This window comes from Passer domesticus, chromosome 3 (genome assembly GCF_036417665.1).
Source record: "Passer domesticus isolate bPasDom1 chromosome 3, bPasDom1.hap1, whole genome shotgun sequence".
NCBI classification, from domain to species: Eukaryota; Metazoa; Chordata; class Aves; order Passeriformes; family Passeridae; genus Passer; species Passer domesticus.
The window spans coordinates 17,046,161-17,190,339 of NC_087476.1; the positions used below are offsets into that span (position 1 = coordinate 17,046,161).

Consider the following 144,179-nt stretch of genomic DNA (forward strand, 5'->3'; position numbering starts at 1 on the left):
ATCCATGGCCCTAGATTTGGGGAGGTATTTTTAGATACTCTGGGTTTAGTCTACAAATAATCTAAAATGCTTGGAAGACAAGTTGTATGACAGATTCATATTTTGGAGTATGGCACAAAATTAGTCCACTTGAGGGGTGAAAAAGACACAAACCATTCCTTATCACTCAGGTAGACCATCATTGCTTATCTTCAGGTTATGTGCTAGAGACAAGAAGAATTTGTGTTGCTTTCTTGATTTAATAAAGGCTGATGTCTTGTTCTATAGGAGGAATAAATAAACACAGGTGGTCTCCTTTATGATGAATAAAACCCCAAAACAACAACTTGAATTTCCTTTCTCATTATCATGAAACTGTCTTATATCTCTATGGTCTTTAATGCATATCTTAATCCTACAATTTCAACCTTACTTTCAAGTCAAATTTAATTTTTCTTATGCATGTATGGGAAGAATTAGTATTTTGTGGATATGTGCTCAAAGAAAAAGATATCTAAAAAAAGTAACAGAAAAAAAGGCCGAGAAGACATTTTATTTTTATAGACAATCTATAATTTTATAAAATTCTTTCTAACACCTAGCTGGCCTCATCCATTTCTATTTGTTCACTAGCTGAGGAGGAAAACTCAAATAAAAATAAGCCTTCAGCAACACTGTTAAGTAGAGGATTTTTATTTTTCTGATTTTTTTTTTTCTGATAAAATATGGGAGTCATAAGCCTTATAGACCTACCTGGTGAATGCTTATTATCAATTCTACCTAAAGCAAATTTATCATTCAGGAACTAGTGAAAAAGAAAATCTGATCAATTGAAGACAGACGATTTTTTAAACATATATTTCATTATATATTGAAAGTTTAAAGAAACTGAATGTTAGAAAACTTTTCAGGGGACAAAGATTCTTATGTATTTGTCCTATAAAAACACATAAGGTTTAGTCTAGGGTGAGTTGGGAAATGATTGTGTTCATCCAGCTTTTACAATGTCATAAGAAAAATGCTCCACACCATTGTTGGTCATCGCAGATGAGAATGTCTTGCTTTTTGAGAGCGCTGTGTGATGAACACTGGTTCACTTAAATGTTGTTTCTTCCTCTAGAGGGCTGAAAAAACAGACTTCAGCTACTCTTCTCCCTGGTAAAGATTTTGAGTGTGAATAATCAATGCCAGTAAAACCAAGGTAACAGAACAAGCTAAGCTGAAAATTTATTTTGAAGTTTTCCTGCTCACAGGACCAGCATAATGCTAAAGACCACAGATTAGTGTGACTGAGCAAAGTTTGTGCAGTTTACTACACAAAGGGAAGTGAAAGGAAAACAGGAAAACATGAGGATGATAGAATTTTGTAGTATATCTATTGGATACAGTGCTCTGTACCAAAAAAAAAAAAAAAAAAAAAAAAAAAAAAAAAAAGAAAAAAAAAAAAAAAAGAAAAAGACAAGCATTACTTGGGCACTTGAGAGAGTGTGTGGAATAATAGGACAGTAAATCCATTCATTGGTGTCTCTCAGGCATTCAATGACCAATGTCAGTGTTTCTAGAAGTTTGTTGAATGCATTAAGCATAGGTTTCTTCCAGGTTTCTTGTATATCTGACTCAAAACTAAGGTAAAATTCTGAACAAATTAAGAAACTGTGGGCACCTCCACCCACAGAATCACATTCCCACAAAATGACAAAATTGTTGAAATTCAAAGGCACCTCTGGAGCTCACCTAGTACCTCCCGCTCAAAGCAGAGTCAGCTAAGAGCAGGTTTCCCAGGACAGTGTTCTTTCAGACGTTAGGTGGACATGGCACAGCCTCTCAGGGCACTCTATTATGGTGTTAAACCAGCCTCACATTAAAAAAAGGTTTTTCCTGATGTTTAAATACAATAATCAGTATTTCAGCTTGTGACATTGCCTCTTGTAGTCTCACTAGATACCCCTGAGAAGAGTCTTTTGATCAGGTGTTTATACACATTGACAAGATTCCCCCTAAAAATTGTCTTCTCTGGGATGAATCAACCTTTACTCATATGTCAGATGCTCCACTTCCTTCATCATCTTTGTGGTCTTTCCCTGGATCTGCTGCAGTATGAACATGTCTGTCCTGGTCTGGTCCAGAGTGTACTTGTAGTCTAGAACTGAACAAAGCTCTCCACATATTCAGAGCTCAGTAGAGGGGAAGGATGACTTTCCCTGACTTGCTGGTACTGCAGCCCCTGATTCAGGCCAGGACAATGTTGATTTTTGCTGTGAGGGCATATTGCTGGCTTATGGTCAACTTGGTGTACAAGGGTGTCCCCAGGGCTGCCTCTGCAGAGCTGCTTTCCTGCTGGCTGGCCCCTAGCGTGTCCTGAGGCACTGGGCCACTCCCTTGGCATTTCCCTTTGCTGAGCTTTATGAGATTCTTGCTGGACCATTTCTCGAGCTACCTGAGGTCTCTCATTGCAGGGCAAGCACCTGGATGTGTCAGTGTGTTAACCCTAACCCCACTCCTCACAGTTTGGTAATGACATGGATACAAGCTGACACCATGCACAGCACTGATGATTCTTCTTTACACACACAGAGAAACACACAAACATCCATATGATGCACTGGAATATATAAACAAGTGTGTAGGCATTGGACTGGATGAACATAGTAGCTTCCTTACAACTGAAGTACTCTATTACTCTATTTTATAGATAAAAATGTGTTATATATACACACACTGATAGGTATACATGAGGTGTACTAGAAAAATTCATGGGGTATGAGTAGCTTTTAGGCAGATGACTGTCATTTAGAGCACATTTTGGAATGTGTCAGTCTCATCCATAAGTCACAGATTTATGATGGTGGACAGTGAGCCACCCCAAATCTGATCACCAGAATGTGCCAAGCACAGCACAGGAGTGGCACACACCAACACTCTCCTGGATCTGCCAGCTCTTCAGAAGGGTGGAGATTGTTGTACCTACACAATATCAGGGTTCACTGAAGCACACACTGTCTGTTATCCTGCTGAATGAAATATGCCCACCTCGGCAGCAAATCATGGAGAACATGGCATTAAAATGCCTCTTTGCCTCCACCCAGTGCAAAACTCCTTTTAAAAATTCTCTATGCTGCAAGAACTGTTCTAACTGTTATATTCAAAATTCAGAAGTTAGTTGCATTTTGATGAGCATTTTAAACAATTTAATTAAATGGTGCCTAAAGGAGAGCTGACATTTTTAAATGTCCTTTAATAGGACATTCCAACCAATGCCAAATCTAGAAAACAAGCTGTATTTAATGTCTTTAACAAAAGGCTTTGGATGTCATAGCCACAGCAGGAAGTAAAACCTGGATTTAGAGAGAAGCAAGCTGATGCTTAGATTGAAATAGATTTAGATATGAGATTTAGGCAGAGTGGACAGAAAAAGATGTAGATGGATAGACACAGTGCAGAGATGGAGAGATGAAGAGATAGATACAGCAGATAGATTCTCATGAAATAGTCTTTCCGTGTTTGGTGTGCAGCTGCATAGCACCTGCCTGACATTTACAGCAGATAGCTTTTATTCATTTCATGGGATATTCATCAAAATGTGGTTGAGAGATGGAGAAAATTCCAAGTATGTGTCATCACTTTACTGGTTTGTGCAGCTGTTTCCTAAAGCACACAATGATGTTGTGTTGTTAAGGAAATACACTGTCACCCTGCTGAACAAATAAAGCATTTAGTTTATTGAGTAACATTACAATAATGATGGGAGATAATAGACTAAAAATACTGTTTATTCAGTAAGAATGGACAAAAACTTTACTGTCCATGAAAGAATCACTTCATGTACGGAAAATAAAAATTGTGTTATTTATTTAAGCTACCTTTTTAACAGTACTGGTGCAAAATACTTCCTGACATAAGCTTTGATCAAGGATAAGAACCAGCAAACATCCTTAGTGGCAGAACTCATCAGACTAGAGCTCAAACTGTAACCAGACAGGGCACTGTATCTATCACATGTAACAGCAAATATTATGCTGGAAAATACATAAAGCTAAGATAGATGAGAGATAGGGAGTGGGATGGGTGCTGTGTTTTCGTTGGGATATTGAATTAATAAATTTCTGATCATAACAAAGGCTCATATTACTCTTTCCTGGGAATAAGGCTGTATTGATTTTACAACACTTTTTATAGGATGCTAAATATTTCTCAAAACCTGATGCTTTCAGAAATATTTATTTAACATATTTCTGATGAGGATGGTGTGTCAGCCAAATCACCTGAGACAGTTACACAGGACTAGGCTGTTAATTGTATGAGACTCTATTACACAGGCAAATCTAGTCCAAAATCATAGCATTTTCTTCTGTCCTATTTTGTTTATTTCAATTTTGCAACTGTTGCAGGAGAAGAAGGGAAAAAAAAGAAGAAAGAAAGAAAAAGGGGAAAGAAAAGAGGAAGAAAGAGGGAAAGAAAAAGAAAAAATAATAAAGAAAAAAGTAGGAAAAAAAAAGGAAAAAATAAAAACAAAAAAAAAGAAAAAAAAGAAAAAGAAAAAGAAAAAGAAAAAGAAAAAGAAAAAGAAAAAGAAAAAGAAAAAGAAAAAGAAAAAGAAAAAGAAAAAGAAAAAGAAAAAGAAAAAAAAGACAAAAATAAGTCTGTCATAATATTTCTTTGAGAGAGGTTGGTAGGGCCAATTCTATTGTCACTGTTTCAACTGTAATAGATTTTTCATATGTTTCTTATGTTTGAGCTTATGTTTTGGGGCTCTTATTTGATTAAAGCAAACATTCATTAAAAAGTTCAGGGAAAAAGTACAAGTATTTTGTGTTTTGCATGCAAGAGTGTCTGTTGGTCTAGACTGGATGAAAATCAGACTTAATTTCAAGCAAGCTCCCGTTCATATGCTTCACCTGCTTCATCCTGAAGCTGTCACCACCTTCCCACACATTTTCCCCTCTGGGATATTCCCCAGAGAACACCTCACCCCTCACTGCCCCTCAGCAGCTCAGCAGTGCTACTGCAGAGCCAGTGATAAACCACCCCTGGGCTGGGGAAAGAAAGGAGGACAATCCTGGGGTACACACAACCCACCCTGTGGCTGTGGGACAAATGCAAAGGCAACATTTTATGGGCCCAGGATTGCCCAGCAAACCAGCATGAGCTCCCCTCACATGGCCAGAGGAGTGCAAAGACAGGGAGGACACAACACTGTGCCGTGCTAGACCTGTCTGCTGGAGCAAGGGACTGGAATGGTGCTGGGAGCCAAGAGAAATAAAAGAGGAAAGCTTCTACAAACGAGAGAGACTGAGGGAAATAGTGTTCCATAGATTTATGGGTCTTTTTACTAATTCATTGGAAATCTAAAAAGAAAAATTCTCTGTGAACAAGTAGCTGCAGAGGTCTGGATGCTGAACTACTGACGTAAGCCCTCAGGACAGTCCCTGCAATCAGCTATGGTGACACACAGTTACTGAGCCGGCCCAGGCCATCTGTGGTGGCAGCTGAAGCAGGAGCTGGGATGCATGGCTGTAATTCATGGAGAAAGCTTCAGAGCTCCCTGAGATCCCTCCCTGTTCTAGTTGTGGCAGCCACAACCACTGCAAGCACAAGCTTTTCTGACTTGAGCACTCAGTAGCATCCTCTCAAGTAAAAGGAAAGTCGATCCAGTTCATAATGCAAACTGTCTCCTGAAGCCTCCTGGAGTTAAGTAAGGAACTCACAAATGTTGGAACATTTTGGAACATTTTAGGCTTTGTCCTTTAGAACAAAGTTGTTAAACTATGACCTCATGGTGCCTCTATCTTGGCCTAGATCCAAAGGCAATTGAAGTCAACTCCTATTGACTTCAGTGGGCTTTGGAACAAGCCCTCTTCCACTTCAGCATAAGGCTATTTTAAATTAATCAAGACAGCCTCACTGGAATTTGTTTTGGCCTTTAAAAATGGAGTGTACTGTTGCTCTGGAACTGAAGGTCTCATCACGATGCTTGGCTATGATATCAGGATGGAAGCAGAGATAATAGCCCTTTTCTTGCATCAAGCTGCTCCTGCTGGAGCTGCTCTTTTCTTGTTTCTTGTTGCTAAAATAGCAGTGCTATTATTTGCTTTATTGGTCTCATCTTTGGGGATTTGGAAATCCCTTCTAGGGTAGGCAACCCGCATGCACACACACACATGCCCCCAGACCCTCCCACCCACACAGGCACACACCAGTCATGCGTGCTCATTTGTGCTTGTATTTGTGCAGAGATATTTTAACTTCTTTTAACTTCATTGTCTGCAATTCACTGGTTACATATTCAAAGTAATTTATTTTTACTTATGTATAATCCAGGACAGATTTCCCAGAAGAATCCATTATCATATTGCTATACACAAGCACTTTTTCCATTTCTTAAACACGTAACAAAACAACTATGTACTATTTTTTGTGCTCAAGGGATTTTTTTTTACTTTATTTCCATTAGTTTTCATAGTGTGTTGTCCTCCCTTAAATAATAAAAAAATTATCTAGTAACATATACAGAACATATTGATTAAAAAAAGGGGAAAAAGAAGGCAAAATTTGAGAGATTTCATTTTCTGCTATGCTACTAGAGAGCAGTCTCCTCCACAATCTAAAAAAGAAAACCAAATCAAATTGGGTTTTTCAGCCATATTTCTATCACATTATGATGTGTTACAAGCAGTGTTAATTTGTATTTCTGATTGTAATGTTGACTGTCATATGTATAAAAAAAGAAAATCTAATTTCATAAGTAAAACATAAAACTGAAGAATGATCTCTGACTTGATATTTCAAAATGTGAATAACTTCTTAGGTTATTATATTTTATAATATTTGTGTCACAAGAAATCAAGGAATTATAGAATATATTGAGTTGGAAGGGACCCACAAGATCATCAAGTCCAACTCATGTCCCCACAGAGCACTATCCCCAAGAGTCACACCATGTGTCCCAGAGCATTGTCCAAATGCTTCTGGAGCTCTGTCAGGCTTGGTGCTGTGACCACTTCCCTTGGGAGCTTGTTCCAGTGCCCAAACACCCTCTGGGGGAAGAACCTTTCCCTGATATCCAATCTAAACCTCTCCTGGTGCAGCTTTACCACATTGTATTTTTCTAAATCAGAATAAGAACAATCTTCAACATGCTACAATTTCTACCAAAATTAATTACAATTTTGAGCTGCCTCTGAGCTGTGAGAAGGTCAGAAGACCTGTGTTTCAAGCCAAAAGGTTTTTATCTTCCTTGATATTAATAGAACTCATAAAAGGAAATATGACGAGCTTTCACTGAGCTTTGTGGATGTAAGTCACCACAGAAATGGAAAGTATTGTTATTAAAAAGAAAAACAGTGATTTCAGGCCCTGAGCCAAAATGAGCCAGGATATGGAAAGAGCCACATCCAAAGCCCTCTGGAGTTAATCAAAGTCTTTCCATTGCTTGCTGTGGAACTTTATTCAAATTGTGAATTTCTCATGGTGACATCTGTGCATCCTTCAGTGATGGATGTGGTGAAACAGTGCTGGAGACGATCACAGATAGATGCCATTGCTGCAAAATGACAATTTCCTGGCTTTGTGTAGCATTTCTTCAGTTTTTCATGCCATTCTTTGGATGTCATCATTCATCTGTTTCCCATGACTCTTTTCTGTTTCCTACTTTGATTTAATTATCTCCTTTTTTTTTTCTTTTCACAAGGTAAAGTAATGACATATGCAATTGGATGTAAAACATCATTCTGGAATATGATAAGTCACACTCTATACTTTCTGTTTTACTCTGTAGCATTTGAAATACAATACAATACAGGTAAGGGTGGAAATGAAGTACAGTATTGCATTTGTGACTACCTGAGGAATAACACCATCACTTCTTTCTCATGTGAGATGAAATTACAACAAGTTTTCATGCCACTTCTCCATGTGTGAGTTCTGATGTCATCTTACATTAGAAATATGCAGGAAAAGTGAAAGTGCAGTTATTTCCTTGCTTTCCATTTCATAGGAAAACACATTGATATGATTTTGTTCCATTGCTTTGGGACTAGGGGAGAGTTTAGGTCCAGTTTAGGTCTCCTAAACATGTGCAAAGTTATGTGAGTTCAACTTGTTCAACTCATAGCTAGCCCAAAGGAACCGAGAAAGTGTACAATACACACCTAGAAAACAGCACATTATCAATGTGTGGCGATGCTATCTCCACTTTGACCTACACCAACTGGGAGCAGGAGCAACTTGGGTTTGTACATTGAGAATGTGTAGGTCTAGAAAGGGTCTCTAGATTGCAGAAACACCATGGTATGGCAGGCTTTTAAAGATGATTCCACTCCAGCAAAATAATAAGAAAACAAAGAGAGTAGAGATCTAGCCCATTGACTTCCCAAATAAGTCTGATGTGGAGAATATCACTGCCTGCTATTTCTTTCCCCTCATAAAAAGCTTTTTTTAAGCACTGCAGCTGATACCTGCAAAACACAGAAGTCTCATCCCCAACCAAGGTAATATTTCATTCTATTTTAAATCTAGTCAACCTGGTAGAGCTGGTGTGCCAAAGTGTCCCACTGTGTGGTTATCAAAAAGAAAATAAGGTTATTGAATGTGTCTGCATCATATCTTGCCATCTGGACAAGAAAACTTGGTTTGACACAGGCCTTTGAAACAAGGCTTTCCTTTACCATTGTTCTTTCCTGAATACCCTCTTCTCTGTCTTTTGTTTCTTGAGCTCTCTTCATTCCCAAATGTATGTTGAAACTATTTCAAAGTCAGATATTTTTCCATCTTAGTGTCTTTTCTCAAAGCCTCTATAAAACTCAGAAATCTGAAAATCTTTAGCCTGTTCTTGGGTTTCACTGGTTCTGCAATTATTAAACTTTTGTTTCACTTCATTGGCCTTTTTTGCAAGATAAAGCCACTGTTTACCCATCCACTACAGACAGAACATGCCTCAACCATTCAACATGCTCTGAGAAAAGAAAAGCAGTTCAGGTATTGCAGGATAGCCTGACACAGTGGGAAAAGGTGATAGGAAATGACAACAAACCCCTGCCAGGAGAATTTTGATATACTCTTTGATTTAGCCATGTAAGGTACCTATTTTTAAATTACTCCATAATTATTGGTTCATAACTTGGAAAAGTTATAGCTGACTTCCTGTACATGGAGAGGGCCTATGAGAGAGCTGGAGAGGCACTTTTCACAAGGGCATGTAGTGCTAGGACAAGGGGTAGGGGCTTCAAACTGAGAGTAGGTTTAGATTAGGTGTTAGGAAGAAATTATTTACTGTAAGAGTGGTGAGACACTGGAACTGGTTGCCCAGAGAAGCTGTGGATGCCCCATCCCTGAAAGTGTTCCAGGCCAAGGTAGATGGGGCTCTGAGCAACGTGGTCTAGTGGACTGTGTGCCTGCCCATGGCAGGGGGTTGGAACAGGATGATCTTTAATGTCCTTTCCAACACAAACCGCTCTATGACTCTGTGATTCTGTAAGATTACTGTTTGGGTTCTCACGGCCTGCAAAGCTGCAGATGAAAAGAATTGGCTGAGGGGTGACCAGTCTTCAGGTGGAAACTCAACATCTATCTGGATTTTAAAAGAAATGCCCAAACAGAAGAGGGCTGATGATATCCCTTCCACTTTTCATACATATCTTCCCTGTGCAGGCAGGAGCTGGGGTGTACTCTCCAGACATCTCTTTTGCTCAACTCAGATTCTGGTGAGGGATGTTGCAGAACCTTTCTCAAATGCCACATATACTTCAGTAGCCTTGTAGGCCACTAATTATAGAATCCCCAGACCAAGTGACTAAAATATAAACTATTTTCTTTTTCATTTTGATCCCCAGAACCTTTCACTTTGAGTTAGGAAGGGACTTAGAGCACAAAATACAAGATTAAAAAAAAAAAAATCAAACAATGTTTCGTCCTAGGTCTTACTGCTCCAGAAAAAATATCATTGGTCATGGCCTTCAGATTTAGGATATTATGCTTTCAAACATAAGACACAAGCAATACTCAATTTCAGCCAAAATACATTAAGAGGTAAGACATGCTAAAAATGCAATAATAGCAACAGTAAAAGGAATTTAGTTTGACCTGCATTTTTCTGAACATCATTTTCATTATAAAATATTATTTTGGAATATCAGGCTGCCCAGCCTGCTTAACTAGTGTTAAGCAAGTCTTATAGAGTCACACCATACAAAGAATTATTATTTAGGATTATTCAATAAGAAAACATCAAAGCATTCATCCTTCACTGGGATTTTTTTTATTTTTGAACTGATGAATTGCTCTAAAAACAAAGATCAGTCAGAAACAATAAACCAGAGGGGACTATAGACTACATATAAGTATTCAAAGTGAAGACATATGGCTTCTGGCACCAGTGTTCTGCAGTTATGCTGGAAGAGAGAATGGAAAGAAGGAATATTACCCAAAATTGTATTGATTTAAAACATGTATGTCCTGATATGGATCTTCTAATATGTGTCTACACCTGGATTTATGAAGCAGTGAACTGCTATGTGGAAAAGGTACAACTGCAAACTTGGTAGATATGAACAACTATAAACAGAAGAGTCACCAAGATGGCCCCATATGTTTTAGGTGAGTTTAAGCAAGTGTCCCCCACAGATAACTCAGATGACTGTTTCTAATCACAGTTCAGAACAGGCACAAAAGCTTAACTATTTGCATTTTTACTCTTAATCAAATTCACTTTGAGTTTCCTATGTATGTTTGTATCAAGTTCACTGTTTTAATTTCTCCACTGTCAGGTACTTCCCTAAGGAATTCAATTGCTGAAATACAGAGCATGTGCAACATGCTGTTTGCATTTCCCCCTCCCCACCCAAAAATAACGCTTGAAAACAGCAAGTCTATCCTGTCAGCTCAGAAACTAAAAACAACCTCTGTAGCAGGCAGTCAGGAACATAACCCTCTAACCAGTTCCACAAAAACAAACATACAGAACTTCTCAGAAACAAACTTATCTCAGGAAGCTTAAGCAGCTAAAACTTATTCATCTCAGACTGTAATTTTACAGTGACTTCAGTGATACTTCCAAGGGGCTGCCAAATGTACATGTGGAAAAGTATCCCACAAACTCCACTGTTGATTCTTGGGAAGAGAAAAACCTTCTGTCAGGCTTGCCTGGGCTGTGGGAAACCACCCCTATGGTTCTTCAACAGCAGTGGACTGAGAGAGGGAACGTTTAAACTCATCTCACTTTTCTCAGATACCAACCTAGACACAAGTCTAAAACTTCCATAACTTGTGAGATAAGCCTCTTCTGGAGGGAACTGTTTCTTTCTGTTGGATGTAATGGGAGTCTTTGCTGTATAGCTCTAATTCACAGACATCCAGTTTGGGTGAGATAAAAAACGCGAGAATCGGTGAGAAACTCAGTTTTGGGCTCCTCGTTACAGCTCTGTGAAAGGAATGAATGAATAATTTTGCAGAATTTAGTAATTAAGCCCACCAAATGTAAATGCTAGAAATTTGCATGTATGCATGTAAAAAGAAGAGAGATTTTGAAGAAATAAGGCTGTCTTGTAAATCTCTATTTCTTTTGGACACATTTTCACTTTTGCTATTTATATCCTAGCTCCCAGACTAAAGTGGGATGGAAACTTGCTGTGTTACTGCAAGGTTTTGTTGCATGTTTTGCCACCACTACTAGAGCCATCACTGTTGTTTGATGTAGATTCCTTTACTGTTTTTAAAAATCAGAAGTTTCTCCAAGATACTTAATTATTTGGTAGTTTCATAGAAAAAAAAGTAGAAGGAAGATAAGATGCTGAATAATAGAAAACAAATTACTTCTGTATTTACCTTTTGCGTTGATTTCTCGAGTGTTCACAGTATTTGCTTCCAACACTGAATACAACAGAATGTTCTTAGAAAGAAGGGGTGGGAAAATCAGGGTCAGAAACTACAAAGGTGGAATACAAGTGTATTTCTTTGGAAAGATGTCAGGTACTATCAGCAAGGCCAGCAAAGATTGCCACCTAAACTTCTAGTTTACAAAAGACAGCAGTTTCCAGCCCTGTCCCCTGAGGGGTTTGACCCTTTCATCAGTAGCACATTGTTTGGTTGAGAATGGTGTCTCTGGCTCCCACCAACTTCCTACTAGGATTGCTTAACCTCTAACTTGGGCAGGAAAAATACCGACTGGAAAAATACCCTTGAAAGGGTGCCAGTCTCTGATATCAGTCCACCTTCTGCCAAGGTCAAATTCCTCTCAATTTCCAAACTTTTTTCATTTAGTATTATTCCCTGTGTTTGAGAAGAATTTCCCATGGATGACTTTGGAACTGCTTCATCATTCTTTATACTGATCTAACTCTCATTAAATGTTAAGCCATAAGAAGCTAAAATTACAGTATTAGAAGGTTGGGCCCTTGAACTTGCCCAGTATGATGACGAAAAGTGACTCTCTTCAGTGACCCTGGAGTGCTGAAGGAAGGGAAGTCAGTCTGTGCTCAGCCAGGTGGGAGTGCTGCTGCCGTCAAGGGAAGTGTCCTGCCAGCAGTCCTGCCTTGAGCAGATATGCATAGCAGAAGTAAACTAACCTTGATATGCACTTTTCTACACAGACAGTCTATTAAACACAGGAGAATATTTTTTTACACAGGTATTCTATGTGTGTCTTTTCACATAAATGTTTTGCACTCACTTGATTTGCATATGGTGTTTTTTTCTCCTTTCACTTCTATTTGCATGATGGGCTTGTGCGGTGGTTTGGGTTTTTTTAATTACACTACTGCGTGTTTCCTTTCTTTTATTAAGTACAGCATCCTCTTGTACTCTGCTGGACAATTCTCCCCTTATAATTTAAGTTTTTGTCCTTGCCCCCACATGAATCTGCTTTGCCAAGTTTTCAGCTGACATAACATTGTTCATATCCAGGAAGTTACTGAGCTCCTACTGCTTTCCCACTTCTGTTTAATTATGGATTAAACAGACAGCCTCTCTTCAGCTGCCTGCAAGGTCTCACTCTTTTGCTAGCTGGGACCACGTTTTTCAGAAGTGGCAGTTTTGGGAGCATTATGAGAAAGGGTTAACTGGTACAGGATCAGGACTTTTGATTGCTGCTGACTTGTCAGTCAGTATGGAAAAAAGCTAGGTTTTATTATCACCATGTATAAAAGAAACAGAGTAATTTAAAACAATATCCAAAATAAATGGCAATAGTAATTTGTGGAACTCTCTGAAAACATGCTAGAGCAATTCAGATCTTAGAGATCCTCCAGTACAACCTGTAATCAGTGCTGGCTGCAGGCAGTGCAGATTCACAACACTGAAAGAGAGCCACAGTAAGAGAGCCACAAGGAAAGCACTACTCCTCATAATAATGTAGACTAGTAAATCTGGTTGTTTCCTTGTCTCTTACCTACTCTCCTTTAGCCTCACAAACTTCTCCAGAAACCTCAAACAGAAGTGGTATCACATACCAGAATAGTTTCATTCTGCATCTTGGGGAAGCATCTACACCCCCAAAATTTCTGTTGAACTGAGCAATTTTCCGTTTTCAAAAAATATGAGTTCACCTCTTTGATGCTCCATATGTGGACCTGAAGAATCAGGAAATGTGCCTGACTTGTCTCTCCCATCTGGTAAGTGGATCAATTCCTCAACACTGCATGGAGGACATGTCAAGACGTTGTTCAGTGCTTGTTGCTACTTCTCCCCCATGTTCTTTCTCAGTTGTTGCAATGAGTTAGCTGTTGTTCTGACAGAAATTAGTCACAATATTCAGAGGTTATTTATGCAATACCACTGATCCCTGATGCCAGTCTGGGAGGGCATTAGCCTCTGGAATTTCCAGTCATCAGCACATATTGTGCAATAGCTCCAGAAATTGTGTTGAGATCCCAAAGGTAAATAAGTGTGGAGAAACTTAGGATCAAAGTGTCCTCTGAGTAGCTCTCACTGCATGCAAAGGCTTGAACAACACTGATGTTCACAAGCTGCAGGACTGCTGAGAGCCTAACTTCTGTGGGTTATTAGCCCAGTTAAAGATCTAAGATCTCTTTTACTCTTCACTAAGTCAAGAACTAAATGCATTGTGACATTTGAATATAGGTTGTTGGGTTTTTTTTCCCTCCCAGATAGATATATTTTTGCATGCCAATAATAAAAGCATTTCCCTTTCTCATAAAAAAAAAGAAAGAAAGGAAAAAAAAAAGAGAGAATATTCTCTTTAGTCAAAGGTAGGTTGTTTCTGGGTACCTTATCAGACTGATTTGGCACAAAGGAACTAAGCTGCATGCAAAATATTTTGTACAAAACAAAGAATAAAATTCAACACTTTGTTGTCTCTACTATTTACTCCAAAATCCTACTTCTGGAGATTGTGCTGTATCTCAGATTTCATTTGTTTTGGGATTTTTATAAAACATTGGTTCTGATGATCATAGTGAATGAAAACTTGTAGACATGGATGTTTATCACTCAAAAGACAAAAAAGATGGGCATAGATAATCCAGAACCTCCATATTTTTATTAATGCCTTTAAACCTCCCATGATTTTCCAGAAGCTGCCTCATAAATGGGTCGCTCACACATCACATGGGAACTATTTCTGCATTATGCAGAACAGAGGCTGAAGGAATCTCCTGCAGGCTTTCTCAGTCTGCATTTGGTCCTTCACAGGATGTACAGGATGCCTACAGGTGGAAGTGCAAAATAGACTTGCTGGTACAGATGTGCAGATTTGCCAGAGCTGGCAAACCAGAGATGGCTTTCCAGATGTAAGAATTCTATCTAATGGTTAAAAATTGAATTTGTTCCTCTCTATGTAAAAACTATACAATACATGACTCCTTGGCAATGCAGAGCAGAAGAGAAAAATTAATTTAGTACTTTGACTTTGAATGAGGAAGTAAAACATTTGCTAGGCTGGAAAGTCTAACTGAATTTTTATTGAGTTCCCTTTGTGTATCATCAAGGGATCTTTCAGGTTAAGACATCACCATATCAAAGCAGGTACTGAGCATTTCTCAGCTGAAACACATTCTCATATCTGATTAATAAGTCATAAATAAAATCCTTTTAGGGAAATTGTTAACAGTAATAGTTGTAGAGCTTTCCTGTTAAAAAGTGCATGCTTTGTTTTACTCTTAAAATTTATTGAAGTTTAACAAGATCTGTTTCACTTAATCACTTACTACCTCTTCCTGCTTCTCTCTTTCAATATTCTTTGTCTCATCTCTCTATAATAGTTCAATTTTCATTGGCAGCTTGCTACATATTCAAATTAGCGACCACAAGATCTTTACCAGATGAAGAAAAATCCGTAGTAGCAAAGAGCACCTCTGATATTGCTTTGTCAAAAATAAATTAGGAGGCCAGGCTAAATCAAACATAATATAAGTAGAGCCCATCTTGCCTGGATTATAATTAATTTTGAATTCCTCCTGTTGCCATGACACCATGCATGAAAAGAAATAAGCCAGGCATTGTGCAGTACTCAAGCGCTTGTTGAAATTTTGGGGTTTGCTTCTTATGTTTAAAATAGGAAGAAAATAGTGAAACAAAAGCCAGCAGTAACACAAGAGATGTTTTTCTCTCTGTGAGGTGGGAGAGAGGTACATGCCACATATCTTTTGAAATTTTGCATGTTGAAGGGAATAATAATGAATTTGAGATATTTGCTTAAATTTCCTGATTCTACTCCTGACAAATCAAGTGATTATCACATTTTCTAATCTTTGTGGACTACCTTCATTTAATATTCCTCTGTGGCCACCCCCTCCCAGCTGCTTCAGGGGCAGCAATTAGCCTGTGCACCACACACAACCCACACACTCTTCACACAAACCTTATGTTGAGCCTTCAGTAGCTCTTCAGAGAAGCCCAGAGAGAATGAGTTCTTCAGGTGGAAAAACCTATTGTACACAAAGGACATACAGGATACTCTAGAGAGGAATTATTTTTTTCTGTTGCAACCTCATGTTGCACTGCTTTTATAGCTTTTAAAGAGATTATGATACTTTATTGTTAACAGAAAAAGATGTTCTTCTCCCTACTGACATCTTGAGTGCTCCTTGTATCCAGAAGCTTTGTTTGTAGTGCTTCACATGTGGTTGTTGAACACTCAGATACATAAAACTCTACAAAACCCTTCCACTGGAGCATTGTTAGTTGTTTTATTGGCAAATCCCACCTGACATAGCCTCCTGAGCAAAAGGAATGTGACTGTTGCTTGAAGAAACGCCACAATCATTTCCGTGGGACTGCTGCCCATATCTGTTTGGAGATGGCCATCTCTGAGCTGAGACAATCATGACCATTGCTAGGGAGTGCTCCATGGTGCTGTGAGCTGCATGAAAAGGGCAGGCAGGTAGCTCTCAGCTGCTTTGCTGGCACTGCATAGCAGCTGGAGCTCCTCTGCAAGCTCCATATTTGAATTGGAGTAAGGAAAGTCATAGTCTATCCAGCTGAGAGCAGAGTTATAACCTTACTGAGCTGTGTTGACAGGCTACACATCTGAGGTTGCTGTCAAAAACTTTACAGACTTCAAGTACTGCGTGTCCTGAAGGGTCATTAAGGTATCCTGTGATTCAAAACAAACGTTGCTGCAACCTCGAGCATTTCTGTTTCCTTTCCCTCACAGCCACAGCTTTTCCCTGCAGCTTCTGGCCAGACACTGTGGCTCAGACAGCATTTTCTCAGGCTTAATGTCAAAAGCTATGAAAGAGAGATGGCTGTGCCCAACAGAACTCTTTAGGTTTAAGGAGCCCTGGGATGTCTCTAGAAGGACAAAGGATGTTGCTTGCAGGTGCTGTAGCTTTTCGCATTCAGTTTATTTCCACAGCACAATGACAGAGAAAATATCTGGGTTAATTCTCTCAGTCTTAGGGCACAGGAGAAGCTGAGTCAGAGGGTCAGCTCTCACACAAGGCACTCACATTTTAACCCAGTCACAACCTTCCTCTGCCTCCCTTACCAAGTCTTAGTTGTAAGGAAATGCTAGCACTTGACTGCAGAACTTGCAATGCAGCACATCCTGAGATCACAAGTGAAAGGATAAAAATTGCTGGTAAGGATGATTGCACTGAGAACCAATGTACATTTTAGTCACAGAATAGGTAGAGGGGACAGAGAGAATGGTACAATTTCTCACAGCCTCTCCCTTCTGCTGTTCTGGATGTCTCTGCTTTCTGACTCCAGTTGTGGGAAACAGCAAGACAGCACACCCCCTCCCTGATTTGTATCTTTCAAGGGCTATTTTTCAATTCTCTGTACCTAGAAACACTACCCTGCTCCTGGGAAGCCAGGAAAAGCTGCAAGGAACGCTGAAAGGCTGCAGGCATCCTGCACTCTGAAGATTCTCAGTCTGTAGCCCCCTGATTGGTGTTGAAGGCTGGGAAAATTTGCTGAACAAAATGCATGGATTTGTTGGGAGGAAAGTGTTAGTGGTCTGGTAAGAGACACTGTGTTACCCCAATCCCCTAATTGCTCTGCTTCACCTGAGAAAATTTCAATGTTCTGAAAAAGAAAAACTGATTCAGCTCAAAAACATGCTCCAAACACATCCCTAACTGGCTGTAATTGGCATGAACTCCAGGAGTCCTTGGAATTCTGTCAGGAAGATGGTAGCAACCAGGACTGCACATTATATCTTTTCTTAAAAACTTAAAGTTTGTGTTAGTATTGGCAGGACCCTGAAACAAACCTCTAGTCCACAAAAAATATGAGAAACCAACTTTTCACTTTGCTCTACTCAGATGTACTTGGTGGCTGGGCAGGGGTAGGAAGATATATGAACTTTGGAATCCATATAAATAGAGAGGTAAAGGCAGAAGGACTCACAACAGCTTCCCCGTTACATCTAGCCTCCCCTGCCAAACATGTTGACTGCTGAATGGATGGCTGGAGTTATTGTTTAGATAGTTGCATTGTTTCTGCTGAACATCTGTATTAAAGAACACAGATACAACAGCAGGCGTGGGTAGGAAGAGAGAAAATAATTTGGCTGAGCTACAATATCCGTCCATTATAAAATATAGAGAAGATGCAGTGTTTTAGCCAAATCTTACTCTTTTTGTAACCAAACTATTTTAGTGTTCCCCCCTCTTCTCCCAGTGAAATCAGTGTTTTTTGAACTTGGCATTTTGAAAGAGACCTCTGCTTTGCACGTCTCATTTTACATTTGTAGACTGGAACATCTCTATATCTGCTTTTGAAATTTCAACACTTGGGCTTTTTCCCTGTCGGAAAAGGTTTATACACCCTCAGAGAAGAGGAGCAATAATGTATGTTAATATCAGAGACTAGAACAGCCCCAGCAGTGTGAGCAGGCCCATCATAACATCGTTATTTTTAGCCCTATCTTTGCAATTAGCTCTGCAGAGGCTTTGAAACACAGACTTTACAAGCTGGAGGTAGAAACGTAGCTCCCGGGATTCCTCCCGAAGGCGGCCCCAGCAGAGCTGCGCTGGTCGGCGGCTGCTCCCTGCTGGCTGCCGGCGGCGCCGCTCGCTGCCCGAACCCCTCCCGGGGGCTCTGCTCGGGCAGCTGCAAGGGTTTATCCTATTCCAGCTCAGGAATCCCTCAGACGACCTGTGCCCCTCGTAGCAGTTACATGGGACTTCAACAAAATGAGTCCACTAAGGCATGAAAACAAAGAAACGCTGCACTCTGCTCATCAGCCGAGGCAATTTTAAATGCAATTTTGCACAAGCTCATGCATTTCTCCTGTGGCCAACGCCTAAAATGACAGTGGCATTCCCAAAATACAGTAAGACCTCAGGATTTTGTGGCAACCCAAGTATTTCTGTCACCCACCAAAACATCATTTTGAGGGAGAAAAGAGGAAAAATAAAATGTGTGCTTGTTTGTAACTGTTCTCAAGAATAATATACAGCAGTGAGATCTCAGGAATGGCTGAGCCAAAATCTTTAATTTAGACTGGTATGAGGAGGTCTGGCCTACAGAACCTGCTAACTGATTGCATTTCCTACAAAATTGTGCCATAGAATTTCTTCTTCCTGTAGTCATCTATGAGTACACAGACCAGAAGACACATTTGACATTAAAGGAGATGCTGTGTATAAAAATAAACTGCACGTCATCTAGACACAGATATATAGATCCAGATTTTACAATACTGCACTGAATTAGGACACCTACAATTTACTCCCAGGGGCTCTCTTTATTTGGCTTACAGTGTTTACTACATTTTTGGCTTTAAAACCCAAACGAAAAAAAAGCAAGGAACATGGAATTAAATTCACAGATAGCACACACAAGTTGACATTGTTCTCTCTGTGACACACCACAAAAGAACAGGAATTTTTTAAGTGCATTTCCATTGCTTGCATGTGTGAGTTGGTTTGTATGATTTACAGCATCTAAACATTTTGTATGTGGCACATGTGTTAAGTTATGGTCATCACACACAGAGCCATCTGGAAATACAAAGTAACCTGGTTCTGATTTGCTCCACCAAGTTCTGCTCTGGTGTCTGAAATCGGTCCTTGTGATAAGGCACTCTGTGACTGCTGTCCTCAGTTTTAGCCATGTAAAAGTTACATGCCTGGACAAGTTTAGACTTCTGCAATCAAAGCATATGGGAAAAAAATACCCCACACCTGAGAAGCAGCTTGAGGCTAAAAAAGGTGATTTGTCTAGACAACAACCTTAGTAAAAGCAGTATAGGATGGGAAGGGAGATGTCCCAAAAACTCAGGAGATGTGTCTTTGCATCAACTAGCACCAGTTGAGGCTAGACACACATATGTCAAGACGCCTCATACTTAAGTGATATCAGATACTACAGGTTGAATCTTGGTTCCCAGAGCACAGAATCTGGGTAGCAAAAGCTTCCTTGTACCAAATAACCTTATCTGTCATTCCCAAAATCAGTGGAAGTTTCATTGTCAGGTCAAGTACCTATGGCACAAAATCTCTTATGAGGAACTTCCCACCTGATCTTCAACTAAAAAAAAAAAAAAAAAAAAAAAAAAAAAAAAAAAAAAAAAAAAACCCAAAGAAGAAAGGTGCCTTGTGGATGCTGTGGATGCAGTGCTCACAAGCTGATAGTGGCAATTTTTTCTAGCACTGTCCCCCGTGTGTGTGCGTACACAATACCAATTCCATTAGTACCATTGCAACTACCAGAAAGCTAGAAATGGCACAAGGATTTTATGCTATGCAATTCTCTTGTCTCATACTTTCAGTTCTTACAGGACAGTTAATTACATGATTTTGAGCAGAACTCTTCCATCCAATGCCCAGATACACTTCAGGGGTTTTTCTGGGGCTACAGCCCCTCCTAACAGAACTTACTAGTATGGATGTGATTCAGCTCTGGCATCTGAATGATCATGGACACTGTTTACTAGAACATGCTTGTGCTCTAAGTTTGCCACTTGAAAATTCAACTCAAATTTTCTAATTTTAGACAGATGACTGTTACTCCACCTAATTTCTGCAGTGCTTGATTCTCTGATGAAGACTTGCTGTGCAGAAATCCAGTCACACAGCTGAAAGGCACAGGTTAGAAAATCCTTCTATAGCAAGGGAGGCTGAACCTGGTAGAGAAATAGAGGGACTGCCCAGAAGCTAAAGGTCACAAAACCACACAGTTATTGCACATGACTGAGAAGTAATCCTACTCTCCAAGAGAAAACTGTAACACAAAACATCTGTTCATTGGAAGCAACACAATGTGGGAGCAGCAGAAGCAAGCAGAAAGATCATTATTAACAATACCTGCTCCTAGAAGAGGTCAAAACACCTTATGGCTTTTAGACACTGTTTTCTGCCCAATTAATTGAACAAAATATCTAACTTGCTCTTACCTCTATGGAGAAAAAATATGCTCCATGAAAATGAAAGAATTAGTTAGTAGCACCTACTACATGGCCTTTTCTAAAGCTGTCAAGTTGAAAGAACATATATCCATATTCTTTATGCACACCATTTTCTTGAAGAAATTGTGCCTGTGCTCTTTTTACAGGTAAGACAAATTGTCTCCTAACAAATGAGAAATAAACTCTGGGAACTAAAGTGCAAAGTGCTTGTTGATGGAGTCAAGAACATGAGAATTCATTACCAAGTGTCAGAGATTAAATTATGCTCAGCTATTCAGGAGACTGGGCTTTACTTTTAAGTTTCTCTTCCACACCAACAAGGGGGAGTACCAGCTGCTCACAGACACTTGCACCAGACCTAAACCCATGGAGCAAGAACATACACACACCTCAGAGTGATCCCTGGGGCAGCACGTTCACCTGCCAAGAGCAGGCATCCATGGACTACAACTGGAGCCGGATTAAGGATCCAGCTGTGCATCAAACTAGAGATATTCAGATTCCCTCTTCTAGTTAAGCTGAGAGATGATGAGTCAGAAACCACAATTATGTCCAGAATTGTGGCAGGAGGTCTCCAGGCCGCAGGCTGTGCTTTCTCCAAAAGCCTGAGAGGCAGAGAAGCACAGGGAAAAGTCACTATGAAGAATCACAGGAAACACATTCATTTAAAATATCTATTGAAATTACAAATTAAACTCTCCAATATGATTCAAAGTACAAAACACCACATTAAAAGGCATTCAACAGCTCCTTTATACATCACAGTGTTAGTGGCACAAAATGCACTTACATTTCAAATACATCAACAGAACTATTTTTACACTGGTCAAATACATTATTTATACATATGCATGACTCCTTCATGCTTATCCCTATACAAGTTTAAAATACATCATAATAAAATGATCAAGAAAGGTTCAGTTATGTACCATGTACCTGTACCTAATGTTCCTGGAATTCTTGTAAGATATACACAAATCAAAGCAATAATGAAGACCACAGGGCTCTAAACACAAACAGCATGCCTTACTTAGTACAAGTGCATTAGCAATTAAGGGCTGATACAGGCTTTTTTGATGTCCTTAGTATCACTGTCATCAACAACTGTAATTTACTTGTTTTCCTCAGGCTTTTAGATTATGTACATAAAATGTACAAACTTTGGTTTTAAAAAAGCAAACCTGCAAAAAGGTTTATGCATGCTGCACCTCACTGGAATGATAATGGCCTGCATTAAAAATATTTATTCCTATACAGTAAAAGGTCTACAGATGAAATGCACAGAACTTCATTCAAATCTTTCCTGCCCATAACAATTTTTAAAATAAAACACTTCGTATTTTTCTCACCTATGGATATTTTATCCTGTCAGCTCCATAAATGAGAGGTATTCACTAATTTTGATTGTTTTCTGCATGTCAGGAGCTCAGCTGTAAACTGCGAGTTGATTCAGTCTGCTTTTATTTGGGATTTTTGCCTAATTTATGCACCAGAGTATCTGAAGAAAGATCGTGCTTCTTAGTATGTGGGGGAAAGTATCCTAAATTCTTGACATGCTAAAGTCAGTAGTAGGAGGCTTCAGGATGAATGCCAACATGAATAAAACTGAAATATTAACATAAAACTACAGTAATCTTTTATATATAATTGTTTATCATTCACAATCTTTTCAAGAGCCTCAAAACCAATGAATTTGTCCTCACAGCTCTCCTGAGGTAAACACTGGTCCATTCAGTTAAAAGATGGTTAAATTGAGATAAAAGGCGGTAAGTGACTTGGCCAATGTCACAGGGCAAAACCCAACACTACCACCATGGAAGATGAAGTGGGCTGTGCTCCTGATCTCTCTCAGGACTGGCTCCAGCCCAGCTAATGGCAAGGCTAGGGAGATGCACAGCCTCTGGAGTGGGTTCACACTCCCGAGACGTGACACCACATGACACCCCAGAAGAACATGCAGATGATGTACTGGTACAAACTCCATTAAACAGCATTTATGAACAGATCATTCACTCAAGAGCTGGACTTGATCCTTGTGGGTCCTTTCAAATCAGAATATTCTATGATTCTGTGTGAATACAAACCCCCTAAATAATAGCATAACCATAAAAATGCAGCAGAAATCATGCTGTGATACTTATTTTTCTGGTGCAAATCCAAAAAGCCATAGCTGCTGTAACAGATTTTAATTTGAAAATACAAAGAAACAAACATTCTTTTTCCCATGGCAGGGGGTTTAAATGTCAGAGCTTAAAATTATGTATTTACAATTGAGTTTTTGGGGTATTAAATGTCACAGTATCAACATAAGCTGTAACATAAAAGCACCTTGATATATCACCATGAAAAGTTGCTACTTTGGAACCAAATCAGCATTAAAAATAATAACAGTAATAATAATAATATTAGCAACCATAAAAACAAGCAAAAAAAATCCCCGAGAATACAGATGGAATGACATTTAGCAAACCTGAAAAGACTGGGTATTTGGTAAATATATGTAGGCATATAGTCTATTCCAACAGCTGGGATGTGAAACAAGAACTGTGTCATAAAAATCACCAGTAGCAATTCAAGTATGTTGAGATCAAAGATACACTGACACAGTTTTCTGATTGCATATAATGTTAGCTGTGAGTATCAATTATAAATTATAATTTTTAAATTTCTGTATTTGCAAAGAACTTATCTTTCTTTTTGCTTTTAAATCTGGAAATTCAATAATTCCAACATAGATTATTAACTGGCCGCACAGCACTTTGGAAAAGTCAAGCTTTGCTGTATTTCAACATACGTTCTCTAAGAAAGGCACAGAGAAAATAAACCTCCTCACACCAGGACACTCAATACTGTTCACAGGCCAGTGAATCTCTCCTGTTCACTATGATCCCAGTAGGAGAATTCGTCATCAGTCACAGCCACAATACAGCAAAACCCCTCAGTGCTCCAACTAGAAATTTAATAACCCATGAAGTCTTTACATCCTATTGTCTAGGTTTTTCTCCAGTCAAACAGGAGTACAGGGCCAGGGAGGAAGGGCCATAGCTCAAGCTAACCTTCAGGAAGCTGTCCTTTGCAGAAGGGTTTCCACTAATTCTAGACAGTGAAGGTATGACTCAGGATAACTCAGGTGCATGGCTTGGGATCCCTCTGGGAAATGGACTGAGCTGATGCCAGAAGGAGAGAAGCAGCTCCCTGCCTGCTGAACTCAGCAGTGCTTCACACATCCCTGGAAGCTGGCAAACAGGGATCAAATGCACTACCAGGCTTCCCTACAGGTATTTTTGAACAATTAAGCAATTTTTAATAACCAAGATAGCCAAAATACTGAAGATACTCAGATAACAAAAGATCTGAACTGTGCATTGCCATAAACAATCTGAAGATATCATGAGTTCAGATTTGCTGGAAACAAGCTATCCTTTTTATTCACATTACAGAGAATGTGAATAACTCATTAAAATCAAACCAAGTAAGTGAATTGCAGACAATCTATGAGAGTTAAAATCTATGGTTTGATACAGTTTGAATTTGGTTAGCACTAAACTTGGAAGATAAGGGAGAAGAATAGTTTTATAAAAAGAAATTGGCCTTTTCAAAATTGTGCCCTACAATATTTTTATTTAACAAATACACAGTGTAAACCAAAAGCCAATAAAGAGTAATTTTTTGATGGCTGAGCTATGAAAACATTCCCAGCCTGTGACAGCAGCCAGAAGCAGATACATTTAAGGATCTTAAGACATTTTCAGTGTAAAGTTATCCTGGCTTCAAGATATTCATCCATGTCAATACATTGCTAATGGCAGAAATAAATGATGAAGAAAAAATGCAATAAAACTTCAGTCCTCAAGCCAATCAAAAGAATGTTTTCCTTCATATTACAGACATACACAAATGCTTCACATTTAATGGCAAGAAGTTATTAGTCAAATTCTTGTTGGCTTTAAAATAGAGCAAAATGGTTTTCAAAACAAAATTTCTAAAGAGAAACCTCAATGATGTAGTATGTTGAATAGCACACTTTACTACCCTGAAAACAGAGCACTGAATTATGAAAAACTATCAAGTGATTAGTTTTCAAATAAAAACTTATTTTGTCACAGTATTGTTATTAGCACAATACACCACATATTATACAATACTATCTCTGAAAATGGGCTAAGTAGTTTATAAATGCAAAGCACAACTTCCACAAATATCCCAGGCATTTTCATATTAACTACATGGATAACCATGATGTATTTTTGTATTTAAAAGGAAAGACTCATTGATAACCCAAAAGTCTGCTAAACAGTAAAGTTAGTCCTGTATTTTTTATTAATTGTCCTAAAGACAGAAGCAAGCTATTCTGAATTTCCAAAATAATTCAATAGCACAGCTATTTACACATTTGGTTTAAATAGGATTTTATATATATATATATATCTATGTATCTATAAAAAAGATTAAGATACCTGGATTAAAAGTTACATAGCCCTATAAGTGTAGCAGAACCCTAAACAATAGCAAAAAATAATTCAGAAAAACACTAGTGGTCCAGGGGTAAGCAATACCATCACTGTATTTTTAAAAGAAACTTGATTAAATAGCAGGTTTGTGTCACCACTCAACCTTACAGCTTCATCAATTAATTTTAAAATGTAGCTTTTAATCAAACAAATTTCTTATAAGACTTTATAAAATTTGTGGAAGGCAGCAGGACCAACTTTGTCCCTCTGATCCTCCCCAGATTTCAAGAAAGGCATAGGATGGCCTATATGCACCTTACTAATTTTGTTATACTTGGAAAAAATAGGTACTAAAAAGGACTTTGTGATGGCTTTAACAAAATCAGATGTGTAATAAAGTCACACAAAGTAGACTATCAGATTTAAATGACAGTCAACTCAAACATATGCAGGAATAAGACACCAAATTTGGAAGCAAACAGATATGCAGAAGTTTGTAGGCTTTCTCAGCTTGGTTTGCTGATGTCATTCAGTAGAGTCCCCAGTCCACCAGCAGAGCAGCACCAACCTTTTGCATTATTTTTAGCAGTATCATCTCTTAATTTCAGATAGCTACCCTGGTCTGTAGTCTCCCTTTAGCACAAAACTTGCCTTCTATTACTCTCCTTGTCTGTTATCAAGTCATCTGTACAACAGTAGTAACAACAGTTCCTGGAATCAAGACTGTGTCAACAAAAAGCAGAATGGGGCAAGTAAGGCTACAGCAATGTAAGTGCAAGAGGGAAACATAACAGCAACAATGAAATCAAAACATGTTGTGATGAGTCCAATCTTCTCTCAGTCTAGGTAGGTAGAGGGTCATCATCTCCTTTATTACATTTGCACTTGCAGCACAGAACAAATGGTGTAGCAAGTAGAAGGAAAGGGGAGGCCACCAAAAGTAGAAGACCAAATCCTGCAAAAATGCCTACCACCTGTAAGAGAAAGGGATAGCATTGTGTCAGGGACAGCATTGCCTAGATTCTGTGTCTGCGACACCATTGCATCATCTGTGTTCATCAAAAAGACCTCAGCAAATGCCACTGACCTTATCAGAGCCAGAACTCCCCATGTGTATACTACAGTCAGCTCCTGTGACCAGATGTGAGTGAAAGTAGTGTAAATGTTCATGTCTTATGGCTCCTGTCAGAACTGTGCCACAGAACTCTGTTTCACCACACAAGGTGATGCAGATGGCTATTTGCCTTTTTGAGTTTTCTTATATCTCAAACAACTAATGAAGCAAATCACTACTTCTTTTCTTGATCAAACCTATATACTAAACATTGAAATCAAGGCTAAAAAAGACTTCCACTTTCAGGTGCTCCCTTTTTTCTGAAGAAAGCTTCAAGAAGAATTAGTCAAGGTGTTGGAGGTATTCAGAGAGTCTGAGAAGAACCCCACAATGCCCCACCAGCATGCACTCAAGCTTGGGAATTTCAATCACAGATTACTAACACCATGGACTATAGGAGGACGCTGCATAGGCAATGGCTTTTTGCAGTCAGACCTGAGCTCATGCTGCTGCTTCAGGGCACATGATCTAACTCTAAGTGCATCTTTTTCATTGACTTTCTCTTTCCCAGCATGAGACTTACTAACTGGTCAGTGTGACAAAGCAGTTAATTTCTACAGAGCTTAAATTTGGAAAATTATTTAAGAAACATTCAAGTTGAGCTTCATCGCCTGAGAAAGTTTCCCATTTGCCACGGGCAACTGTAAGAGTGATGCTGCAATGATATGCCCACAAATTATTTAAGAGAACAATTTAGATTTATTCATATGAGAGTGTCTGTGAATAATTTTGAATAATGATGGAAAGAGTGGAGTGCTAATGCAATAGCAAAACCTCACAGCAGAAGGCAAAATGAAATTAGAGGGCAGCACTCATTAAGGATTCTTCTAGTCAGGGCTAGATACGCCACTTCAATTAGCTGGCAAATATTAAATTAGCCACGGCACAGCACTTTTGCTGGCCACGGATAACCGGGTGTCACGATCTGGCGCTCGGCTGTGGGGCTGGGCAGCGCGGGAGATGGCGCTGTGGGACAGCGCTCCCGGCGGGACCGGCATCCCGGCTGCTGCTCCCGGCCACGGGGAGCCCCTGCGGCCTCGCCCGAGCCATTCCATCCCAGCAGCAACCCCTTTTCCAGCTTCAGAGGTGGGCACGTTTCATAACCCATTCGCTTTTTTCGGTGGTGCTGGCAATCTGATGCAACTTCTACAAATCTTTGCATTTGTTTCCCAGAAACTAAAGTTAAATTCTTGTCTTTAAAAAACAGGAGCTGCACCACTGCCACGGTGCTCTTTGCAACCCATACTGAGTGCACTGGTCAGACAGAGCCAAGCTAGAAGCCAGCAATTCCATGGACCAGACTGACTCTGGTAATTAATATAAAACATCTATTTACACCCTCCTTTCAACCTCAATATGCCATCAAAGAAATCAAGTTTCAGTTATTTTGTTTTGCTGTTTTTGATTTTTGGTGTGGTTTTGCATGTGTGTGTATGTGTGTTCTTTTTCTTTAAGTAAAACTGTCTGCTGACTATTACTTAACTTACTTTTTCCTTGGTTCTTTTTCTTCTGAAGAAATTTCTGCCCTACTAGGCATCAAGCCATTTTCTCTGGCCAAAGCAAATATTTTTTTAAACCCACAAACAACAAACCAAAGACTCACCTCAATTTGCTTTGGATAAATCTAAGAAGAACCTTAACAACTTACTCAAAGCTAACATAAGGAAACAATTGCAGTGTTGATTTGGCTTCAGTGGGTTTAGCAGAATTACATCCTGACTAGTAGTGAATTATCACCTTCTTTCTCAATAATAGCCAGATCAAACATTCCATATATCAAACATATTTGCACGAACTGCAGTGGCTTAGAACAGATGCTAAATATCAGATTAATCACCTCATACTACAGGTTTAACAAGTAAACTTCTTGTACCCACACACTTCCTGAGATACCATTGGCTAATCCAAGCAAAAGCCAGTCCACAGCTCAAGACACCCAGTGGTGGTGGGTGAGAGGGGCAAGATCCTTCTCCTTTTATTTCAGTTTCGTTGCTTATCCAGACTTGATGATTATTCTATAAACTTGGAGTTTATGCTCACACAGAAAGAAATCTCAGCTTCAAGAAAAGTACCTTGTCTCAAGCTAAGGTAGGTTTTTCTAGGCACACAGTTAATTTAGAAAGAGATGACTCAGATATGCAGATGTCCCCCTATCTCTGAAGTGACTGTAAAGGCGGTAGATTGGACCAAGTCACACATTAGCATTTATACTGCATGCATCAAAGTGCTGCAGAGAGCTCTTTTATTACTAGCATTCTTGCTGAGTCTAGCAACACTGAATCTAGACTACATAAGGTATAACCACACTCTCTGCAATTGTCAGTTTGAATCTGTGTTTGAAACTACTGATAAACCTTCAGGGTTCTTTCTATCCAACCAACAGGAAAGAGTCAGATAGAGACCATAGCAAGATAATGTTTGTATTCAGGTTAATTCATTTCCAGTTCTGGATCCAGAGCTAAAAATGCCTTGCAGGAAGAGCTTCCTTGTAAATAATACTGACAGTGGCAACCTAGTTTATCCTCCAAGTTCAGTGAGAACAATCTGAACTGGCATTGAACTGGCTCTGCAAACATACCTTTTCTGGTTCTCAGTGGCATTTTGCCAAGGAGAACCTTCTCTAGGAGAACTAATTGTTTACTCCAAGCTATTGCCCTCTTTTTATCTGCTACAAAAATCAGTTACCATTTGGCACAGAATTTATCCTAAGGAGTTAAAATGAGGAACTATGACATTAGCAGGCCTGTAGAGAACTTTCAAAGATCTGAGCTTTACCTGTGTCCTGTGCCAGATAACAGATGCCCTGGAGTGCCCCAGCTTGTTTCGACAAGGTCCTTTGTCGTAATGTATAAGGAGAAAATCATCCTACAAATATTAAATGAGAAGGTAGGCAATAAACAGAAGTTCAAGTTACAAAACACTATATCCTGACAACTTAAACCCAGGAATCACACAGGAAGATAAAAGCAAGTGGATATGGCCATGTTCAACCTTTCGAAAGTGCTTTGTTTATAGTTAGGTGTCTTCACAAGCAGGTTTGTTTGGTGTGTGTTATAGATATATAACAAATTTTTCTCCCAAGCTGCATATTTAAATGCTAGCATGAAGTATAGCAAGAGAATCCAAGAAGGTAAGCTGACCACTGCATTTATTTTACACACATATAGCAAGGGCAAAGGAAAATCAGTACTTGTGCTGGAGTCTTCCCAAAGCTGGTTCCTTTATCTAGCTGAAGAACAGAATGACAAACAGAATGACAGATTTTGGTGCTATTACATCCCTATCAATTCTGTCAGCCTCTCACAAACCAGACAAGATAGCAGGCCTAGTTCTAAGGCAACACTGCTTTTGCATCTGTGAGAGCGTGCGAGAAGCCTGTGACTTCAGGATTGTTAGTAAAGTATTCAAATGGAACAACCACAAGATTTGAATAGTTGGAGTAGCTCTCAGGAACCTAATTTCCTTTGCTATTGTTAACAAAGTTATAAAGTAAAACTGATGACATGGAAACAGATGTTGTGTATTGTATATACTCTGATCCGTGGGCATGATAACAGGCTGATTTAAAAAGTATAAACATATGAGAGTAGCAGCTTATAGACCAATAAATTCCTGCTGTTGGGAGAACATTGTATTCTTTCTCCTATGTCAGATCTATTTCTTGTCCCACAGAATACAATGAATGGTAAACAAATTAGACTGCTAGTGACATACCACATCTAGTTTGTTAAACATCCTCAGACTAAGAGCATTGCTAATCTCATACTCTAATGCCTTCAAGAAAGGCAACATTGAAAAGTCAGCAATGGAAAAAAAAAAGCAACACCCTTCCCCATGTTAGGTGCCATGTAAAGATTGTAAACAAATTACTGTCGTAAGATTTTATTTTTCAATAATTATTTACTGACTCAGACCAAATGCTAAATTCACACAGGTCAGACAAGTAAAACAGAGGATACAAATCCTATCAAATTCTCAGCACCAGCTCTGGTGTGTTACGGCCAGAAGATAGTGAGCTATTTATTTAATTGATTAAAGAGACAGCTGGATAGCAAAGCAATGAACTTCTAAGCTTCTGAGAGCCAAGAGTGTGTGGCATGTACTCACATCAAGAGATTCCAGACAGTACCAGCAAAAGGCATGCTTGCAATTCTTACACATCATTTGGGCACAGCCTTCATCTCGTTCAATGTAAACTTTACACTTTGGACAGCGTTTGATTGGAGCATCATCATCTTCCATTTTGAAAACTGAACTGTGGGAGAGAGTGAGAAATTAGTAAAATGCATGATCATGTCAGTTTAGAAAAGAATGTTTAAGAACTGTGCTATGAGGGCAAGCCTGCTTTTTTTTGTTTAAAAAAAAAAAAGAAATTACTAGAGATTCAGGAGTTCAAGTGATTTTATTATTCCGATATTATGCCTGTACACTACTTTTCAAATATATCTCTAGAAATAGCTGTTTAATGACTACAGTGTCTACATAAAAGCTAGGATATTTTCTTTACCATGTAAAAACCAGCTTTTTTGTGATGTAATGATACTAACTGATATTAAACAGCTTTCTTCTGTAATGTACCAGATGAGCAGCAGGTAGCTCACACCTAAATATTTTGTACATCTAGATTATTTTCCTTTTCTCTCCTTTCTTTCTCAGATGAAGAAACAATCCCTTGATTGCACAATAACCCCAGATCACATCCCTTTAGACTGGGGTACCAGGGACAGAGGACTTGTCTGTGCCCTCCTTAAGAATCCTCCTAGGAGTTTCCCTCCAATCAAGAACAATAAGGTTTTGCCACATGTTGTTCTTTCAGTTAAACTTTGTCTTTGTTGACAGACTCCTAATAAGCCACTGCTCATGAGTTAGGGTTGCCACTGACTGTTCTTGCACAAGTATGCAAAACCACAGATATCCCCTGATATAATGGGCACAACACAGAGGAATGTTGAAACAGTGGAACAATTTTTATTTCTCTTGTGTAGATTTCTACTATATGGATGTTTTATGCTCACTAAGAACTAAAATGTAAATCCTACGGCTACTGCCACTGTGAGATACAAGAATGACCGATGGAGAATCAACAATTTGCTGCAAAACAGGACTGATGACTGATTGATTTGCCCAATAGCAGGGTAAAAGGACACACACTAATTATTAACACTAGGGGTGACTGTACTAGAAAAAAATGCTTTGTATACATAAAATGTATATGAAACTCCTAATGCTGCTAACAGGCCCATTATGCTCCAGAATAATGAAAAAACAATTTTTATTTTTACTCGGTGGAGTAAAAAAAAAAAAGCATGGAATAAAAACTAAAAGCAACCAAAATACTATGCAAAAGTAGATAAAGTTTGTTACCTTGCCATGAAATTTGGCAACCTTCAGTTCTTGTCATGCACACACAAATGCATGTGCCAAAACTAGTCTATTTGATCAGGAACTCATCATGACAGCATCCTAGCTAGTGATCTGTTACAGCAAAACTTGAAAGAAGACAAGGTACGAGTAACTAAGTCCAAGGTTGGACAGGGCTTTAATGATGTCTTGGAGTGCAACACAATCTTTGAAAAAGCTCAGACATTAAGTGGAACACATGCACAATGGTCTTTCTTCAGTGGCTGCAGTTTACCACCAGACACCACTTGAAACAGAACTTAAGATCATATGGCAAATGTGCAGCAGAGGGGATGATTGACAGGGTATCCTAAAAATCACTGTCTGGCATTATGTTAGCGACTCTCACATTGTCCAGGAGAGCAGCAGTAACAAGATCATCTCTCAGGGGAAGCTGATGAGCTGCCTGGATGTCATATTTTCCCCAATGGGGCAAAAGGCCAAAAGCTCAAGCAGCTCTTTTGTGCTTTGCTGGGAATTCTGGCAAAAATTCTGCCAAGAGCTGCTCAGTTTGAGAATACAGCATTAAAAGAACAGGAACAACTAAGTGAAGGAAACAGCTTTAGAACAAAACCTCAGGAAAATGCCTCTTTGAGTTTTTAGCTTCTAAATACTTAATCTTTTGTAATATCTTACCTTGTTTCTCCTGGAAGAAAAGAGATTGGCATGCTCTCTTGACAGCCTTGACCCGGATGCCAATTAGATTTGCAAGCAGAGCAGAACTCAATGTCACACACTTTGCACTGGACCAGCTGAGGGTCCTGTGGGCTTGATTCCTGGAGCTGGCAAACTGCCTGGCACGTAGAGGATGGACACCAAGTCCGGCATGGATCCAAAAGCACTTCTGCAAAGGGACATAAAAGAACCAGATTCAAAGGCAGATACAAGATCAGCCTTCCATAACAATGCATTTCAGCTGAGGTTGACTGGCAGGGCATTTGAAGACACAAATTTTCAAAAGGAGCTTTTTCATTTATATGACTCACATTGACACAAATCTGGCCTGCTTTGCAAACAGGCACCAAACCAAAGTGAGTTTCATGAGTCTCAATTAATTGCCAACTTTCATTCACTGAACTAAACTTGTTCTGATAATGAGATGCATTTTTTCAGTTGTATTTGAAATTAAATACCGTGTATACTGTGCAGTTAAACCCACCAGAAAGTGTTTTTACAATATCTTGCCCAGTAGGAACCTATTTCAAGTTGACCTCTATCCTAATGTAACCACATGATTAACAACAGCATAAGCCACAGTTTTATCTCTTTCTTGGATGCTCCTTACAGATAATTAATTTCATGTTTCAAAGCCCAGTGAAGGCAATAAAAACTTACCAATGATTGCAGTGGTTTCTAGGTTGGATCCTGCCCCCAGCAAAACTTTACTGTAAATTCTCTATGGCCACACCATTCCACATCTCCACAGGCACACAGTCAGCTTATGTTCTCTTAATGTGTTTGTATCATTACACACATGCTCATTAATTCTGTACCAAATGCTGACCCAGGAGATAATCTTGGCTCTGTGAAACAGGTCAGTATTTCTCTCCAGCCCCTACAATACTAGTAGTCAACTTAAACAGCAAAGCTCAAAATAGAAGTCACTCCCTCAGTTATTTAGGAATGTAATACATAGCAATTTTCTTTCCTTAGTTTATTCCCAGAGTGCTGCAGTTCTGGGAATCATGTAGGCAAGAACAGAAGCAATTACTTTTTAGGTTTTGGGGTTTTTCTTTCTGATGACCAACCAATTAACGCACAATGCTACTGCAAGAACATATGCATAGATTCCGATTTATAGGATTGCTCTGGAACAAACCCATTCTCACAGCCTTCAATGGGTAATGTTACCTCTTTCAAACTGTAGTTTCTTATACCTTTGCATGATTTCTGATGCAACCATGCACTCAATCTGTTGAAAAAAGGAAAAGAAGAAAAAATTCCAATTAGGAACAGTAATAATCTAGAAATTTTAAACACACAGAGTATTTGACCTTTGAAGAATTAATAAAAACATATGTTGTCAACAATGAAGATGTAACATAAAAAGCAAGACAGATTTAAACATCCTGTACAGAAAAGAAAACACCCTCTTTGCAGGAAGAGTGTACCTCATTTTCTTGCAGATGACCTCGCTTTGGGCAGGCAGCATCAGGGCAGCTGATTGCTGTTTCTAGACCTTCTTTGATCAGAAGTTCCACATACTGTTTTAGGCACTGTAAGAGAGCCAAACACTGAGTTAACTATTCTGCCAAGGTTTAATCACTCAGTATTTTAACAGCTTTAGACTGAAAATCTGAAGAACTTAAACTTTTAAAAAACAGGCACTACTGTGTCTGTTTTACAGCCATGAGCCACGTTCATAGCTTTTGCCACAGTTATACCTTTAAGTAGAAAACAGAAAGTTCATTTCCTCACCAAAATCATAGAATCATTTGGGTTGAAAAAAACTTCTAAGACCACTTAAACCAAAATTAACCAAATAGTTCTTCATCAATTTAAAATATGCAGCAAATTTAAAAAAATAACAGCAGGGAAAGAACAAATCAAAGAGGATGCAGAGGCAGAAAAAACAATAAAACACCTCCATGATACCATTAGATTAACCACACTCTAGAGAAATTTGTGTGACTGGAAGCCACAACATATCTTAGTAAGCAGTAATTCCCCTCAGACAGACATCTGTCAAGCATAGTAGAACACAAAGGGAGTTGACTATTTTGACATCTATTCTTGGAAAATAACTATTTGAACTTCATGGTTAAAGAAGTAACTTTTCCACAAAAAGGAAAAATGTGAGAATTAGGACTCCCTGAAGAACTACAGTTTCCATGGGCACCAAATAATAAATATTGGTAATACTAATAATTTTCTCCCCTAGCAACCACAGCATTTTACCCACTCATAAATGCAAATGCAGCCTCTAGCACAGCAGTGCACAGCATGGCTGTCAACAAAGCAGAGAAGAAATGTGTATATTTTTGACCAAGGGCAAATTAAGATTAAAACTTGTTATTGATGACCAGCAACTCCCTTCCACCTCCATCCTTCCTACATCAAGCTGAGAGCTAATGCATAGGTGTCTATTGGGAAGACAGGGGAGTGATGAAGAGACCCTGCTCTCTGCTGCTACCATGCAGCTTCTACCAGCCCAGTGCTACACAGAAAGAGCAGATGAGGTCTGCTTCCCAGTGGATGGGGCAGCCTGTGATGTTCTCACCCTGCCTCTGTGCTCAGCTGGCACAAGCAAACTGGAAATAATCACACAACGAGGTCCCTAACTCTGTTTGCAGATGTGTGAATAGTGAGGCTAGACCATCAGTAGAGTAAAATGAAGATATGACACCAGCTCAGCATACAGCTGTGTGGGAGGCAAGAAGGATTACACACTCTGCAGCAAACTGGCAAAACAAGGATTTCAGCTACCATTGCTAGACATTGCTAAAGGTATTCAGCTGCTGACTAACCACCAGCCTCGGAAAGCAAAGGGCTGCATTGACTGTGGCAAGGCTGGTGTGCCTAACTTCAGATCAGAGCACAAAACTGCTTCTCCCAAACTGTTCTAGTTAGTTTGGGGGAGGGACAGACACCCCAGGCAGTCCCCGGAGGTCCCCCTCAGCTGTGAGTTCGCTGGTAGCAGCAGGCAGGCAAGGAGGCTCCACATGGCTTTTGAGGGTGCTAATTAAATAAGGGTTTATTGGGGGAGGGAAGGGACAGGAGAGGAGGAGAAGGGCCAAGAGGGAGACTGATCTCCCCCTCATAACTTAAGAGGGAAAAATCAAAGTGTGTGCAGAATCAGACTTGTGCCAATGGGATTACAGATACATGATGGTTCAGGGCAGGACCACAGGCTTAGAATATACCATACATTTTGGAGGGGTGAGACAGAGCATACCATTCAAATAAAATACAACATTACACCAAACTGCTTATTCCTTCACCCTGTGCAATAAAATAGCCCATCAACAAGCACCGTTCAGCCTAACCCTCAGGTATGCGGCTTGTAGCTGTTAAAGTTCAGACTTCAAACCTCTACTCTTTCTCTTCTGCCTCTCCATTTGACTATACAGCTCCTTTCAGACACCTCTATTAACAAAGTATTTTAGATTTTACCTCTCGTGGCTTGATTGCGGCAAAGACTGTACTTCCTGCCCACACTATCTCAGCTGCTCTGGTCCACAGCATTTCTGGTGGCAAGTTGCCACCACCTTGATAGCACGACAAATCATTTCTGCTAGAGCTCCCTTTCTCTGTGTCTCCCACACATTAGGGAACGCAGGTCAATTTTTTTGGAAAAGAAAAACAGAGATCAGATAATTGATATTTATAAAATTTTTAATTGTGCAAAGAAATCCATGTATGACAGACCACACATAGTCTTTGTCTTCCCCAGTAGGGGTTTAATGAGGACAACTGTTTCTTTAGTAGATGCTGACTTGCAGAAGGTTTCCAAGCCTTCACTTGGAGCTCTGCAGGGCAGATGCTGGAACACTTTAGGAGAACCCATATTACTAACCCCAACAGACTGAGCTCTGCAAGACCCAGACCCCAGGCTGTGTGCCTTGGCAAGCTGTGATTTCAGCTGTAGTGAGGTATTAGTGCTGCTATAATGACACTGCTGGCTCTTCCCTTTCCACTCCATTTGCAGATGCCAAGTGTGGATTAAAACGAAAATGCATACATTTTTAATGCCAGCACTTAGCACTTATAGAAAGTACTTTTCAAGCTGAATGAGCTTTGCTATCATTAATCATTAATGTGACTAATTCTCCTCCTCAGCCTGTTTAGGACTATTGCCAAAGCCTACTCGATTTGCTTCCCTTTCCTCTCATTTTCCAAGAAACTACACACTTCATTCCTGTCATGAGCAGTGTTCATGGCCTTTCCCTTCCCCTTAATGGGGCATTGGCTGCTGCCTTCTCAAAATCAGCACAACCAAGTGCACTTCTCATGCTTCACCTTCTGAGAAATGCCTCAAGTCCTCAAAATGTTGCTGGAAAAATTGGTAGAGGATAAAACACACTATCCACTCAAGACACCCCTGAGACTTCTTAGGTGGAGGAAGATGAACCCAAAGCAGTTGCAAGAGAATTTGATGCACAGGGTACCTGGGGCTTCTCTTGAGGGCAGGCACAAGACATGTAATTTGTATAAGATTGGCTACAGTACCAGAAATGCAGTAGCATGCAAGCAACAAAACAAAGCATGATAAGGTATTCAGTCATATACTAAGAAAAATTAATTGTAAAACAATTACAAAAAGATGACAAAATTTTGTAAATTTTCTATGCAACTTGATTCAATGCTGGAAGAAATTATTTTCATAGTCCTTCCATTAAGGCAATAAAGTACTCTATAGCATGAACAAAAAAGTGTGAGTGTAGGTTGCCCCAAACAACATTCAAAATGAAGTCTATTACATAACTTTTCTCAGAGAAAACAGCAGCTAAAATTAGATACCTAAGACATGAGATTGGAGTAAGGTTATAAGAGTATACTGACATGTATTAAACTAATATGCTGAGGAACATATTCATTATTCCTCTAAGGGATGTGTGTCAGAAGAGGCCAGTTAGCTCCCCTGAGCACTACTCCTGTATTGTTCCCTGTGCTCACATGCTCCTTGTGCATCCCTGCTCTGTCCCCTTTCCATCCCTGCTGTCCTTTCTGATGCGTGCATAACTTTTTCTGTCACCTGGTAACCTGTGAATCCTAGAGGCATTTTCTGTCCCCATGACAAAGAGCAGAAGCATATCCATTTTTAGGAGTTTTGGCCCAGATCCATTCTGTCACAAAGAAAACTGAGACCCCAATTCAGCAGCAGTTTTACTATAAGCTGCCTATATAAATTGGGAACACTTTTTTCTGTTGCCTCAGAGACAGATGACTAATAAGGGAATGACTTTCTGAAGCTGCCAAGCCCAGTGTAGTATTTAAAGCTCTGCAAGATGTGTTGTATTTCTAACCTCTACACATCAAGGACTGTGCCACACAGGAAGGTATGCACGACCGCTGATATGCCATGGCTTTAGAGCTTCATATTTTTTTGTTTAATGTTCTAAAGACCAACATATCCTATATAGGACTCAAAATGCTTTTTTTTTTTTTTTGCCTAATTTCAAAACCACAACACAATTTTCCTCTCCTGCATTTAGCTTTAACAAACCTGCACAGGCCACAGCAAAATTTTTGGATTTTCTTTTTCTTTTAGAAGAATTCCAGAAATAATCATGCTTAGTTCTGATGTTGGTGCTTTGATTTATTTCTCCTGACATCAAAGCCCAAATAAACCCCACCATAATTCCAAAAAAGGAATCTTGACTTTCACTGTTTACATGGGGGGGGCGACACTTATCTACCATCTACTTTGACAGAAAAAATGTGTTCACTTGGTGCCTGAGGTCATTTTACAATACAAAATGCAAGTAATTAAAAACACTTGGAGATGATTTGGGAAAGTTATAACTAATTTATTTTTAAGAACATGTTATTGCTACTATTGCAGGAAACAACGACTGCTTTTTCAAGATGTCACCTATTATTTGAGTTAGACAGACAAAAAGATTATCCTGAATGATTTTCTTAACAGCTGATAGGTGGAATTTGTTCAAATGTAGACTTCTGACTACACTAATGCTGTGAAGCAAGTGCCAAATCAAATGGGAAATTTTTTAATCAGTCCATGGATTTGGAAAGGCCAAAAACACATGACAAGAGCAAAGTATATCACTATATCATCTGATTTATTTCTTAAATCTTCAGATGTATTTTAGTGCTGGCACTAGGCCACAGCCATCACCATATGAAGTGAGCACTACATGCAGAATCATCACATGCTGGTATTGGAAAACAATTTTTAAAAAACCAAAACACATGCACCGATAAAATTAAAAGGGGGGAAAATAAAAAGAAGAAATCTAGCATTTACCAAGTACTAAAAAAGAAAGGGAATTAGTTTTTTACAATGTATTTAGTAGCAATAAATATTAAAGGTAGGCAAAGGCAGTTGCTATTGTGCACAAATATTAACCTTGGAGATAACCCTGCACTTTGGGCAGACAATCACTAGGAATTTACACTGCACTTTAGAAACACAAGGAAGGGCTGACATGCTTTTTCAACAAGGGAGATTTTTTAAAGCCCTAGCTGAAAACCTTTTCAAATGGGATAATTATTAACATGTAGACTAAATTGCTGGTCTCAAATTCCATATCATCTGCAAACCAGGATTAGACAAACATCTAAAAATATACATAAATACACACACACATAATTACATAAACTTGCATTCGACCACATGAAGAGTCAGGAAAAGCTGGTTGGTATTTTGTGATCCACATTACAAGTGATATCAGGATAGGTACATGCAAAGATCCCTTGGGGCATTAAATTCTTGGGTAAGATGATTCTTCTGTATGAAGAATATGAAAGGATATTGAGTGAGAAGCACTTATTTTGTGTCTTGTAGCTAAAAATCTACAGTTTGGTCTGTGGGTCACTTTTATGCTAACATAATACTAAGCCAAAGCTCAAAATTCATGTGATGGGGCTACACAGACAACCAAAACTACTACAGCATCAACTCCATTTGGTAGTACTTTTATGCTCTACATACTGGGAATTTTTCTTTACATTGCTTTAAAATGAATTCTAAGAAGGTGATATCTTTTCCTTCCATAAGACAAGGCAATACCAAGGTTATTCTGCTGCTCTGTGCAAATTCCCCATAGCTAATTCTGCAGTCAGTCGGGTGAATAGGTTGAATTTATACACATAGACAAACTGCCTGTAAATCTTTTGGGTAATATGATGCAATGTCCTATTTTAGGTTCAGATTAAAACAGTGCAGTGATGTAGTGTGCAATCACTGGGGCAGGGGGAGACAGCATGTTTGAAAGTGAGTGAATTTCTTTCACTACAAAAAAAAAAATCTGAATGTCTGTATCTCAGGTGAAGACTAATACTCTTGAAAAAATAGCTCACTTCCTTTTGTCCAAATAGCAAATTCACTCTGAATGTCATTCTCTAGAAATATTTTCCATTTAGACAAACCTGAAAAATTTCAAGAAGAAAAACTCCCCTAAAACAAGCAGCCTGCATCTGGGGTGTTCTCTGAAGAAGGAAGAATGATACAAGGCTAGAACCTTCCCTATTCCTGAAAGGGAGATTCTTGTAGCCACATATAACTATCATATACTACCTTTTAAAATATTTTAGTGCATACTTCTTAAAGTAACAGGATTACTTATGTGGTATTAGGAACAAATCACAGAATCCTAGCATGGCTTAGGTTGGGACATACCTTACAGATCATATAGTTCCAACCCTTTTGCCATAGGCAGTGATACTTTCTACTAGACCAGGTTGCTCAGAGCTCTATCCAAACTGGCCTTGAACACTTCCAGAGATGGGGTATGCACAACTTCTCTGGGTAACCTGTCCAGTGCCTCACCACCATCATTGTAAAGAATTCCATCCCAGTATCTAAACCAACTCTTTTTCAGTTTGAAGCCATTCCATTCCCACTTGTCCAATCACTACATGCCTTTATAAATAAAGCCCCTCCAATTTTCTTGTACAGCCTCCTAGTTGGACTCCCTGTAGCAAACCCCACCATAAAGTTACCTGTCCCTGCCCTCCCTTTAATCCTGACCCATAAGCTTTCAGTCGTCTCCTTATCAATCCCCAAGTGTAGCTCCACACCCTCCAGCTGGTTACTGACATACAGAGTGACACCTCCCTTTCTTCTGCTTGTTCTTCCTAAAGAGCCTGTATCCTTCCATTTCAACACTCCAGTCATAAGAGCAATATTATTTAAACTTGGTGTTCTACAGAAAAAGAAAACTACTTTCTGAGAAGTTTCCACGGTACACTTACCGTATACAAGAAAACATATGCAAGAAAAGAAAAAGAATAGTAGGTTCCTCAGAGAGGTTTTAAGCTTCTTTCAAATTTACTACATGGCCTTTTTGTGTAAAGTAGTTATAATCCTGCCTCAAATCTATTGTTGTTTAATAACAGGCTCAACTTGAAACCACTCTTGCACTGCTGCTCCAGTGTGCCTAATTCTCTACAGCAGACCTACAGCCCAGCTTTTTAATATCAATCTAATCCTACTTAGTTGACGAGCAACTTACTGGAAAATATCTATGCACACTTAATCACAGAGATCTGTTTGAGGCATATGCCTGACTGTGGGAGTGATTCTTCTTCTTTACTAGATAAACTGTCAGCTATACTGACCAAATCTGCAAGCACAAGCTACATTCAACTTCACAAACCACCTAGATCTGAGACAGATGTACATTAGAAGTGTTTAATGTTTGTGGCAATACTTTGAACTTAAATAATTTTCACTTCTACAGACATCTTTTCAGAAACAATTATCTACTTGCAAAGACATCTTCACTATTAGAACTCAAAGTTTTATTAACCCTAATTTATCATCTTAAGAATAAATCACAGGAAGAACAAATTCACTTATCTTGACATGCAGTACTTCAAATCTGAAAGCAGTAACAGAGAACTGTCTTACATGTTTATCCTTTATATCCTTTGTTTTGTTACAGAGACAGAAATTCTGCTACACAAGCATACCAACCCTTGACTACAAGAGAAGAACCTGCAAGGCACTCCAGAGCTCCACAACAGGGAAACACCTAGAGCCTTATGCTGTGAACAAGAAGGGACACATTGAGAGAGACTTTGGCCAGGACCAGGGATAGAAGTGGAAAGCAATTTGAAAGACCCCTGTTTGACAGGTTTCCTGCCTCTATCCTCCTGATACCTGGCCCATTTTAAAGATACTTTTTGTTTAAAATTGTCAAGGGTAAATGCCTTTTTCCCACCATGCTGTCAATGTTTAAAGACTCCCTCAGCTGTTCTGTAGCCCTGTTATAGACCATATTGTCAGTCTAAACACAATCACATCATCTTCCCTGTGGATGATGGCCAAACAGGATGAGAGCTGGGAAAGATAAATACAACCCATGTGCTTCCATGTTTGAGGACAAACCATCTGAGCATTCTTTCCTGAGCTATAAAAATGATTGTTTTCCAAGAGTCCTTGTGCTCCCAGCAGCTGGTGTAATCTTAGTATGGGGACTGGCCACATCCTGGCATGAGCAGGCATTCACCCATTGCAAATTCTGCTGTTGGAGCAGTGATGGCTGTTGATTCCTCCTGAGGACAGCAGAGTAGATTTTGCTGCCTTGGTCCTACCTCTGTCCAAATGCCTTCTGACAGTACACCCAAATATCACAGCAGTCCCTGGTACATGCTTCTTAATGAGTGCAAACAACAAGATGTTTATATCAGGGATGAGGTGCATCACCCCTCTGAATCCAGCCTCCAAATTTCTCTGCATGAGATTGTGCCAGCTTGAGTACAGAGAACAGCACCATCAGGCCATCAGTCAACAAATGATGAAGTAAGGCAAGAAGAAATATATTTTCAAGCAAGCAGAAAGAGAAGCCCTGATGACTACTTCAGCTTGAGAAATGTCAGGACATGGCAAATAGCCTTTGAGACACAGCAATCAGTGGCTGCAGAAATCACAACACCAAGAAACCAGAACTAAAAGCACTGGAAAAACAAGGGCCTTTCTCCAGCTGAGTATCTTGAAAGAGAAAGCAACACAGACTAACAGCTGCCCAGCCTTTGAAGTGGTGGGTTTTTTTTTTTATATACACTTTTATGGCTGTGTACTTTAAAATTTATAGAAGTTGAACAATTTTTCTTCAGAGGAATTAATCACAGCAGTAGACAGCAAAAAATGGCCAAATGACACAAGGATAACACCTTGTGATACCTCTTCATCTTTGAATAGGTATTCCAAGCAGATGTACATGTAAACCTTTTTCATTACGAATATTTATCCCTCCATTACTTTGCCAAGCTTTTTGTTCTCACCTATTTATGGCTGTAGTTGGTAAAAACACAAGGTAAACTTTACAAAAATTAATTTATATTCAAATGTCAACATATGTGGGATGAATATCAAGTATTCAGATGGAAAAAAATACCACAAAAAATTCCATCTTATATGCTTGAGAAAAGTTTATATCAGAGCAGAAATAGCAATTCTGAGTGGGAGGAAAATACACCTGCAGCAAACAAAGGCCCTTCCCTTCTCACATGCAAAACCCTATGCAAACCAACATGAGCTAGTTTTCCTAACAGCCTAATGAAGACAGATAACACTAATCTCATTTAGTGACATCACACAGGAGAAGAGAGCTGAAGGCTCTGGATCAAGTTTAGTTTTCACCCAGGGTTCTGCAGTACCTGCTTATTAAAGAAGGGAGTTCTGGGAGTTCTGCCACCCCACCACCTACAAGACAAGTGAGAATGCAGCCAGCCATGTGAACTGCTATGCAAACACACAGTGACCTCTAACCATGAAGTCTCTACTGATATATCACATGTCCAGATTAGTACCAGTTCTCTGCTAAGGTTGGGGTATGAGCACAAGCAGCAAGCTCTAAGCTTTCATGGTGAGAAACAAACATTACAGCTACTAAGAAGGACCTTGAACTCTGTAAAACCTCACAAGTCATTAGGTTTCCCCCTCCCTCCTGTCTCCAAGCAAGTGAGGCATTTCCTTTGGTAGCGGTGAGGAACAACCTGGTGTCAGCACAGTGCTGCCCTGCTAAGGTAGGCTTCTTTTGGCAAGCAGAGACAAACTACACAGGAACAGGAAGGCAGCCAAGGTCTGTTTCCATCCACGTTGCTCTCAGTGTCTGCCTTGCCCTGGGGAAGAAGAGGCTGATGCTGCCTCTGCCTCATTTGGAGTGAGGGATAACACTAAGCAAATCACTTTTTTCTGTCCTTCTACTCAGAGAAGCTCCATGTGCTTCTGGTCAGGCATGACAACAAGAAAAAAAAAAAGTGGTGCCTGATACCATTTATAGACAGGATAATTGCCTTGATGATCATCAGCCTATTAGGAAGCTCAAATAGCAGAATGATTAAAATTAAGAAGGTCTGTATAACCAGTCATGATTAGGCAAATTCATTAATCCTGTTTAAAAAGGACTAGTGAAAACAGAAGTCTGTCACTATCCTACTGTCAACCTACTTGGGATAGAATACAACAAACTTAGAGGGACCCCTAAAGGTCCAGGTAAGATTAACCAGCTGGCTCAAGTGCTTAAGGTAGAGCTTAGGGCAAGAATCAGAGTATGAGTATCTACGAAGCAGGGCTAGTTTCAAACACCAGAATGGATCCACATGCGCTATCTGACCAAAAAGAAAGCACAAACATGAAGCAGAAGGCAGGTCTTAACCTTAGTTTTGTTATTTTGTAACTGTTGGTAGCCCCCTCCTTCATGTATCGGACTACAGTTTCTTCTTCTATCAGAAACAAGGTAGACTACAAAGGAGTAGTCAAATTTTTTCATCAAAGACAAGTTTTCTGTCATGCTTCATATTTCTTCTAGACATTTGCTTGCTTGGACTGCTTACTTGACAGACTATGGTTTTAAATTTGAGTAAAGTAAGCAATGAATCCACTGGTACCAGAATGATCAGTAGTGTGTAACACCTTGAAGGGAACTAAATAATCTAATGAGAGGTCAAAAGGAGCTTAGCCTGTCTTGAGTAATAGTGGCATCACTGCACTTGGAACACATTGACACATCTATGTGTGTGTTTTATATATACATATAAATTATACAGTATTTATGCACACAGATGTACATGTAAATCCTGAACCAGAAAACACTCAAGCAGCTAACTGCTTGACTTCCATGCAATAATATCAACTGCAAAAAACCTTTTGTAACTTCAGCACGTATACAGTTGGTAACACATCCTACCCATTAAGATACACGTTAATTTAATCACTGATAACAAAATAACCTGAATTTCAGACAGGAATTGGAGAAAATTGCTCCCTGCTTACCTCCCATAATCCCCTTGAAAAAGCGAAGGCTAAGTAGTAAGTGAAAAAATTTAGTGCGGCAAATAATACAAAAAAAAAAAAAGAAAAGAAAAAGTGGTGTTTTGTGCTTTACTCTCTTTCTCCTCCTCAGAGTATAAAGATTTCTGAAGAAAACATGGAAAACAATTACGTCTTTGAGGCAAGCAACTGCTAAGTGACTGTCTAAGTATATATCAAGATTATTTGCTATATACTCTGTGCTATTTAAGTGGGGAAAAATTTTATTAAAAGATATTTAGGTGTTTTGGTCCAAAATTACACAAGCACACTTAAGACTGGCCCTGTTGTTAACATGACTCTAAGAGAGATACTGGTTTGCCCCTTGGTAATACTCAGAAAAACAAACAAAAAGCTAACAGCAGGTTAGCTTGTTTTTCTCTCTATTCTTTAGACTTATGTTTCTCTGGTACCTCAAGCATTCCAACAATGGATTTGCTTGATGTACCAGAGAAAATACATTCTCATAACATTCCTAATGGATGAGATATACAAAACTTGAGAGCTCACAGCATTGTCTGGGCATTAATGATCACAATGATAAAAACAATAATGGAGTATTGTACTAACTGGCAAAATAATACTATGGGAAATTGTAGTGCCTGTGCCTTATCAGCAGAGGAGTGTCAGTCTGCTCTATTTAATCCATGCACAGCTCTGCCAGAAAGCAAATGGAAACAGTGTCCCCATTCTATCTTTCTGAATAGAAATGCTGTGCTACTGTACAAGTGTCAGGAAGAGAAAATCCTTCATGGTATCTTTATTACGGCACTTCTATGATTATAAAGATTCAAGACTTGCAGACAGAAATATAGAATTGAAAAACCTGTACATTGATTCAAATGCTGCCAACATACCAGTAGTACTGCACTTGAAAGATCTCTTTGTAATACATAACTCATGTTGTTTCAGCTTGCTGTGATTTAGACAGAAGGGCTAGAGCTAGTGGTAAAGCTGCAGTAAACGTAGGGACATTGTGTGGACATTCCTTTTTCTTTTTTGCTCATATTCCTGGAAAGATCATTGTTAATGCACAAAAAAGAAGCCTGAACAAAACTGCATATTGGTCTAACAAGAACAAAACAGAGATAAACTGGATCTACTGTACACAGACTCCATGCAAAATCTTGAGTCAAAAGGCGACTCTTTATGATTGTTTGGCCATTTACAAAGCACAGTTCATAGACAGTGTCCCTGGTGTTTCTGGAAATCATTGCTGGAGGAACACCAGTGGAGAATTCTGCATGTCTGTCACACTCTTCCTTAATGACTGTCAATAGGCCAAACAATCTTGCTATACTCATTTCTTTAGCAATTTATCAACTTTCAGGCTGACCCAAAGGTAGAGATGAAGGCCTTGGGTTTCAGGTGAAGGCCTGGGCTGTAACAGGTTTATAGCTACTGCCTCTTGCATTTATTTGGTTTGATTCTTAATACTTCCCTCACCATCATCAAGGAAAGCAAGGGTAAAACTATCTGTTAATTCATGGGAAAGCTTAAGGACAAAAAATTTTTTCAGGGCACTCAAATGTCACTGTATAAATCTTATTAGCGGCAAACAAGAGGCAGACAAACTACAAAAATTTATTTAAACAGGACAAAGCTGAACGAACTATTCAAGACAATCAAATACAAGTAGTAAAAACTGGCTTATGATTCCACCTGAACAGAGTTCAAAATGCAAACTCCATGTCATCAGTCAGATTACTATATCAGCTGCTAAGAACAGGTTATCGCTAAAGGTTACATATCTGATGTATGTAAGTGTTTATATCTTTCAAAACAGCTGTAAGAGTCAGCAACCACATTCTAACCAAAAGTCAGAAGATCAGGGATGGCAGTAAACATTGAAAGAAACAAAATGAAGATGAAAAAATGTATTTGGTAACCCAATCCTTCCGCTGCTATGGAAATGTTACTGAAAACTGACATTTAAATATTATCTGCATTCAGGGAGAAAAACAACACTCCACTGTAAGCACTAGAAGAGAAGAATCTCCATGGAGCCTATTATTTCATATGTTTTTGCATGCTTGAGCAACATTTCTTTCACAGTAGTTCTACCTATTCCATTGGCTGCCTTCTACATCTTCAATAACCACCAGGAAAAATGAAATCTACTATTAAAAAATTGGTAATATTTCCATGAAGAAAAATAAAATGAACTAAAATCCTTGCTCTTAAATATTAAAAACATACACCAAAAAAACTTTTCAGGGAAGAATTTTTTAAATTAAAAAAAAAAGTCACCCAATCCCATGTCTGAGTCTATAATACCGTATCATAAACTCTTGGGAAATTAAAGTCTGAGCATCATGTATCTCACAAGTTATATTCTTACTGATAATACTCAAATTTTTCCTTTGCTGAACCATCATTACAAGGTTTTTGGTGTAATTGTACCCATTGCAATATTTAATGAACTAAAATTTTAATTTAAATTCAGTATTAGGGATGGAAACTGACTAGTTTCCTCTGTTCCTAAACTAGCAATATTCATTAACTGTGATGGTGATGTTCTTTGTCAAATACTACACATGTTCCCCAGTGTTTTGTATTTAACTGACAAGATTCTTGTTATTCTGGGTAGGCATTTGTACAATATGGTAATGGAAGCCTGTTTTGTGACTGTAATTATGATACAGAGAAATTAGAATCTGTAATACATTCAGTACTCCTCTAGTTACAAGTGTGTGCATGGCTATGCTGGGTACTATTGAAAGGCATTTAAAGAACAATGCAATCATCAGGCACCGTCAACATAGGATCAAAAAGAGAAAGATTGTTTAACTAATTTGATAACCTTCTAATACAAGGTCACCTGCCTGGAATTAAGGATTAGGCAGCAGATATAGTTTCTCTGGATTTTAGTGAAGTTTTCAATACTGTCCCTTCTCAGCACCCTTCTGCACAAGCTGTCCAGCTGCGAGATGAGCTGAGTGTAAAACTGGGCTCCAAGGGTTGTAGTGAATGGAACTACATTTGCTTGGCAGCCAGTCACCAGCACTGCTCCTCAAAGCTCAGCTCTAGTGTCAGTTGTGTTCAATGTGTTTATCAACTGTTTGGGCCCAAGAGTCAAATGTACCATTAGCACATTTGATGATGATACAAAACTGGAAACCTGCTACTGATTCTGTTGGGGGGTAAGATGCCTTACAGAGGGACCTAGATAAATAGGAGCAGGGAAATTATTAATGGCATGAAATTTAACAAGTTGAATTGCCAGTTTCTGCACCTGGTATGGAGTAATGCCAGGCACAAGTGTGAATTAGGAGAGGAGAGGCTGGAGAGCAGCCCTGCAGGAAGGCATCTGGGGTGCTGGTGACAGGAGGCTCCGTGTGAGCCAGCAGTGGCCAGCAGCCAGGAGGGCAAAGCCCATCCTGGGATCACCAAACCCAGCATCGCCAGCTGCTTAAAAGAGGTGATTGTCCTGCTGTGTTCAGAGCTGGTGCAGCCTCTCCTTCAGCATGGGTGGAGTTCTGGGGCCCCACCACTTCAGGATGGGAAGGTCCTTGGATGCATCTCCAGAGGACAACAAAGCTGGTGAAAGGGCTGGAAAGAGTGTCCTGTGAGGAGCAGCTGATAACTTTAGGTTTGTCTAATTAGGAGAGAATGAGACTGAGGGGTGACCTCATTGCTCTCTAAAGCTTCTTGAGGAAGAAAAGTAGAAAGGGAGGTGCTGAGCTCTTCTCCCTGGTATCCATTCACAAGACACATGGAAATGGTTCAAAGCTGCACAAGGCAAGGTTCAGACTGGACATCAGGAAGCATTTCTTTACAGAGAGGGTGACCAAACATTGGAACAGGCTTCCTAGAGCAGTGTTTATGGGGCATTTGGACAATGCCTTTTAACACCATACTTTAGCTTTTAATGAGCCATGACGTGGCCAGGTCGTTGGACCACAGATCATGGTTGAAGTGATCCCTTTCAACTGAAAGACTCTATTGTCTTCTAAAGTTAAAAAAAAAAAAAAAAAAAAAACAAAAAACAAAAAGACCAACCAAACACCTCAGCACCCAACAAAATCCCAATCAATCATAAACCCACCCCAGTAGTCTTTGATATTCAATTAATTGTGGGCATGACTCCACTAAGGTCTCTAACATTTCTGAAAGAAAGTGAAAATTTCATCAGTTCTCCCATGCAGTCCAACTCATTAGAAGATATCTTTCATAAGATGTCTTTTATATACCAAAACCACCCCCAGATCCAAGCCACTGACTGATAAAAGGGAAAGTGTGAATAACCTTGGTAAGCAGATAACTATACAGAATACTTAAGTGCTGATTTTTTTTTTTATTGCAGGTAAACAAATGTTTACTTCCCAGCTTTTGTGTCAAGTACATAGCAACAGTATTTATTTCCACTGCAAGGTCAATACTTCAGGGCAAGTCCCCCCAAGCAGAAACACTCTATTTCTGCAGTGAAACTTATGTCTTGATTTTTTGCTATCTAAAAAAGAACACAAACTCACCAGGGTACAGAAGATGCATTGGCATTGTGCTATTGTTGTCATCTGCTCCACGGGGTATTCACCAAGGCAGAGCTTACAGGACACTAATGGGTCAAGTACCAAGTCCCAGGTAGGCCTGTATCTTGCTGTAGTCATTGCAGAGCAGTCTGAAGAACAGCACAAAAAGTAAAGATATTCCATTATTTCCTTATGTTGATAGTCAGTACATTTCTGCCATTGAAAATCACATTGCCTGTTGAGTTTGTTTTTTCCAATGACCTAACTAACTAGCAATAGTTAACTCGACAGTGCCAGCAATTGCATTCCCTTGTATATCCCCTGCCTGATAGAACTTGCATATAGAAAGCAGAAGGAAAAATAACCCCACACACAATACACTAAACATATGAAGACAAGCAGGAATACCCTTAGGTCACAGGCTTTTGTCACACATTACAAACACAAAAATCCCATTTCCAATTCCTGTGATTTCCATCACTAGTTACAACCTTGACTCACAAACATCAAAATTTTCTCATGATGTTCCTTAACCTCAGCTACCCAGGCAAGACTCAAAAGGTCTTTCATAAGCCAGGCATTTATTATGCCCTTTTCCAGCATGATGATATTTCAACTCACAGAGCCAGATATTTTTGTTCCCAGGAGCATGACAGATCAATCAGTTTGCTGTTAATTTTAGCAAGAACAATAAATATTTTGAGTACACTGCAAGTTTTAGCCTGCAATTTCCTCCAACCCTTTCAATATGCTGAGACCACAACTTTGTTGTAGCAACAACCATCTGGGGCAAATAAGAGCACAAAGTGAGCTATAAGAAGAGGCTAAAATAACCTATATATCACCCTCAAGACAGTGATAGGATAGGATCATGCAGAGCATCTTTATCCTAGGCTTCAGGGCCCAGATGGTGTGTTGTCAACTGACTAAGCAAAAAGAAAAAAAACCTCACATGTAAGAAATGTATTCCCAAAGAGAAAAGCTAATTTATGAATTTTACATGAAGAAAAACAAAACAAAAACCCACACACTCCCCCAAAACATCAAGGGTAACTTATGGAGTACATCAAATTTTAACAACATATTTACTAGTAATGTTTTATCACTGTGACATTGACCTTCCAAGCATAGAAAATTCACATCCCAAGCTGCTGAAAGGTTCACATTATCATGCCTTTCTCCTTCCCAAAATTAGATGGCTCCTTACCATCTTTACACCAGCAGTTACATTACTCAAATCACGGCTACAGTTCTTTTGGGGTTTGTCTTTTTTTTCATCCTTTTTTCCCCCTCTGCTACTCCTTGCAGGACCTGCTAATTTTTAAGTCATATCCATGAACTTTGCAAGCCTGCAGAACCACAACTAACTAATGCTTACTAGACTACACTTAGGCAAATGCTCAAGAAAAGCGTGCTTTTTGTCCCCCAAGAAATCACATGCAGACTTCACAAACATTTCTTTTATGTCCAAGTCTTTGATATTCAATTAATTGTAGGCATGATTCTACCAAGGTCCCTAACATTTCTGAAACAATGAAGATTTTGTCAGCCCTCCCATTCAGTCCAACTCATTAGAAGATGCTTTTTGTGATGTACGCAAGTACCACCAAAAGATTTTTTTCCTAGTGCAGTCAACAGAGAGAAGTGGTGAGAGAATAATAGTTAAGCAACCCCATTTCCAGGGCTGCTCTATAGCACTTCCTCTGAAAGCCCACACACAAACTCAACACTGTTTCAAATGGAACAACCCCACAGAACAGCACATGAATAATGGCTCCACCTCACAAAACACAACTTGTGCTGTGCAGTCTTTTCTGAGACCTCAATGTGAAAGTCTGACACAGTGATATGAATGAAACCCCATGATTTCTAAGGCTACTAGACCTTCTGTACTTCAACACTACTTTTTCACTTCACACACAAATTACTAACAAAACCAATTTTCTTCTTCCAAACTTTGGTTTATCTGACATATACAGACAGATTCATGAGGTATTTGAGAAGTAGTGACCAAGCACATTTGAACTGTCTGCTGTTAGTTATTTTCTTGTCCTGCCTAGTATATTGCATATCTGATGCTTATGGTTGCAAGTAGATGAAACCAGGAAATGAACAACAAAGGACAGATTACATTAAAAATGCACTTGCATACATCAGGCAGACCAAAATCATAGCAAATTTTATGGCTAAGTGTAGAATCTGACACAATTCAGACTAAAGCTCACCAAATGTATGGCATGGCTCAATTCAGAAAAAAAAAAAAATCTATATATATTCAGCATGGGTCGATAAGTGACAAGAAAAAAATATCAAGCTTTCAGCCCCAAGGCTTAGCCCCATTTTCTAGGATATTCAATAGAGGCTTACTGGTATCACTGTGGTAATTCCACTTTTGCAGAATGACTATACAGCAATAACACCTCACTGACACATTTCTCCTCTTTGTCTTTTGCAAAGCAAGAATGAATCAAATTAAAATGCCTTTCAAGTTGGCTTTCAATAGACCAGCAGAGATCAGCTGCCCCATACAGCTGGCATGTAATCCATGCTGAATTCAGCCATGGTGATAACTGGGCAAAATGTGAATTCAGCTTCAAATAGTAGCAGAGCCATTCCTGCTCTTCCCTCTTTGCAAAACACTCCCTTTTAAGAAAGAAATTTTACATTCATTATGGGGCAAGGAGAGGATACAATGTCACTGAAGCCATTAAAGCAAGGACCAAGAAATTTGCCACCTAGCCTAAAAAGTTTTGTACAAAAATCCTCCACACCCCACTGAATCACTTCTCCTGGGTACCCTGTAAAGGAACAGAGAATGAAGCTTTTCAATGCATGGACTAGGTCTTGTTTCATCATCATCCAGTACACTGCTGCGACTAAATAATAAGCTTTTCTGTTTACATCACAACACTTTTAAAAGGTTAAAAAATAAAGCATAAAACCAAACAATAAACTTTTAAGAGAAAATTAGAAAAACAAACACTTTCTTTCAAAACCAGATCAAAACTCCTACTGTTTCACAACTGTGGCCTCTTACAGCTTCAGAATGTATTCTCATGCTTTCTAGTGATGTGCAATACTTCAGGGAGAATGCTAAGTAATTGCAAGAAAGACAAGGTAACTAAAAGGATTTCTAGAGGAACAAGATATTGAAAAATATCTTGGTGTGTCATTGTGTTGAATGACAGCACTAGTTACACAAACAGCCAGTAGAAAATTTCACCCCATGGTTTGGCTATTTACTAGGAAGTCCCAGAAATAATGCTAGTGAAGGTACAGTTCAACAGACCCCAGCACACTAAACATATGTAGTTCACTGGAGATTGTGTTGCTTGCCAAACTCAGTCCAAACATCAATATTGACAGCAGATACACCAAATCAGACTTAGAGGCACAGAAAATCAGAAGAGAAGCTGGTCATCAGTTCAAACTCCCAGTTCTACTGCAGCCAAGGTCAATCTCATTTATGTATTTTTTGCTGAATGTGGTCAGCATCTGGTAATACTGAATTTGTAAGATAAATGGTAAGATAGCAAGTGATTTTTTGGGACAGCATCCCAAAGCAAACTGGAAGTCAGAAGCATAGGAAATAGCTTTAGTAAGAGTTTGTTCAGAGCAGTCTTGTCATAAATATTTAACAACCTGACTAACGAGTGTTTAATTCTTCAACCATATGCATGTCCACACTAAAAGGGAACCTCTGCACAAAGAGAGAGAAGGGACTGAAGTCTTCTTACTGTAATAACACAATATATATGAATGTGACTCTTAGGCACTCCCAGAGATGTGTGTGGAATGAAAAGGAAACTTTATTTCTGAAGAATTAATGAATTAAGTGAACATGAACTGTATTTCTGAACAGTAATCCCTTAGCTTCTGGTCCACCTACACAGACTACATTTTCTAGTGAGAACAAGTGGCTGGTAACATCTGGTAAGTCAAGAATAGAACAGGCCTCAGAGAGTTGCAGAAAACAGTGAAGTAAAAATACTGTGACTTCTATGAAAGCAGAAAAAAATGCAACTTTCTTACATAAAAGTCATTCTAGAAATCATAAAACAATATGATTCTTCTTATAGCATGCTAGTCAAGTATTTCACAGCATTGTACATTTAAATTGCAATTGCATCATCAACACTTAGGATACATGACTGCCTATGTGAGAAGAGTGACTAGAAAATAGGGATGAATAGAAGTCATGTGCAGCACACTAGCTGGTGGGTCTTTTCCACCAAGGAAGACTCAAAATAGAGATCTCAGCAGAATCTCAATTTCAGCTTTAGGTCAGGGATGAGTTTAATTTCTAAATTAAAGGCTTCAGTCCCCACTCCCACCAGACAGACAGTTAATCAGGTACACTTAAGTCATCTGCCTTAAGGAGTTAACTTAATCTGAATTTATTGACATGATGAAAAGCAGCTCTTTTAGAAATCAAAAGAAGGGACTTAAATGGGACTTAAAATTTGGTCTCAATCTTTCTTTATCAAAATAACTCCAATTAAAGTAATACTAGATGAAATCAGACATCTGCTATAGTACAGTTTTAGTATTGTGTATAAGTATTTATAGATTTAAAAAATATAGAATACAGACTACATTTCCTCCTATATAAAAATCAAACACATCTACTAGTACAATTGTAATTTTAATATATGAAGTATGTTTCTACACTACACATTCATACCACTAATATTTATAAAAATATCAATTTGTATAAAAACCTACATATTTTTACTTATGTGGAAGAAGCCCACAGATGCCTGAAGTGCAGTCATCTGTAGAAAGGCTACTACACTGCACTCTGGAACTGACACTGCCTACCACTTCTTTTAAGTCAATATTTTTGACTTAGAGCCTTCCTCTGCAGCCAAGCTGTGGCTCATTGCACATGATCCCACAGCCATGGGCCGTACCCTCAGGGCAGCAGGGACTACTCCCCATGATCCAGGCTGGTGACTAAGGGCACTCAGCAACAGTCATGGAGCTTGCATTATTTGCTACCCCTCTGTCAGAGCTAGAACATGATGCCATTTTTCATTGCTCCTAGGCTTTTCCAAAGATCTTCAAAAGGATCATATGAAGGAAGCCTACATGACACAATTGACCACTTTGCAAATGTTTTGTGTTGGTGGTACCAGTTTTTATTATGCAACTATATCACAGATAAGGTCATTTCAAAGTCACTTCATATAGCAAATTAATTATTACATCCACCCACCAGGTAGCTTTTACAATAACATAAACTGGCAGGCAGACTTCCTATCTCTCACTTATCAGTCACCATTAGTTACTGGCATCTATCACTGCAGTAGCTGTGTCTCCAAGTCTTCATCTTCACAGAACTGCCTGGTAAAGCAGAATTGCTCTCTGATAAGTGTCAGTCACACTAACACAAGACTGATTTACATGGATGTTTAGGGATCACTAACTTCAGTTCTGATGCCTGCCTTCCTTATGTTCTTAAATCCTGTCAGCCTGTCAAATGCCTACCTAAGTCTCCAGACTCATTCATAAATCTGATCCACAATCAACTGCACAAGTCCAGCCGATAGGTATCATCCTTTGAATTCCAGAGAATCCCACTAAAGCCACATTCTTTATTCCAGCAGTATAACAGGCTGCTGTTTATAGGCATAACTCTTTTCTACATGTACTCAACTTGAACTTAGAGTAGTGCAGAAAGTCATGTCAGCACATTGTCTAGTGTGAACTCTTCAGACCTAGCCTTTAAGCCCCTACACAGACTAACCACCAACTTCAACCTCTCCCAGTTTTTATCCTCAAGCTATTCCAAGGCCCAAGGCCCAAGCCCAGAAGAGATAAAAGACCATGTATAAAAGCTTTAGAACACTGTCAGCAACTTCAGCTTCACAGACAATAAAGCACATGGGAAACAAGCTCGTACTTTTAGTTGAAACAATTGTTCTAGGGACTTTAGTCCACTCATGAGTGGCCACTATGTTTCATTGCTTTACCTCCCTGACTGATAAAATCCTGTATTTTAAATATTTATAGATGTATCATATATACACACGCACATATGTATATGTATATATGTGTACAGATATAGCTGTATAAACATATACATATATAAAGATTACATTGAAACATTCCAAAAAAAGAAGGAATGTGTCTTTTCACTGATAAAAGGTATCTGAACAGTAACATTGAGTGCGAAACAAAATGAACACAGTGGATTGTTTCAGGGGCAAATCACTGTTAGGGCATGTAAAAGAGGAAGAAAAAAAAAACCTCCACACCAATTTATTTGCTAAATACCTGGGTAAATCTTTTTCTTGTTTGTTTTCTAGAGAAATTAGAATATTATATACGGCAACCACCCCTGTCAAAACTTTGGTTTGATTACTGCACAGACTATGAATGATTTTAAAGGTTAGAAAAGCAATGGATAGTTTCTAGATCTATGACTATGAGAACACTGCCTATCAAATATATGGATGGGTAGAAAGGAAAAGATATTATCGCAACAAACACAGAAAACAGATTGTTAAAACTCCTTCAAAAGAATACTAAAAATAGACATGCCACAAGCTGTCCATGCAGAAGTGCCCCAGAGAGCTAGATCCTTGCACATATTCCAAAAAATACAGTCAGTGAATGTGACAGAACCAAAGACTTTCCTGACCTTGCATTTTTCTATGTTTGTCACCAGCACTGGTGCCACTGTGGCTTCTTGTAGCACTGCCAAACAGCAGCAACCTGAAATAAACTGGGTGAGGCTGTTACTCAGATCCTGTAGGCAAGGGTGAAAACATTTCAAAGGAAAAAAGAAAATCACTTAAATTCATGTGAAAGAAACTGTAGATGGGAAAGGCAAACAGGCAGAAGGGAAAGAACTGGAAGAGTCAAAGGTAAGAAAAAAGAAATGTAATAAAAAGAAAAATGGTGTAATAAGTAAGACAATTGAAAACATAGGAAAGACAGGAGAATTCTCGAGAAAACAGATGAAATAAATGAACTTCCCAACTCATCCCAGAAGCAGTGTACTTCTGTGCAGAGTAAATAACAAATGGAATCCCACTGCAATATCACCTAAACATTCAATATTCCCAAAAGATGATATGAACAAAAGGACAGGTGTGTAGCTACTAAAGAACATTGCTCAGAATTCATGTGTCTAATCAGTGTTTTCTATTCAAGAGACTAAAAAAGCATTGGAGCAGCAGATGACCTCAGGCAAAAGCTGGGAAGCCCTTGCATGATGCCATTTCTCAGTACTGGAGTCCTAGATCCTCTGCACACCTCAGAGCCCTTTCAGCAGCCTGAGGCACGAGGCTTAAGATGATTTGAAACAGGGAGATCAAGATGATACACCTTTTAAAAGCCTCCTCATCTCTGCTGGATTGGAAAACTCCATCCTACATAATACGGGAGAAAAGCCTTGACACTGTAGAACTGGTTTTGCAGATGGATCTAAAACTGGCACGAGTGCAACACATTTTGGTCTGGAGACAACAAGCCTGCCTGTCTCATTTTCAGAGTCATGAACCTATTAGAGCCTTAGAGACTTCCACAAACTTTACTACAGTGAACCACTGCCTTTAAATACTGGGGCCAATACCAAGGCACCATCTGTGAATTACTGTGCATCGATATAGGTGTATAAAATATAATATACAAAATATATACAAAAATGAGAGAGGTCACAGGTTAAATCACTAACAGTCAAAATGATTAAGCTCTGAGTATTTTAGAGAAGGGAACATCAGCTGCACACAGGTCTTAAAGTGAGGCAAGATGAAGCCAACCTAAACCAGACTGATCTTAAAAGTCAGTTGTAACCTAAGCACAACTGCAAAAACCCCTCAATGTACTCTGGCATTCAGAAGTGACTTGAGACCAAAACAGTGTCCTAGCTTGTAAAGGCCATAGTAATAAGAAGGGCAGAGGCAATTCCACTGCTTTCTAGCAAGCACCTTATTATTTTCCAGAAATTCCCAGACCACCACAAAAATAACTGCTTTGCTATGTCTTTCCTCCCATCCCTTATATTTCCCCATGTTTTTATTTTCTCTTCCCCAACTCTTTTCCCCTCCACCCCCTTTCTTGTTTCCTCCTATTCTTTCCCTCCTCTCTGCTTACAAGAATTGATGAATTAATGCATTCTAGGCTGTCTCCACACAAGCAATAAATCAGTAAGAAGCAGTTTGAAGTTTTGACACACCACAAGCTTTTTCCTTCTCCACAGTTGACTCTCCCAGAAAAGTAAGAGCTATGTTTACACAAAGCCCAAATAACACCAAGTTTGAGCTCAGTAAGAGATTTCTTCCTGGGGAGAAAGAGAAAAGCCTTAGAAGCTTCAAGCTAGAAACCACATTTAAACTGAAAATATGGGCAAGGAGAATGGAGCCTTAGTTCTGACTAAGACATTTGGACCACCTCTCAAAAGGAAATCAAAACTCTTTCACTTGCAACTATGACAAAATGCATGCTTAAGGCATGCTGTATTTCTATTGTGCTTCACAAGTCTCAGATGAGGAACAGAATACCTGGGATTGAAAAACCCACCACAAACCCTCTCCAGGTGTCACTGGCATACTAACAGTGGAGCTCAGGTTTGAACAACAGCTCCTGCAGTAATTGTAAGACACCACATATCTAAGCATCATCCCTTCCTAGGCTAGATTTGAAATGCAAAGCAGATATGCTGCTGGCTGAAAGCAGCATTCAGAGTGGGGTGAAGTATGGTTAACTTCCCTGTAGCTCTCTGTTCTTTTGACTCAGCAACAATTACAAAATTCCAGGTAGGTATTGGTAAGAGACAGCATCTTTCACAGCTCTCAGTATGGACAAGTTCCTGGTCTCATGTCCCACATCTACCCCTCAGAGATTAAAGTTTTCCCTTGCTCTGAAGGGTTATCTTCCATAAACAGTATTAAGAGGAAGAACCAAGAGAGCACATTTAATCAATAGGAGTAGAAAGAATGTATTGCCAAAACACAGGAAAAGTGAAACATTCTTCATGGAGTTGATTATTCTCCAGCATCCCCCTAGAAATGTTGTCTTTTTATCTGCTGTTGTTCTAATTTCCTCCTGCTCAAAGGAACCTGCCCTCATCCCATCATATAAACTGCAGCACAATCCAGTTCTTCACTCCTACTGCCCTACTAGGCAACTGGCTGCTCCTTTCCTCTCTGGTAAAGGGGCATTTTGCCTCTAAGCACAGTGCTACAAAATTTAATTATATTTTGGTCTATGTTAATATCTCAGCCATGCTAGCTTGATGAATAAAGTGGTGTTTGTTTCCAAGTTTCATCTTACACATCCAGAATTCCATGTTCCAACTGTGTGTCTCCATGTCTTTGTATGACAGCCAGCACATGCCTGTGCACAGACATGTCACTCACATGGGCCAAGGAACTTAAAGACAGATGTTTAATATACAACAGCACTTGGATTAGGGACAGATGCTTAGTTTCTCTCTAAGTGATGGTCTGGTCAAGCACAGACCTTGCAAGACCTTCAACAAACACATTCAAGGGAAGGTCCTTATGTCAGTGTGAACCACTAAGTTTGCATGCACAAAAAAAAAAAAAATCTGATGATTAGAACATCACCTGAGTTATAAGGAGCAACTGATAACCTCTCTTCTGTCCCACACCTACTGCATAACTGAACAGCTCATGCAGCTTAGTCACACAGACAGTTCAGATGGTACCTACCACACCACATGGGCTGAGCAGAGGATGGGGGATGAGTATTGCATTAGCTGCCTGAGTACACGTTTTCCTGCACTTCTCCCTCTGCAGAGAATTAACATGTAACAGTACTCCCAGGGGTATAATATATTAGTCTCAACATCAGCCCCAGCTCCAGTTCTTCACAGTAATATTACTGTTGCACAGTAATGCTTCCAGCTTTGTTGCTGTTTTTTCCTCCCTCTCTATCTTAAACAACATTTGCAGTACAACACACATATATAACCCTTGTTGACTGCAGAAAGCAGCAGCACATGGCAGAGACCGTGCCTAACGCCTCTGCAACCACACAGGCAGAGATACCGAAACCAAAGGCTGAAGTACTGAGGCATGTAGAGATAACTGAAAACAACAGGGAAGAGAAAAAGAGCACCACAGTGATGGACACTCCTTCAAGGTTCCTCTTTTCTAGGTAACAAATGCAGTAAATTACAGACCTCTTGATTTTGAGAACACGTGCAGAGAAATTCTTTTGGGAAATATCCTTTGTACCACTTGGTACACTTAAGGACAGCTCAAAAGTCTATAGGTGTTGGTCTCTGGTTTATTACTTCTAGTTTGCATTTAGTTTTCTCCTGTGACCCATTAATAATTGTAGCAAATTAAGATTAAAAATTAAATTCTGGCACTTGAACTATAGTTTCCTTCCTCATTTACAATAAAATGTTAAGAACAAGCTTTCAGAAGTTCTATAGTGGCAAATCACTTTCCTTAATTCATTTAGTAAAGATAAGAGGCAGTAGACAGAAACTGATGCACAGAAGGTTCCACCTGAATATGAGGAAGAATTTCTTTACTGTGGAGGTAACTGCACAGGAACAGGTTTCCCAGAAAAACCCAGAGAAATTCAATAACTGTCTGAACACAAACCTGTGCTGTGTGCTGCAGGATGACCCTGCTTGACCAAAGAGGTAGGACTGGATGATCTACTGTGGTCCCTTCCAGCCTGACCCACTCTTATTTCAACCTTTGGGATTTTAAACCTTTACTATAATGGAAGGACAAACTTTTGAGTATGCACAAACAGAAGAGATGTCAAAAGTTATTCAAGGAATACACCAATAGAATAAGCTATCAAAAACATCATTTAAATAAAGCTTTTCTAACATGGAGTTAGCAAAATCAATTTGAATTGCAATAAAAATATAAATAAGAAAGGATGCTACCTTACTGTAGCATAACACTACATAGCACTGTATTGCTGTGAAGAGAAAGCTGAAGGTACTTAAGTCAATCCTTACATCTTCTACATACTCCCATACTTCATCCTGTTAAAGAGGGAACACCTCAGGTACCGATGGTGCAGGCATTAATACCTAGTGCACCAGAGTACTTAACTCTGTTGTAGATTTGGTATGCAGTGAATGTGGCAGCCTACTCAAGAGAGGAATTGCCTGCTACCATTTTGCATCATCTCCTAGCGCACCTAGACCATACTAACCCCTTCCCCAAATTAACAGAGATGTTGCAACTGACAGTCCTGGTGCTCAGGACACACTCCATGCTGAACATCCACTAGAGCACTTTTGGGTTTTGTATCTGTACAAACCACCCGTATCCTGCTCCATCTGTAACTTTTATGTGCTCATGCACATGGGCATGAAGGATGCTGAAACACAGCCCCCACTGCACATCTTGTGGGTCATAGTGCTGACCTGCTTAGTAGCAGAAAGCACTCTGGGCACACAGATGGAAAACACCTACTTACTCTTCAGTTTCCCAGCAGAGAGATCTAGTTTGTTGTATAAAGCAACTGAAATTTGCATAGACTTATTCTGGCAAGGAGAAAAGCATTTTTAGGGCAGCTTAAGCTGCAATGGCTATTATTCTAGCGGTTTATAAAGAAAAACTTTAAAAACAAAAAGTCAAAGAGCTTTTTCAGAGAGTCCTGATGATTTTCAGAAGAAGTGAAAATTATCAGAATTAAGTAATTTTATTTCCTAAAGAAGGAAATAAAATAAAGCAGTGATACTTATATTTAAAGCATTTACATACACAATATTTTCCCTAAGCCACTTCATAAAATGAGCTCCTTCCACAGGTAAAAATGATCAGCCTATGTCCATTACCAAAAAGGTAACTAAAAAGGTAAGCAAAGCTTGTCCCACAAAAACAATATCCAGGAAAAGGCTAAGAGTTCTCTGAAAACATGCTTCTCCTTATGTAAAATAACTATGTCAAGCCTTTTACCTTGGACATTGGTTATGTCTGCAAAAAACCTTTTCAGGACCTCAGAACAGTCCCAAACAGTTTATTAACAGAAATCAACTGCAAATTCCTCTGTGGGGAAATGATTCTCTTATGCTTGCACAGTGCACACTGCAGTGGGCCAGAGGTTTACATCAACACAAACAAGCTGTAAGACAATTCAACTAATATTAGTAGCCTTGGTACTAAATCCTCTGCCTCAGAAAACATGACTAGCTCAGTTTAGTGAGCAACCATCTTCTGCAGAGCCATCTGGGCCTCAGGATGTATTCTGATACAGTATTTGTCTGAGCAGTTCTGATTCCTGTAGCTTCCATACCTTTGTATGCAGCCCAAAAAAAGCAGACCAATCAAATCAACATTGAAATAAGGAATAAAGAAAAAAAAAAAAAAAAAAAAAAAAACCCAAAAACAAAGCACCTTTTTATCTTAAAAAGTTATGACTGAAAGACTGAATTTAAAAATGGTAGGCAAAGGTACTCTACACTTTCCAGAGGTCAAGTGTACATTTCAGATAGTAGGAAACTTTCCAAGTTCAACTCATGCTCACCCAAACCAAACAAGACACAAACCACAGAAGCCTGCCCTCTTTCCAGCTGCTGGGAAGATCACAGATGAGGTTGGGACCATAATGAACAACCAAGTAACATGGCACACACACCACCATCCACCTCTTCAAACATACTTCTCTATTTAAAGGGAATCCACTCTACTGAAAACAATATATATTTAAGTTCTTTAGTTGTTACTTTTTCCTATTTACTTTAATGGTCAAAGTGTTTTATGTTCAGGACATTGTGAAAAAACAGCCAGAGGTCTGACATACTGGTTTAAAATAGACATTTAGAAAGGAATTGCTGAAGGAGCTCTAAACCAAACAGCATGGATTACAACCCACTGTTTAAAATTAGGTTTTGTGGTTGGTTTTTAGATATTCCTAGTAACAAACTCAATCTGACTGCTCTTTCTTGGCTGAAGTTATTGCACCTAGCAATCTAGGAGGCCAATAACAAATTTCCTTTTAAATATGGCTATTAATGTTCCTAAATATAGTCTACCACATGACTGACCTGTGTAACAGGCCTTACTTAAGTCATTCTCTAGGTTTTGATGGGTTTGGTTTTTTTTACCAAAGACAGTAAATGCTTGACTAGGACTTAAAAATTTGACACGTTATTGGGATCAAATAGTATGTCAATATTAAAACTATGCATTAAAAAAAAAAAGCTTTCAGGAAGGAACTAAACCTGGAACATGTTGCATGTTTAATGACAAGAGCCTACCACCAAAGAACAACTGTTCTTTGAACAGAACAACTGTTAAACCACCAAAGGTATCCCACATTTCTTTTCTGAAATCCTTGGGTAAATCCTACATTGTCTACTAACAGACTATTTTGTCCTAGTTAATTGGCAAAGGCAGCCCTTGAGTTTCTTTCCAGCAGGAAACCAATTAAATAGATGCAAGAGCAAAGCAGTGCTACTTTGAAAAACAAACAAGAGGAAGAGCACAGGAGCTGGCTGCTGCTTCTCCAAAAGAGCTGGAGCAAGCCATTCCTTTAAAAAGGGGAGACACAAAGCAGTTCATCTCCTTTATAATGGTGAGCACAGAGGAGAGCAAGAGCATCGCAACTTGAACCAAGGTGCTTGGTGGCCTTCAGAACTCACTATGCTGGGAAAGGCTAGAGCAGAGCAGTGCAGGAAGACCCTATAATGAAACAGAATAAATTCAGGGTTTTTTTCAGCCGCATCAAACTCTATTCTAGATGGAGAATAGGAAGGACTTAGCATCAGACAGAGGGGATCAGCTGTAAGCCAAGGCAGTGCTACATAAACTCTAAACCCATGAAGTCTAATAGCTGAAGTCATGCAGTTGAATTAATGGGGAGTTTGGGAATATGACTGAAAAAACAACTAGGTCAGTAACCAACAGCACTTCATAACCTATCTGTACTTGAAAAGAACAAAAAACCCCAAACCCCACTAAAGAAAGCTCAAGGGAGACAGTGAAAATGAGAAGGATATGTAGACCAGGAATCATCCAAATATTAGATTTAAAACATATAAAGTAAAAGTTGAACACATGGGGCTTCTAAACATGTGGTTGTTGGAAATTAATAAAAGTAACCAACTGTTTGTAAAAATAGCTAAAAAACATTTAAGAAATATAAAAAAATTGAAGCACTCTAAAAGGAACAAATTATGGACACAGAAATGGCACTAGAGTAAGAATTCGGATTGCTGGGCAGAGACCCCTTCATCCAGGTATTGAACAGCAATACAGCCTCTCATACTTGGGCACAACATTTTAATACTGAACAACAAACTGAACTTAACTTCTAACCACAGACCTGAATCACCTGAGCTGGCTTGAAGAATATGCTACAATACCTGCTATGACCTGAAATAACCAGAGGTCTGGGTTCTTGCAAAGACAGCAGTGGTCAGAGAGCTACCAGATGGAAAAAGCAGGCAAAGTGGTATGTAGTGCATAAGACAATATAATTATCCTGTGACACAGACCGTTTGTGCTCTCTCCTGCCTTCCCTACTAACACTCAAAATGAAATGTTTTCTTCTGTGGAGACTGGTTTTGCTGTTTGGTTAAAGAAAGCAATGTTGAAAAGTAGCTGTTGAGCTTGGAACAGAAAGCACTGAGGTTTGAGAGGGCTCCCAAATGCTTGGAGAAGTTCTTTCCATACCCCCTGAGAAAACCAGCTTGCTTGTGCAGCTCAGCTTATGCCTGACAGAACAGCCACCAATCTGCTTCCTCCCCACCCCTGAACTCAAGGTTTGACAGAAATGGCAACCAGCACCTCAGTTTATAAGAGAAACACTAAAAGGACTGCTAAATAATATGGCAAGTGGTAAAACCAGCCTTTTACCATGACAGAAAAGGAAAGGGATGAAGTGGGCGATTTCCCTCTCTGAGATCCAGATCTCTCCAGCAGTTTCATTCCCATTGGCAGTTCTTATTCTGCAGTGTTACTTCAAGCCAACCAGCAAATTTCATAGAAAAGTGAAACTGGATTGAGAAATGCAAAATGCAAGCCAGAAGAAAGCAGAAAGAGCTGAATTTGTAAATGCTAGGGATAGGAGGAAGATTTAGTAATACTGACATGACACAGAACACAAAAAGAGCTATCAATTCTTGTTAGGATCAATACCTTACCAGGAGAATGGAAAACTGATCAGAGAAAATTAGAGGCTCCACTGTAATGTCTGACTCTAGGGACAAGAAAATTTTCAAGTACTGCTTTAATGGAGTTGTGTACATTGCATTCAAAAAAAATAGAAAAAGTAGAAGAAAGCTTGTGAAAGCTTAGGAACTGACTGTTACACAGCAATAAGATTCTTTTGCACAAGACAAAAAATTGCTGCAAGGTGTGCAGTGGTCACTTAAATTTATAAAGGTCAAAATACACAACAGTAGACAAGTGTCTTGACTTGTGCCTCTTTCCCCGCTTCATACACTGCCAGTACATTCCAGCACATTTAATACTTTGTACATCTGCAGTAATCTGTGTCCCTTATTTCCTTTCTCACACAGTAAGCTGGAGAAAATTAACCATCCACAACATCACTAACTCTTGCAATCCCCTCTTAATAGAAAGGTGATCAATGTTACAGAACCTGGAATAAACTGCAAAAAGCCAATGTCACATATACATAGTATCCATGTAAAAAGTAAACATTCACAGCCAGACTTAGTCTACAAACTTCAAAAGAGGTGGGAAATAACTCCTAATCAGGTTTTGGCATATGGCACAACCCCAAAATGTTCCTATGTTAGAAGCTAATGCTGGTTTTAAAAGCCTGCCTACAACAACAAAATTACAAAAATATAGGGGAAAAAAACCTGCAACATTTGAAACAAAGCCTCAGAAATGCAATCTACAGCTATTTATTTCAATAGGATGCTAAGTTCTTCTGCAGCACTAGAGGAGCATTCAAAACTAAGAATTAAAAGCAATGAAGGCTGAAAAGGCCATGCCTGGTCAGAACCACTTCCATGTCGATCAGAGCTAGCCACAGACCAAACACATAAACAACCAGGTAAACAAAGGAACACAGATGGATTAAGAATGAGCAGAGAATTTACTTTTAAAAATTTTGCGTACTGATAAATATTTCCCACCTTCAAACCCTTCTTTATTAGTGGAGAAGTTTTTTTATGACTAAGGCAAATAGATACATTTAGTTTTTCATCTTGTTTCATTAACCATAATTAAAAATAAATTTTATTTTGTGGCTGACATCACAGAAAGAATTACATTGTGAAGCTGACAAGCTCATTCTTTATGTCACAGGCTGAAAAAACACTTTGACTTTTGTAGACACATATTTACATCTTTATCAAATTTTATTTTAGTTACCAGTTTCCTGTGTTGGACTGAGCCAAGTAGTCTCTTTGGCTACTGCTATAAGACATAAAATAATAATTATGGTTATGATAAGAATTCAAATTATTACTATATCACTAGATCTTGATCACACACTTGTCACTAAATTATGGTACAATGATTCAGTTTATATAGGTCTCAACTGCCATTAAGGTTACAGACAGCTACTTACAAAACATCTTTATCTGAAGCAAAGCCAAAATATTTTGATTGTTTCCCTCCACAGTGAAATGAAACATATAACTATTTTAAGGTTATAAGCAATGAAACAGAAATTATCAACTCTAATAGAAAATCTGACAATTTCAAGCCAACACTAGATCATTAGAGAAGAATTTTGCATTTTACTGGCAAACTCTGACTTTCTCCATCTGCTCCCTTCTCTCCCTATTAATGAGCAGGAGCAAGCTTTGAAAGCACGTCTAAAGAAGATGAGAAGAGCACAAGCCTCTTTAGATGCTTAGGAAAGATCAATGAGCTGTCCCCCTGTGTTCACTATCACACAGACAGGAGTGGCAGGATCTTGCCTGTCAGACGAGGAAAATCATAGGGCAACACTTCTCTGCTTTGTATTAATCATCTGAGCTATGTATGGTATGTTCTTGTTCTTTACACAAATACCTCATGATCATCTGTATGCCACAAATATTTTCCAATACAGATCTCTGCCAGGACATGCTCCATTTCAGTAATCCCTTAGAGCCATTTCAGTGAAATAGGGTTGGCAGGCAGCAGAAAGATTCAAGAACTCAAGGCACACTTTAACCATGTACGTTCACAAGATGTCAGAGCTGGTCTCACACTGATTGAAGGCCAGGAAAGATCATACAAGTTCACAGTTGTTTGACTTTGCCAGAACATCTCACACTCAACTTATGTTTCCACATGTTTGAGAAAATGAAAAAAAAGACTGACCAGTTATGCATGCTTTTCCAAGACAATGGACACAGCTCCTGAGAGTACGTTACTCATGTTTTTTCTCTCATGTTTCACAAAATGGGATATGGTGCCTGGAGAAGTTTGAGGATCTTTAGAGACACCTCAGCAGAAAACTAAATAAAAGCAAGGTGAGAACAGAACAAGCTGCACTGATGAAAGAGCACAGTGATGAACGGGTTCATTCACCACTGAATGGTGAAGGAAGGGAGAGAGAGAGGCTGAGGGACCTTGGCTCATGTAGCTTCCCACAAGATCAAGAGCTGTGGTCACTCCCTGAATACCCATGATGCAGGGTAAAGCACATCACTAAGTGGGAGAGGAACTATTTCAAGAAATCATTGACCCCAAGGACAGACATGCATAAACTTGCCATTTCTCACTTCTTATAAGGATTTTCTTCCTATTTCTAAGTATCAGGAATCAATGATATGTTTCTAGCATAGTTTTCTAAAAGTAAGAAAAATGCTGATTACTTGTAAACTGAAAGTTTATAGAAGTAATTAACTATAGCACTGTGAGGGACCAAAAAAATCAACTTTTTTTTTAAGCAAGGGATATGAAAGACAGTAGCAGACATCCTGGTTTGAAAATAAATGTTATCTCTCTTCTTCCCCCCTCCCATTTAGATTTTCTGCTTATAAAAAAGACATGCAAATACAGACCTTTCCACTTAGTACTAAAAAATGGAGCAGAAAAAAAAACAGATGAAAAATATTTAAACTAGTTATAGAACTAAGAAATACTTCTTTATATTAAGATATGTTACTCAAGCAGAGCATACAGACTGTTACATTAAACCTTCAATACTTAAATATAAGCCAATGAGGGTATGATTATATTTTCACAATAGGTTCTTCCTGTAGTCAAAAGCAGTCAAGTAAGAACAACATTACACTTTGAGAACTAAGCTAAGAACATGAGTTTCAAAGAAAAGGAGGGAAAAATATTGTACAATTTGCTAGTCCACAAGTACAACTTTTTAGTACTATTTCCAGAAAATGAATGTGTGCAAAAGCAGCATTACTTGAAAAATGGAAAGCTACCAACAGCAAGTCACGAGCTCAAGCAAATACAAAATCTAAAAATACCATTAGTTCTGCATATAGCCATATATTAGAGCAAGCATAATGCAGATCTTGCAGCTGTAGTGATATTCTCAGGATGACCTTTTCCAAACCACAGAGAAACAGGTTTTCATTATTTAAACACAAGTTCTGCTACCTTCTAAAAGATCTGAAGCTAAATATGTGCTATGTTTTTTGTTTGACTGGAGATACATTTACCAATTATACCAATAATTTGCTATCGAGTACATAGCTACAATTCTGTATCTCAAAAAGGAAATCACTTTATTATCTCTCTCCCTTATTTGTGGTATGAAGTGTGTGGGACATAGGGAATACACAGGAAATTGAACTATTAAGTAAAAAAAAACATATATGAAAGCACAACAGGCTCTGTTATAGAGATGAAGATAGATATATTTTTATACATGTTTTATACATGTGTATATACATACACACATATATGCTATGTAGAGATTTAAAAATGAAAGCCTAGTGAGTCCATTTTCGGTGATACCATTAAACTGTGCTTTGAGGATTACTGTCAAACAAGTCTCTGTGACTTGGATTTTTCTAGGAAGCTAATTAGAATGCAGATTTGGTTGTTTGACTACATTTCTTTGGTAAATGAACCAACCCTTTTCATGGTAGAGCCCCATAATTAAAAGCAAACTTTGACAAATTCCCTCCTCTTATACTACCCCAGGCTATGTGGCTTCCACTTTTATGGGGAACCACAAGAGCAATTCCAAAGACTGTAAAACTCATTTCTGAGGCGTATTTTTCACCTCCCATGGCTTCTGTTGGCATAATAGTCCTATGAAAGCTGCACTGAAAATTGCATCTGCCTGTGCCCCAGCCAAGTGTTATCAAGATGGTCAAGGCAAACACCTACCACAACAATCTCTCCGTTGTCAGTCACAGGGATCCCATGAGAAAGCACCAACCAGTCTACAATTCTGATAGTGTTAGACAAGCCTGAAAGACAAAAGATAAGGGTTACACTTTATTTTGACTGACCATATAAAACCAGAACTGAGAGTTCCATTTTGCCAAGCAGCTTTTAAAATTGTGACAGCACAGTCTTAGACAAAATTTTGTGGTGGACTTGGCAGTGCTGGGTTAACAGCTGGACTTGATGATCTTAGGTCTTTTTCAACTAAACAATTGTATGATTCTATGAATTCAGAAAACAGCAACTGGCAGGAGTCCTGCTTTCACTGCAAGCTATTTCCCATTTTTCAGATTTATCCACTAGTGTTTTTTCTCAGAAATAAACTATCAGCTGAGTTCCTTTCCAACAAATACTCAAAACTTATTTACTCAAACTGAGTATGTAGATTTTAAACATCAAACCTGTCTTTTGCTATCAAATATAAAAAAGCTTGGAATAAGTTTATAGCCAAACACAGAAAATTCTCATCTTCCTTATTCATCTTAAGTTTTTAACAACATGCTACTTAAAAATATTTGTAATTATTGAAGTATGCCTTAATATTTGAAATTCCTAAAAATAAGTATTTTTACATTCTCATCCTGCAACATTCTCATCCTCCACTGATTTCCATTTAGAGAGAGATGTGATATGGGAAAAATATCTACCATACTTCTAGAAAAAACAAACAGTAATTACTGTTACTCAGGCAACCAATGCTCAAAAAAAGCTCAGATACATGTACTCCAAAATTCTAGGCTACTGATCAGTTATTCAGCCAACAGCTCTGCCACCAAAACAAGGTTCCCCCCGCACTTCTTCCACATCCTCTGCACTTCAGCCTTCCCCTCCTACTTCTTTAAAACAAATCTTGCTTGAAAACTAAGAAAACTGACAAAAAATGTTATTGCCCTCTTCCTAAATTATCTTGACATTTCAGGAGGAAAATAAAAATTTATTTTCATTATGGTCTATCTACTTGTAAAATAAGAAAATTATTTCCTGTACCTTGGGGTCAGAAGGTCCATGGGATGTATTAGATTGTTAACCTGAACACCACAAATTATTTCACATTTTCTGAGTACCCTGACAGCAAGATAAGTAGCTTTTACATGGATAACAAATACTGCCTAGGCACACAACCTGCCTTGGGCTGGAAACATCCAGAGATTCACCACTTTCTCTGGTGGAAGGAAGGGCAATTTACTGGTTTGAAGAGCTACAGCTGTTCACCTTTCCATGTAGCTCTTCAGACAGTGTTTCTAGTTATGTTTATCAAACTCTAAATGGGAGGAGAAAAACAAATTTTAAAAGGAAAGAATTGAGTACAACACACTTTCTTGTCAAGGCAGCTAAGGTGTTCAGTCTCTTGTACAGTCAGGGTATGGTTAGTGCTTAAGCTGCTTTCAAACTCATTTCCTAGAGCTCTACCACAGATGCTTTTCATCTCTTCTGCCAGCTCTCTTTAGCACACAACTTGTCCTGGGCCAACACTCAGTCACTGCAACAGCTTCATCTGACTTCAGCATCTCCTAATCTCTTTCTTCCTCTTAAAACCTTGCCCTTGCCCAGACCTCGCTCAGCACTTCACTAACCGCTCTACCAGCGCTGCCTTCCTGGGGCCCTCTCTCCCACTTCTATCTTGCAAAGGAGGGAGGCATCCCAAGGAAACAAATAGTTCTTTATCAGCAGTGTTTGTCACTCCTCCTGTTTGCTCCTGGGCAATCTCTTCCAACCACAAAAACCCTCTCTACAGAAGGACCTCACAGATTTACCTCCTACTCCAAGTCTCCCTCTCCCCCCTTATCCAAACTAAAAATTTCAACCCTTCTCTCTGACATTTCCTTGGAGTTATCCAGCTATTAGGTTAAGCTCTATACAGATGGACAAACCAATTATCTCCCTTCCCAAGACTTTCCCAAGAGGCTCTTCTTAAATAGCCAGCATCCTGCCAGTCCCCCAGCCTGCAGCCTGATCATTATATTCAACAAGAAGCTGTATGTCTAAATCCTGAAGAAAGAACATGCATACAATGTACATAAAATGCAGTCTTTTTTCTGATCCCTTAGACAAATAAAATGGTTATTCTTGTTTATAGAATGGTATCCTTTCATCCTGAAAGATCTTCCTCCTTTTCTCAGGCTTCAACCAAATGAATCCAACTTCAAGAATTTCTGAAAGGACACAAGCAATGGTCATCTCCTGCACATGCCTCTGGGCTATTTGAACTCATTATTTAATTCACATGAACTGCCCCTCAAATGCTTTTCCCATAATTTTAATAACTTTTTCAGTCTTCTTAGCCTTTTTCTTGATCGTTTTTTACTAATGTTTTATCCTGCATCAGCAACTAAGCAATTTATCTCACAAAAAATGACCTGACTAATCAATCCGTTCAACATTTTTTAGCATTTATCTTTGGATGACATGAAGTCTGTTTTAAAATTATCTGGACAGGAATCCAGTAACTACAAATAAAAATGCAGGTGGAAAAAAAGCAGTTGCTCACACTCCACCCTTTCCATATTATATCACTTCCAGGAATTTTTTCACCACTAATAATTATTGTGGTTCTTTCTATCCACCTGAAGGTTTTCAAAAGACCTTTTAAAGATGCAAAAACTAGGATCAGATACAGAATTTGAGCATTATTGTCATTAGTAACACCTCTATCATGCCAGGAAAAAAATGCTTATTTTATAAATCACATCAACCAAGGATTAAATTAGTCCTATCTTCCCTTCCTATAGCAGCACATTGATACCTTAAGAGTCCTGTATCCAGCTGGATCCCTACACTTTTGCAGAGCTGCTGTTCTCCACGATGCAGTCCCTCATGCTCCATGTCTGGAAAACTTTTCACCAAGAAATCTGAACAGCTACATCCTGTATACATACCTTTGGTTTTACTCATCAAAAAGAAATAAATCATTCTTTGCAGCTACTTACTTATTATTACATTCTGGTAAACAGCGTAATTGAATGCTTTTTTTTTTTAAAGTGTCTGTCTTAGAAATGAAAATGTTAAATGGCATCTTGCCTAGGCCAAGTACTGGAACATTGCGATTCTCAGTTTATTTCCCACAGACACCTATCTACTTGTTTATATTTTTACAGCTGGCTGCTGCTCCATTCACCTGACAGGCTTTTGCTGATGTGCTGTAATGGTTTCTCAACAAGCAAACTGTATTGTACAGAGCCACAAGCTGACAGGCAGAAGAATTAAAAAACCTGTGTCAGCCCCAGCACAGGACCAGTGGCAGATGCAGAAAGAAAGGCTGTGGGATCTACTCTATATTTGTGTGACAGCCCATGGGTCATCTGTTGGGGTTTTTTTTTGTGTCAGCCAAGAGTAGCCAGGAGGCACAAACAGCCATGAACTCATCTCTCTGCACTTCATCCTGTCAGAGCTTATGATGCAGCTCACAGCCTGGCAGCCACAGGGTCCAAGGACAAACGCTAAAGGGCACACAGGAAAGAGGATGAGGTTTGACAGGTTATATGCACAAGAAGGAATTGCAGCTTTGAATTCTCACTTTACTTACAGCGGTGACAACTTGTGATTATGCAAAACATATCCTCAGCACCCTCCTTAGCTCTGTCAGGAGACAGCATTTCATACAGTCCTACACTGTCAGCCCTAGTCACAGGGGGAAGGGAGTGAAAGATGAGATCCCTCAGCAGCACCAGCTCCCACAGCAGCCAGGGACACAACATATTTTTCAAAGAGAAATTCTGCTGTGCAAGAACAGGCCACAAAAAAAATTGAAGCCCTGTGCCAAGGAAACACAGAGCTACATCCTGGAAACTTAAGCAAAATTTAAGTGTATAGCATAGAGTAGAGAGAAGCCCTTATGAACTCTGGGTAAAGCTCCTTGCTGCACAGTGCCAGCTTAAGTATGCTGTTGCTCAAGCCAGGAGATGAAATTCCCATGGATTCCCTGAAGCAGAGTAGGAAGCTACCCACCTGCCACAGTCCCTCCCCTCCCTCCCTCTGGTTTACATATCCCACACCATTTTCTCTTGGCAAGCAATATTCAGGTTACCACAGCTGAACAGCTATTTGACTGGCTGGTTCCCAACAGTGAGGTGCTTTTCATCAGATCAGATGTGGGAAGCTCTTTAAAGGCTTTTTAGAGAAAGCAGCTACATGATTTCATGAAGACAGAAAAGCTCAAAGCACAGTGATAAAAGGCATTTTAATAGATCCATTCATACTAATACAGCAGATACTGTATGCTGAAAACAGGGAAATTTAAGACATTTCCAGCATGATAGGCCAGAAGATTTAATTGCTAGCTTTGCTTTGAACTTGACTGCTATTACTACTCTACTAACTCTTGGATGCACTTCTAAAGAAGCTCTGTCATTTTAGATGTTTTTTTTAAGAGATGGTTGTATTTAACTATGAGGTTTATTATAATATATATAATAGAAAAGCACACAGAACTGAGTCTTTGTGAGAAGACAATTCGCCACCACATATACACCGGCTTATTAAAAACCTGGAATGGAAAATGTCTTCCCTGTATTTCTTTTTCTTTCCAGTGAAGAAAAAACAATCAAAACCTATGGTTAAAATAATGAAATCACAATTACATATTTCTTTTACCACACAAGCTTTTCTAAGCCTTCCAGAAGATCCCCAAATGCAGTAATGTTGACTAAATATTGTATGTTTTCCTATAAAAAAGTAGAGGTAGGCATATCACACCATTTCTAAAAATTTAAAAAAAAAAAAAAAATGCTTTTTCCACATGGCTAGTCTAATTTCCTAGGGAAAAATATTAAAATAATTTGACTATAATGGGGATCTGAGTGAGGCGTAAAAGCAGTTTAAATTCTGCAACTTCTCATAATTGTATGAGAAAATAAACCCATTTTTAATTCCCTCATTAGCAAATATTTTTAAAGTTATTGTTCATTTACAAGTACTACAGAGAAATTAAACTGAAAAAGGTTCTAAGGTTCAGTCTGACCTAGAAATCAACACAGACTTAACCTGACCTCATTTTTTCAGTCAATCACAAATGGACCAAAGAAGTTGCCTGTAATCACAAATACATTGAAACACAAGGTATTTGACTGAAAAAGAAATAAAGGGAAATACTCTTTCCTTTTGAAGACAGTAGATTCACATTCCTTCCCTCTTGAAACTTGACCACACAGGAGATGTACTGGGTGTAGAGAAACACACCAGGCAGCTCCTTCCAGGCTACAAAGTGGCCCCACGGCACAGGAAGAGGCACAGATGTAAACTGAGGTACAGCTGCATTTTGCATAGGCTAAGCCAGATGGACTGACTTGGCAATGGCTCCATCACTGCGACTGGCAGTGAGCTGCACAGCCAAAATAAAGGCAAAACAGGAGACAAGAAGAAATTGATATAATAGCATTATCCCAAAGCATATACTGCCTGTGACCCTGGAACTTTTGGGGATAATTTCCATATGCCTGTTGGATGAGAGTTGTTTCAAGGTGACTGTCAGTACTCTTCTAGATCTTGTGCCATATCAGACATTTCCCAAAGGCACTCTTGTCAGCTAAGAAAGGACTATGGTTCTTGGATGGAAAAGGGAATTACATATGCAAATTATCTTCAGTTTTCTGCCCCAAGTTTCCCATGGAGTCTCAAAACTAAGTCAACTAACCAACATCCCCCTCCTAACACACACAGGAGAAAACTGGTACAGTGTGTGAAAAGAGGGAAAAGATCCAAATAGGAATTATCATGAAGGAAAATACAGTTCCACATACAGAGCACACAGCCACTTCCCTGCGTGCTCATTTATGATAAGACATGCAATGCTGCAATTCATAACACCAGAGCAGACAAAGGCCCACTCAACCTGGCTGTCTTCATGGCTAAAACCAGACAACCCTCTGAGAGGATTCTGGAATAACTCACATCTTTCCCATCATACAGCACTGCTCGTTCACTGGCAGGCACATCAAGCCTTCACACATTAAAAGTTCATACAGTTTAAGCTGTACCATCAGATGGCAAACATCTGGTCATTTTGGGACAGACTGCCCCAAAGCCACTCTTTGCATCTGCATACTTTGCATTTGTGGTACTTTCCTGGAATAGATGATATCTACAAAAGCACACTGCATTGAGAGGAAAATCGCTGTGTTTACATAATTGTTTTCTGAGGAATTCATATCTTTTTTTCTTTGAAAGTTTCATTATACTCCCTAACTGTTAACATCCAAAGAAAATGTCAACATTCAAATCCACCAAATATTTTTGGAAATAATTTATGCAAAGTATCTGTATTTCAAAATATCCTCATTTCCTTATTTCCACGTACTGAATGGCTGCTGAATACGACAAAGAATATGGAGAAGAAACTGGAGAAGGCTTTTTGTATTATTAGGAAAAGTAACTTGTTTTAAAGCAATATGAAAGTATTTCCAGTATATTCAGGAAAAAAATATCTCTGCTAAATGAGGGAATCTTTTCTGATCCCTGCAGACTTTCCAACACTGTAGATATGTAATAGTTTTAAATGTTGGGAGCCACCTCAATTAAAGTCAATTTGGCACTTAGACTCCTGAAGAACATAATGATGCAAATCACAGAAGGTTCTGTCACAAAGCCCTTTTGAGCATTCAATAAATGCATTAAAGCATGATGTGCTTTACCTGATGCACATATTCAAAAATTAAGTGTCTGTATAAAAAAGGAACACACATCTTGAAAATTATTCTTTACTTTCTTTTTACAGCATTTACTGTTTTCAGGTATTGGAGTTCTACAGATTTTCACTGAATGAAAAAGAATCAAAGCCTGATGAATACCTGGGAACATTCTCATTGAGGAACCTCCAGTCTTCTCCTAGTCAAGCACTGAAACAGCTGGACAGCAAACACAAAGACTTTAGCTAATATGAATTACCTAAACTTAAAATGCTCCCAGAAAGAGCATTTCCTACACATTTCTAGGAAGACCTAACTGCTGGTGGACAGATACTAACCTTCTGCAGCCTTTCAGCCATTTCCAACAGCTTGGACACATACTGACTTTCATTTAAGCATGCTTGTATTAAGTTCCTTTGACTGTAAAGATTATTTTTTTTAAGAGAATTATTTCCTCTCTTTCCTGTAAAGCTCGAATTCTTCATAACCAGTAGGGCTGAGTAAGTCCCACATTAAGGCAATCACACAGAAACCCTCTTGGTATTGAGAAAACAAATGGATTTTCACATTAGTGGAGATGATTTTGATAGGACATCCTTATGTGCACATATTGTTTTACCCTGCAACTCTCCAGGTTATAGTTTTAGTAACATCCTGTCCAGCACAGCACAAAAAATGGTTTTGTTTTGCAGGGGTTTTAGTAGTTGGTTTTTTTCCCTCCAAAAATAGCACCATCTTTGCCCTTCCACAGTTCAAGATCAGAATCGGTTGACAGCAGAGTGAAAATACACTGTCATTTCAATGAAAAGGATGGGCTCAGGGTCATGGAGTGAGAAATGAAACTGCACAAGAAAAAATCCTAAGGCGAAAGGGAAAAAGCAGAGATCCTCACTGCCCTTGCAGCAATCCCTTCAGAAGCTGCCACTAACAGCAGTGTTGCCAGCCAGCAAAAAGGTACATCACTATTATTAGCACAATGAAGAGGCACAATGTTTTGACTCTTCCGTATACTGGCAGCTGTGGTGAATCATCCCATCCAAAAGCAACTATTCCTATCAATAAAAGTTACAAGGACTTGCCTGTGTTGGTCTGAAGTCCAATACAGTAGAATCAAAGAGGACAGGAAGCAAAATCAAACCAAAGAAATACCCAAAAAACCCCATGCAGACCTTTCAGAAAAGACAGTGCAAAACAGTAAACTTGCCAAAAAAGAGCAGCCCCTGAAAACACATTCATCTGTGACTATAAGAAAGTTTCACAGCAGTAGTCTAAATTGAAAAACAGGGAACACAGTCAAACATTATATTTCATTCAAATCTGTGAAGTTCACCTTTCTAAGGAGCTAGTGGAAATGTGAAGTGACTGATGCAAATATTTAGCACTGACAGTTTGCCAAAAAGATATGACATTCTTTGGATTTGAGTTGTCTGTGAATTCATCATGCCTTGATTTTTGCCTAAATATGTAACATGAACTGAAATTAGAACTACCCTGTTGCTCCCTCTGAAGTGAGATTTTATTTTTAAGACAATGACAAGCTAGAACAAAAGAGAACAAAAGACCGATAAATGGCCTATCACACTCCTACTGACTCTACAGATGCAAAGGGGTTAAGACAGTAAAACCTCTAAGAACTATCATGTTCCAGCCTCAATAAAAGTCAGTGGTAAAACCTTTAAGAATGGATTTTCAGACATAAATCCATGCAAAGTAAATGGCCAGTGCTGCTGCTCCAGTGGGACATCCCATCATGCAAGAAAGGAGATAGGTGACTTGACACTGCATCTTCTGAACACCACCACAGCTGATGCCCAGTGACAGCAGCAGTTTGATGGAGCCAAGCTGTTTGCTTCAACAAGCAGCAGGGGTGAAAAACTACAGTGGAGAGAAGGATGAACTCACACTGCAGAGAATGGCTCCCTCAGAGTCACAAGGATCCAAAGTACGGGGCTCAACCAAACACACAGAGCAAAGCCACCAACAGCATGGAGAGGTGCCAGGGTCAGCAGCACTGCTTTGAGCAAGCTTCACAGAGCACCAATTCTTCCAGCACAATCTTCTCCAAGGCTGTCACATCACATGGTAAAGAAAAACAAACAAGCTTGTAACCTTGAGATAAACTTACATCCTGCAGGTGAGTATGAATGGATGAGCATCCACAAACTTCGAAGGTTTTTAAATGCTTACTACTGCACCCTTAGGAAGCAGCTGGCTTCAGCTCCTGTAGCAGCTACAACGTTCACCATCATGTTGTGCTTAACCTGTATCAGTTTCACTTCTCAGTGATTAACAGGAAGAGAGAACTGCTCTGTTTTACCTGAGGCACAAAGCTTATGAGGTCAGCTCAGTGTTTGGAGCAAGCCAGAGTCCAGCAGGCTCCAAGTGTCATCCTGAGGATCAATGAGACCAAACAATAAGATGGAATAATCATCAAGAGCCCATTTGAGCTGGCACATGCATCCTACAGCTGTGGCTGAAGTTATCCTACCTCTCACAGCTTTCCAGCAACAGTGAGACCTAATGAATACTGTCACATCTTTGCTAGAAAGCTAGACACACACAACCAGGAAACAGTAACTGACACCAGCAAAACCTGGTACTTTAAAGTAAAGAGACATCACCAGCAAACCTTTCAAAATACAAGTTGTCAATAAATATCAGAAGTACAAAGAAAAAAAAAACAGGAAGCTCTAATAAAAGTTGGGGACTTGGTTTGGTTGGTTTTAAATATGGTCTGCCTTTCCACAAATCTAACATACCTTATACACCCTCAATATGTTTCTTTTGGTCAGCATTTTTTCCACTAAAGAATAGACAGTACACATCAAAGGTAAAAGTAATGCATAATTAATCTAAGAAAGTAGGTGTAGGTGTCCTCTCCTCTAGGCTCCAACTGCATGACAGGAAATACATTATTCATGAAGGAAGATGATGGTACAACATTAATCAAGTCAGCATGACAAGGCAAACAAAGACCACAAGATGTATTCAACAGATAGCAGCATGCAAAAGTGATCAGCTAACTGAAAGGTTCACACAGAGTCTGTTTACAGAAAACAAACACTGAGGAGAAATACAGAAATAAGACTGAACTGTTTCAGTTTGCATCCTATTAAGTCTTGTTCCATTTGGGGAACAATCTTTATATGATACAACGACAAAGAAAGTTTCTGGGTGTCTAAAGAGCTGCTAATACAAAGTAAAATTTATAAAAGAAAATAGTTAAAATAATTATTTTAAAAAAAGGAATTCACATAAGCAGGGTATGTATGAAGAATAATAATAAAATAAAATGTTTTTAAAAACCAGTTAATCTTTCCTTTTTCATCATACACTTTTTGCCATATTATAAAGCTACTTGAGGCTAAAGACTAAACACTTGCTCTTCTTCATATTCAAAACTGTTGCAAAAATACTCAGAAATTAATGAAAAGTATAATTTGAAACAGTGTCAAAAATAGGAACACAGTGTAAGTTGATTTGTAAGCAACTGGGGCAGTAAAACCCAGTTTCCTAGGAATGTGTGTCAAAGTTGCAGGAAGAGTTCAGATTTCAATCTGTCCTTCAGCAGGCATCTTTCCATCTGCTGAGGCTACCTACTGCCAGAAAAGGTGTAGGTTTATTGGACATAAGCTACCAACCTCTCACAAATGCAATTGGAATTGTTCAAAAGGTTTAGACATTAAGAGCAAAAATGAAAGTCAGACATTCACAGAGTTGCACACAATCTATTTTCTAAAAAAAACAAGCTATATATATATATATATATATGTACTGACTGCACATAGTTTGGTCTTGAACTTGAAGTTTCTGCTACAAGGCTGCACTGGAGACATGGGCCTGACCACACAAGTCGCAGAGCATTGCTCTCATTCTGTCGGGATGGATGTATTTCTTAATACAGAATAGAGAGATGAAGGGAAGACTGCAGTAATAGAACGAAACCCAGACTTAAAAAACATTCATTTTCCTCCTAAGAGGACAAATGCTGTCTGAAGCATCAGGCCCAGAAAAATACAGCTGCTTTACAGAATGCAGCAAGACCCCTCCTATCACCCCAGGGAGGGGGCATTTCAGTAAGGAACAGACTCTGCTCACCCATACCACCACAGGCATCCTGTGTGGTCACTGCAGGAAGACAGCCCTGACTGAAAACATTGTGCAGGAAGACAGCAGGCAACCACTTCTGATGCTTCTGTCAGACCTGCCCCCATCAGAGAAATGAAAAGTAAAACAGGTATATTTATATACATACATTGCATAGAACGTTCTATATACAGACACATAAAAATGTATATATAGAAGGAAATTAATACCTCTGAGATTATAAAACCCACACACAGATCCTCATCAGTGATCAAACATGAAGCAAATCAACTGGTGAACAACGACAGAAATAACAAGCATAGGAAGAAGCTGATCGTCTACCTGATTATCAAGGGCTAATAATGGATTTTTGCCTCAATATATTTTACTAATTCCTTTTCATATTCCTCGTATTTCATATTTCTGGCTAAATATGAGAGTCCTCTGCAAGGACTGGATGTGTAGAACAGTATACAATTCTTATGCTGCATATGATCTATTTAATAGAGAGTAGAGTTGAGACAAAGGCAGGTCAGCTGAAACTGTCTCCAAGAACCATAGTGATAGCTTTCATAACTTGTAACTCATACTGTTATAGGAAATAACCCAAATACTCCAGAAACAGAACTGTCAGTAAAATTTCCAAGTGAAAATCAAGAATATAGACTCCAAAACTATGGAATCTGGTTGTTCACAAGCAAAGCAGTGATCAGTGTAAATAAAGCTGAACATTTGTAAGTAATGAAAAAATTACACCTGAACCTGGTAAGTTAGAACTTTATTTTCCAGACAACCTGCAAGACCCATCCACGTTCTCAAGTATTTTAGACGATCCATTGGACATCATGAAGAAGAAAATGTTTGTATTTAATAAGCTTTAGTGTATTTTTTCAATCACAAGTCATTTCCAATCAATATAAAGAGGATGAAGTGGAATTCAACTGTCATAGTGATACCTGGAGGATAACAGCAAGGTGTTTCAATGCAACAAGCTACCACCACTCACTTGATATTCTATGAATGAAAAGGTGAAAATATGGCTATAATAAGGAAATAACAGTCGTGCCAAGACTAGAACAATCTGGCAAGATATTCTGTCTTCACAGTAAATAAAAAGTTACCACTTTTACCAGTGATTCACTTTCTCTGTTCCTCTTTGTCTTCAGCCTTTTAGAAAAGACACTTAATGGTATTAACATTACCATAAGCGGCATCATCAGCAAACAACCAAGCTATTTGAAAATCCATTTTAGACTATCTTTGCTGGCTCCAGCATTTGCTGACTGCATATGCAGAAAAACTGTAAGCATTTCTGATTCCACTTGATTAGGAAATACAAAAAACATATCACTTTGCAGCAAGCAGACAGAAGTGCAAGTCTATTTTCAACTGCTCCTTCCTCCCAGCCATCAGAAGTGAAAAACAGACATTATCATTATGATCTTTTTGTCTGATCTCCTTCAAAATGAATTTTATGAGCTTGTTTCCGCAAAGCGATACAGAAAAGGATCATGCCTTATAAAAAGAACAGCTGACCACAGCCTAAGTTGGACACAGCAGAATCACTATGCCACTCAAAAGAAGTGGTGGGTTAGTTTGTAATTGTCTTCCATTTCCTTTTTGCAACTCAAGATGTAAAAAGGAACACAATGAAAAGCAAGTCTTCTAATTAATCCGCAGACTACTAACTCAATTGCATAACTATGGATACTAATTCACAGGAAACATGGTGATAAGCATAACAGGTTCCAGTTCCCCTGCTGCATCAGGTCTCTAAGAGAGAGAAAAGGTCTGTGCACACAGACCAGGCTGCAGGATGATCAGAGCCATTATTTCTCCTGAATCAGCACTGGGAGGGCAAATGCAAGTTTTCTGCCAGGCTGTGAGAGCATTCTTGTAAATACAGCAGATACACTGAAGCCATTCATACCCACTGTATGACACTGCAGCCAAAACTCATGTTTAAGACAGCAGCTTTGTCCTTTGGCTTAACTGAAAGAAAAGTTGTCAGAAGTTATAAAAAAACCCCACATGAAATCTGACAAGTACTTGGAATACGGTATTGGGGAAAAAAAAAAAAAACAACCGACACTTAAAATTAAAGAACTTCTGCAACTATGTAGTCTTTTTCCCCTACAAATTATTGCCTTGAAACACTGAATCAGGCAAAAAAACTCGCCAGTCTGTAAGTGTTACTTCTAATAGTGTAAAAGTGTTAACTCTCAAAACTGTGCTTCAAGGGCAAAAATCTACAATAACTGCAGACAACACATTATTTGATCTAGCAGTTCCTAGTATATGAATCATGGTGAATTAGATATGAGGGGAAATCAACCCTGTTTTACATAAAGGATGGCTTATTCAAAGTAGTTATATCAAACTGAAACACCTATCATTGTACTATTATTTCAATCACAAATGGTTTTCCCCCTTGTAATACACAGAGAGCACAAGAGGACAATGATAGTGAGACATAATGGTCAGGGAAAGGGGGGAGTAAAAAAATAAAACTTCATCCCAGGGGGCAAAGATGGTCATGGGGAAAATCCTGTCTTTTTCAAGACACTCCTAAACAAAAGGAACTATTTTCCCTCCTATCACTACTCTTCTCATTTGATCTTGCTTCTCTTGGGTATTTAACAAGCATCATGTCAGGACACCTTGATACCTCACTGCCAGGAAAACATAATCTAAGTTTTCCCACATTATAAAGTCCCATTAAAGAATAAACTAACCATTTTCACTAAAAGGCACAGATCTCCCCTGCACTGTAGTACAACCCCACACACTCTTTTAACCCCTCAATCACTAGCCTCTGATGCCTGTGAGAGAAGCACATACAAGCAGACAAGCCAGCCACCAGAAGTTTAACCTACTGATGTAATCTCTCCAGTAGCACTCTGCCCAAGAACATGTAACTTCAGCTTAGCCACTCCTGGGCCAGCACTGATAAGCTAATGTGAAATGAAGCAATCCATTTCCCAATGTAAACAGTTGTTTGGCTACACGGGGAACAATATAAACAAACGGATCTATTTATAAATCATCATTTATGCTTGTTATAGAACAGGAATATTATGTTCCAGGGCAGAAGTGACAGTATTTCCAAGAACACAGCAAAAAATTCGAAGAGCTGGTATCTTCTTCTATCAGCCTGCCCTGCCGACACTCCCTGTTCCAGTACTATAGAAGCAATAAACACATGATGTAGAGCCTGGCCTGTTTAGGAACAAGATACCCTTGATCCAGCGGGTGGGAAGACAACCTCATTATCGCACCTATGGGTTCTTCCAACAGCTCAAAGAAAGTCAACGGCAACATCACTTCAGCTCCGGGAAGGAAAACCCGAGCCTTGCTCCTACTCCTTCCAGCCCTGCAACCCAAACGATCCGGTTTCTCCCAGGCTGCCCACTCCTCTCGCACTGCGAGCCTGGCTGGGGGTGGCACTCCACAGACCCCTGCACTCATTATTTCCCCCTCCCCGAAGAATGGCTACCGCACTCCAGAGCGTGGACTCTTTCGAGACGAATTCGCTCGTTTATAGAAACCCCAAGACAGAGCACACTCGGGGCGAGCTGCCGCTGTCATTACGCCCCCGACGCGGCGCTCCGCCGGCGGCCGCGCTTCCCGCCGCGCAGCCCGGCGCCGCTCCCGGCACAGCGCCCTGCCGCCCGGGGCTCCCGGCGGGCGGCAGCGGCAGGGACCCGGCCGCCGCGGGGAACGCCCGCCACGGCCCTTCACCGCGAGGGGTCGAGGGTGCCCCGCGCGCTCCGGCGCCGCCTCCCGCAGCCCCACCGCCCCGGGCGGCGCCCCGCTCCCGCCGCGCCCGCCGCCGCGGTTCCCTTACCGTGCCGCTGCAGCCCCTGCCGGCGCGGGGCGGCCCGCGGGCGGTGCGCGGCGCTGTCCCGCGCTATCCCGCGGAGCCGCGGCAGGACGCCGCCGCCCCAACCATGGTCTCCACCCCCCGCGGAGCCGGAGTGTGCGCGGCGGGCGCCGCTCCCGGTCTTTTCTCCGGCGGGGGAGGAGGAGGGTGGGGTGAGGGCGGGCGGGGGCGGGCGGGCGCCATTAACGGCCGCGCTCGCGCCGCCGCCCACTTTGAAGCGGCCGCGCCGCGCCAGGCTCAGCGGCGCCCCCTGGCGGCGGCGGGAGGGCGCGGGGATCCCGGGATTTCCCGCTTGGCAGCGCCGCCGGCCCGGGCGTGCCGAGCCGAGCCGAGCCGCCGGTTGTACCGTGAGGCTTTTCGTCTGCTTGAAGCAAGAGCACTTCGGGTTGCCTGGGCGTGATGGGCCCAGCAGGTCCGTCAGCGGCAGAGAGAACAACGGGGCTGGTTGTGCCGAGGAGGCGGGGGGCTTGTCCTGCCTGCCAGGGAAGGAAGGAGGGGAAGGCACGGGAACCATGACTGTTCTGCGGGAGCTGTCCCTGTTGTTGGTGGCTGTGCGGAGTGTCACCGTTCAGGGGCCGGTGCTCCTGCGGCAGGCAGGAGCGGGGAGGCGAACGGGAGAACGGGAGAACGGGAGAACGGGAGCGGTCTGGCGGACTCCCCGGGCACAGCCCAGCAGCCGCCCCGCCGTGACACGCACAGCGCAGCAGCCCCGGCACGGGGCCCGCAGCATCTCGCTGCGGCACGGTGCTGGGCCCCGCACCACCGCAGTGTGCGGGGGAATGGCGGGGGGGGGGGGGAGTGGATAAAACGCTAAGCATCCTCTCACTCACGGCCAAATACTGTGAAAAGCTCGATTTGAGGTTGTCTAGTACAAGAGTTTACACCGAGCCTGAAGATGGAAGATGAGTTTGAGAAGCTGCTTGTCTTCAGTCTTCTAAATAGACTGTCTTTTCTCTCTTATTTACCATAACAGAAGATAATCTTATTTTTGTTCTCGGATATTTATGGATAGCTGTGCTTTTCGTGTCGGCTGTCATCTGAACAGCACAAGGTATTTGAACTGTCTTCTCCCGGCACAGAGCAGTCCACTCAGGCTTGTAACAAGTGCCTTTCATCACGAGGAGAATCACCACCATTGTTCTCCATGTCGGCCTCGATGCTGCCCTTGGCACCGTGCAACAGCCCCCCTGCTAAATGCAGACTCAATGCACCCAGAATTACAGATCTCTTGTGAATGCAGACACACATTCTGCTGGTATGGCTTGTATTACAGAAAAAAAAAATAAATTACAGACAAACTTAGGAAAATAGAAACATTTATTGAAAGGTGCAACACATTAATGAAATACGTAGCACTAATTATGTAACACTATTAGTCCATTTGTAACATTCAAATATATCAGGATCCTTCACACTGAAAAAGAGGACATCCTAAAGTGCATCTTAAGTGAAAATTTTACCCAAGGTGCAATCACAATTTCATCAGAAGTCATCCTCCCAAACACTCGTTCTCTATGTTTTTTTTACAAATAGAAACAATTGTATAATTATAGTAGAATGCAGTGTTAGTTCCTTCCCAATTCAGTGTCTGTAGCAATTGCTTAGCTGCAATACTATGATATTATACACAAAGATACAATTAAGCATATCTGTGCTTATAAGACTTGAATTTAATCCTGACTTTTCAGGATCACAACGTACCTGTAATCACTGAGCCTGGGAGTAACCCCATTGAATTCTCTTTCATTTTTCTAGTCCTATACTGAAAGGTAGCACCTACTATATAATGAAAGCCCAAAGTCCACTTTTGGTCCAATATCGACTGTGTTTATAATTTTTTTTAATAAACTAGATTCATCAACTGTAGCCAAATTTTTGTTGTTTTACATGACAATAAATTTTGCATATAGAAATACCAATAGTTGTTCGTTAACTTAAATTACTCTCAAACTGTAATGTGAGATTTCTCATTTCCAATGTACAAACTCATATTTCCTTTGAAAAGGAGTATCCCACAGAGCAGAAACTTTTACTAATTATGTATGGTCATAGGAGGTGATGTGAAATCCCTAACATTTTAAGAAGGTAGCACATAGAACCTTCTAACAAAAGCCATCTAAAATGTCTGTGCATTATTTACTGGATTTTGACATTTTCAGCTCCTTCTTGTTTCTCCTGCAGTTTCCTCTGTAGGCACAGAGGAAGCTAAAGAATAGCCATTTGTAGGGCAAAATGCAAAGAAAAGAATGGCAGGATTTCTGGGTCTGAACAGGAGTTTGTGTACCTCACATCTGTGTGCTGTGCTACAGCTGGCATTTTCTGCAGAAGCTGCAGGGTGGTAGATATTTTGGTGCATTGATGCACTAAATCTTTCCCCATCCTGGGACTGAGACAACAACAAAGTAAAATGCTTTTTTTCTATCAGTGTGGTGTAGGTACTGAGAAAGATACTACATTTAGTATTTGAGCAGGAAAAGTCAAACCCCAGTTGCACAAATTTGCACTGCCCATAGAGCCAGGGAGAACTCCAGCCAAGGTCAGTGAAATAGCTGCCAAAAGACTGTGGGGTTACTGTGTGTGGGCCACATTTTAAATGTCACTTAGTGTTAATACAAGAAAAAAAATACTGAAATATCAGTGTCTAGGAAGTGTTGTGATTGCAAAATGCAAAATACAAAGGGACAAAAGAGCACCACTGACTATATTTACAGTTAGGATAGTTAAAATAGAAACTGAAGGAATTACAAATGGAACCATTTTCACAGAGTGTTCATAGGAGCACTTTTCTTTACACAGAAGTAATAGCTCCTACTTAAGCATTTTCCCCCTTCAACTTTGAAGATGCATTAGGTGAATGCAAAACATTTCTTTCAAAAACTTCTTTAAAAAATCAACTAGCATTTCCAAAAAAAATTGAGTAAGGTGTCATTTTCTCTATGTGGTATATTTAATGCATGCTGGCTCCCAACTGCTGCAAATATTTAAATGTGTGAGACAGTCCAGACATTGAGTTCAGTGGACAGGATGAATGAGTAGTGCCATCTCACTTTTGCTCTGTGCAGTGCCTATCCCTGTGCCCTTCAGACAGAGGGAGGATGGGACTAGTAAAATTTGAAAACATGCAATTATAAAGCCATAACACTTGCCAGAAAACCAAGAATGAGGGCAGTATATTAGATTATTTTTCAGGTTTTGGGGATTTTTTTTTTGTATTTTATATTGATGCTATGTGCTCTTAAAATCAAAGGTAGCTCTCACAAAACCAAATTCGTTTCATTTAAAGTCTGCAGTTTTATAACCAGCAAGCTAATTAGTTACTGAGACAAACAACTTTTAAAATAAGGTTGCTTGATATATGAACATTGTTGTTTGTAGTTCCATGGCTTAGCAAAATAAAAAGCTAGTATGCAACAGAAGATATATGTTGGGTTGTTCTGCATGGTATTAATTAGTTTAAGAAGGAATATTCATCAGAACTATATGCCCACAGTTCAAAAATAGTTTAAAATAATAAATCAATATTTGCAGATAAAAGGAAAATTGAGATACTAATAAAATGAAAACAATGTTTCCCTGCAAATATTTGTTAGAACAAATATTTGAAGGGCATTTCCAATGTGAAATATCATGTTGATTATCATTAGGTAAAATGTACCTCTAGGTTTTAGGATGGATGAATATAATATTTTTTCATTACTAAAAATATGTTTTCACAGAAAATTACATGGCTCAACATTCTTGCAAATATGTGTGTATACAGAGGAGAGGGAAAAGATGCTGTTACAATTAAGTTTTAAAGAATAAAAACTGCCCGTTTTTTCACCTTGATTTCATTTTAGATACATTATTACTTCAAGATTCCTGGATTCTGACCCTCTATTACCCCCTGAAAAAAGCAGAAGGTGCTTCCAGAGGTCTGCCAGCTGGCCCTCCAGTGATCTACCCGGGAACTGCAATCTATTTTGCCCTGAGAAACAGGCAGAATGTGTTCCCTGATAAGAATTTTGACTTCTCCATCATTACAGCTGTTTAGAATGAATTCGAGTTTGGAGTGGTTTTTTGCTTGTTATCTGGCATGCACACTCATGTAGTATTTCATAAAAATAGTTTGCCTTTTAGTCCTTCGTGCAATGGACTAGAAAGTTTATTTCAGAGAACTGTTCATGTGAAAGCTCTGAAAGTATTTGGTCACGCTCAAGAAAGTAATAGACAATGTAATCTGCATTTAAAAAGCATGTAACATATTCACATGTAGAGTTATACTGAACATCAGTCTGTGTAAAATACCAAGTGTAATTAAAAGCATTAGATACAAGTATACACTCACCTATAAAGATATTCCTATTTTTACAGAATGCACTGCCCTAACACGGTATATTGAGTCACCAGTCCAGTTTCATATCGGCTTTACTCCACACATACTTTCCTCCTCTTTTTAGGAACATCTTCTCATCAAATCCACTGAATTTTATAGCTGCTTCTACACCAACATCCAGGATAGACTTGGAAGGTTCTTTCCGTCCATTTCTACAGTTTAGAAAACGCATCTGGAACGTAAGATGGATAAGATCATAAGATGTTAGAAAGTTAATTTGCAAAAGCTTAATTTTTCTACAGATTTAAGCAAGTTGCACTGCAATTCCACCAAAGCCTATGTAAGTGCATAAAGAGGTTAACTCGAGTCCTTAGAAGGCTCAGAAACTCATGGTTAGACATGTGACAGATCTTAGCAGCAACAAAGCAATATCATAATTCTTGAAGATTAAATGTTGTCACTTCAGTTACATGTAAACTAAGTGGGCACTCTGAAACTTAACTTTTGAGTTCTGCATTTTTGTATTAAAGAAAAAGAGCAAAGATGTCCTGCAAAAGTAGACATCTACACCTTAAGATTTGTGATGCAAGGATTATGTGTGCAGGCTGATAGCAACACCTCCTTAGATCATACTGTATTGTACTTCACAACATGTCTGATGGGCATAAATCACATCTGTTCCTTGTACTACATGGTAAAATTGTTTTATAGAATGCAGAGTAAATTAACTGGCTATCACTGTTGTATGCATACATATATTAGCATACAAATACCATGTATCAAAAAAAGACTTACATATTCATCCAGAATGAGATATGAATCCCTCATCTGTAATAGATCAAAAGAAAAAACTAAATTAAGGTACAAGTCAAAATTCCATTCCACTGAAAATGAAGGACAAAACAAACAATTATTCATTGAAGGTCTGATACAAATCTTTGAAACAGTTGCTGTATCACCACTATTTCAGTGAGCTTGGATGAAATTTATAGACATAAATGACAGAATTACTAGAAAAACTTTATGTATGATAAACTCATTATTCCTGGAATATTGCCTCTCCAGTGTCTAAGTGAAATGTGAGTGCCCAACTGGACAAAGGTGTTCTCAATAATATCCAAGTTTTCTATTAACTTCTACACCAGAAGAACTTAGAGTTTTGCATGCTGGAATGATTATGCCATTTTCCAAACAAATGACATGACCATTTTAACTGGAATGTCTAATTATAACCCCACCAAACAAAGGTGTTCTGCTGACTCAAAGGTGAAAAAGCTCTCAGGTCTCCACAAAGTCATATGCCAACAGCTGAAATAAGACAAGCTTGCTTAGCTAAATGGACATCTCCTAAATCCTCCTTAAAATTCTCTGGGTAGCTGGAGCTTGCTGCTATGTAGAACAGGAAATCTGATCAATTTGGTGTTCATCTTTCACACAGGTTTACCAGAAATCAAAAACTGTCTTCTGGAACCAAATCTACCATGGGCAGCCTTTTTGTAGGGTTTCTACTATGAAAAAAGAAAAGAAAAAGAAAAAGAAAAAGAAAAAGAAAAAGAAAAAGAAAAAGAAAAAGAAAAAGAAAAAGAAAAAGAAAAAGAAAAAGAAAAAGAAAAAAGAAAAAGTAGAAACAGTTCTGTGTTCTCATCTTAACCCTTTCTCTGATGAGTGCTCCCTCTCACCAAATGCTTTAAATGCTAACTGCATTGCTTCACTTTTAGATCTTACATAGCAAAGGCAACCCAGTCTGCTCACTTCACCTCTATATATGTTAAGAAGTAAACTGTAAATGGAGTCCTTATCTTTGGAGAGGAAAAGGAACACAAGATGGGAGATTTAACACATTCCTGAAATTGGATCAAATTGCTATTTCTTCACTTAATTCATAAACTTTCCTAACAGTGAGTCTTCTAACTCCCCTCGTCCCATCTTTAGGGTCTGTAGGCATTTACAAAACAGCTTGAGCTCCATCTTAGGCACCAAACTCCTTCAGTGTGGTTAATGTAAGCTGGATGGCAGCTGATCAAGTTAACTGGTAGGCTCTGCAGGAGCACAAGGAGTCTTCTCCTGAATAAAGAGCCTGAGTGTGCAATCCAAGAGAGTTCAGACAGAAAATGTTAAAAATGCAACTTTGTTGTGAGAAGGATTACCCAAAAGTACAATTAGTTGGGTACAGAGGAACAGTACCCAATATAATGCTGGTTGGGATGCTGTCTTATTCTTGTAGGTTGATGACACTGGCATAATGTGACATCACAGTCAATCTTTATTAGGAAACTACACTTAGACTAGAGAGTGTGTTTACATTAACTCTGAAATTTTCAGGATCTTGTGCCCAAGTCAGGAAGAGTACTCCTATTTGTGTCCACAGGACTGGGAGCAATGAGTTTTTCCTCTTCTGCTAATAACTTTGCTGTCAATGAAAAGCCTTAAAGAAAATTAAAAATCTTGGCTCCCACCATAACTAAAGCAGTCGCTGATAAAGTTGTACTGAACCTCTTCTAAGCCACTACTAATAGGGAAAGCATTAATTGCCATGAAAGTTTCTTGTTCCTTTCAAATATTCTAGCATTATTTAAAAATAAAGTTACAAAGGGACAGTTTCATTTTTACCTTCTGATTAGATTCAGGTACCAAGCAGGAAACATCTTTGTGGCGATCCAAGAACCGATCGAAGTCTTCATCACTGATAACAAATTTTTCTGCTTCTCTTAGAGCATCCTCACCACTGTTCTCCCCTTCAATAAGCAGGCACTGAAACACCTGGACAAAGAAATCACCTGGTTAAGACTTTATGTTTTCACTTGCCTTGAGGATAAGAGACTTCGGTCTCAGTAAAAATATCTCTAATTTTTCTGTCAGTGGAGCCAACATGACACAACTTGTGAATACTCCACAAAGGGCATAGTGCAGTCTATTTTTTTCTAAATTAACATTACAGAGTTGTAAATGTTATAAATTATGATTTTCCTTACTATATGAGATTTCACTTAGTGTTTTTTGTTTTTGTTTTTGTTTTTTTTTTCTGAGTCATTCTGTGTCTATAGCAATATCCATGAGACAAATAATGAGAAAATATTCCACAAATTCTCCCATATTTATGTCACATTATATCTATCCATTTTCAAACTTATTTCTAGTAAGAAAATAATAATACATGTACACTAACCTCTAATACTCTGTAAAAGAAAATTAATATACACTTATATCTTGCTAACAATATATTGATTTTAATGTACCATTGTTTAGTAATCTTTCCTAATTTTCTCTACACCATAACATATATTCACATGTTAAAGGCTTTCTGTGTTAATTTTAATATACTAAAACATCCTGGATCTACATACACTGAAATAGTAATTTTCTGTACATAACACAACCAAAAAAATATTCTTGACCTACTGGGCTCCATTTAAGCGCAGAATGAGACAAAACCTATGTCAGCACCATGCAAAATTGACAAGAATGCTCCTAACACCAGCCCAAGCTGGAGCTGAAGGTAAGACTCAGGTCAATAGAGGATCAGACAACTCCAGGACTTCATTATTGCTTTTCTTTGAAAAGGAAACATGTGGTATATATTACTTTCTTACCTTCCAGCGCACAGGGTTGAGTGCCTTGATCTGCTCATTCATATCTTCCTCAACATTAAATCTGTTGATGACTGAATTTATTTTAAAAGCAACAGCATACTCTCGGCACCACTGCCTCAGTTTATGCAGATTTTCCACATGGTTCTTCTTTCCTTGACGACGGCCAATTAAAACGTTGACATCCTCATCAAAACTATCACATGAAATTGCCAGAATATCTAAATATTCACCTGAAAACAAGTTTTAAAAAATTGATTAATATCCAGTCGATCAGTTAAAAGCTGTCAGGACTCTGCTTACTTTCACTTCCCTGTCATCTGTCACCAAATGCCGTGTAAATGCAGTTCTGTAAATTCATCCCATCAACCACAAAAGCCACATCAACAGCAGCATAAAAAACATACAGTTTGTCCGTGTGTGTCCCTAGCATTTATGGAAACCGGTGGAACATATGGAAACACTTGGTATAATGGTGTAAAAATTGTTTTATTACACCATTACACCAAAAAGGTTTTGTGATGTAATGCCTATCTTTACAAGAGATAATCAACACTGTTTCACTGGTATTTACATCTGGGTTGCATTTACTATAAATGAAGCACTAAGAAACCATCTCCCACCTGCCCCAAGCCCATGCATGGGTGAGGCTGCCCCTTGGAGGCTCCCCAGCCCTGCCAGTTTAGTTGTGCCCAGTGCTCCCTCCTTACCGTACTTCTCGAACCACTGCTTTCTGATCAGGCTGCCATTGCTAACAATGCTGACACTTGGGAGCTCCAACTCCTGCTTGCAAAACTGGACCAGTTTGCCTACAAATTCGCCTCTGTCCTGAAGAAACGGTTCTCCTCCCGAGAAATTGATTTTCTCCATTCCTAGAGAAGGACCAAAGAAAGATGCTATGAACCTCTGCAGCCCGTCGCCTGCTCCTGTTCAATGTTATCAGTGTCCCACGGCAGCGGGACAAGGGACATCCCCGGGATAATTTTTTCCACGGCACTTGGTCCAGTGGGGTCTCCCTTCCCCGGTTCCTTCCGGATCCACCTCCCCGGGACTCACCTCCTTCCCTGAGCATCGCCAGCCCCCGCTTGGCCTCCTCCAGGGGCAGCACGAAGGAGGTTTTGGCCGTGTGGAAGCAGAAGCCGCACTTGTAGTTGCACTGCCGGGTGAAGTGGTAATTGACGCTGGTGGGCGTCGGGGGAGCCTCGTCCCCTTCCTGCTCCCGCTGCGGCCGGGGGGGCGAGTCCCGCCAGCCGGGCAGGGACAGGGACAGGGACAAGGGAGCCAGGCTCCAGCACAGCGCGCCCAGGCGCCCTCGCAGCGCCGCCAGCACCGCCCGCCCGACGGACAGCAGCCGGGCCAGCAGGGCCAGTTGCATGGCTCGGCTCGGCTCGGCTCGGCTCGGCTCGGCTCGGCTCGGCTCGGCTCGGCTCGGACCCGGCGGGATGCGATGCGCTTTTGGACCCGCCTGGGAACAGTTCCACCGGACTTGATTCGGCTGGAGTCAGTTCGGCTGGTCTCCGTTCAGCTCAATCCGACCCGGCTCGGCTCGGCTCGGCTCGCAGGCTGCAGAGGTGTCCGGCGCTCCGCACTTAAATGCTCCCCTCCCCGCCCGTCCCGCCCCGCCGTGCAGGACCGCGGGGAACAACCCGGTTTCGTTTTCCCTTCTTCCAGAAGCGAAACTTGGCACCGAGACGCGGTGTTTTCCTTCTGCCGCCTGCCCCACCCGTGACTCCAGAGTCCCCACGCTCCAGAGCCGCCTCTTGGGCACGGCCAGCGCGGAACCCGCCGGCTGTCCGGCGCTGGGAGCAGGTTCGAGCACCTCGGGGTTTGAGCGGGTCTAGCACCTAGGACTCCTTTTGGTGTGTGAAGTCTCAGTGACTTTGGCTCTTGTCATTAAACTCGTGTAGCAGGGGGAAAATTGAGCTGGTATAACTGCACTGTACCTTTGTCAGGCATTCAAGAGCTCCTTTAAGTTTAAACAGTTTTGCATAGAAGAGCAACCCAAGTGAGGGAGCTTGATGACTTCAGATACATGAAAAGAAAGTAATTGCAGGTTCTTTAATTCTTGGTCTCCAATAATGCTCCTCAAGCAAAGCTACCAAGTTGAACACATGGTTAGCCTTAACAGCAGGAACAGTTGGCAGCCTGAGGTGAGACATTGGTGGCTGCCAACCTCTGGAGTGACCAGGAGAGAGGTAACACCAGGAGAGACCAGGACAAAGCTGCCAGTTTCCATATTCCTCAATTCATTGGTAGTACAACAGGTACTACCAATGATGGAGGAATATGGAAACTGCTGATGGAGAAGGAGCCCCTCCATGATAACACCAGTTGCTATCTTTAGTCCTCCGGCGTGTCCAGACACACCAACAGGATTGTCACAATTTTTCAGCCTGACTTTGTCTTCAGTCAGTCTGTCCTCACTCTTACGTGGGCTGTTTAATGTTGCCACTACTGCCAAGGTACAGCCATACTCAAATCTTAACACCTTCCACCTGCATGTTGTCAATGGCCTAAAATGGAGCTTCCCTTCCACTGACCAGACAGAACTGTTGATGTAGCCAAGCAGTCTTGTCCTCATGTTCCCTTCTTTTTATTTTCCTTTTTCCCCCTGCAAAAAAAGGGGTAGAACTATCTTCATCCTGTGCAATTTTTATGGGAAGCAGAACCTGTTGCAAATAAGTGTTAATTAGGCCTGTCATTGGCTATTGTCAAATTCCCATTATCTTTCCTTCACTTTCCTGGAGGTGATCTACTGGCTGAATAATGTCTGGATCAACAAAAACCATTTGAACAGTTTTTATTGTTTGAACAGTTTTTATTGTTGTCTCTATCAGCTGTTTCTTGCTGGAGCAGGTTCATACTAGTAGGGCAGGATGAGAAACTTCTTGCTGTGTCTGGCTCCAGTAATGCCCACTCACAAAGGTATTGCTGCAGTATGATGTGAAACATCTCACTTCTGAGGCTTTCCAAAATGGTCTCAGAGGCTGTCGGCAGAGATTATTCCAGCAGGAGTTAATTATGTGCCCTTCCACTTCCTTGAGGTTTATGTAAGACACGATTAAGGATAAAAGCAGACTATTCTAATAAATAAAGAGTTGTTGATCACAAACTTGAAAATATTATTGGAAAGGGAGTTGGACAAGACAATGCAAATTTAAACTGAAATCTGATATTGGAGTTGCTCATTGGTAGCTTCAATGTTTCAATTAATTTGGAGAATTCTGATATGCCCTGTTTCCTCCTCACTCCATACATCCCTTCTGTTGCATGGTAGGAACCCTATTTCATTTGTTACCTTCTCTGGCCCCAATTCAAATTCCTTTCTGTCCTCATTCATATCCCTTGTTCATGTCAATGCAGATGCAGGAACTACAGCCTTTCTCTCTTTTTTGAGGTGGAACACTCATGACTAGCCCTGAGCTTGTTGCCTAGTACCTCAGCTGGCCAGAAAAATTAAGTTCAAAATACTTACTTTCAAAAGTTGGTAAAGAATCCTTAATGATTATCAATTTCTCTCAACACAAAAATTACATCTGATACCCAAAGACTCCAAAGACATGTCAGAAAAATATTGCTCAATAAATCAGAAAATTAAAACATTAGCATTTTTGGGCTGCTTTTCTTTGAAAACACAGATCTCTGTTTCAAGGAACAAAACATGCAGAGAACTTTGCACCCAAGCATACTCAAGGTTTCCTGTTCTTTGAAATTCTATCAGCTCTTTCTTAGAAAAATGGAAATTATAGCTCTTTTTACTTTTTGCCTCAACTAAGTATGTTTTCTCTGCTTTACTGTAAAGCCTCTCAAAGTAAACCCAAACCAGGATGTGCTCCCTACATATACATAAGTCCCAGCAGCATCAAGAAGGACATTCACGTTTTACATCCCAAACTGTCTTAGCTCACAGGCTCTATGGTGAGGCCTCAAGAAAACACAAACGTGCATTTTTATGCACAAGCTTTGAATCTACAAGAAATATTGCAAGCAAGAACTAAAATGAAATTTTCTGTCCTGGTGCCTTCTGGAAGAACTTCAGATAAGCAAGCATAAATATTCTTTGAAAATTGTAGGAAGTATGATTTCTTCCTCTAGCTTCCTCCAGAAGCCATCTTACAGTGGCACAATGGAGTCCCAGTAATAAAAATGTTTGTTTTCCAAATCTGTATCTAAAAACCCTTTAAAGATTAATTTAATTTTTCAAAAATTACTGAATAATGTTATTAATGGTGTACTAGATAATAAATAAGTATACAACTAGTATGGAATCCAATTGGATAAACATAGATAATGCTCTTGTGCTTATTTGCTAGGAAAGCAAAACCTTTAAAACAACTATATAATATTTATTGAACTAATGCAATTTTATATTTGAAATAAATGTATTGCTTTCTCCAGAGTGGTCATTTGGCAGTTTCAGTCAAACAGTATTTTGTTAGGCAAACCAAACTACTGATACGAACCAGTAACATAAAAAAGGTTAAAGGAGGAGTCATATCACATCACCTGGGAGGACCAGAAATGGTCCAAGGACAACCAGGCAACTCATGCAAATCATGCAATGGCAGACGCAATTTTAGCATTTGGTAAATGTATTACTTCTTGCTCGAGTCTCATCTGGAAACTGTCTCTTTCTCATTGCATCTGCAGCACTATAAATGCAAATCTGTCAAGGACCTTGTACTTTGAGTGACTCAGCTCTCCTTGGGATGAAAAAATCCAAGGGTAAATTACCAAACAGAAAGCTCAAACCCACATGCAATTAAGTTAGGAAAGACGTATGAAACACACAATATGAATATAGATACAGATTAGACACATTTGAAAGAAGTCCACTATGGGCTCTTAATAATGTATATGTGATTTCCCATTCAGGATGTATTAAAAAGATTGCTTATATGATGTAGGAAAAGATCATAGACTTTCAGAATGATAGAATACCAGGTTGGAAGGGACCTCAAGGACAGTTTCTTGACAAAAGTATGTTGAGAGAAGGATCCTTCTGCATCCTTTCCATGGCCTTCCTCAAACATCTGGCGGTGGCCACAGCCATGGGCAGAAGAGGAATCTCTCTTGGCCTGACACTATACTGACTTGTATATTCTTATGGTATTATCTCCAAATCTTTTTCTTTCCTGGAGGGAAAGAATTCCAATTGGTATTCTTTAAACTTTATTCTGCATTAAAAGAGCAGTTTTATTTGCATATATTCTATGTACCTACACATTTTATGGGCCTACAGGACTGTACACTTAGCTATATTTTTAGATTAAAGACTAATCAATTTTCATGGTTTGGTTTTGGTTGTTTTTCTCTTTTTTTCACTTTGTGTGGATCAAAAATTTTTGAATATACACATGGCCTCTTGTTACCTCTGTATTTTTACCCCTATAGCTTTATGTAAGCAGTGGACACTCTAGGATGTAAAAATGCTCCTGAACAATGTTTTGTACATAATTAGCATATTTGTTCTTCAACATTTCTTCATAATATACAGAGGAAAAAGTTGTAAAGGTCCTTGAAAAGAGGCTGAAAAAGTCATACTCTCTCCACTGATTTTAAATACAACAAAACATCTTGGGCATAAAAATACAACTCTCTTTTCCTGTATTTTTACTTGAATCCTGAAAGAGGATACTTTAAAGTAATTAGGCAGGAGAACAGGCATGCCTATTATGAATGATCTTATAAGCATATTATAAATTAGGAAATCACCACCAGCTTGGTTCAGGAATGGTTGCAAGAAGGTTATATCAAGGCAGTGAGATGGGAAAAGGGAAAACAGAAAATGAAAGTGCTTGCCTTTTGTTCACCAGAGAGAGGAAAGACAACAGTAGCATTGGAGAAAAAAAAAAAAACAAACAAAAAAAAAAAAAACCAACAAAACAAACAAAAAACAACAACAACAACAACAAAAAAAACACTTAAAAAACCAAAACACCAAAACAGAAGAGAAAGAAGATGAGAGGTCAGTGAGAGAAATAGCCAGCTTTACAAGTGCTTTTAAAATGAAACTTGGCTGCAAGTCAATTGGACCTCAAGCAAACAAATGAACAGGAAAGTGGCAGGTAGGTTTCAGTATAGATAAAGGTGAGGCAGTGCAAATCCAAAACAGTCATCGAAACCTTGTGTACCTGATGCTGAGCTCCGCAGTGGCACTTGTGCTCAGGAAGGACATTTTAGTCGCTGTTGCTTCTCCTCTGAAATCAAAGGCTCTGTGGGAGGCAGCACAGAAAAAAGTCAACTTAAAGCTTAGTATCACCCAGAAACAAAGTATATTGCATTACTCTGCTGGTCTGTGAAACTTTGGTAAGTGTAACCAACCCCTGATTAATGGTCCAGTTCAGGTCTCCACATCCTGGCAGGACCTTACAGTTAAAGAAGTTATCCTTGTTTCTAAGTGATCAAGGGGATGAAGCAGCTGTCTTACATGGGGATGGAGGCTGTCATTTCTGACATGAAAAAAAACTGAAGGGGAAATTTGAGTGATCTTTAAAAAATCCTGTAGGTAATAAATAAACTGAATGTTAAACTGTTATTCACCAAAATCAGTAATATTATTAGAAGGGGCATTTGTTGAAATAAGGATGCAAGTTTAAAACGTATGAAATTTTTATGCAACAGTAACGTTGCTGTAATTGGGACAACAGGGGTTTGTGGAGGTAGTCTGTATCACATTTAGCCAACTCCAAGGGTCCATAACGGGTCCTGAAAGATGAGGATGTACTGTTTAACATTCCCAATTCAGTGTGGAGGCTGGAGGAGCAGAAGGACTAGGAGAAGGGACCATGGACAAGACAGGCACATACAACATGTCATTCTGCCAGACAAAATATTGGCTGAGAAGAGCCCCTACTCTTAATCAGTGCATATTATTATGGTCTTAAAAATATCTATTGACTTCCTGTATAATGAACCGTGTTTTACCCTGTCTTCTGATATCCACACCCAGATGGCACAGCCATGTGTTTGAGTGATGTGGAATGGTGCTGGAGTTCTCAGGTACGAAACAGTCTTAAAAGAACCAAATTAATTTTGGCACATGATGCTGGGACTGTATTGAAGAGCTTCCAAGGCTATGTTACCAGTTGTGGCTCTGGCCCTCACTTCCATCAGCTTCTTTGGGATGGGCAGTTGCCAACTAGTACAGATGATTTGCAACTGGTACTGCCTACCAGCTGCTCCCCTCTCCCTGTAGTTACACTAAGTAAAAGGTATTTGTGCAGATGAAGGAGATGACCAGAGAAAGACAGGTTTCCAAGGAATTTCTTGTAGAGTCTATTAGTTAAAAAAAAAAAGTCAGAAGTTTAACTTTAGATATCTCTAAGTGGCCATTCTCCGACTATTGAAAAAGCATAGAAGTTTTCTACAGAGGTGCAGGCTCTCCAACATCTTCTTTAAGTTACATCTTCTGAAAACTCAAAAATTACATTTTAGGCAATGTTACTCATAGCAGCTGTCACGCGGCTAAGTCTGTGCTATTTGCAGTGTTCCTGGTTCCTACATCTGAGCTGATGAAAGCTGAAATTGGCCGTTGCAAAATTGCTTGGAAAATGAAAATAGGCTTCTAAAAGTTCAGTTTACTCTCAAGATTATTTGTGTCTGTTGGTCTTGTTATCAAGGTACTGAATTACGAAATAATGGGGTCAAGTTACTGACATACCTGACAGCGCAGTGCTGCTTGGGCACTGCAATTCAAAAAAGTAGTTCAGCTTGGGTTAAGACTTTGTCACTTTGGGCCAGTCCTAATCGGCGGAGCATATTTGCACATCTAATTTTTTTATTTTTTTTAATTTTTTTTAGAAGATCGCCAGGATTCAACCACGAGAGCCCGTGGGAATGTCACCCTTCGTTGCTGGCGGGTGGGCAGGCTGGATCCCGAGGCTGGGACCTTCCATCCCGTGACTGCTGGCGCCCGTCCGCGCACAGACCCCGCGGGACCGAACCCGTGCAACCCGGTGCCCGTGACGCGGGGCGGGGGAGGCAGAAGGGCGTTCCGAGGAGCTGCCCCTTGCTCCGCGCTGGTCTCCGCAGACCGGAGCTTTCCCGGCCGGCCGGGCCAGTTTCGTTTCCCGCTGGCTCCTCCTCCGCCTCCGCCCGCTCCCTCCGTTCTGCCGCTGGCCCGGCTCGCTGCTCCCGGCTCCCGGCTCGCTGCTCCCGGCTCTCGGCTCCCGGCGATGCTGGGGCGCTGCGCCCCGGGCTCACCGGGCCCCCGGCCCGTGGCCCGCGCCCTGCCGCCCTCCGCCAGCGCCCTCCGCCAGCGCCTGCGCCAGGTCAGCACCGCGGGCGCGGAGCCCACGTTTGGCTCTGCAGCGCCCTGGGGCGGGCGGGTGCCGGGGGAACGAGGGGTAATCGCTTCAAACGAAGGGAGGGCAGGGTCTGACCAGATGTAAGGAAGAAGTTTTTTACGTCTGGAGGGTGGTGAAACACCGACATAGGTTGCCCAGATGGATGTCCCATCTCTTGAAACACTCCAGGTCAGGTGGGACAGGGCTCTAAGAGACCTGATCTAGTTTAGGGTGGTCCAGTGCACTGCCTGGGGGCTGGACTAGATGGTCACTTCCGACCCAGCACATTCTGTGATCTCTCCTTGCAGTGTGCAGAACGGATCCCAGAGGCTGAAGCAGTGCTCGACCTGCTGGAGAAATGCCCAGAGCACCAAAAGAAGGGAGGTTTTCCCGTCATAGTTTTTGAGGGGCTGGATGCCACCGGTAAGAGCAACGTGTGGTTGAAGAACCACAGATGAGAAACTGTTGAAAGGACCCACTGCTATGTGGTTTTTTTATTAGGCATAAAGCTTTAAAATAAAATTTAAAAAATTTTGGAAACCTGTGACAGATATGGAATTAATAATTACAAATGCCAATCTGTCTTCTCTTACTTGTAAAAGATCAGTGTATGCTAATTTACATTCAGTAGTTTAACTCCTTACCTATGCAAATGAAAGAATACACAGTGGAGTACTGAAAATTAAATTTCTTGTGCAGATGATTAAACATACTTTAAATGGAAAGTTTTCAAATAAATGAACTAAACTAGTGGTAGTTTCCCCTAGTCTGGGGAACTGCCAGCAGTTCGTCTAAGAGAAATATTACTTGCTTCTGACTAACTTTGTTTTCTGACTTGTCAGTTAAAAAGACCTGAAAATCCTCATAAAAAGAAGCAACTGGATGACAAGCATGGCTACATTCACATAAATTGCAACTGTGAACAATATTATAAATTAATAGATATAGAAGAATTGCCATGCACCTGATGCATTTAAGGGAGTGAAAACTGAAAGCTGGCTAAAGGAAGGGCTGGAATGCTTAGAGAGCAGGAAGAAGAGTAATAATTCCTGCAACCAGACTCAGAATCATTTTCTGCTGGAAAGCTTATGACAAGATGCTCGGGTTACATATTCAGATATCAGAATCTGTACTCCACATGAACAGAAAGGAGCATTTTTCAGTTTTTAAAACTCAGGTGTATCTGGTAAATAATATAATGAATATTTCCTTCTGTAAATTAAATGCAGGCAAAACCACAGTGACCCAGGCTGTTAAGGACACCCTGAATGGCATTCTGCTGCGGTCCCCACCAACCTGCATCAGCCAGTGGAGGACTGTGTTTGATGATGAGCCAACACCCGTTAAAAGAGCATTTTATGCTGCAGGCAACTACATTCTGGCTTCAGAGATAGCGAAAGCATCCACTCAGGCACCTGTGATCATAGACAGGTTTGTGTATTTAAGAAGCCCTCTTATTGCAAGTAGTCAGTGATCATCTCTGTGTTTCTTCGGGGGTTTTGTTTTGGGGGTTTTGTAGTTTGTTTAGGGTTTTTTGGAAGAGTCTGCAGAGAGTCAGATAAATATTATATATTTTAAATAGTAACACTTATAATAAAATAAGGAACTTAAATCAGTCTAATACTCATAACTAGCTTTAGGACACACAAAAATTGTTACATCTTCAGTTAGGAATAGTGAAGGCACAGATTGTGCATCCTGAGCTAAACCAGTGTTTTGTGACAAACCAGAGGAGACTGTGGGCTGCTGGTCATGGCTGTCTCTAAGATGTGTTTCAGATGTGGGTGGATTGGAATGACTGAGTTTTAGGTAGACTTACTCTTTGTAAATTTAAACACAGAGATATACTTCCCACTTTTTTGGGTTTGTTTGTTATTTCTGGTTTTCACTAACTGTTTAGGCGGATTATGATATTACTGCTGATAAAAATATCAAGATGTACTTTGAACCCTCTGCTTATTTCAGTAGGTGTACTGTAACCTCCTGCTGCAACACACACAGACACACATGCACACATACATTGTTTGCATGTGAGTGCTATTTTCAGCCAGCCCCGAGTCCACTGAAATCTATCAAACACAGTGCCTTATAGTGGGGAGAATGTTAAATGCAAGTGAAACTAGTAACATTAGTAATGCCTGTGTTCATCCACAAGTTTGTGGAGACTGCATGTTCTCTACTAAATCTATTGCATTAAGTAGGATGGGAACCACAAAAAAGGGGACTCAAAGTAAATGATTTTGAGAAATATTGTAACTCTTCTTTGATCCATCTCAATATATGAGGAGACTTTCTTTCGATAGGAGTGTCTGAAACAGTCTCTACATAGTGTTTTAATTAATAGTTCACATTTACTCTGAATAGCGCACTGACTGTTGTCATGTTAAGAAATAATGGTTAGCACAGAACTGTTATTTGGATTTCCCTTAAAAGCCATGGTGTCACCTATCTCATCATTATTGACTTGTCGTTATAATTCCAGCTGTCTCCTATATTACTGAAGAACTAATGTTCTCTTTTAAATTTCTTTCCCTCCACTTTGTTTTTTCCTGACAGATACTGGCACAGCACAGCTGCCTACGCAATTGCCACCGAAACAAGTGGGAAAGTCCAGGATCTTCCACCAGCTCAAGATGAGGTATATCAGTGGCCTGACGATCTGCTTAAACCTGATCTTGTTCTTCTCCTGACTGTTGACCCTGAAGAACGAGTCCGGAGGCTTCAGAATCGGGGGCTGGAGAAAACAAAGGAGGAAGCTGAGCTGGAAGCTAACAGCTTGTTTCGCCAAAGGTAATTCCTTGAATGGGGAATAAGAGGCTGGAGGCAGTCTTGGATCCTGTGGGATCAATAACAAATGTGCCTCTCACATTATTGGGACAAGAATTTCCACAAGAATTTCCTTTGTATAAGCTTTTGTTTGGTTTTGGTGTTTTTTTGGAAAGAATGCATGGCTGTCAGGGAAGGTAAATTCGCTCACTTCTAACTGAAAGTGTTTGAAAGATGCAGATGTATAATTTAATTGTAAAGGAGCTTTGAGTTAAAATACTTATATTTTGCTTTGCTGCTTTTATTTTCACATTTTTCTCAGTGAAGTCATGAAGGGGATGGACTTATGAGTTCCAAAACTGGGAGGAAAGAAGTTGAAACACAGCGATTCCCCAGGAAATTCTGGAATTGAGCTCCAGATTAAGAGAGAGAATAAAATTTAAACATCCTGTTGTAGATGTCTTTAGCTGTAGAAAGTGTTTCAGGTACCAGCATAGTCAATACATTCAATGGAGCCTTCAAAATGATTCATCTCACCACTTGTTTGGAGCTCAGTGATCTAAACTTAAGTATCTAAAGCCTTTTGATATGAGATGTGATGCAGAACCTGTGCACACTTTCCAGGCTAGGAACTGGAAGCTAAATGAGATAGTCCAGAGAATTTCAAGCAGTACTAGGTACATTAATTTAAGCAACTGAATGGCACCCTAGGTATCCTGCTTCAGGGTGTGCTGAATTGCTATCTAGGCTCTGCCAAATGTATTGATTAGATCATTTGTCTAAGGTGGAAGCTCAAAAGTGGCTATAATTTGTAAAGCCAAAGTGGCTTTACAAAGGGGAGATTTTGCCTGACAAATTCAACATTCCTGAATGGGGCAGAGCAACTGATGACATCTGCCTGGACTTCTGGAAATTGTTTGACAGTGTGCCACATGACATCTTCATCTTCATATGGGAGAGACATGGATTTGATCGATCGACCGTTCAGTGAACAAAGAATTGGCTGGATGGCAGCACACAAAGAGTTGTGGTCAATGGCTTACTGTCCACGTGGGAGCCAATGACAAGTGGTGTCCCCTGGGGTCGCTACTGGGGCTGATACTATTCAGCATCTTTTTGGTGACAAGGACAGTGGAAGTGAGTGCACCCTCAGCAGATTTGCTGACAAGACCAAGCTGTGTGGTGCAGTGGACTTGCTGGAGGGAAGGGATGCCATTCACAGGAACCTGGACAGGCCTGAGAAACCTCATGAAATTCAACAAGGGGAAGTACAGTGTCCTACACCTGGGTCGTGGCAATCCTGAGTACAGATTAGATGGAGAAGTGATTGAGAGTGCCCTGCAGAGAAAGACTTGAGGGCGATGGTTGATGAAAAACTCATCATGAGCTGGCAATGTGCACTCACAGCCCAGAATGCCAACTGTGCCCTGGGCTGCATCTGTGCACCATGGCCAGCAGGTTGAAGGAGGGGATTCTCCTCCTATACATTGCTCTTGTGAGACCCCACCTGGAGTGCTGAGTCCAGTTTTGGTGTCCCTAACAGAAGAAGGACATGGAACTATTGGAGCAAGCACAGAGGAGGATCACAAAGTTGATAAGAGAACTGGAGCACCTCCTCTACAAAGACAGACTGAGAAAGGGGGTGCTGTCCAGCCTGCGAAAGAGAAGGTTGAGTGGACACCTCATAGCAACTTTCCAGTATCTGAAGGTGCCTACAGGGAAGCCAGAGAGGAACTCTTCATCAGGAGCTGTAGAGGTAGAACAAGGAGTAATGGATACAGATGGAAAGAGGGAAAATTTAGGTTAGCTATTAGGAAGAAATTTTTAACTGCGAGAGTGGTGAGATACTGAAACAGGCTGCCCAGAGATGATGTTGATGCCCCAACTCTAGCAGTGTTCAAAGTCAGGTTGGGTAAGGCCTTAAGCAGCCTGGTCTGGTGGGAGGTATCCCTGCCCATGGTACAGGGATTGGGACTAGATGATCTTTAAGGTTCATTCCATCCCCTTAACATTCTATGATTCTGTGGTTCCTTAATTTTGACAGAAACTCTGTGTGAACACACAGCTTATATAGTGGGACCTGCAGAGGGATGAGTTAGCTAGGGAACATACTGCCATTTAAGCATCTTTTACATTTTAATCCTGTTTCTGCATATTTGTGTTGGAAAGTTTTTAGTTATTTCTCCCTGTTTGTTATGTCAATCTGAATATGAGAACATCCAGAATCTTTCTTGATTTGTTCTGTGATTCTGTCCTGAATGGCTTTATGGGAACATAGACAATAATATTCACATCCTTATTCACACCCTAAGCACTTAGGCTATAAGCATTATGCTTATAGCCTAAGTGAGGAGGTTTTCATCCTGTATTTTATCCTGTTATTCATCTGGTTAGCTGATCAGAGGAAGGGGTTGAATGATATGTCAACTCTGTAATCTAGTGAGTCAAAGCTGAGATCAGTCAATGAGCACAACTACACAATGCGATGCCCTATAGTTCAGAGATGCCTTAGCAGAAACTGAAAAAATTAATTCAAGTGCTAGAAGCAGACTGTCCACTCTATTGCTATACAAAACTGTATCCAGTGATAATCTGTGAAGAAAGAAATGCTTTATGCCATGCCTTGTTAATATGGCTGGAATATTATTCTGGGAATCAATGTCAAGGAAACGACATGGTTTGAGATTTACATTCTAATAGTTACTAATGGTTTATTTTTCTTTGCAGGAGATTTCATTCTGAGCCTCATATTAGATTTTCTATTCTCTGTCTCTGCAGTGTGAGCGCTGTCTTCTGAGACTGGTGACTAATTTCATGTCATATCCCTGCATTTTGAAGTTTAATTTCTCTTGTTTTGTTTTTAGAGTTGAAGAGTCATACAGAAGGATGGTGAATCCTGCATGCCAAGAGGTTGATGCCAGCCCCTCCAAGGAAGAGGTTCTCAAGACTGTTCTGCAACTAATTAAGAAACACTGTGCTTTTTGAAAGCAACTTTTGTGTAGTAGCACTTAAAAGATTATTTTTATTGCCCCACTGTTTTGGTACCTGAAAATGTAAGGTGATGTGTTTTGTCTCACTGAAATACTGAATACGGTTTTATTCTGTCAACAGTAATCTGTGCAGGTTATCTGTTTTGTGGTTGCTACTCTACTTTTCTGAATAAGGCAAAATGCTACTCATGTCATTCAGCATTCTTCGTAAAGAAACAAACATACTACAGTCATGCATGAAGTGCCTCAGAGTGCCTTCTGACACCTGGACGTTTTGAGATGCTATCATGTTGCATCTTCATCACCAGGAGAACCTATTCCCCAGTCCATTGTGTACCAAAATTTTCTGCACTGCACCAGGAGCATTAGGTGCCCAAGGAGAGACTGAAATGTCATCAGCACTAAAACCATAAAGTGATTATTACATTTAGGAACAGAAAATCCAGTACCCAGTGTTGGGGTTTTTTTTTGAATAGAGGATGAGCAACTGTTACTGTGATGGGCATCCTGGAAAAAAAACATGTTGTAAATGAGTGCCAGTAAACACCAAGGGCTCTAAGTAAAAAAGTCCAAGCCTGTTTACATACTCAAATGAAATATCAATTATTTTCAGAGGGAAACCAGGCAATGCCAGCAAATGAGTAACAGAGATCTGAGGACAACCGAAATTAAAAACTTATAAATGATCACTAAAATATTTTTTACAAAACTCTTTCTTTATCCTATTAATATTTGTTAATGAGAATTAGTATTCTTTTGAGAGAATGTGAAATGAAAAACCGCAGAGATTCTGAGCAATGGGAATGATTGCACCTTTTCAGTTCATCTTTTCTTTCTTGTGTGGGTATTTTAAGCAAGTGCAATTGTCAATTAATATGTCTTTTAAATTAAAATATACTCAGTACTGTAGTTCCTATGTCCAGTCTGTATATGCAAGGTGATAGAAAGAAAAACTTCTAAAAATACATTTTATTCATGCACTGTTTAATGGTTTTGAGTATGTTATTAATATGTTGTATAAATTATACATTCTATAAATGTATAAATTCTAGTAATAGATGCTGTTTTGTTCCATGTATTATTTGTATTTCAGCAGCCTTTGGATTTGCTATGCATGCAGACTGAAAAACATACTTGTAGATGCTCCAATTATTTTAGAAATTATAAAGCATTCAGGTACTTAGTCCTGGATAGAGGAAATTCTTATACAGAAGACACTACTGCATATGAATAATCAGGGTGCAGATATGTGCCTGTCCTAAATACTGTGTAGCCTTAGCTTGTCCAGGTAAAAGATCACATGGCCTGAGAAACTCCACTTGTCCTTTCTCCTTATGCAGACTTGCACATGAAGCCAGACTTTCTGGGTTTTGATGCTGGGTTCTTAGAAGTGTAGGTTCATGTTTGAAATGGTGCTGATAATATATATCTGCAAAAATTGACATAGAACATTATCAATTACACACATGCAGATTATATTTGTAGTCTTAATTATTCTATAGCCCAAAGCTACCTACTGATGCAGACTAGGAGAGCAGCAAAGCAAGACAGACAAAACAAACATTCCCTTTCTCAAATCTTTGTTAGAATTAAAGGTCTGCAAATAGCTTTGTGCCACATACAGGATGTTAATGTGCAGACCCATACTTCCCATTTCTGTGCCATTTCTGCCAGATTTTTTTCCACAGTGTCTAAAAAGACTGCACTTCATTTACATTTAGGATAAATCACAGAATCAAAAAATGGCTTAGGTTAGACGACACCTTAAGGATCATCTATTTCCAAACCCCCTCTGTGGGCTGGGATACCACCCACTAGATCAGGTTTCTCAGGGGCCCATTAAATCTGGACTTGAATGCATCCAGGGATGAGGCATTCTCAACTTCTCTGGGCATCCTCTTTCAGTGCCTCAACATTCTTGCAGTAAAGAATTTATTCCAATTATCTAATCTAAATCTCCCCTCTTTTAGGTTAAAACTGTTTACCTTGTCTTGTCACTATCTGCCTATGTGAAAAGTCACTCTCCCTCTTGTTTATAAGACCCTTTTAGGTACTGGAGGCTGTTTTAAGGTCTCCCCAAATCATTCACTTCTCCAGGCTGAACAGCCCCAGCTCTCTCAGCCTGCCTTTGTAGGAGAGGTGCTCCAGCCCTCTGATCTCATTTGTGGCCTCCTCTGGACCCACAGAGATGTTCAAATGTGAGGTTTGTCAATGACTCCTGGCACACAGGCAGGTCTGGGAGCAGAAATACACAAATGGCCATCCCACACCCAGGAAGAACATCACCTGGGTTAGAAACTGACAGAAGCTTTTGCCGGACAGTCTGATGGCCACAAGAGGTCAGGATTTTAATGTTTAAGTGTTTGAAATTCCTGTAATCTCCAAGTATTTCCATGCAGATTCAGAAGTCGGTTCCTTGGCTTGTAAATGTTTTTCTGCAGCTTTGGAGGATGCTTGCTGTGCAAGGGAGGTTAAACCATGGCACAGTGCTGGCCCATGGCCACCAGCCTACCAGCCTCTGCCAGGGAGTCCTCAGCGTGGTCAGCCCAGAGAGCATCCCTGCTCACCTGCAGCCATGCTGGACACCAGGAGTTTGCTAGTAACAGAGAAGGACTGCTCTCTGTCAGTCACCCTCAGGGCAGAAAACATGCCAAAGCCTATTTCATTTATTACTATCCCAGCAAAATTAGTAATTCAATAATGTATTGATTTACTAGCAATGACTCTGATGCTACCGTCCTCAAAGCATCTGGGGAATTAGGCCAGTAAATTACACAAACAGAAACTGAAACTCAAGCTTTGCAATTATTCTGTTAAAGCCAGTGAATTCAGCCCTTACTAAATAATAAATGTAATTTGTAAAATTCAGCTGTTTCTTGAAGGACAAAACAAGATTTCTGTTGTTGTCAGATTAAGCTTTGTATACTTTTTAGATTATTTTAAAAAGAGTTTTAATATTTTTTTTCAGGAAATTAAATTTTTACTATTTTATTTATTCTATATTGTGTATTTTATTTCATAAAACACACCATAGTATTTCAAGAATTTCCATTCTCATTTTTAATCTCATTTGTTTCAATTTTTTGGTCTAGAGGGGAATAGATGCTAAAATAAAATGGTATTCAGTTGTCTAAACATAGACATCCACAGCAGTTAGTCTCCCTAAGGTATCTGAGATGTCTGCGTGGGGCTGCCAGATATGACACGAGACATTTGGTTGAGCTGTTGATCTGCAGAGTGGCAGCTGGAGGCCTGCAGGGATACCATATGGTGCCTAAAATGGCACTATTCACCCATTTAAATAGTGACAGGGTCAGAAAGCAGCAGTGCAGCCTCTTTGGGTTGAGTCTACATTAGCAGGTGGCCTGGAACAAGTAGGGATGATCCGTAGCACAGAGGAGCTGGCACAGGGGACCCAGTGTGTGCCCTCTGTGTATTTCAGAGATTTATTTTAGACCAGCTCTAATCTGGTCACATTGACTGGCCTCATGTTTGCAGCTGTAGTACAGTAAGTGCACTCCTACACCAGATTTTTTGTGTAGCTTTGGATGGAGTCCAGTTGATAGATGCCAGGACTGTTTCAGCACATAAAGCAAAGCACGGTAAGGAGGGGTGGTCAGGAGGAAAGCTGCCACAGCACTCTCCTGATCCAAGCTGAAGTGCTAACGTAGATGTACTGTGCAGAAGAGATGTAGAAGCAACACAGATCTCTGGGAAAGGTTTCCTTGCAGTCAAAACAGACTTTGAGGTTAGTTTCATCAGTGTCCTAATTGAGGGCTAAGTTGGAACTTAGCTGCAGTTCCTTTTGGTCCATGCTCCTGGGCTGCCTGCCAGATATAACCTATGGACAGGCACAAAGAGTGAATTTTGGCACGTGTTTGACTCCATCCTGCTATAGCATGAGGTGTAGCCATGGGCTCACCCAGTGTATCAGTAGGGAGTGCTCCTGTCAGTCTTGGAGATGAGGGAGCTACTTGCAAGCAAATACCAAACTTCAGGAGTGAAATGTAAGGCAGGTGTTTAGCCATTCCCCTCCCAAAAACAAATTTGCAAGACAATTTCCCCAAAATCAGATGCTGGGAGGTGACAGGCGGGCTCTCTCAGAAGGTATGAAATATCAATCTCCACTGCAACTACATTTTCAAACTCATGATTTTACCGTTATTTTCTGTGGAGTTACCAAGCAATTTTATATATTAACTGACATTTTATCAAGTAGGACTTCACTAGCACCTGGAACTAGCACATGGAAGCTAGAAAGGCCAGTTCTTTGCTAGATTTTCTTCACTGTACTGTGCCTTTTCCCCACATCATTACCAGCTTCTAAAAATTTGTCTAAAACTGTGCATGCTGCTTCTGCTATCAATTCCTGTTTTCTCAGAGGCAGGAGAGTCAGGACACTCAATGGGACCTTGATGAAAGGAAAAATGTCTCTCTCCAAGTTCATGATAAACAAAGCCCCCAAGGAGTTTTTATTTTTATTTTCCTTTTTTCTTTTTCCTGCTTGTTCAGTTCCAGTTACCATATTTCATTAATTCGAATAGTTGAAGAAACTTTTAAGTTGTTGCTGCAGGGGGCTGCAATGACTTTGATCTTTTAAATAGAAAGCTTTGTTCAATAAAATTAAATCAGCTCTTTTGTAAAGACAAAGATCATCACCCTCTGGCTTAACTTAACTAAACAGATGCAGGGTTTATGTAAATACACAGTCAGTGCAATTTTATGAAACAAAGCTAGAATACCTTGCCATTACCATAAAAATGTATTTTGTGTTACCAGCTGGCCAGTCATGACCTTTTATTCATCCATAAAGACAGTGCATGTCATGTACTCCAAAGCAGGGGAAATATGATGAAAAATGCTATGTCTGCAACCTCATTGCTTATGAAAATACCCAGACAGAAAAGCTGCACTTTAAGCATCTGGCAAGGACAGAATGAATTCCAGGAGGGTAATTTACTTTTCCTGATGCTCTCCCCCTCACTGGAGCCAGCTGCACTAGTGAAAGCTTAGTGCAGAATTGCTTGGGCTTTCAGTTTTATTTCATGAAAGGTGCTGTAACCAAGCAGGCACAGCTTTCCCTGAGAAGACAGAAGAAACAACTTTTGCAGATGTTTCAGACCACATCCCACATCTGTAAGTCTCCTGAGCCAGCCATGAGGCTTTTGTTGGTGACACAAGTGCCACACCTCAAGTACTGTGCTCAAGAGACCCTCACTACAAGAAAGGAATTGGGGTGCTAGGGGGTCTCCAAAGAGGAGCAACAAAGCTGGTGAAAGGTTCAGACCACAAATCCTGTGGGGAGTGCTTGAGGGAGCTGGGGCATTTAGCCTGAAGAAAAGGAGGATTGGTGATATCTTATCGCTATCTACAACTACCAGAGAGGAGGTTGTAGTGAGGTAGGGGTTGGTCTTTTCTCCCAGATAATAAAGCGGACAAGAGAAAATGGCTTAAAGCTGTGCAAGGAAAGGTTTAGATTTTATACCAGAAAAAAATTCTTAATGGAAAGATTTGTCCAGCATTATAACAGGCTGCTCAGGGAAGTGGTGGCCATCTCTGGAGGTATTTAAAAATTGTGTAGATGGGGTATTTGGTGGTGGGCTTGCCAGTGCTGGGTTAACAGTTGGACTCAAGAATCTTAGAGGGCTTTTCCCACCTAAACAATCCTATTATTCTTTGACCATTTCCAAGTAGGTCTTCCTTGACCCTAGTGTTGGTCAGACTTGGAGGAGGTTGGAGTGATGCGCCAGGCTAAGGAGGGAGCCTAATCTGCTGATGGAAGCAGATTTCATAGTATTGACACACAGACAATATTGTGCTGCTGCTGTCTCTGAAGTTTGATCTGTATCCAGCTGCATGTATTCCTTGCTCATGGCCAGCAAATTTTGGGGTGAATAATCCAGTTGAGGATTGCAGCTCCCAGAAACTTGCTTTTCCCTCCTGTATTCTGAAGTGGTGGCAGCACAAGCTTCAGACATGCCTGATACCAACTTTGTGCCTCCAAAAAAGAAATCCTCAAACATCTTAAGACTATTTATGATTTTCTTCCAAAATGGGATGCAATGTTTCTGTGTTAGGTTGGCAAAAATATCTCTGCACTAATATTTTAATTTGAAAAATTCATTCACTCTAAAACAATATTTTACTAAAGTTGATACCTAAGTGTCAAATAAGCTATGTAGACATTCCTTTGTAATGTAGTTTGTGTATCATGTTTATGTACTATGTATTGCCCAAACAATATGAGTTTTCCTCTGCTTTTTCCATTTCCACATCAGATGTATTTGGCAAATGGAACATAGGTGATTTTAGTAAAGGAAGAGTACTTGCAGTTAGCTTTTATTTAGCAGTTCACAGCTTCTGAACTGTTGTCAGGCTTAACTGTGATATTTAAGATCAGAAGCCTTGAAGTGAGTGTGACTCTGCTTCCCCATGGCAGTGCTGCTCAGCTCTAAGCAGCATTCCCATATGACTCTGGTAACACAGCAAAGAGTTCAGCTCTAGAGTTCATCTACTTTACAATTACAGCTGCCTCCTCAGAGGATGCATCATCTGTGCAACAACGGCTCTCAAAATACCACGAAAAGCCTCTCCTTTTTCTGAGTGGGAGTTTCACTGAGGAGACAGCTCCAAAATGATCTAAGTGTGGGCTCTTCATAGGAAATTAGGACTTAGTTATCTGCAGCTGCAATTCAAAGGAAGCACCTATATGTAGCTTTGCCAGCAATCCCCCAAAATAGATTCACTTTCTCAAAGTCTTTGACCTTAGGAAGAAATTTCTTGGTTTTTTAGAAACATTTTCCTATAAATCTAATTCTGTTGGGCAAAAACATATTGTTCTTTTAAGCGTCCAGGAGCACTGCACTGGATCTAGATCGTGGATTTTCAGGACAATTTCACAATTATGAGGAGAGACAGGGGTTGTTACCCTCATTTTTTCAGGGCAAAACAAAATAGCAGCTGTAGAACTGTCCCAGAGAATGAGGCAGAATAATCTGCAGCCAGTTGTACACACAAATTCACCAGCCTGCTCACAGGCACTGGGGCACTGCCTTAGAAACCAAATCAAACAAGATTGCAGGAGGCTGCAGAAAGCCCCTTGAGGAGGACAAAGGCAAACAGGAAAAGTATCCCAACAGAAACAAAACAACCTGGGACCTGCTCCAAGTTTGCAGCCCACCAGGCAGAGGGGAGATCTGAGTTACAGGGGAACCAGTAAGTGCTGTGCTCACCCCATGCCATTACAAAGAAGGAGAGAGGAAAAAGAAGGAGACAGGAAAAATTAGTAGTATTCTAACAAAAGGAAGGCTCAAAGGAATATAAATTCAAAGGAACAAAAGTAGAGGCATTTTGGCTTCAAAACCTCATCATTTAGGATAGATTCACATTGATACAAAATTGAAAGGATGCAAAGATACAAGGCTGAACTGAATGCACACCATCCTGAACCGTGCACATGTGTACCTGTGTGTGAGTATGTGTGCACACACATGTGCTGTGGGAAGGCATAGGGGATTACATCTGTCTCTAACACGTGGCTTTATTATATGATAGGTATTCTGTTTCAAATGTCTCCTATCTGGAAGTTTAATTTACATCCCTAAGAAAGGCAGCTGTAGGTCAGTGGATCCCAGACATTTCCCTGGGCTGCTCTCTCTCTGTATAGCTCACCAGTGGGGAGAGATGATCCAAGCATAACCTGATCCAGTGGGTGCAATGATCTGCATAGATAGTTTTGGCTCTCTAGCCCTCAATGCCATGCAGCACTCTTCTCAAACCACTGCATATCTTCTTTAGAAAGCACTGTGATCCCCTAGAAAAGCATGACTTCTTTCACATAGGAAAGACGAGGCTTGTGATTTCCTAATCTTTTCCCCACAGGCTACAAGAGGAAAATCTCTCTTATTCCCAAAGCAATTTCAGCCTGACTCTTACCAGGGAAAAGAGACTATGTATTGAAATTTTGAAGGCAGAGTAAGGACCTGACCTGTGGTTTATGTCTTCTTGGAGTGTATTGTGTCAATCTGTTGTAAACAGGAAAAGCATTTCTGTCCCTGTTCCTTCAAGACAGGTGGGTAAGCCCTGGACAGGCTTTTCACTGGAAGAGTAACAACAAAGTAAGGTCATGTTCCTGGGCAGATATAAGTGGTGCATCTGATGACGAGGTGGATCTAATAAAGGCCTTCTTCTCAGTCTTTCCACTTTGATAGTTTTGGAGACCTTTAAGCTGTGCATAATTTCTGTAATGAGTTCCTTGATCAAAATCTACATTTTGCATGTAAAATGTAGATACCTATTCAGATTTCTGACATCATCTTTGGAAGACAACGACAAAAAAAAAAAAAGATGTGTTGATTAGTTTTTAGAGAAAATCAGCAATAAGCATGGGAGATGTATTCTGGAAAAAATCAAAACCAAAATTGTAGCTCAAGAAACTGATCAGGAAGCTTCTGAAGCTAAACTTCTCTCATATCTCTCCTTGCCTTCACCCAAGACTATAAATGCTGGAGCAGTAAGATATCCTGCACACAGAGGGATGTGTATCAATAAAAACACAGCAGGCTCGAAAGCTTTGCAGGAGGTTTGTTCTCACCATTGTTTCACCTCTCTCTTTGAGGGTTTGTTTTCATTTTGTTCTTTTCCTCACAGCTGTACTTACTGAAAAAGACATGAATATATTGTAGATAGTGTTGATTCATATCCTGCAGGAAAAATTGAAGAGGTGAGTGATTTTAGCATTTCCCATTGCCAGGTTAAGGAGCAGAAAATAGCTGCAGAATTGGAGGTATTGACATAAGAAGGGGTGAGGAGATCACCAGTGGGAAGGAGGAGTTGAAAGATTTCTGTAATCAACATCTTTGTTCTCATTCCCACTCTGCAGAGAAACAGCTTTTGCGTACACATCAAACTTTGCTTCGCTTTTGTTTACAGTATCGAAAATAAGCAGGAACATACTAGCACTCTGCAGGAGAAAACAATCATGTCCTTTGCTTCCAGCCATGCCAGTGGTACGGCCGGTTGTGATAGGGAAAGCCTGTAATCCAGTTTCAGTAAATCAAGCACAGCTGGGGCATCAGCAAGTCTGTGGTTTGCTTTTGTCCCCTGGGACTGGAATTGTGCTAATGTTGCATGCACAGCCTGTGGAGCTGGGGTAAGTCACAGAAGTCTGGGTCTGGGTCTGAGCTCCTTCAGAGGTCACAGCTGCTTTGGCTGGGGATTTTGGGTTAGGCTCATTACAGATTATCACTCTGAGCTCTGGTGTTCTTTCTCAGCGTGGAGTTAACAGGATCCACATGGTGGATTTGGAATCTAATATTCAGATGCGGACAGCCCTGGGCACTAAGCCCCGATCTTTAACAGGAGCTGTGCACATGCTGAGACTTGGGCTAGCAGGTCCTGAGTCTTGGTTAGTGATGAGAAAGGATCTCACTCTGTTTCAGACAGTGGAAAGTGTTTAGAGCCTCAAGATATTTTCAAACAGTTCAATAAGGAGAATCAAATACATGAAGCAACAGATCCATATGGGAAATACTTAAATGAATTTCAAAGGACTTCCCCTCATCATAATCTGTTCTGTAGCATAAAAGGGCATGGAAGGAACAGCATTTTCTTCAGACAAATAACTCATTTATTTTGTCAAACCTTGTCCTTTGTAAGGGCTGTCTGTCCATCACTGACAGAAGCAGAGATCTCTGATTGCATGCTTTGTCCATTGCTGGCTCTCTGCCTGCATGCCTGACCTATTGATGTCCATGGTGATCTGTGCAGAGACTTGCACAGAAAGGAGCACTGTCTCTTGGCATTAGGATCCTCTGTTTGGACCGCTGGGAAAAGGTATTTTAGAGTGAATTTTGCCTGAGGAAGGCTCGGGACAATGAAATCCTCTCCTTGCAGGACCCTGGGGGCCCAAGGAGAGATGCAGAGAAATGGATTCTGCTCAGCAAAGTCTGTGAGGAGGTGAGGAGGGAGGGCAGAGCCCAGTGACACACAGCAGGTGACCGGCTTTTGGCAGGCCCCCTCAGAGATCTACAGAGCCTGAGGCTGTATCTGCAGGGTGGCCAACATCTGACAAAACAATCTGCTGGAAGGCTCATGGAGGGAACTTTCCTGATGCTTGCCCAGATTTCCCCACACAGGGAGCAGATCTGGCACGAGCTATGTGAGCAGCCTGATTTCCAAACGCACCGTGCCATAAATTCCATCAAGCAGGGAAACACTGCAGAGGAGCTGGTGGGCCGCAACCCACCCATCTCACTCCATTTGTGGGCCTAAACCAGCTGGGGTGCCAGCTCCTTCTCTTTAAGTCCCTTTTCCTTATCTCCTTCTTTAATCCAGTGTACCAAGCACGCTTGTGCACGCAGGGGAATCTGCATCACATCAGATTAGTGTTGTCTCCTCTGCAGTGTTTGTGAAGCAGCCATTTTCTGGTGTGTGGAGAGCACAGAGCCACCAGAGGGAGCGACAGCTCCAAACGTGGCAGCTCGGGATCCGGGCTGCACCGGGATGCAAACACAGAAACCACCAAGAGCCGGGAGGAGAGCAGGGCTGGCTCAACGTGCATGGGGTTGTGTTTAGATGGAGAAACCCCAAGAAATTTTAAAGCCCATTTTGATGCTTTTGGTAGGTGTTGGTTTTTTGGTTGTTTTGGTTTTGTTTTTTGTATTTTTTCCCTAATTCTTTATTTCTTTTTATAATCAACACAGGTTTTTTTTTTTGTTGGTTTTTTTTTTTTTTTTTTTTTTTTCTCCTTCTTTTTGTGGGATGGCTTTTTTTTGTTTTTGTTGTTTGTTTGTTTTGGGTTTTTTTCCCTACTTCTTGATTGCTTTATATAATCAGCACTGGCTAAACTGTATAAACTGCCAAATGGCATAAAGACGTGGCTATTACAAGTATTTTATACCATTCCTCTAAGACAAAGGCAAATGTAGAATATTAAATAAAGTGATTAAAAAGACCCACAGTTGCACAGAATTTAAACACAATACTGTATCTTTACAACGGTGCTGCTGAAGCAAGGTTTGTTCTTCTGTCACTTCTTCCTTGTGTGGCTGTGTGCAAATGACCCAAACCCAGATCCTCATTGATAATAAGGAAACTTAACACTCCAAAAAACAGCAGAACTCAAGTACCTAAATAATGTTGTTGTCCTATTTCCCCTATGCCCCATTTGCTCTGTGTCTGAACTGCAGCTTCTTCCCCTCACAGAAAAACAGACCATGCTGTAAAGAGTGCACCAAAGAGTGCAAGATTTTATGTTTCAGGGACCTGGGGTTCAGGGGCTTTGATTGTTACAACTAGCATAAGATAACTGGGATATTTAACAATGTTATTTTTTTGTTCAAGGACATCCTGGACTGGTTTTCCATGCAGCCATGCAGAAGGCATGCTGCTGAGGCTACAAGCCAGGCATTCTGATTAAAAAAATCAAAATCTCCAGAACTCTGCTGCATATCACACACAGCATTGGTCTGTCTTGCTGTTACAGACGTGACTTTTGTGTCTCCCGAGTTTTATCAATTTCCTTTATTGTACTGGGTTCATTCAGGATGCAATAATTAAGGGTGTGTCAGTTTTTTCCATTGTAGATCTTACTTTTCAACTAGTTATAAAATTTCATTATTGGCTGCCACCTGACATATGTAGTTGAGAAGCTGCTGCTTTTAAAGCATGCCTTGAAGAATTCTTTGAGCCAAATTGGGCTATTAAGAAAAAGGGGACTGCACCCCATAGAAAATTTGTTCTAAAATTGTAATTCATCCCCATCTTTCTCCTGATATCTCTCAGGCCACAGATAATGGTAGGAGTAATATGAATTACTGGTGTTAAATATCATAGCATCAGTTAGGTTGGAAAAAATTCTAAGTCCAACCTTTATTCTAAAACATACAAGTCCACCACTAGACCATGTCCCCAAGTGTCACATCTAATTAAACATTTAAATACCTCCAGGGGTGGTGACACAACCACTTTCATGGCATGCTCCAATGCTGGAAAAACCCCTTTCTGTGAAGAACTTTTTCCTAATATCTGATCTAAAGCTTTCCTGGCACAACTTGAAGCCATTTCCTCTTGTCTATCACTTGTTAACTGTTAGAAAAGGCCAACCCTTGCCTGGCTACAACCTCCTTTCAGGTAGTTGTAGAGAGCAATAAGGTTATCCCTGAACCTCCTTTTAGTCCAGGCTAAACACCGCCTGCTTCCTCAGCTGTGCCTCATATGACTTACTCTCCAGGCCCTTCACCAGCTCTGTTGTCCTTCTCTGGACTCACTCACAGGACTCGAGGTGCAGTCGCATCAGTGCTGAGTACATTGCCCTGGTCCTGCTGGCCACACTGTTTCTGATACAATCTAGGATGCCATTGGCCTTCTTGGTCATCTGAGCACATGCTGGCCTGTGTTCAGCTTGTTCTCAGCCTCCCCAGATCCTTTTCCACCAGCCAGCTTTCCTGCCCCAAGCCTGCAGTTGTTGTGATCCAAGGGCAGGACCCAGCACTTGGCCCTGTTGAATTTCTTATCATTGGCCTTGGCCCATCACCACTGTGCAGCTTTCCAGCTCTCCAGCAGATCAACTTTCCAGCACTCCTGCACAACTTGGTGTCATCTGCTAACTGACTGTGTCCTTGATCCCCTTGTCAGGTCATTGACAAAGATTTTAAACAGGACTATCCCCAAAACTGAGCTCTGAGGAACATCACTAGTGACTGGCTACCAACTGGAAGTAACTTGATGCACCACCACTCTGAGCCTGGATGTCCAGCCAGTTCTTTTTCATTGTAGACACAACATGAAAGGTCCATAGGTAAGGTTTTATTAAGTTTTGATTTCAAAGCAAGGGAAAGATTTACTGCTGAAAAATTAGTTGTAGTGCCTCAAAAATTACAGGTACTGTGTAAATCCATGCCTTTTCTAAACCACATAAATAGTGGTATTCATGGTGAATGTTGTTGGAAATGTGTTCTTTCAAGACACCCTTTTTAGTTTCTCATAATTTTGCCAGTTTTTCTGAGTTGAAATATTGCATCGTATTTGTCCCAGAGTTAATGCTTTTTGGAAAAGCGTTATCCAAACATTCAGGAGAAACTTTGCAAAACCAGTGCACTGACTTCCCAGTATGGCACGTAGGAAAAGACAAGCAGCTTCACCCATTTTGGAAAGTTTCAGCCACCATTTTGTTGAAGGATGCTCATCTCCATGGTTTGCACTGCAGCAGAAATGCGGGTTATGAGCCACTCCTGACTATGTATCAGAAACATGGGGGCAGCACTCACAAAAATCCCAACCCAAAGCCTACCAGCATCTGAGCAAGTCATAAGCCTCTGCACTGCAGTGACAGCAGGGTTGTTAAAGAAACCTGACTCTCCTGTTGGTGACCATGGTCTGGCAGAGCTGAGCAGAGCCCTCCCTGCTGCCTCATCACCCACATCCAGCCCTGGGAACCAGGCACTGTGGCACAGGGCTACTTCCATCACCTCTCCCAGCTAACTGAGAAGAAGAGCTCTGTGATATTAGCCTAAGGATCAAAAAGTTTTGGGATGACCCAAAAGCAAGGAGCTATGCACTTGAATGTGCACAACAGGGACCCCTCTCTATATGCAACTAAACTGCAGACCACCCTGTCTGAGGCTCATGGGCTGGTGAATGAGAGAGGATTCACCAGATTCAGTCTGACAAAATGTTTTCTTCTCAATCTCCTCTTCATACTACAGGAGGTGGATGGGATTCAGGAAATGGCTGAAGATGGGGGTTTTAGCAATGCCTAGTTAAAAAGGCTCTTCATGTCACCATAGAAATGGAAAGTAGTGAAGGTCTTGCAGCCGCAGGAAGGTCGGATGGGTCACTGATTAGTGTGTCCTCTGACTGTGAAACCCTTTGCCATCCTCGGTGGAGACATAACAATCTCCTCACCAGCCCCTCTAAGGAAACAGGCTAATAGCAGATTCAGTGTGGGACTGATTTTTTCAAGTATATATCAAATTCAGAGCAATCTGCCTAGATAACACACAGTCCCCAGAGCTGTCCCCTGAGGAGCCACCTCCTTCCTGCAACACATGCTCCTTGTCCCCTGCCAGTCCCCTCCATCCTTCCCTTTGCACAGACAGATGGGCCAAGGCTGGGGCAGATCCAGTCGAGCACCAGTGCCCTTGCAAGGTCAGGTCACTCCCTGTCCCTGAGCAAGTGGCACAGGTCACTTTTTTTACACAGGTGATAACTCGTGTGTGTGTGTGTGTGTGTGCGCGCTCCTCCCAGCAGCAGTGCTGAGCTTTCAGGGAGAGTCCAAGCCAGTGGAAATTGTACTGGGGGTAAAGGAAACGCTCTGCCATAAATACAGAACATTTTAACTACACCATTTGAAAAATGTAGGGCTTGGCATTTAAAATCAGGATTTAACAAATGAGGAGGAGGTTTTGATGTGCATTTTTTATCATCCATAGCAAAGAAGGGGAATGACTATTAATGTCATAAGGATGCTATGAAGAGAACTCCCTTTGGAAAGCATTTATATACTGCTGTGATGGACCCATAGACAAATTTGTCATGAAATGACTAATTGTCTCCCATGACTGAAGCTTTCTTCAGAATTATTCCACTGAATTTTTATTTTCTGGATGATTTTTGAAAAAAGAAATATTTGAAAAGGAAACTTTGCTCTATACAGGGGTTTTTTTTCCCCCTCAGAATTAATAAAAAATATTTTTTCCTTCAATTTGGGTAGAAACAATTTGAAATGTCAAAAAAAATTATTTAATTGGAAAAAAACCCCACCAAAATAGCAAGCCAAATAATTATCTAAGAGATCGATTATTTTGAGAAAAAAAATCTGGGAGCTCTTTTTGTCAATGGCTACCTTCAGATGACTACAGTGGGACTAGAATTTTGGTCTTTGATCTTGTAAATGCATCCCTGTCATCAAAGTATGTGAAGTCCTTAGTAGCAGCATTTCTGCTTTCAGATTTGCATAAATCCAGGAAAGAGCATAGCATTACAGTTCAATGTCAGAGATTAACAAGGTACCATGTTTAAGCAAAGTGTGATTATTGCTGACCAAAATGGATAAAGGAATACATGCGAATAAATCAAAGGGTTATATATAATAGTGATAAAAGTAAAAATACAGCATAATTCTGAGTTTCTGAGGAATGAGGATCTATGATTCTGCTTTAGATGAAAATAAGGATTAAGTCAAGTAAATTAAAATGGTACAGATGACAAGAGAATCAGACCAGGTTTTTTTCAGACCAGCTAGAAACAGCTTGTAGTAGGTTTAATTTCAGTCAGTACTTCAAAATGGTGCAACAAATTTCAATTAATTCTTATATGAAAAAAATGCAAATCTAAGCAGCAAGAATGAAAACAGTTTACAATGGACAGTAATTTGGACAGGGTGATTTTCTTCAGTTATTTTGCTCTGGCATATATTGTTGTTTTGTTGAAAAGAATACGCATGGTTTGAAATCATTGTGTTTCCCATTGAAGACAGATCTGACAGAATTCCTTATAAAAATATTTCATATATTTTCTGAGTGCTTTACTGCTGCCAGAATCGGCTAGGGTACATTATCTAGAGTGCAATCAAATGTCACGCTAGAAAAGCACTAAAGCCTTTTTAATTAAAAACGTCATAAAGGATTAAGTAAAATTATAACTGCTGGTTACTGTAACCTTCTCAGAGGGGCACTCGTGTGTGTGTGTGTGAATCTGTGTCTGTGTGAGTGCGTGTCTGTGTGTGTGTCTATGAATGAGAGTGTGTGTGTGTGTCTGTGCATGCATGTGTGTCTGTGTATGTATCTGTGTGTGTGTGTGTGTGTCTGTGTGTGTGTCTGTGTGTGTCTGTGTGTTTGTCTGTATGTGAGTGTGTGTCTGTGTGTGTGTCTATGTCTGTGTGTCTGTGTGTCTGTGTGTGTCTGTGTGTGTGTGTTTGTCTGTGTGTGTGTGTTTGCGAGTGTGTGTCTATGTCTCTGTGTGTGTGTATGTCTGTGTCTGTGTCTGTCTGTATGTGACTGTGTGTCTATGTGTGTGTGTGTCTGTCTGTGTGTGTGTCTATGTCTGTGTGTGTGTCTGTGTGTGTGTGTCTATGTCTGTGTGTGTGTGTCTGTTTTGCCCCTGTGTGTGTGTGTGTCTGTGTGTCTGTTTTGCCCCTGTGTGTGTGTGTGCCTGTGCAGGCAGGCTGCGCGGCTGTGCTGGCCGCAGTGGTGCAGTGGGAAATGGGCTCTGCCGGGCACCGGGGTTTAAGGCTCCGTCGGGGCCGCAGCCTGTGCCCTGCCACGCTGCCCAGCCTGGCAGGCCGGCGTGCAGAGCAGGCGTGGGGAGCGCAGGATGTGAGCTTTGTGGCTGAAAAGCTCCCAAGGGCCGCTGGCGCCGTGCTCCATCGCCGGGCGCCGCTGCCAGCGCTGCCCCAGGAGCGGCGAGGGCGCTGCCGGGCCCGCGGAGCTCCGGCTGTCCGAGAGAGCCGGAACGCGAGGCAGGGCACCTGCAAACTGCTCAAGGCGGGGTCAGAGCAGCTGCCCTGAGCCAGAATATCCCACCTCGTCCACTCCCCAGCTCCAGCCTCCGCAGAGGGCACGGGACAGCCACTGCTTGGCATGCACTGCTCCCACCCACGTGGAGTTGCTGCCTCTGTTCCCACCTCTGAAGCATCAGGAAAGGAAAGCATCTTCACCTGCAGCCTTCTGCTGCTTTTACTTTCTGCCACAGTTTTTTCTGCCAATACCCTCTTTCTTAAGCTCCCTTCATTGAAAATTTTTCCCCCTTAAACCTTCCTTTCCCGTTTTTCATTTCATTCCCACAGCCCCAAGACAGACTGTGCCACCACTCTGAAACCAATAGTAATGCTGAATTTTGCCTTGAAAAACTTAAATTATAAATATTCTGCTGCAATATTCAGAATTTCCACTTTACATATGCTTGGCCATTGTATTGGTCAGCAACACCATGAAACTTCCAAGAGTAACCATTGGTATGTTAATGCTGACAATTCAGGCATCATATAAGAATGAAGATTTATTCTTTCAAGGCCAAGCTGTGGGTTTTCTGTGAAACCCATGCAAAAGGCTGGATAATGTTCCAATGCCCCAGCAGCAGGCTACAAGGCAAGCTGAGTCACTCACAGTATAATTTTTTTATGGAGTGTCTGAATCCTATTGTTCCCTTGCATGGCTCTGGAAATTGTACCACACTTTAGCCCCAAGGAAGTTTACATATTTTGAGAAACAAATTGCTGGAGTAACATGTTGTTTTGTTACAGATTCATCAAAACACACATTAGATCTGTCAGTACACAACTAATCACACAGACACTGGTACTCTCTGCTGAATGTGAATTCTGGATAGAAAAAGTGCACCTTGTCACCTTTCTGCTATTGCACTCATTTGTATAACCTTTTACTTTTCTCAGTTTAATAAATTCTTGGCCAGGCTGACTTCATCCAGTGCCTCACAAGCATGCTCTCTCAATGCATTCTCATCTGCATTATATCAGATGTTCAGTGTAGATTCAAATTTTTTAAAAAAAGGGTATTTTCCCAACTGTACATTTTCCATTGCTCCATTACAAAAAAAAAAAAAAAACCCTGATGGCCAAAGTGAGTGAAATGGATAAATTTCACCTATTACTGTGAGACAAATACTGTTCTTTAAGCAGTAGTATTTTCCCCTCTACAGTAAACAAGTTCTTTTTTTGCCACTGAAGTAATTTTAAATAATTTTGATTTGTTAGGGTGAATATATAATGGATATAAAAACTGCTTGGATCTTATGTTCAGGTTCATCACCTATTACAGGCCTGTTTATTTGCAATTCATGAATTTAAAATTATGAATTCCTTGTACTAAATGCTTGCAACGAAGGTTTTGCTTCCTTTCTTCTTGTCTATTGAAGGTAAGCATGAGATGCCACAATGTTTTGGTTCAATGCATAAAAAATTAGCAACATTTTAATTGCCCTTAGAGGGTAATACAAGACTAAGATTTTTATTCAAACTAGGAAAATTTTTTGTGTTTTGATAAGCAGGACAAACTTTTCTTTGGGACAAACTCTGCACAAGAAGATTTGTGATTTCTGAGCTGATCCAGCCTAGCTTGGACACAATGGACAGAATTGCTGGAGAAAGTGAGGCAGAGACTTCATCTGGGCATTGCAGTGGTTGAAAGATCTATCTATAGCTTGTACAGTTCAAACAGTTACAGTTTAGGAACCTTTGCAAAGCCTCAAAGCTAAAGTTTGAAAATATCGAATACTGTTTCTTGGAGTGGCAAACGGTGTCTGGTAACAGCCAGAGGAGGGGTCTCTACAGCTTCTTGAGTCATCTGCTCTCCTCCTGGAAAGAAAATAATTTTCTATTACTCCATTTAACGTTCTCAGGACTGTGCTAAGAATTTAACAGCAGCTCAGCACACAGATGTAGCTCAGACCTATTCGGGGGTAGCAGTTTCTGCTTTCCCAAGAGGTACATGAAAAATATCTGAATTCAGCATTTTGGGATACAAAGCATCTGTTGGTCAAACTAAGAATGTGCTTTGGATTATCCCAAGTAATATAAATTACCTAATTTAAAATCCAGGTTTATAAATCTTACATTACCATCAGGTCTTTCAATTAATGAAAGGACCTTTGAATTTTATAGAAAATGGAAGGAAACTAGAACTAAAAGCTGCAAAGTTTCTCTGTACATGATTAGTTGAAAAATCTACACAGTTTCTGTCACCAGAGATATCTGAGCACTTAGTCACTGCAGCATTGAGAGCCAGCCCCATTCCAAAGAGTGGAAGCAAATGTCTTGTGTAGATTCATTTTTCTCATTTAAGAATTATTTAAAGAAATTAACAATATTTGAAGTCTTAACTATCTTAACAAATGAAGATATGTTTCCTGCTCCAGTGAGATTACTGCTGATTTTGCACTTTCATTGCTGTAAATTGTCACTAAATCATAAATAAAACAACATATCTTTGGTGTATGGAAAACGCTTTTCAGTTTGACAGGACTGAAACAAGTTCAGTGTTACAGGTAGTTGCCCTTCCAAAGATGAAGCCCATCCCCAGGCTCCTGTGGCTGAAGCATGAAAAAAGGCAGCATTACATCTGAGCCTCCACAGGCTGATAGACTCCCTCACTTGCCAGCTGTCTCTTTGGAAATCTCCTGACAGCAGGTGAAATTCATGTGCTGGTTGTAGTCTAGATTTCACCTGAGCATCTGAACCACTTCCAAAACAGTTTACCTATTTCTGCCAACAGCAGCCAATCCAATGTAGACACCTACCTTGGCACAGTCTGTGAGATTTTTTCATGTCTTCTCTGGTGAACAATGGGCTTTTGTAGTACAAATGCTTTTGAGGAGCTGCATCAGCAGAACCCAGAAGTAGTAAATACAAGCATGACATTTTGTACCTGCTGTTGAAATGGAGGCGCAAACATATGATGAAGGGACCGTCTGATATATGGGAACATGTTGGGTGCACTATAGTGATAAATTGCTTCCCTGCTATGCCTAGGAGACAGAAGTGATGCACATGCAGCATCCTGGCATATTGTCACTTCTGTTCTCAATGCAGTAGGAATCTATGAAGCTAACAACTCTTCTTATTTGGTTATGCCAGTGCCGGTCATATTAAAATGACAAAAAGAAATGATGCTTTTGCTCTTCATTATCCATGTTTTATTTAGACAGGGCCTTATTTCATTTTATGATTGTTTCTCTTTGAACCAGCTATAAACTTTCTAACCATAGGTAACTCAGAATGAATTTCTAGACATTATACATAGTGAAAATACATACTCTGATTAGAAACTGATACTGCAAGGAGTCTGCAGGCAAATGCAATGACCATTTTGTAAGTATCTGTAAATTTGAGGTTTGCTTATGCTGAAAGAGTAAAATGTCCCTTCCACCAAGAGTGTATGACCACTGAAGGTTATCAGGTGGGTAAGACTGTGTTTGACTGCTCTAACTTCATACCCTCAATCATAGTGTAGGATTGGATTAGTCTTTAATGTGGCACTTGGAATATCTGTACTGTCATTATCTTCCCCAGTGTGTTAGTGCAGAATATTAATAATATTCTTTTTTGTATGATAATTCAGTGCAGAGCATGGGCTAATTTTTTTTATAAGTAATTATATGTTTAGAAGCTGCCTTCCAGTTACATGATTAGACTATAACCAGTGTTGCTATCTATACTTAATCAATACCCTAGATACTGTCTAAATGTGGAATAAATACCAGCAATGCTCAGAGAGTAAAAAACAATGTCACTGCCTCCTGGCTCAGTGCTGACTCATCAACCAAGATGTGTTATCACTCCTGTACCATAACCTTTGAGCTTCACAACACTGATCAAAAAAAGCTTTGATTCTTCATGTACTCTCTGAACGAAATAATAATGCTTTTTTTTCTGTCTTCCCTCTCCCACTTTCTAGTGCAGTGTCAACCAGGCAGAAATATTTAGCATATTTCCAGCACTAGGCTGTAATTTTAATTTTTGTGCTGCATGCACATCTCTAGACAGGTGTTTTGAAATGTAAATAAAAAGCAGTGTACCAAGTGGGACTTGGTACACGAACTGCTGCAGAACACTCTAGCAGGATGAGAAGCACAACATCTATCTGTTTAATAGGGCAGCAAGCTTGTGTAATGAGCAGAAACCACTCATTTAGAATCTTTACTACAGCTCCCCAGCTAAAATATAAAACACATTCCGAGGAAGCAGGAGGTGGAATAGCAGAGCTCCAGCTTAATGTGGAGGGTAGTGCAGAGCAGCTCAGTAAAACCCCCTAGGTGATGAGAAGAGGAAGGGTGTGCCAGGCTCTTCAGCAGGGCAGGAGCCAGCGAAGAGCAGCGGGCAGTGTCTGCTCTGAGCCACGATGCTGAGCAGCCAAAGGCTGTGGACATGTCTCAAACGTGCACACTCTCAGCAGGTTTCTAAGCAAGTTATCCATTTCCTGCATTGTGTGCCTGTGGTTAAAGGGATTAGCCAGTGGTAATCCAGTTCTGGGGGAGATAAACTTTCAAAAATAAGAGAAAGCTTCTGCGGTGGACACATTTTTGGCTCTGCTAACTTGGGTGGAGAGTTAGGATGGGTGGGGGAGGGACCAGGATGAATGACCTCCACTCTCTGTTTATCTCCCCACTAGAGGCCTCTACACAGCTGTCAAAAAAAGCTTTTATTGTCAGCATATTTTTAGGCCACTTAGATGACAAAGTGCAGAAACCAGTTAGGCAGCCTTCTATAGAAGGTGAAGCCCTGTGCAAACAGAGCTCCAGGCACAAAAGTGCCCCTTAGGTAATGAGGATTTGCATCATTGTGTGGTTGCAGTCCTAGAATTAGTAATATATTTGTACTTAAAGCTTGATCATGACTTCACATCAGGTGGGTTTATGCAATGTGATCCCACTACCCTCAATTATGCTATTTTAGTTTATATTGGTGCAAGCAAGGTGAAAAACAAGGAGGTACCATGCTAAAACATATAATGCAAACAGCAAATTGAGTTTCTCTGTATATTGTTATATCTTTTAGCTATTGTTATCTTGAAAGCTACATTGAACTATATGAGCTCTTTGTCTTCCCATTAAAGCAATATTTCAAATGGCTCTTACTTTCAGAAGCTGCTTTTCAGTGCTTCAGCTTCTCAGGCAGAACCAGTGCTGATGCTAATGACATGATGTCTATCCCACAGACCATAGAAGGCCTCTAATTCCATCAAGAGAAAGACTTGAGGAGTTGGCTAATGTCACCAGAAAACCTCAATGGAATTACAGCTGCAATTGTGGGGGTCTGGAGTATTTCACTTGCTGCAGGATGGGAATGAAGTGCTATCACTCAGCCGCCTCTGCTGTTCTCCAAAGCATGGTCTTATTAAACTGGAGCAGTGTGGAGAGGTGAGGAAGGGATACATCTGTTACCCCTCAGAGTCAGTGAAGGTGTCTCCTCAGGTTTTGTAAGCCCAGCAGAATTAGGGGATCTCCACCCAACAGTCTGCAGCCTGGGCAAGCCGTGGTTTGGTTGTGAAGGACTGGTTTCCAGTCAACGTCGTGGTTACAGGAGCTTTGCATTGGGAGCAGGAGGTTAAACTCATTTCAATGCCTCAGATGTTTGGTTTAGCCCTCTATGTGCCTCTGTTATGTATATATACTGCCAATATTTTTTCAGTATTTTGCAGCTGAAGTTGGTCTTTGTCTGTTTCAGCCTCTCACTTGCTGTGAATGAACTTATTTTTTATCTCCCCATCCCACAGTAGGAATTTTCTGTGCACTACTGTTCAGATGTTCAGATAGCTAAAGACTTTACTGTCCTTCTTCTACTTCTTTCTCCTTGGAAGATAAAAAGCTTATTTTAGATGAAACCTGGACATATGTGTATATATGTAGTCTGCCATGTGACAGCTGCAGCTATACACACCTATGCAAGCCCTGCCAAAAACATAAAGAAACAAAAAATCAAGACCAGTAACAACAAGAAAAACAAAAAAAACCCACAAAAAACACCAGTCTGTTAAATGAAAAAAAGGCATCAGTGTTACATAGTTTCATTAAAATCAGAAAAAAAATACATATGGGCTGCATCTGCATCTGCATCTGTAGATGTGACCCCATTCTCCCCCCAGGAACATACAGCTTTCTCTTCCTGCTGTGGGCAGAGGTCAGTGATCATATTCTGCTTATGATTTCTGAAGGTCACTTTCATATAAAACCTGCCTTCTTCCTCCAGATTCTCAACACATGTTGCCCAAAACTCTCAGCAATACTACCTTTTGAGGAACATTATAATACCTCCCCAGCACCCTGTTCCATTCACACTGGCAGGGGTGCTATCATGCTTACTTTCCTCTTCTTTAATTGGGGCTCTTTCAGAAACTACTCTTGAAGCTGAGTTATGCTCCCAGGCTCCTTAAAATATCACAGATTTTCAGCACAAACTGAAGCCTAATAACCCCTAATGAACAGAGAGCTTTTATCTTGCTTTTTTGCCAAGTTCAAGTATTATTGCTTAAACCTTCATAATTACACCGTCATTTTATCTGTGATTGCTTAGTGTGATGATTTCATGAGCTTTGCTGGGGAATAGGTGTTCTAGCCAAGGAACATTTTCAGGCTATCTGGCAGCCTTTCTTTTCAAAAGATGTATTGTTCCTATTGGAGTTTACTATTTCATCCAATTCATCTTGACATTTTGCTGATTGCATGGTGAACTCTTCAGGAAGAAGATGGCTTAGTCTTTGTCCTCTTTATCTCTATGCTCATCTTGTTTGTTGTTAGCCTTGAAAGCAGAGCAATGGCTATCTATATGCCAAAAGAAAAGACAACTGACTTCCTTCTGGGTTTATCTGGCCTGCTTCAAACTAATTTAAAGAAGTAGCCCTGGCAGGCCATATAAATGAGGATATAAATGGTCATAACCTGTCTAGGGAGACTTTTAAATGCACCTAGCAGGTTTAAGAGCACATATCTAATTGTGCCTAAATCACTTATGTTCTTTTATAAAATTCCTTATCTCCAGTGCGCTCCTGCAGTAAAATAATGTGTCTGTATGGACAAAAGGAGGCAGAGGGGTCTTGGACTCCGAGACTGTTCAATTGCTTTTAAATATATTGTTCAAGAGAAGGAAAATTAAACTTTGAAAAAAACTAGAATCTGACAAAAAAGAAAAAAAGACTCCTTAGTCGTAAAGATAGCCTCTTCTAAGATATACTATAGGTTTTATTTTTCCCTAGCATCATCTTTTTCTTGCAAACAAAGCATAAATCTTAAGTTTAATATATCTTTTCCAAAGTGATCATGTGCACTTCTTTAACAAAATATACGGAAAGCATTATATCCCCATGAGAAGCTGCATCATTTCCCATCTGGAGAACTCTTGCAGCTAAACTTGAGAAGATAGAACTGTTTTCCCATGATATTTTCTTTTAAACATCTCATGCCAACCTAAAATAGAAATTTTAAATTTTATGACAGACTGAATCTTTTATTTTTAATTATTTCCCTCAGTTTGGAAACATCAGAGCACTTATTGCATTTTATTTTGAGAATGTCAGAAAGTTTCAGTTCAGTAATATTATAGGATTTCATTTAGACCATGGGAAATCACAGTATAAAATATTAAATACTCTAGATATGTTATATAGAGGATGATATTAATATTTAATCCTTAGGTCAGAGGAAAATGCATGAAAACAATAAAGCCAAATCAATTTATTTTAATACCAGTGAAGATCTTTATGTTATTTAAATGAAAGAAAAATATATTGGTGATTTTGACTTTCTTTTATTGAGAATGAAAGTTTCAGCTTTGCCAAAAATGCCATCTTTACTCTTGAATATTCAGACATGTCTCTCTGTCTCAAAAATGAAATTTTAGAGCTTGTAGAAGCACAGAGAAGGTCAAAGAAGCTCAAAGATGTGGAGTGGCTGTTGTGATCAAATACAAGTCTGGCAGCTGGAAAGGGGGATGAAGGAAGATCTCTATGGTGGCCTGGAAAAAATATATCAGAATAGATTATTCATTTGCTCTGCCAGTGAAAGAATAAAAAAGACTGTTGGTGGAATCAAAGTAGTCAACAGATATTGTTTTCCCTGCAAAGTACACATAACCTTACACATGGAAGGATCAAACATTTACTGAGCAACTGGACAAATTACATGTCAGGCTCAGGGCACAGAGGTGCTGCCTCTGGTTTGGGGAGCTCCTGGCCGGTGAATGCCAGAAGCCAAGGGACAGTATCCAAATGTCTCCTTATCTGGCCCTCCTTTGGCTGTCTGGTCTTCTTAAAGGGATCTCAGAGTTAGATTCTAAAAACATACACGGTCACAGCAGCTGCTTGTTCTGTACTGTCCCCAAAAGGCAGGCTCCTCATGAAACCCAATCCTTACCCAGCACTGAGGGTGCAGAGAGCAGTTCTGTCACAAGAAATATTCCCCAAAGGTGTAGGCAGAGGGCTGCCCGTGCCGGCTCATTTCCAGGCTGTTATCCCAAGCAATGCAGCAAGCTTGGGATGCCGACTTTGGACAGCCTGGAGGGAAGAGCAGCGTGTGGTTAGCCAAATTACCACTGGATGACACTGTTGTTCCACACAGCTACAGCCAAAAAACTTCATCTGGCAGTGGAAATGTGCCTTGTAAAAGAGAAGTGCAGATGTGGGGTTTTAAGTGTTCAGTGTATTCTCTCTCTTAGTGCAAGGGGCAAATTCATTGCATTTGCCTTTGTGTATGTCCTCACAATTAAATGCTGGCTTTCATTCCTTGGTGTTTAGGTTAAACAGCCTGATTTAATCTGCATTTAGCCACTACTGCCTGCGTTCTCCAGATTCATAGCAATGAAAAAAATAGTAACTTCATATGTCACACAGGGAAGCTTTACTTACAACATCACTAAGAAGATTAAAAATAAATTGAAGCATATGTCACTTCAAAGGGGGCAAGAAAAGGACATCTGCATTATTTGATGCATTAATGAGAAAGTTCTGCCGAGTCTTGATTTGAACTGTATGGGAAATGATGTGATTGGTAAGCTTGCAAGTTAAATGTATTTCAAATGAAATTGTTTCTGAAATTTGTATTTAAGCTAGGTTAAGGGATGCTTGCATTTTAAACTTTGCCTTCTGATATCTTGTTCATAAATTGAGCTTTACCCTTTTAACTTGAGGAGTTTACAATAAAAAATCAGAGCAATTTAGCTACAAATATCTAAGGCTGCATTTCAGTGGAATAAGCAAGAACAGCTCTCCTGCCTGAGGCAAATTTTATCATCCATGACCATCTGTACAGCTACAAACTAACTACCCCTGGCACTGCATGATTCTGTAGACATTGGGCTATGGACTAGCAAGCAAACATCCATCCAACCTGATTCCTATTTCCAGCTCCAAATACTCCCTATTATTCTCAATTCTGTATCAAATATTTCCAAAAATGTGGAGCCCAGGTAATTTTTACCTTTCCCATCTTTACTATGAGGATGAGGATAAGTAAAACTCAGTGATGGATGTTAGAGATGCATGGGCAGAAACCCTCATGAAAAATTCACGAGGAACAATATGAGTTTCTCCACGCCATCTTGGTGCTTCTGGTTTGTACAGCTCAGCTGAGGAAGGCTTCTTTGCCTCTGAAGGAAATATGACTTCCAGGAGGCTAATGTTCTGTTTAATGCATTAGCTTTACCCCTTGGGACTCAGTTACAAATGCAGCTCAGGCCAAATTGATGAAATATCAGTTAATATGCGAATCTGACAGCTTGGAAAGGACACAGCTGCAGTGAGATAGGATAGTTTTAAGGTGATAGAGAAAAATCTACATATAAGAACACCATTATTTGTGTGTGTGGGTCTTTTAGAGGAAGATGCTGACAGCTTGTTAATGAAACCAGGAATAATCAGTCTGTTTTTCCAGAGACAATTTCTCTGCAGTTCATCCTATGGGGGAATTTGGCACAGAACAAAAAAAAAAAAAAAAAAAAAAAAAAAAAAAAAAAAAAAAAAAAAAAAAAAAAAAAAAAAAAATAGGCTAAACCATAGTCCAATTGCTTTATTGCTAGTATGACATTTTGCTGCACAGAGGTTTCATATATGTCAACCTTCTCGTCATAAGCATATCATGATTTTGTGAAAAATTGGTGTGGACACTTGCCAGATCCTAAATAAAATGTTTTCCATTTGGTTTACCCTGAAGTCATAGGGATTGCTCCAGCAGAATGGAAGAAGGCCCACTTTCAAATAGTTTCCCACATTGCTGTGTTCACAAACATATTTTAAACTCATGTCAAGAAGCCAACAGAAATTTGTCTTTATGTATGGAACAGCCAATGCAGGTGGCTAAATAACACATGCAATCAGATGTAAAAATGTTTCCAAACATTTAAACTCTTAAAAATAAACTTGAGTAAAACAGCGTGCCTATACTTGACTGACACTGTGGATCTCCATGAGGCTCTAGATCAAGTCCTCCCATCAGTCTTTGCAATGGTGGCAGGAGCACAGACCTGTCCTGTGGGTTATAGTGGTCCCCTCCTGCTGTGGTTTATTAGTGTGGTCGTGTTCTGTGGTGTCCACACGGCTCCCCAATGTGACTTGGAATGAGAATTTCATTAGGTGTGCTTGGGCTCAGAGTCCCTGGGGAGGCAGGGATATTCCACATTGACTGTGGGGACATTCCACCCATGGGAGGAACCTGGTGCTGGTGAGGAAAGGAGCCCTGCTGAGGCCACCAGGGACTTCTGTGCCTGTGCTTGCCATGGGAGGCAAAGTATAGATGTGGATTCTTCACTGACAACCTGGTGTGTTGTACATGTCTCTATCGAGTTATGTGTTGGCCCAGAAAACAACTGAGGGCTCTGTATTTTGAGGTTACACCCTGCAGATGGGAACATTTAGCCTGAATACTAGAGGGATTAAGAGAAGCCAGAAAAAGAAAATCCCTCAGACATGGAAACTGCCTGTGTGTCTTTGGAGAGGTGGGAAAATCAGAAATGTGATCTCTTCTGCCAGTATTTCACAGATATTATATAATGGTATATTAATTAATTAGTAAAGTATTGGAGAGAATTTAATTGCATTCAGGTTTCAGAGTAGATATTCCAAAAGTTAGCTTTTTTAGAGAAGATATGATGAAAAGAAACAAGAATTGTTGGGAAAAGAGAGGATAGTATGAGTCTTAAGCAGAGATTTAAAGAAATTCCTTCTTTCAGGTAAAAGGAGAAAAGCAAGAAAAAGTCCACTTAAAAAATAAACATTGTGCTTATGAAAACCAGGGCCATTTATTTACTGAATTATGTATGAAATAACAGTTTTAACATTTTTTTTATTCAAACCACTTGTTTATAATTTTTCCTTGATCCACCCAATTTTACAGACACTTAAAAATGACTGCAAAAATTACCAGATTACTAAGGAAATTTTATAAACCATCCCAAACACCTTATCAGAAATTGCAAGCATGATTGCATAGGTGAGATGACAGAAAAGAAAGTAGTTATATAACAAGTCATTTGATGAGAAGAAAATGAAAACATGAACTCAGACCACAGGATTTATAAAGTCAGGCTAATTGTATTATGGCCTGAAGTTGTGTCAGGGGAGTTTTAGGTTGGATATTAGAAAAAAGTTCTTCACCCAGAGGGTGTTTGGGCACTAGAACAGGGAAGTGGTCACAGCACCAAGCCTGAGAGAGCTCAAGAAGCGTTTGGACAGTGATCTCAGGCACATGGTGTGACTCTTGGGGATGGTGCTGTGCTGGGCTTGATCCTTGTGGATCCCTTCCAGCTCAGTTTATTCTGTGATTCTGTGTTTCTAAATGCTACTTAGAAAAGTTAGCAATTATTTGTCATTTAATGAAAAAAACTTTAAGTGCCTCGGTTTTTCAAAAAATAAATGTTTTGAAGGCAAGGTTTCCATAACACTTCTTCAAGCAAAGGGATTTACAAGTTCAGAGCTGCTAGAGAACACAGGTCAGTATTTCAGTCAGTGTGAAAGGGCACCATTTGAAGGAAGCTGGAAGTAATGTAATTTATACAATCTGAGGAGCTCACCTTCTTACCCAAGGTAAAATAAAAAAGAGCAGAGCTGCTCTCATTAATACAATAGCATGTTTTCTTTTCTTTTCTTGTCTCCAGGCATTGGTTCTTCATTTCTCTTTGAAAGTTTAAGCTTCTGTCTGAAAACTGCCTTATTATAGTATTGATAGGAAGGAAAATAGTTGCTTCAGCTTTGGTCATGCTTTAAGAACAGCCAGTAAGTGTGCAATAATTTATTTTCTCTGCAATCCTGTAATTTATTTTTTTTTATTGCACATATGGAGACACTGAAAACCAGGATGTTTCTCTACGGCCAGTAAATAAGTCACAGTTAAAAACATCCTTGTTCTCAGGATACACGAGGTTTTTTGCCTCAGTTGGTGATTTCAAGTAAGGTTAAAGCAGAAGCCTACACTTAAGAAATTACTTTGCTTTTTAATCCACTTCTGCAGAGGCATCAATCATCACTATAGATTATATATTCTATTCCATTTTCCTTGAAATATAAGAAATAAGATTCTGCTATGACAGCACAAATAACTGTTTGACAAAGGGGTGTATATTTACAAATCATCCTTAAAGCACTTTTTCACCTGTGTCAAGAAAGAGACGTAGTGCTAATATTTTGAATTCTCTTGTAGTTTAGTTATTTCATGAACTAGTGGTTTAGTTATTTCATGAAGAAGACTGAGTTGCATTGTGTTTTTGCTAGATGGTGCCAGAGTACATTCCTGGTCTGCCCAGTTCATATAACTGGCTGGAGCAAAAATCTAGCTGTTTATTGGAAAAATCCTACAGTAAATCATGAGCTGTATGGTCCTGCTGATCTGCACTGGTGCCTGGGCATAGCAAAATACAAAGCTTAGCTCTGCATAGAAGAGACACTGCTCTCTGTTAGTAAATTGAGCAAGAAAGCAGAACTATTTCTCTATGTTTGAAATATGAATGAAAAAGATTTTGAAACATTAGCTCATGTTTTGAAACTAGGAAGTAAGCAAATATCGGTAAAAACAATGCAAACAACATTTATGTATCTATAAATTGACAACAATTGACAATATAGTGTACAACTAATGTTGACAAGTCAAGTCATTTCCATCAGGGACTCATAACTTCTCGGGCTTGTTTTGCCTTCTCCCCTCTCTTTTTCTTTTTTCTTTCTTCTTTTTTTCCCATTCCATTGCCTTGTCCTTTTTTTTTTTTTTTTTTTTTTTTTTGTTCCATTGCTTTGCAGGTCTGCAAGCAATTAGCATGGGTGAAGAAAGGGCAGAATACAGTTTTTTCTTGATGTGCCTATGTCACTGCCATAATATTACTGGAAGTGTAATAATTTAAATGGTGAAACTAATTGCCTAGAAAGTGACAGCGCTGAATGTGCTCTTTCATGGATTGTTCATTGTTGACAGTGGCCCATTAGATATGATATTATGTCAGTCTTAGCTCTACAAGAGAAACTGTCTTGTTATTACTGCACTGTATTGTGAAAAATCATCCTTTTCAGGTCTAAATGCTGAACCTGTTTTTGAAAAGTAAATGCAGGACACAAAATACAGTTGTGGGGGGCGAAGTACATTGCTGTACTGAGACTCAGTTGCATTAATGGAGCAGAATGAAACATTAACTGTTCAAATTAAAATCACCAAGAAGAAAGCTTATTCTGAAAATATGGTTCTTCTGGATCAGCACCTTTTTTTGAAGACCAATTGGCACAATTTGGGAACAGAGTATAAAACCTGCTTTAAGGGGATTGCTTTTTTTATACTTAGTTTTTTATGCTCAGTTTCAAAGCAATTGGAGAAAGTGCCCTCTTTCTCCTGGCCTTGTCAGCCTCAGAAGGAAAGAGTAGATTTGCAAAGATTAAGCTCTCCTGAACACCATAACAAAATCTATAAGCCAGAAGATGACCCCTACATTCTCAGATAGTCTGTGCATGCACAGATGGAAGAAGAGTGAGCAGAGCACACCTCAGAACTGACGCTGGTACTGAACAGCTCATGTACTAGTATTAAACAGCTAATGTATTAGTATTAAAATAGCTCACAAACTGCACAAAGGGAAGCAAATCAGGCAGTTACTGTGTACACTGCTAATACATTCTTACTGCATTATAAATATTTGTATTTTTGATGATTAATGGACTGAAATATTTTGCAGCGAGGTCCATTGTTTATCCATGAGCTGCAAACACAAGAGATAGCTGCAGTGTGAGTTTCCCCACACCATCCTGTTAATGACCTCAACTCTGACCCTGGAAGTCCTCTTGAGGGAAAAGGGGAAATTTGGTCCAGATCATTTATGGCCATTTCCTGTGTAAAGCTGTGCAAGACACTCACTGCTGACATTACAATGTGAGCTACAAGCAACTGCATGATTGCAAATTTCTCAGTGATTGAAACAAACCTTGGATATTCTAGAAACTGTAAAGCTAGAAGCCCAGAAGTTTTCAAACTAAATGCTAATCCTTGCACCAGTACAAACACTCAATAGCCTGAGAAATACACTAGCTTAAACTGAACTGAATTAACACTTGTCTGTACCTGTGTTCATGCAATTATTCAGTTCCTTGTCTTAAACATTCTGCCAAGAATTCCTACTAAGGTGCAGTCCAAAGCAAGGTGTATAGTTTGAGGATGGGAAGAGCAATGGGAGAAAATTAGGTCTTGTCTGCTGCAATTTGTTATCAATTGTAGTTTGTGACTTGTTGTTTGACCAGAGCAGAAGTCTCAATACAAGGAAAAAGAATCAATATTTTTCATTGCTATCTGAATATGTGATTCACTCAGATATGGAATACAACTACTTTATGCCCTTTATGGCCTATTTTTTTCAATTGTGGTAACAGTCAGGTACCCTGAGTGGCCAACAAGCAATAGTTCATTAAGTGGTGGTAATTTAATTGATTTTCTTCACTAATGCATATCTTAAGATAGACTGCCATTACAGGAAGGGTTCAGGAGGTGGCTGATCCACATTATAACTGTGTGGTTTATGCTCTAAGTTTCATAGCTTTACAGCGTGACTCTAGCCACTGCTGAATAACATGGTGGGGGACCAGCATATACTATAAAAACAGAGGGGCAAGACAAGATGAAGGAATATTTGTAGGAATTCCCAGAGGGTGGGGACTAAGGAACATTTAAAAAGTTGGAAGAAAATATAGTTAAAATGTTTCTTGCTATGGTCCTCAGCACTGTAGTATCCAAGCTTACACAAACATTCATAGGTTTGTACTTCCTCTACCCCTTTGGGAGAGAAAATAATTTTTCACATTTTTGAGATGAGGAACTATGGAACAGGGTGGATGAACTCATCTTTCCAATGTCTCCTTTGACTGGCCCAGGAATTCAGTCTGCAAGTATGCAACCTGAATAACATATTCTAATAATGATGACATAGATCCATCTTTTGTCCTGAAGAAAATCTTGTACCTGGAATATTTTTAACAGACACTAGTACTCTGCTGTGAATTGAATTTTATGATTAAGAAGGTGCAAAGCACTAATGGACCATTTGTATGGATAATTTTAATTTAAATAATGTCTGAAATACAAAAATAATTCCATAGCAGCAACTATGCATAAAAATATTATTTAATAACTTTTGAGAAAATTGGATATTTCAACAGGGGCAATTTTTCAAGCAGAGGTTCATATATAATTAGGTTTTGCTCTCCAAGTTAGTGTAACTACAGAGAGAATACACACAGATGTGTCTGGTGATGGTGATTGATGTGGTCTTAGACAGAGGGGACTGGGGGATGGTGATAGAGATATTGCAGCATTTCTGTGTACTTTTTATTTTTCCTGTTACTGCTACAAAGACTGCTTCTGATACATCTTGATTTACCTAATCTGATTTGACAGGACAGGGTTAAACCACCTGAAGACATATATCATCTGCATTTGACTCTTGAAATGTCAAGGCAGGAAACACATTCTGTAAAGAAGCAGTGCTTTGGTTTCCTCCTTCTCACTTTTGAAGATGTCTAGTGGTCACAAAGCTCATTGCATCAATAAGAGATGGGATTTGTGTCAGGACCAATAAATAAACACAAAGAAATAATTAATCTTACACTGATTTTAGGGCATGGTCAAGGAGCAAAACAAATATTTCTTCATCAATATTTTAGCCATTAGCTTGACTGAATGAAGTGTTGAATGCTTGGGTTGTGCGGCAATGAGAGTTGATCAAGTCAGGTCAAAAATATTGACATTTTCTCATTCTTTTGAATTTCAATATTTAGAGGTTATTTTAAAACTATTTCTGTCTGAATATATGAATGAAACAAACGAGCGATTTTTTTTTCTTTAAAAGGTGGCTTTCCTCCTCTTGCCACAATACATTCTTCCTGACCCTGAGAAAATAACTATTTATATAGCTAAAAAAAGGGAAGAGGAGGCAGAAAGGAAATTAGGGTAGAAAAGGAATAAGGAATGAATACAATCGGTGAATATTTCTTTGGGCAGGTTTTGTATGGGAGTTTAATACTTGCTTCTATCTCCTTGTTTTACAGAATAAGGTAGTGAATTTATTAGATATATGCCCAGATCTCTGAAAAATGTATTTTAATATTAAGTTAGAACAGGTTTTCAATTTTTTTAATATTTACATAAGTAGTAAATAACATAGCCTCCTATTTCAGTGATACAAAATTGATCTCCACTGTGGATTTTGCAATACCAGATTTCCTAACCTCTTCAATAAAGCATGGCCTTTTGTATAAAAAGAGGAAGAATCCCATGGTATTTAAAATTTCTTGCTTTTGACCTTTCTTAAGGGTACATGTGATTTGCAGCACTGTATAATGTGTTAGCAGCAGGCAAGACTACATCTTGAAAATCGTTCAGAATTGATAACATGTCCCTGTGCACATGATCCTCATACACAATTTCCCTTTTCAAAGGAACCTGCTAGGAATCTGAGTTTGCCATTTTAAAACTGACAATAGTGATGCTGTTTGGTCTTCTTTATTTTTTATTTTGTTCTGGGGCTTTTTAAAGGTTTCAGCACTCAAAATATTTATAAAATAACAAATTTAGAAGGTAATACTGCTGTGGGCTACACAGAAAAAAGCAGGGGCCAATGCTGCCAAAGCATAAAAGATTCCCTAATCTGTATATCTGAGTCAACTGCCTCTGTGACTATATCTGATAGGCAATAGGAATTGCTTTTCCTTTTACTTTTTTTTTTTAAGAATTTCAACACTCTCTTAAGCTTTCATATGAAAAATGCAGAAGCAGGGCATATATCAAGGATAAAAGGATACGGTAGAAGAAAGACAACTTTCCATTTTTATTGCTAGCATTTCTTTTTTTCTTTTGTAAACTTTTTGTGTCACAGGCAGTTACATGAATATATTCCCAGTCCAGTTCTTTTCAACAGCTTTCATTTGAACTGATGCACGATATATTTATATGGTCATAGATTCTTCATCCTGAATTTATTCTTTATATTTCTATAAATTAATGCCATTGCTATAAGAGACACCTCCTGACAATAGACTTCCCTGTTCAGGACCAGCATTTAATGTTTTGTGTGTACTTGTGAGCTCCCCATAAAACAGTATAAGAGAAAACCAGGACTGAGTGTTCATCTTCCTGAAAAAAATCACTAGAAGAAACAATTCATGATAGAAAAATGACTAGCTCGACAGCACATAAGATTGTTTTATGAAAACATTTTAGCACTGATAACCACATCTTCGATGCAATCCACAGCTGATGGCAAGCCATCCTTGTATCTGTTCCCACTGCATGTAATTAGCTTCTAACACATATCCACATCATGCGTTTTAAATCTTCCTTTCATCTTTCCACTGCAGTACTGATGTCTCCAGCAACAGATTCTTAAGCAAGCATTTTATGACAGATGCTCTACATAGTCATTTTATATCTGTGGCATCAATAAAGCAATAAAACTTAATTGGTTACTTCAGCAGGAAGAAGCATATTTCTGACACCTTGAAGCTGGAGATTGACAGGCAGGTTCACTGATGGGGAGAGAAGGCAAGAGAGGGTGGGTCAAAGCTGATATTACTCTATGAGTTACTTCTTAGGGTGCTGGCAATCACTCTGCTCATAGACGAACCTTACCTCACTTGTTTTGGTAATGTTGGCACAGCTGTGATGCGCCCAGCTGGATCACCACAGCTGAGTGCAGCTGGGTCAGAGATTCAGTTTCTCCCTGGTCACAGCCCCCCCAGAAAAGCTTTCAAGCTCTTGAGCTTATTAAGAAATTTGTTAATATAGATGACCCAATGGGATCTCTGTCCTGAAGTGCAGTAGGCTCTAGCTGATGGTAAGCAGCAGATAATTGTTATGGTTGAACACAAAGCCCCCAAGAACATTGATTTTGGTTTTTTGATGCAGATATGTCCACAGTTGTCTGTAAAGGGTCTGTGCTTCTCCATGGGATGATCATGCGGACACAGAAGCCCTGGCTGTTCAACAAATATGATAAAGATGGTTACATGCAAAAATAGCATTCAAGGCATGATCTGACCTACTCCAGATAATGAAGCATCATTGTGCTTATACTTCTGTAATATTTGAAAAATGTTTTGTTTTATAGTTTTTTACAGGGCAGTACAGGTGTCTTCTATTTGATATTAAAGTAAAAGTCCTGCTATAATTTTGCAAATATTCCTAGCGAGTTCTCTGATTGAAACCAAACCAAAGCAAATCAAACCCAGGAAATTTATTTTCTGAATGATGGAAGGAAATGAGACTTTCAATGAATGTATGTCATCCCATCCTCAGATTTTTTTCTTATGTTAATAAATTACCAGGATTTTATTATTTCCTGTTCATTTCTAGAGAAAGAAGATGAAAAAGAAAATGTGGGTAGAACCAAGGTGATTTAGAGATAGTGATTGGAAAGTTTTATGCACACTGAATTATGACTACAGTTTATGGCTATTTCTTGTCTCCAGTAATCTGCTAATTTAAGCCATGTATTATTCAGCAATGCCACTTGGGTTTTCTGCAAAGGGAATTCTGCAAAGGTTGAGAATGAAGGTAGGATTTTCACACTAAGCTAGCACATATCACATTACTGATGAATATAGAATCTTTTTTTGGCAAACTGCATCTGGGAAAATTTCTCACATAGTCCTGAACTTCTATGGCACTTAACTCCATCTCTGACCTCAAGCATCATCTATTTTCACAACCCTTTTGCTACTGTTGTTAACTGAAGGGTGCACTCAGTGCACTTGAGCAATGTCAGAGTGATTGAGCTCAGGGCAAGAAGACCTGAAAAGAAAAAACTGACCCCTCCTGCGTGGCAGAGAGGACAGCATGAGCTGGAAGTGCAAAGACTCATTTCCCTGCTGCTTGCATGGGCCACAGGGACCATGCAAGAGAAGCCCAAAGACTGCTGGGTTCTACCTGATTGTCTTGCTCAATTTTTTTCCCTCATGTCTCTCCTTGTCCCTTGCTCCCACCAGCACAGGCTAGCACTGGCTTAGAAACAGAGAGCTGGATGACAAAGCAGACCCTCAATGCTGCTGGAGCCTCTGCAAATCCATGGCTCTCCTGAAGGGCTCAGAAGATAAGCAGATGTTGCCAGCACCATGGGCTTTCTGCAGCCCCTGGATGGGAATTAATAGCACCTCTTGATTTGAAGCCCATTTTTAGTGGCAATGGTTTAAGGGTCTTTGTACCAGCTAATTTTCTTGTGCGTGTCCATGTGATGTTCAGTGGGATGGCACTGATAGAATGGTGTCTTTTGCTCTACAAATTTCTGAAAAAATTTGTGAAGCTCACACATAAATGAGAAAGTATTAAAAAGCATGTAGATCTGTCAATTAGATATACAGAAAAATTTTGGTCAATGCCTTGTGACAGCCTGTACCTTTACGCTGTGCCACAATGCTTCCAAAGAGGTGTTCCCTTCAGCTGTGTAGTTCTTCCAAAGCAAAACCTTTAAAATAAGAAAGCACAAGTCAGGACTTGATTTCATTACTATGAGCAGGACCAGAGGCTGTGATGTTATTCACCAACCAGCTGAATAACTAGATAAAATTGATGGTTTCCTTATGGTTTGATTAGATTTTGTGTCAGTTCTTACAGTGACAGATTCAGAGAAAAGAAATAAAAATACAATGTAATTTAAAAATCAATAATGTGGTGGGGAGTGAATGCAGACCAGGAAGTTTTACATTGGGGGTAACATTGTATTGAAATGTTTAATTTCTTCTTTTATCCTTTTATATTTATTAACATTTAAACAGACTTCTAGGGATTTTTATCTTTTATAATGACTACAGCCCTTTTGCTGAGCTCATTTCCATTACACAATGTTATTTCAGCTGCTAGGCAAGAAGATAATGTGCCCTTCATTAAAAATAGCTAGGAAGAGAAGAGTAGCATAGCCCCCTTTAACAAGCATTTCTTGTCCCTTATCTTTTTTTTTTCCTCTCTCTTTCTTTTTTTTTTTTTTTCCCTTAACATGCTGCTCAGATCTTTTGTCTGTAGAAAAGTTTGATTATGCCTTAATCCAAATGGCCAGTTCAATCTATTTTAATCCAATTAACCAATTCAAACTATGCTGGGTGTCATAATCCATTTCTTAATCCAATTAGCTGTTGTCGTTCTGACTGCGGGTGAGGACTTTGCAGAGCAGAAGCTGTTGTTTGTTTTCAGTTTCAGAATGCAACATGATGTTGCAAGCTAGTTCAGACTGCTTCCCTGGTAGTCCAAACAAGGAATGAGAGATGTCAGCAGCATTTGCATCCTTCCTGGGTTTGATCTACTTTATCAATAATTAAAGTTAGTAGGACTTGATTCTCATGATCAAATTGGATTTGTCTCTTTGATATTTTCTTTTCATGAAACTGAATTTAAATATACCACTTGCTGGAGACAGGCAAAAAGGACTTGTAAATTTAGTGGGTTTAGCTTGGGGTGCTAAACCAGCTTTAGATGGTTCAAGGCTTCTCTGTATTTTATGAAAATCAGGCCCCTTTTAAGGCAATGCAAAGTGACTCCCTCAGTTCCCTAATCAGTTGTGAAAATCTTGCCCTTTGTATTTTGCCTTTTCAAGCTAATAGGCTGAGCAGTTTAGCTGGGGAAGTGCAAGCTTGGATCTCTTGAAACATTCCAAATACTTTCCTGTCTGACTAAGCCTAGAATATTTATGAACATATATTATAATTCCAGCATTAAAATCATTTCTCATTGAGTACTAACATTACCAATAATACTTAATTTTTGCTTTTACCCAACATGGAAAAATACTGAGATTTTCAGAATTCATGTACTGGGGAGCTACTGACTGCATGATCGATCATCAAAAGTATTGTAGTGGACACAGTCATTCCAGGGCTTGCTTTGTTAAAATCCTATTCAGCTTTAAGGCAACCACACTTTCCCGTTTGATTTTCCTTTAGACAAGTCATACGATCTGAAAGTCATCTGATCTGAAAAGGACTTGAAGTTCCTTTCCATGGAAAATCAGAGGAAGGGTTAAGTTGCTCTTAGTCTGTTAAAAACTTTCCTCCACATACTAAATCTGTGGTGTAAATCTGTACTTGAAAAATGAACCAAAAACTGCTGAAGTGTACACCTTAACATATATGCTGCTTTTACAAATATTTCCCTGATTCTGGCATCAAAGGATATATGCCTTAACTTTGCTACAGTGATATTTTAGAAAGAAATTTGGATCTTCTTTTTCTCCCCAGCCTAAAAATCCAATATTTTCTACATAAATTATGTATACTCCACAGTAAAAGCAAAACAAAACAAAACAAAAAAACCCAAAAAAACCAAAAAAAACCCCAAACCAACAAAAAACCCCCACAAAACAACAAAAACACTGTAGCAAAGAAAAAAATAGATCAGTGTAAACAGGCAAAACAAAAACTACCTCTCAGAATTTCAAGAGACAAGTTGATTTTCTATTTTATTGTCATGCTTTCTATGCTTATGACATTGATATTTTCTCATCATGAGTCTAAGTCGCATAAAATGGCTGGAGAAATAGAACATTTGATCACACAAAGCCGATCCTGAAATTGCTGAAATTTATCAGCACAGAGGAAAACATTACATGAAATCATCAATTTACAAACAAAAATAGACTGTTTACATCAAAATTGCTATGATGTTAATGGACAATTGATTAGGTGCTAGATTTATTTGGCAACTGTATCAGGGATTCTCCAGGGAGCTGAAGGCAATAACGTTCTGGATGCCTCCATGGTTTGTGAACAGTGCTCGTGTTTCTTCAGGATCATACCATTGGCCTGTGAAGATAATGGAGACTTGCTGAAGTGACAGAGGGTGGAGCCCACCTCCAGATTCAGAGTCACAAATTAGATGTCTGCATAGCTGTCTCTGGTCTGTGGACCTGCATCAGCCTGTTGACTGGCCTCAACACACATGGCAGAGATAATTGCAAAGACTATTGGACAAAATCATAACATGCAAGTAAGAATTTGAATCCAATAAAATGAACGTGTCTTCTGGCCGTTGCTTTGTGGCCATGTTTACATGAAGATCCTCCATTTACTACAGATCATACAATGTCCTTCTGCATTGCTGAAGCTTCATAAACAAGTTATTTTCAAGAAGAATGTGCAAGGACACAGTAATGGAGGTTAGCTGCAGCTATGAATTTTATGAACAGTTTGATGGAAACCACATTAAATGGCAACATCAACCCACAAATCAGCTTGGCAATGCTCTTACTCCAATC

At 39.9% G+C, this 144,179-nt stretch overlaps 3 protein-coding genes and 1 long non-coding RNA gene across 7 annotated transcripts; 2 read left to right on the forward strand and 2 right to left on the reverse strand.

The window, feature by feature from the left end:
* Positions 1-21,445: 21,445 nt before the first annotated feature.
* Positions 21,446-83,151, reverse strand: RNF144A (ring finger protein 144A). 4 transcript variants are annotated; one of them, XM_064412007.1, is made up of 9 exons: positions 83,002-83,151; positions 68,389-68,471; positions 49,166-49,311; positions 33,862-33,966; positions 33,602-33,662; positions 32,387-32,594; positions 30,458-30,605; positions 29,126-29,215; positions 21,446-26,210 (listed from the first exon to the last, which is right to left on the reverse strand). In XM_064412007.1, exons 3-9 carry the CDS (start codon positions 49,298-49,300, stop codon positions 26,079-26,081), a joined length of 879 nt encoding a protein of 292 aa, XP_064268077.1. In that variant the 5' UTR covers positions 49,301-49,311; positions 68,389-68,471; positions 83,002-83,151; the 3' UTR covers positions 21,446-26,078. The 4 variants fall into 4 exon arrangements, with proteins under 4 accessions (XP_064268077.1, XP_064268079.1, XP_064268078.1 ...); XM_064412009.1 differs by lacking the exon at positions 83,002-83,151 and adding an exon at positions 82,433-82,818; XM_064412008.1 differs by lacking the exon at positions 83,002-83,151 and adding an exon at positions 82,374-82,409.
* Positions 83,152-86,208: 3,057 nt separating this feature from the next.
* RSAD2 (radical S-adenosyl methionine domain containing 2) lies at positions 86,209-92,548 on the reverse strand. Its single transcript, XM_064412006.1, has 6 exons — positions 91,996-92,548; positions 91,650-91,811; positions 90,943-91,172; positions 89,963-90,112; positions 88,148-88,180; positions 86,209-87,584 (listed from the first exon to the last, which is right to left on the reverse strand). Exons 1-6 carry the CDS (start codon positions 92,312-92,314, stop codon positions 87,420-87,422), a joined length of 1,059 nt encoding a protein of 352 aa, XP_064268076.1. The 5' UTR covers positions 92,315-92,548; the 3' UTR covers positions 86,209-87,419.
* Positions 92,549-97,922: 5,374 nt separating this feature from the next.
* Positions 97,923-105,971, forward strand: CMPK2 (cytidine/uridine monophosphate kinase 2). The gene is made up of 6 exons (XM_064411347.1): positions 97,923-97,941; positions 98,743-99,212; positions 99,536-99,650; positions 100,457-100,658; positions 101,784-102,017; positions 104,858-105,971. The coding sequence occupies exons 1-6, from the start codon at positions 97,923-97,925 to the stop codon at positions 104,976-104,978; spliced, it is 1,161 nt and encodes a 386-aa protein (XP_064267417.1). The 3' UTR covers positions 104,979-105,971.
* Positions 105,972-115,016: 9,045 nt separating this feature from the next.
* LOC135296086 (uncharacterized) lies at positions 115,017-131,605 on the forward strand. Its single transcript, XR_010358136.1, has 4 exons — positions 115,017-115,603; positions 117,620-117,782; positions 126,655-126,856; positions 129,333-131,605. It is a non-coding gene; the product is annotated as an uncharacterized LOC135296086 (long non-coding RNA).
* The last annotated feature ends 12,574 nt before the right edge of the window (positions 131,606-144,179 follow it).

Excerpts from the sequence above, each read along its gene's own strand:
- RNF144A (XM_064412007.1), bottom strand. The coding sequence starts at position 49,300 with ATGACTACAGCAAGATACAGGCCTACCTGGGACTTGGTACTTGACCCA. Across the intron at positions 33,967-49,165 it reads AATGCATCTTCTGTACCCTG|TGCCTAAAACAGTATGTGGA; the intron begins GTGAGTTTGTGT and ends GCTCTCTTACAG. Across the intron at positions 33,663-33,861 it reads GTCATCTGCAAGAAAATGAG|ATTGAGTGCATGGTTGCATC; the intron begins GTACACTCTTCC and ends TTTTTTCAACAG.
- RSAD2 (XM_064412006.1), bottom strand. The coding sequence starts at position 92,314 with ATGCAACTGGCCCTGCTGGCCCGGCTGCTGTCCGTCGGGCGGGCGGTG. Across the intron at positions 91,812-91,995 it reads GGCGATGCTCAGGGAAGGAG|GAATGGAGAAAATCAATTTC; the intron begins GTGAGTCCCGGG and ends GTCCTTCTCTAG. Across the intron at positions 87,585-88,147 it reads ATCTCATTCTGGATGAATAT|ATGCGTTTTCTAAACTGTAG; the intron begins GTAAGTCTTTTT and ends CTTACGTTCCAG.
- CMPK2 (XM_064411347.1), top strand. Across the intron at positions 99,651-100,456 it reads TGAGGGGCTGGATGCCACCG|GCAAAACCACAGTGACCCAG; the intron begins GTAAGAGCAACG and ends AATTAAATGCAG. Across the intron at positions 100,659-101,783 it reads GCACCTGTGATCATAGACAG|ATACTGGCACAGCACAGCTG; the intron begins GTTTGTGTATTT and ends TTTTCCTGACAG.